Source organism: Mercenaria mercenaria, chromosome 5, assembly GCF_021730395.1.
Source record: "Mercenaria mercenaria strain notata chromosome 5, MADL_Memer_1, whole genome shotgun sequence".
Taxonomy (NCBI): domain Eukaryota; kingdom Metazoa; phylum Mollusca; class Bivalvia; order Venerida; family Veneridae; genus Mercenaria; species Mercenaria mercenaria.
This window is the reverse complement of record NC_069365.1, coordinates 26,653,766-26,797,944: the sequence shown is the minus strand read 5'-3', so window position 1 is coordinate 26,797,944 and position 144,179 is coordinate 26,653,766. Positions and strand designations below refer to the sequence as shown.

Sequence of the window (144,179 nt, the reverse complement as noted above, 5' to 3'; positions counted from 1 at the left end):
GTTTGTCAAATACTTTAGCAAAGTGCTGCATTATGTAGAACTCATACACATTTTAATACGTTATTTGTTAGCTACAAACTGCTCTTTGGCATTCGTAAGCGTTTAGTTAATGACATTTATAAGTACATTTATTGTATAAAATAAACGATGAATGGAAACTTATTGTTAAATTCACAAAAGTCAACATTTTATCTTATATTAACACATTAATTTCATAGCCCTTGTTATTTAATTGAGACTGTAACCTTTTCATAACTTTTTATTGCAATGTTTGATTGCAGTGTACTTTTGTTAGCGTTTAAACACACAATAACGGTGGGTCAGATGGATAGAAATCAAGATATGTTTATTTTAGAAATTGTCTCAATTAAAAGCTTACAACGTGTACAGTGTTTGGAGAGGCATTCTACGTTTCAGTGATAAATATTTACATTCAAAATCTCTTAACCTATGAAGTTCTGTATTAGATGTATATTTCTTAAGATGTTATGTTTCTTTGGGCAACAAAATGTTTTATATATACTTGTAGGATCGCACAAATGATTTTTTTTTTATTCTATTAATGTAGAGGGAACGAGAAGATAAGAAACAGTCAAAGCGAGGAATACTTATTTCGTCTTATGGAAAGGAATTTTGCATTTGCAAATCAGGTAAGCTAGTAATTATATGTATTTTCCAGTGATAACTTAAAACATCTTCTAACGTTACACTTAGATCCTTTGCTGAAATTTCGCACACATTTAGACAAATATGTAATGCATGTCATAAAGAAATTACAAGCCATCTTATAGTTTTCCTCATCTAACGGTCACAAGTTAAAACAAAGTAAAATGCTTTCATCATATAAAGAGCATCAATTCATTTAACATAAAACAGCACATTGCTTTGTGAAAGCTATGCAGAAAGTTATAAATTTGACCATTTTTATTTATAGAAACATACGTATTATTATACAGTTATGTTCAAATTGCACGCTCATATAAAGCTATACACATACACTTTCTGTCGTTATGTACATATAGTCTCATTTAGAAAGTATCTCTGATTAGATTATGTGAAAAGTATTGCACGCTCATATAAAGCTATTCACATACACTTTCTATCGTTATGTACATATAGTCTCATTTAGAAAGTATCTCTGATTAGATTATGTGAAAAGTAAGTGTAAATATTTGTTGATGTTGATTTTGAATGTTTTGAATGTAATAGAAACGTTTACATTCTCGCAAATGGTGAATAGTGTACAATTTATTCACAAACTAAAATGTTAATTATCTCCTTGCACGTGAAACAATTATCTAAACTCATAGATAACTAAATTGTGCTCCTTACATTTGTTTCTACTGAATAAATACAGTTAGTTAAATCAAATTTGGTTAGAATATATCAAATGCAATATCTAAATGCTACCATAACCATACACTTTCTCGCGGTTCATCTTTGTGTTCTGTCTTTTTCGTTCACTTTATTTCGGTAGAACCATTGTTGTATATCTGCAATCTTCATTTTACTCCCGATGTTGACACTGTATAGAAATCGCCGTCCATAGTTTGTGTCATATGTCTTTGTTCGGCATACGTTTACAGGGCTAATAAGTCAAAACATTAAAAATAAAACTGGAAAAATTCCTGATGTGATGTAATACAACATTTATTGAATGACTTGCAGATGTCTTCAGGACATAGGGCCAATATTTTTGACGATTGACCGGCAAGCCCTTCAATATAATTAGGTATAATATTTTACAATTACGTGTATAATGCATTACGACTACATGTATATACTATAAATAAATCACGGCCACAAATAAGAGTGCAACATCTTTATGAGCTTCTTTATAATTCAGCTGAAACGAAATGTTTGATTTTGTAATTACAATTTAAAAGATCTTGACTGGAAAAATATGCATAACAATGTTTTGTCATGGCTTTCATCAACAGATCTTAAAGGTTAGAAACAAATCATGCTAAATGCACCTCACCTACATTCAGTATCTATTTCCTTTTTATACTATTTATATAAATGATGGACATTGTGAACTATCTCTGCTTAAGGGCATTTAAGGAGGAATGTTGATACATACTGTACTAAGATAATACCTTTCATTAATTAAACACTTTATTATCTAAATATTTAGCCACAACCCTGATACACATATGGTGACCACTTTACCGATAAAATGAATATCAAATACTCAATGTTCTCACAAAACGAAAGAAGAATACTTTCGATTATAGACCATGAATAACTGACACCAAAACTATGTAAAACATAAGACCATATAAGAGGAGATTCCATGTCACAATGTTTACTTTATAAAGCCTTTATGTCATTATCCTATTTTACCGTATTAAGTTTTGCATTCCGTGCACCAAATCTGTTTTTACTCTGCATAATGAAATAAGCTAGCTTACTTGCAAGTATCATAAACTAAGACCAATAATAAATATTGAAAGAATATTCATTTATTATCTGTATAATATTATTTCTAATATTTTGCTGCTGTTATTATCCAGACGTATATATTTGTTTGGTTATCAAAACGAAACCATTCGTCTAACAGCAGACAACTGCATCAATAAACCCTTTAAGCAAATAATTCTCTCATTTCATTTCAATTTCTGGCTGTACAAGTCTGTAATTACATAATTGATAGACACCGTAACGGATATGATTCTTTAATGTTTGCACAGTATAATACTCTTGATTCTCTTGATATAAATAATAGTCACCTCTTTAAATAGATGGAATTAACCCGTTTTGCAATAAAAGCATGATCTTCGAATTTTCATTTTCCTTAAAAACGCATCAGCATTTAATGTTAAGGTGACACAATTCTTAGTGAATTATATACTATGTCTGGCTAGAGAAAATCCAAAATCTGATGAAAATTAAATGTTGGTAACTTAATATAATGCTGACACATAATAGAAATAATTATTATAGCTCTTTTTATGATGAAATGAATTTATTCGTCGTGGTTATTTGTTTCTTTCAGACTGCAGAATTTACTGTATACTACATTTGCATATCAAATGTCGCATGTAAACACAAGACATTATTTCCAGTCGATGGGTAGTCAAGCTTCTGAATTTAAATTCAATAAGTTTAATGCTTATGTAAATCAATTTATCGCAAATAAAATCCAACAGGCTTTCTAGATACAATCATTTACCTTTCAAAACTTGCTAAATGGATAGAAGTTTTGGGGATTTTAACGCGTTTGAAATGTTGTAAGAAAATAATAATAGAAATATAGATAACGGATATATTAAGGCCACTGGATGTGCTTTGTTATCCCCCCCCCCCCCCCCGCCAAAGGCGAAGGGGATATTAGAAATGCTCTCCGTCCGTGCGTGCGTCCGTCCGTGTGTCCGCAACGATCTTTGTCCAGAGCATAACTCCAAAAGTGCTGGAGGGATTTTCTTCGAACTTCATACACTGATAGAACACATTGGAGGAAGTGCAGCATGCAAGAACAATAACTCTACCTTGCCTATTTTTTGAGTTATTCCCCTTTATCTTATTTTCTTAAAACAATTTGTCCGGAGCATAACTTCAAAAGTACTGAAGGGATTTTCTTCAAACTTCATACACTGATAGAACACATTGAGAGGAAGTGCAGTGTGCAAGAACAATAACTCTACCTTGCCTATTTTTTGAGTTATTCCCCTTTATCATATTTTCTTAAAAACATTTGTCCGGAGCATATCTTTTTCATGCATGGAGGGATTTTGATATATCTTGGCACAATTGTTCATCACCACGAGGCGGAGTGTCATGCGCAAGAACCAGGTCCCTAGGTCTAAGGTCAAGGTCATACTTGGAGGTCAAAGGATACAAGAATGAAAATCTTTATTTTTTCTTCATGCATAGAGGGATTTTGATATAACTTGGCACAAATGTTCACCACCACGAGACAGAGTGTCATGCACAAGATCCAGGTCCCTAGGTCTAAGGTCAAGGTCACACTTAGAGGCCAAAGGTCAGATACAAGAATGACTGTCCGAAGCATTTCTTCTTCATGCATGGAGGGATTTTGATGTAACTTGGCACAATTATACACCATCATGATACGAAGTGTCGTGCGCAGTTCCTTTCTTTAGAATTACTTCCCTTTGTTGTTACTTTAAATAGCTTTTATTGTAACTTTTTCATTACTAGTCGTAGGGAAAAATCGAGACCACTTTTCTGTAGTACAACATGCATGCTACATCCAATTTTGAGGTGTATTTTGACCAATCTGTACCTGGTAAAGATTTTTGTGTGGACTTACAATTTTTTTTTTTTTTTTTTTTTTTTAGGATTAACTTCCCTTAGTTGTTACTATAAATAACTTATATTGTAACATTTTTATAATTGACCGTAGGGAAAAAACAAGACCACTTTTCTGTGGTACAACATGGATGTTACTTTCCAATTTTAGGTGTATTTTAAGATATCTCTACCTGGTAAGGAGTTTTTTTGTGGACTAAGAAAAACAAAAGACTTACAATGATTACTAAACAACCACAAAATTAAAATTCCATTTGCAAATACATGTGCTAGAGTAAAGAAATTTGCTGTGACGGGCGTATATTGTGACATTCTGGCACTCTTGTTCCCTGTTAGCTTTCCATTCCTTCTTTTACAGTAGCTATACTGTTCATGAAAATTAATAAAATTTAGCAGTAAACCACCTCACCACTGACTTATTCTTTCTTCCACATCTTTAAAACCCCTGATGCGGATCACAACTAAACGGTTCTTCAAAGCTTTCCCCAAAATTAATACTTTCAGACACTAACTTGCCAGGAACTTCAGCCTTCAATTATAATATGCCCGGCGGGGGGATTGGCCATGTCTAACATGGCTCTTGTTGTATATGAATTCGCTTTGACATAAACGTTTATTTATCCTATGTATAACAAGCTGTAAATCATTCCATGTTTTTATATAACAATCATCTGCTGTGCGGCTTAACCAATACCGCATATGAAATGAAGATATGTCTAGGACATAAATACAATTTTATAATTTTCTTAGTATTTCTGTTATAGGGATAATACGCATTTTTTGTGTATTAACGACGCAGAAGCCTGTGGGATTTCTTGGTGACCAAGGGTTTCTGCAGATGTTCATACACGAAACAAATGTGTATGGTAGCTATTTGCATACAAAACATGACACGAAGACAAAATATATTGTTTACATAGATGATGATTTTATTATTCGGTACAGTTTTTATTTACAATTCTGTTGTTCTTGTTTTAAATATCCCTAACTGGCGCACTCAAATCAGCAAAACTACCAAAAGCGTGTACTCAATGTTTTCAAACGATGAATTTTATTTCTCGTTATTACAAAAAATGACATTAACAGTATTCTTGCATATCATTAAACCAGGACCACAATTTCAAAAAGAATAATTTTCCATATGAGTTATTTTGAATACGGTCAGTTATTTTGAGTACCGATGAGTCTGCTTTCAAGATTTTATATGAAATATGTGAGATGTTCGTTGATACGATAAAAACAATCGCGATACAATACATTAACGGTTCGAAATAGTTTACCATCTATATTAGAAACTACTTCAAATAGAAGTCCCAAATTATTAACTCAATTGTTCAAGCAAATTACCCAGGGGAGTCTTTTGTGCTGATCCCATTGTCCATCATAAATTCTTTTTATTCTTGTTAACCATATTCTAAGTTTCGTTAAAATGCAATGAGAATCTTCCTGATTCTCTTAAAGCAGCACAGCTAATAGTTTGTTTTCGAAAACCTAGTATATGTCAGAACCGAATATGTAAATTATCAGTCTCCTTTGTAAATACCGGTTGTAAATGTCTTCAAATACCTTTACATTTATTATATTTGCGGTGCATTCAGTATCTTCTACTATGTATAGGTGACATCAATATTGATTACAATATAGAAACTGCCTAATCTCCGCACCATCTATAAACAAGTGCTTATATTAACCCTGCTGACTGACGATTTAACTGATCTGTGAATGTAATACACAAGAAGTATCACTGATAAAAAGTATAACAAATCTAAGATTGATTTTATTATTTAGGATACCTTAGATACCCGAGGAATGTGACAGTAATAGTCTTATAAGTCATTGTTATAGGGCAAAGAAAGTCGATGGTTCAAAGGTGAGTTCTAAGATCAGTCATAACTGCTAAAGAAAATATTTACTTCATATATCTGAGATAGTCACAAAACGAGGTGTTTTTCCCCCGCAAAACAGCATTCCCGACACCAAAAAGGCCAGTTTATTTATATGGTAATTTTGGATCGGACTATATTGTGTGTAGTAACAAATAAAATTTGGTTTTGAAATTCCTGCTTAAAATTCGAAAACTCAGAACAGACACAAAAATTTTAGTGTAAAGCGTCTGCTTTAATTAATGATATGGTCGCAAGTCTGTAGCAATTATATAGCACTTTCGACTTCTAATTCTAAGGCATCAGAGGGCAACATTAGACTGAATGCAATACATTTAAGCAAATGTCTCGTTGAGTTTTATAAGTAACACAGTTTAGTCAATCTATGCATCTCATGACAATAAAAACACTTGTTCCTATAGATTCACCCACGTCGATCTAGTTTGTCCCTGCTTTGTTTCTGGTCTGCGATTTATTATGATAGAAAATACGAAATGTTTTCTTTGAGGCGACCTTGTTGATGTTTCAACATAATTAAAAATACGTTTACAAGTTTCAATATTGATGGTTAATAGACAAACTAATAGTGTATGTGAAACGTAGAATTGCATAGAACATGATTTGCTACAGAGAAATTTCTCGGTTCTGACAGGCAGTAAATTCTGTAATGCTGAATCTAAAAAAAGTCGGTTCATTAAAATAACATACAAGAATATAGAGGGTAAACATAAATACAGACATTTCATAATGATTCAAGTTGATTGATTTAAATCATATTATTACACGGTGTTTTTGCAAAAACCTAAATAATGATAGTGCATGGAATATGTTAAGAGAGTACATTTTGATTTATAATCCTCATTCTTTCATACAAACACACGTGGGTTAACAAATTATAGCTTTGCTTCAGCTATTCCCCTAAATTGAATGTAAAAATATTGAACTTTTTCATTTATAGGAAATTGGTCCATTTGACTGTTGACTTTGGGTAAATAATTACAGGGAGTACATACGAAATCAAACTTTTTAATTTGAAGATACGTGCGTTGTTTATTTGAAGAAATCGGGCAAATCTCGGGGATTGGTATTCAAAAACATTAAAATATATTCATAATTTTGCGAAAGCCACTGTTTACAAATCAGATCTTTTATCGAAAACCAAACTTTGAACGAATTTCAATAAAAAAAATGTAGGCGTCATATTTCTTCCTCGAACCAATTTCGTTTTCAGCAGATTATCATGACATGTCAAAGTATACATTGACTATGCAAGTAGTTTTCATTTACAATACATAATCAACTTGTGTAGTATTTTTACTCTTTACATATTGGCTTAATTTTTTTTTATCTTTACGTTTTTGCACATTGTTACATTACACATCAAATGTAATAAAAGAGTTTGAGGAAGAATTGAATAAGACCAATGCAAACTTACATGTATCACCTTATTGTAAATGATTCAAGATGGTGAATTAATACTATAGCAGTGCATTACATTTTCAGTTAAAATCAAAGTTCACAATTATTAGCCAAAAATATACATTAATCGAAATGTAATCGACTAATGTTTCTATTTTAATATTTATCCTATTACGTTATAATCCAAACATATTAAGGCTAAAACTTTCCTTTCGTTTCAGACGGGTAGATTTATTATTGTAGACCTCACACAATCCTAACTGCAATATAGGTTGACTGTGGGTTGAGAAAAGACGGGCTTTATATAAATAATTGGCATTATTGAATAAACTGAAAATGTAAACGGAAATTAAATAATCTTAATTTGAACATTTTATCACATACTTAGACGGGTAGCCGATGTTGTAAAGGTTCTCTAAAGAATCTTTATAGCGTTTATAGGCCTTAATTTCGATCAAAATAAATTGCTAGTTCACGTTCGTGTAGGATCTTTAATACATAGTTGAACTTGTGTCGCTGATACTACCAAACAAAACCAAACACGGCAAGACTATTTTGTAAAAAAATCTGTCATTATTTTTGTTGTTGTTGTTGTTGTTTTCATTCGTACTTGTTATAACCAAATTATATGCTATTATCTTGTTACAATTGTCAACAATGCTTGCTTGAATTACAAAACTAAGGGGAATATTAGAAATATTAATTACCTTTGATTATGAATAGTTCAAAAATAGAAATTTGATTTGTTCTTCCATATTGCCCATCAGCAGATTTCAAACTTTGCAGTTTCTGTGATATGCAGGTGCCATAATAGCCTGGGAAGCCGTTGATAATAGTTGTGCTTTGTCAGAAGAAATAATACATTATATCTATGCATTAAAGATCCGACTTAATTTGCGCTAATTAGTGTTAATTGGCATTCATCGAGCTTCTGATATTATCAACTTGTCAATTTGCCGGTAGAAAAAAAAGTTAGAAATTGTCAGACTGGATTCCCAGGCTAGTGCCATAACCTAGGACTCCGTCTCTAAAATCCGAATTGTGTAGTTAAACCCATTCTAACAATTTGACCTTACGCCGCTTTTCATGTAATTCCACTTTATGTATCAATGAAGATTCAATGACACACATCTGCAGGTGTCTCTAAATTGTGTTTCATTGGTACTTGTAACATGTGCAAATGTGTTGTGGACGATAGTATGCGTATGAAACCGACCGCCTACAACATTTTCATTTTTGTCGTGGAGTGTCTACTTTTTCTATTGTAGTAAATAACCATTTATTTCTTCCAGAATTCAGTAATTGTTATAGCGTAATGTCTTAAAATGGTATAATGTGTGTTTATGATTCATTTAGTTGTTTTGATTTTTTAAATGTATATTATGTTAACTCCAGTAAGTTAAAATATTTTAATTGTAGTTGTATCAATGAAGGTTTGCCTGTGGGAGTTATTTTGTCTGATCATTTTCTTTAAATATCAAAAGTAGATATATACATTACAAGGAAAAACTATAAATATAATTATATTTCCATTAGTTATCTCTGACTAGTAAGTGAATTTTTTTTTCGTTTTTGGGAGGCTCATGCCCATGACCGTAAAATATTTTATGTGTTTAGTCTAGACTCAGTAAACCAGCGTAGTACGTATATAGTGAGGTATACTTGACGCTATGATTTCTAATGCTCTTGCCTTTAGAACTAATTCTTAATCATCCTGACGTTTGGTGTGAAACTTTTAGACAAAGAATTTTGTAAGATATGCACTATTATATTAAGACCAGAACGTTGTTCTCTTTTTTAATGACAACAAAAACTTCATACATTGAAATATTTCAATTTTTCTAACAGAAGGCATGGATAATAATTAGAATAAATCAAACTATATTTTGGAAATGCCACTTATACCTTGGCATATATTTGGTATTTTAGTACTTTTTATTTAGGGTCTTATATACATCGTAACTTTTTAGTTTCCTTATTCCGTGACATCGTGCAACTCAGATAAAATGGCGAAATTCGAAATTTGCATTTTAACGTAAAAGTTTTCTCACATTAAAACGGACCTTTCCGACGATTTGCGTCATGTGAAATCGCATAACCTTAATGATTACAAACATAGCATCAAAATGATTGTGCTTAACAATCTGCAAACAATTTTTGATAAGTTCAACGCAGTTTAACTATTAAGGACGTATGCTAGAATTTGGTGCGAAAATTTTCCCAATAACAGAATTTCTTCAAACTTTGGATATTGAAGGACAATCATCTAAGAAACAAAAAAATGCAATAAAAATCATAGGTCACCGGTATCGAAAAAGAGTTATCTGCCCTTGAAAACGGCATTTCCCCCAAAAATGACGTTTTCAAGGGCAGATAACTCTTTTTCGAATCCGGTGACCTATGATTTTTATTGCATTTTTTTGTTTCTTAGATGATTGTCCTTCAATATCCAAAGTTTAAAGAAATTCTGTTATTGGGAAAATTTTCGCCCATCTCATATACAGGGAATTCTAGCATACGCCTTTAAATTATCGGTCAAGATTAATAAATGCCTAACATTAGTAATTCTAAAAATGAGTAACGATTTACGTTAGTTTTGACAATCACCGAGCTTTTGTGGATATAATATTTATGCAAATTTTTAATAAACTTCACTAAACCTTTAGAAAAAATGACTTCTAGTTATTCCATTTTTTATATTTCAATATGCTGTTAGTTTTAAATCCGCACTTTGGGCTGACATACCTACAGAGCATTAAATATAAAAGTACACTTATCTCATTCATGAAACTAGAGTACATTCATCTGGATTTTTGATTATGAAGAGATTTTTAATTTGATAATTTGGTTCCTAAACTGTTATATTTTCGCAGAAGCTGTCGTATTATTGAAGTTACCCTACCGATCTTAGCGACACACACTACACACGGAATATCATACATGAAATCAAATTGTGTTTCAGATTCAAACTCTGTCATTAGGTCTAGATGCATTAGGCGATGTTTGATATATAGCGATAGCTTAAATTGAACATGCCACTTGTCATGACTGGAATCAGCATTCATTAATTTATAATAATTGTGATGTTATATTTGTAACTGGTGGATACTATTTCAATCACCAGAGCAGGACGTCTACGACCGATTTTCTTATAATTTGTTATATTGCAGTGTGCAATTTAAAAATCTGATTCTCGAAAATCACTAGTGTTATTTACATTTGTCGATATCAACTGATATTTCCATCGTCTGGTATGCGAGAACACATACATTTGTCCCTGGCATATATCAGGAATTGTTATTAACTAATAAAAGTTTTATATATTGATATGTAAGATAAGATAGTATTTTACTTCGAATTATAACATACACACCCATGCAAAGTTTAGCTGTGACCTATTTTTCCATCCATTCTACTTGCAGTCGGTCTATACTCTGTCATGTCTGAAAATTAATAGGAAACTGATTAATCTTAGCGTCATCGTATATTTCATATCTATTAAAAGGTGTTTATGGTAGTCCTCCTGGTTGACAATTTAATGAATCTGTGAATGGAATACAAGACGCATACTTATATGATAACATTTGTAACAAACCGAAATTGGTTTTATTATTTGTGATACCGTAGATACCTTGTGGAATGTGGCGGTAATAGCCTGATAAGTCATTGGTGTATTGTAACGGTGTATACAGAAAGTCAAATTTTAAAAATGCTCATAGTAAGGTTACGTGTTCATATAATTTTATTTTCTATGATTGTTCATTGTTTCTTAGACAAAAGAAAACTTAACTTTACGATAGTCTCATATCAGTCCAACAACACTTGGCAAAATAATGATCAGTCTTAAAGTTTAGAAAGGGGATACAGTATTGACAATCGTTGGTTAAAAAATTATAGGTTTTCTTCAGATTTTATCGTAAAAAGCAAAAATATTGAACTGTTCCATTTATAGGAAATTAGCTAGGTTGACTGTTGACATTGTGTAGAGGGCGTGACTCCAAAAACCTAACTTATTTCATTTGAAAGACACCTGTATTGTTTATTTGAACCTAGCAAATACTGGAGACTGGCTAACTATAATTTAAATGTGAATCTGTTGTGGAAATACATTCAGAATTTTCCGCGAGCGGCTGTACCATTGTCACGTTTTTCCAAATCAGATCGATGTTTAAATGAATCTAATATTTCACTTACGAACCGATTTCGTTTTCAGTAACAAATATATCAAGACTATTGTTATGATTTGCGAGAGAATGCATTGCCAATGCAAGTAAAGGTTATCATTTACAAAGACACAGTATATTTTGATTCTTTACACTATCATTTCTTAATGTATTTGTTTTACAAGCTGTTTCAATAATTTCACATGTTTCTAAAACCCAGTTTTACATAATAAAATATATAATGTCCCAGTAACATTTACATTCAAAGTAAAATTACACGCGACTGATCAAGCCAGTTCTGCGACCAATGGCGGTCAGTCAAGCATTAACACAAAAATACCTATGAGACTTGTAGCAGACCGATAGCAAAACTTGTCACAAGACCTTGTGGGATTCCCGTACGATCATCCAAGACCACCTACGATTATCACTAATAGTCACACGGCATATGGTCCTGACTAGACTTCTGTAAAGTCGCAAGAAGTCATTCGACTGTTGGTTGAATTGAGATTCTCACGGCCAAACACAACGTAAGAGGACTTGTGACCGGAGCCTTATCTCTCAATGTAACTCGTTGTAAGTATACCTGTAGAACTTATAACCTGTTTCCATAAACACACTTAGCTACCGAGCAGATACTAGCATACTTTTACATATCACTTGATTTTGCTTACAATAAAATTTATATTATCTGGCAGTTTGCCGCATACAGACGAAAATGGGCTTTTGTAATATTTATAAGAAGACTGGGTGAAACAGTAAGGTATAATTGTTGCTCTATGCTATTACAATTAAGGCATAAACTGGAATTTGAGCAACAAGAAAGAGAACACGTCCGCTGACCAGGCACAAATATCTACTACATTTCGAAACTGGGCCATGTCTTAAATGTTTCCTTACCAATTAATATACCATCAGTAGTAAAAAAAGAGAACAAAAAATACTCAAAATAATCAAAAGTGAGAGCAATCTCGGGAAGTATTTAACAAGACCAGTGCAAAGCTCTTTTTTTGTAAACCTTGATTAATAATATAGCAGTGCAAACTAATTCAGATACAATATGAACAAATGTACGTGTATTACTCAGCTAAAATCGGTGTTTACAAGAATTATACTTAAAATAGACAGTAGTCGTAATCTCGTCAACTCATATTTCTCTTTTGATTTTTATCCTATTATATTATAATCGATAGATATTAAGGCTAAGATTTCCTTTTCGCTTTCGGTGGGTAGATTTATTTTAGACCTCGCACAATCCTAAATGCAATAAAGGTTGACTGTGGGCAGTGAAAAGCCGCGCTTTATATAAATAATTGGCATTATTTAATAAATTGAAGATGTAAACGTCAATAGAAAAATCTTAATTAGACCTTATTATGAGATACTTTGACGGATAACCAAAGTTGTAATTAATTCAGAAAGGAAGCTAAATAATTGAATTTGGGCAATTCATTTCATATGTAGGCCTTATGTTGATCGAAATAGGTTGCTAAAACTGTCGGAATAGCATGATATATTGAATAGAAGTGTTTCATATATAAACCACATTAAATAAAAACATTTAATGTGTTGACATTCGTATAGAAACCTTCAAGAAGCTGGATTTGTGCCGTTGGTAGTGTCACCCAAATAACAGTAAGGCATACATGTTTACTTTTCTTTAATTATTGAAAATGTTGTTTCGTTTGTAAATATTTTATCCTAATATTTCTTCCGCTATCTTTAGCTTATTTCTCTAGAATATGAAACTTTTGTCTACAAACTTAAAGGTACTGTGATAATCACATTAATTTTGTTTCTAGACGTTAAATGTATACAGCTTTCCGTAAGATTTGGACATACTTTGTGGGTTGGCAGATTGGTGGATGCATAATTTATATAAAGAATTGACTACGAGGTTTATATAATCTGATTACGTTATATTAAAATTACAATCGAATATCACAGTTGCAGTAAAATTATTTTTGCATTCATAGAAATATAACATTGTTTATATATCTTTCTAATTTATAATTATTTGAAGAATGGTGTCTGTACGATCTTTAAAATACATTGTGTTAAGTTAGTTTAAATTCTGTCCTTTCATTCTGATAATATAACGTTGACATTTAGACAGATACTAATTGCCTTCAAAATATATCATAATGATATTTTATCTGTCAGTCTTTTAACCTGGCACTACATCTGTTTGAAACATTTAATCTGGTATGAAGAGTAATGTATATTTGGCACTATGATCTCTAATGTATTTTTCATTTGGCACTGTTTTATAATCACTTAGTCGATAAGTGTGAAAACAATTTAGAAACGTTGTGAAATCATGAATCTACATAAATATTACTTTGCATATTAATCACGCTACAGTTTTTGATTTGATTTTCTTCTTCCTTGGTCTATGTTTGAGATGTCATGTAGATTGCTCATGTCTAACTCATTTATTCATGAAAACTGTCTGATAACTGATTCAGATTTTGACAGATTATTTTTTAACATACATACCTGTGTAAAGACTAGACTAAGTGTTATTTTTGTTACCGTTTGTACAAACTTCATGTGCACTATATAACTAAAAACGAATGGCTATTGAAAAGTGAAAATAATTTCATAATGAAATCGCCTTTTAAAACTTTTTACATACTTGATATTGCGATGGGTCAGTAACGATTTTATGTTCTTCGCTGTTTTGAAAAATTTGTCTTTCCGTTATCATATGATAGAAGAAACAATTTTACTTCTCGACAACGTACAACTCAGTAAAAATGCGGCACACGTTTTTAATTAATTAAATATGTGCATAAGTTACTTGGATTCCTGAGTCCACAAATAACCCTAAAAGCACACACAAAGAATGAATCATGCTATATCAAAATTGATTGTGTTTAAAGATCTGCCAAAATTAACGCATAGAAAAATTCAACAATATTCAGTTCATGTTGAACTTGAGAAATTGTAAAAAAAAAAAACATGAGTAACTATTTCAATTAAAGCTACCGAGCTATTGCGATTTTAATATAAATGCAAATTTTTAATTAAACATTGAACTTTCAAAATATAAAGGAACCTAAATCATGACTTATTTTATTTCTTTTTATATGTCAGTATGCTTATTTATCAAAGGCTTTAATCTTGTAAGTTGTTAATCCGCAATTTGAAGCTGGCAATTCTACAGAACACTAAATTGGAAAAAAGTACATATATTTTTTCCATTCATATGAATAAAGATAATACTACGATAAATCTATTTGGACAAGTGGGTTATTTAGAGACTTTGAATATGATTATGTGGTTTTTAATTCATTTTCTGCACCTTTAATCAACAAACTTTAAGGTTTAACTACCCTTCTACAAATAATTCCGACACGATATTGAAGTTATAACTGCATGTCATAAATTACTCCCCTGATCCTAATGACATACATGGCATTATACACGTAAATATAAATCTAGGTATTTGTCAATTTATCACCTTTGCAATATTACGATCATATCAAGACGTAGGTAGGTATAGAAATCTCTAATATATTGAATCCCCTCACCAATCACGTGTGAAATCACCAATGATTTAATATGACATTTCATTCTATACCTGATAGATGCGACTTTAATCATAGGAGCAATACGTTACGCTTTTAATAATTATCCGATTCAAATGACCCATTCCTAATATATTCCTAATAATATTATAATCTGCCGGAATGATCAGTTTAAATTTTATAATTCCTGAAAAGAAATAAATCTGCTTCGTTTTCCCCGTTGTACAGTTGTATACTGTTTATTATTAACCTTTAGCCTGCTGATGGCAAGTGCTTCTGCCTTTGCGACCAGTGCAGACCAAGATGAGCCTGCACATCCACATCCGTACAGGCTCATCATGGTCTGCACTGTTCGCCATTCAGTCAGTATCTGTTTGGTATGCATTCCTTTTAATAGTTACTGGTACTGTCCAAATTGAAAGATGGACAAATTCATTATAGACATTTTAAATAGGTAAGGATTAAAGACATCAAAATGTTAACCATCTCTTACATTTACCGATTTCAGTCAACGTTTACTGAGTTCCGCTACAAGGTATTTGATGATTGCAATTAATTTATTAAAGAGAGAATATAAAACAGTATCTTTTGAAACGTGTGGATATATTGATAATCCATAACATTTGTAAAGTCATATTGCCCACGAATAATGATATTGCTAATCAAAGCTACTAAATTTAACATTGCTTATAAACGTATAGAAAAATTTAAAATGTTTGGCATCAGCCCTTTAATAGATATGAACATTAGACATCTGTTTTTAAAATTTAGTTCGTGAGTGTATAGCTTTTGATATATTCATGATCTTGTGGCATCTTAATTAATAAATGCATGTAAATTGAAATGAAAAATCATCAGACAATAGTGTAAGTTTTACTCAGTTTATGACACTTATCATTAAAACGTATTTTACTTATTTTCTATGAAAGTCTGCATGCGAAATCACCAAAACATGTAACAATTCATCCAACTATATATCTGAAGATAAAATACTACATAGCTTATATTGTCGTTCGTAACAATAATGACTAGGCAATATTGAAGAAATATTCTCACCTCGCACGCATAGGGCAACCTAACACACGTAGGTCAACCTAACAATATCTAACAGAACTAAAATTTACGTAAACAAGTTAATCTTCGAATTTGTTTTATTTAAAGAAGATACTGAAAGGTATGAAAAAAAAACAGAAGGATAAACTTTTTTTCATCCATTATCCAACCTGGGAAAATACAAATCTGTCGTGATTCTATCTTTAACGACGTTACTTTATATATCAGAGCAATGGAAATGTACAGCTGAACAAGAAATATCTTTAAAAATGATGGTCGGCGAATTGTAATAAGGAAAGAAGTTTATGAATTTTTCATCTAACATTCATCTTTCATCTTACATTTTTCAAATTGCAAAACTAAACACCGCACTTTAACAATTTAAATGGTTCTCTTTTAATTTTTCGCAAAGGTTTCTAAGGTTGCAATTTTGTTTCGTTTATCCTTAGACGAATAATTACAGCAGTAGTTTGATGAAGATTCATGAAGCGGTTCACGAGAAGAGGTCATTAAACGTGTTTATATTTTTAGCTAAATTGGTCCCTATCCCCATTTGTAACAAAATAGCAGGAGACCTTACGATATTGTTACACATCGAGTTTGATAAAAATCCATTACATTTTAGTGGTTCATGCGAAGAAAGGCATATCTACTTTTAGCTATAGTGGTCCCTAATAGGGCCCAAGTTCCTATATAAATAAATTTGGAAGAGGACCTTATAATGATGCTCCAGACCAAGTATGACAAAGATCCACCAAGCTGTTCATGAGACGCTGTATAAAGGCATTTCTAGTTTTAGCTCTAGCAGCCCCTAAAAGGGGTCAAATGTCCCAGCTGAACAAAGTTGGCTGCGGGCCTAATAAAGATGCTACAAATCATGTTTGATTAGAATACATGAGAAAAAATCAATTAAAGGCTTTTTTTATTTATTATTTTTATTTATTTCTAAAATAGGCCAACTGATCCCGCTTTAACAAATGCATATTCGCTATTCATGAATCTTTGGACAATGACGTCACACCTATAAAAAAGTGAAGGTCAAGCAAAACATACAATTGTAATTATTTCCATATTTCTGTTTCATAAGCAAAGTTTGACCGTAGTCATATCACATAGGTAAACTGTATGCAGCGTACCTTCATTTCAGTGTAATGAGATTCAGTCATTATATAGCATATATATAATGAAACAGATTTCAACTGAGTTCAATATTTGCATACCATACTAAAGAAAAAATATTCAATATATAATAAATCAGTTTAAATAATTTATAACAAATATATCAAAGCAAACAAGTACTCATTTTAATATGCAATCTGAATAAGTCACAAAAGCAAGAAACCTTTTCATATACAGACGACAATTGTAACAAGGAAAATCTTTTAAAAAGCACTTCTCTACATAAAATACTCTTATCACAACCTTATTCATGTGATACGCAGAACGTATTCAGCTCTTTCTTTAATTTGATATATGTTGGTATTTGAACAGGTTTTTATCTTATTTATTAAACTTACTTATCATTTTGAGATATATCAATATTCTTGCTAAATATACTGAGCCAAAGTTAGCTTTAAAACTGTGAACAGCGTCGTTTAGGATAAACGCTCTGTCTACATTTCACTCAGCGTAGCACAATCAACAGAGTGAAAGAAATTGACACTCTCGTCCAATCAGACAGAGTGTTGCATAAATCTTCCATTTTGATAAATTATCTATAATGCGTTATCAAGTAGTTTGATTTGCAAATTGAAGTCACGTGGCACAAGTAACGAAAACGAATTTAGACGGCGTCGCCGAAAAAAAATGCATTTAAAGGAAAGTCACTGTAAACGAGGTATATAAAATGTCAAACACGGCATAAAGCCAGTTTAGAACAAACCATCGTTTGGAACATGGAAAAACATTCCTCACCTATCTTTTCGTATCTCTATAAGGAACAAACATAACGTAGTTAAAGTCATTGAAAGACAAGGTAAACGAGTAATAAGTTAATATAACACCACACAGTTTACAGCTGTTGGAAACGTCATTATTCTTGCGTTATTTGCAAAATGTCGTGTATTCATGACTTCCAGCTACAACTTGTTTCAAGATTTACCATAGTTTAGTACAATAATTATCGGAGAGAAAAATAGGAAATCCAAATGTTTGTCAGAAAATTGTACCAAATCGATTCTGTATTTCTAGGAGATTGATACTACATTTAATAGACAGGGCTTATTGTCGCGTTGTATAGCAAAACTAAATGACACAGATTATGTTGGCATCAGATACTATGTACCATTTCGTATCAGCTTGTCGAATTGAAATAAGACTTGAATGAATATCTATTTCTAATAGACTTAATCTACAGACGGTCGTAAATCTCCGCTGATATTGCAGTGCTATACTTTTCGTTTTTAAGGTAATATCACATTGAAAGAACTTACATTTTTGGTCTTGCACGGGCAGCTGTTCCAAGACCGTTCTGTACCGTGCGCTAGCGTTTTAGCAGCTTCCTGTGAAATAATGGTAACCTTTATTTTTTGTCTTTTGATATGTATTTAAAACAGAACGTCTTACTTTGTATTGATTTCTTTGTTTCTTACGTATTTTTTTTCTTACTTTCCATATCAAAACACTAAATCCAAGTTGGCTTAAAACGGCCAGAGGAGCTAATATATTGTTCTTTTTTTATTGGAACCTAAGCTTTCACAGTCGGTTAGTATCATGAACATTAGATAATGTTTCAAATTTAGAATAATATGTCGGGTAGAAAAGATTAAAGAAAATGCCGCTCTGGTAATACATTGTTTAATTTCGACTTTAATCCCAACCACCGATTTCACTATCAACGAAAACTGAGGTTAATGATGAAACCGATTTGGAAGTCATATTTTAAACTATTAAACTACGCAGAATCGAAAAGGCATTTCCTTAAATCCTTCCGTCTGGCTATGTTTTCGATATTGCTTAACAGCATTTAGCGTTTAGATATGGCGTCAATCGTGCATGGCATGATATGTATGTGATAAGTTACTAAACAGTTAACATACACTTGAATATCAAGAAACAGTCTGAAAACATTTTACTAAACAATAGCCGTGTACTATTGTTTCATTATGAGCCTTTAAGTTATAGCAATTTTATAGCAGACTCGGTTTAATTGAGTCTGTCATATAACATTTATTTGTAAAATAACGTTAAATTTGCTTTATATTGAATAACTAAATTACAATATATTAGTTATTGTTTCTGCATCAAAATAACAATAACAATGGTTTCTAGTATTTTAAACTAGTTATAATGCAACACTTGTATTATTTGACCAACACAGGTTTTCACATGGAATGGAAACGCTAATAGCTATAATATTTGCAAGATATATTGTGGCAACTACATTGATTATTTCACCCACATTAAATATAAACGATACATACATTCACTAGTAAAACAAAGCAGTCATCTGTCCACTTCAACGAACATATATTTGACGTAACAAATAATTTGACTAGGAAGATTTTGTAGTTCTGTAAATTTAATGGCAAAATACTACAGTTGACATATCAAAAACGGCGGTAAATAGAGAGTACAAAGCGAAGACAAAATGGTACATATATTTAGGTAACAAATAGTCACACCCAAACAATCTTTTGACTCTTGAAATTAGAATCGCCAATTCATGGTGTATATCAATAAATATTTTCTCATATCTATATCAAATGCATTTAATCCACAGAAGGTTGTAAATCGTCGCTTATATTGGTTTAATTACATTTGGAGCTCTTCTATAAATTGGATGAACACACTTATCATGTTCCAGATAATTCATCATATTGAAAGATAGCATACCCGATATTTCATACTTACAATTTATTTATTCATAACGATTCCCAACTGAGTTTTAGTCTGTTTGTTAATATAGAGAAATGGTTGAAGTACCGTTAAGGTAAGTTATATATTTTTGTTGCTATTGTCATCCTCATTATTATTACAGATACTTTTATTGTTATTATTATTATTATTATTATTTTTATCTTTATTACCATGATGATGATAAACATCAACATCATCAGTTCGTTTAAATGAATAATAATTTTCAGTGAAATTGTATTCTATTTTCTCATTTCTCTACAAACGGATGTCGGCTACATTAGCTTATGACACTAAATGAACGGCATTGTCATTTGTGTGCGCTGCCATAAGTTTTCAAGAATATTCTGTCCAATATTGAGGTGATATGTAAATGTTCTAATGGAAATGTTATTGATATCAGATATGTTCGCTAAATATAAAATCCATTACCTGGACTGCAGTCAATAAAAAATGAAAAGATTATCACGAGAGACTTTGTACGAAGCCATTGCAAGAGCAGTTTTCTTTGTTTCTTGCGGAAAGGTTTGAAGACAAATAACATCTAACTTATTACTGTTGTCTTTGAAACTTTCGGAAATACTGATAATCTTTCATTTTTGTTGAATCATCTTGATTGTGTCATTTTTTTGTCTTACTTTCCATTACAGAGTCACCTAATCCAATAAGGCTTAAAATGGTGTGGGGAGCTTATAAACATTTTATTTTACATCGATCTGTAAGCTTTTAAAGTCGGTTGATATCATGAACATTAGATAACATTTCAAATATAGCAAATTTGTGTCATCATTACACTGCAAGTAGATAAATAGCTAAGATATATCCAAGATCTTGTGCCATGTTCATTCATAAATTCGCCAACATTGAAATCAAAGTATTTGTGTTTAAACATTCATAGTAGAAACCTAAAACAGCCCGGAAATGTTTTACAATTTGTGTAGAAAGATAAAAATGTACATTAGTATAAAGTATTATGAGGAACACGATGTAATTTCTTTTGCAATTTCTTAAACCTGAAAAATGCAAATACAATTAATAAAATATAAAAGGTAGGGGCAGATTTCCCGGAAGCACAGAACACCCCAAACATAGAGCCATGCATCGCAAAGTAGGCACAACAAAAAGAAGCTGTAACGGAACCATATTGTAGACGGGTTGCTTTAAAAATCAAACAACAAGTACATATATAAAATATATGCAAAATACAGAAAAAATAGGGAAGGGGTGGAATTAATCAAATAACAAATAAAATAAAAATTAATAAAACATAAATATTAAATGGAAATTACAGTAACGCTTTAGACTTTCAATATTTTGTTAAAGACACATATACTTTGGAAGATAGAAAGTTTTATTTGGTACAACAATCCACTAATATAGTTAACTCTTCAGGGTATTTTAGAAGCCGCGTTTGAGCTTAGTTCAATGAGAACTGGCCCCGTTTCCTTTAGAGTAAGTGAAATTAGCTTCTCACAAATCATTTAATATGTTCAAAATATCCAACCATTCGGAGCTGGTTGTACAATTATTCAACATTTTATTAGCCCATGTTCTGCGTGCATGCATGCGTGTGTGTTTATGTGTGTTGCTTTGTTTACTACTACTGAAATCATTATTAAGAATAATTGTAATTGATTAAATATTCCTAGGTTTCCTTTTACTTTATAAAATCATCAGCAAGAACAATTACAACTACTACTTCTAAAATGATAATAACACGAAGAATAGTTGTTATAATAATAATAATCAAAATAGTAACAAAGCATTTGACATTATTTGCTTTTTATTTGTAATAACTGATACTGTATATGAATCTATTTAAATAAGATACTGGGGCCATGAAAGAAAGCCATAAATTGAAGTATAAAATAGGTTGTCTTACAATATGATGATACAACTATGCGATCATACAATTTAAGCTAAGAATATTAGCGAATATTGATGGTCGACTTTGGATTAAGTGTATTGGAAAAGTTTATTGATATCAACAATGGTTTGACATTTCTTAGTTTTAAATATCATACTATATTGTATCTAATGGCTAAATATAGATCTAATTTTTGTCTTGACAAACTTTTTAATTTTTTTTATATTTTTTCTCAAAAGGTACCGTTTTGACAGACAACTAAACTTACATGATTGGATTTATATGTATTTAACAGCAAATGAGCTCCAACCTGAATAACAAATTCTTATTTCGTCCAAGAGAAGTAAATTCTGAAAACCCTTAAAGTATAGATAGACAGATAGATAGATAGATACTTTTATTCCTCCAGTTGTGAAGAGCATAACATATATACAATTATTTACATAGTACATACATTCAACATAAAAAAGCAGATTTACAGGAATAAAGAGATGCGGGATTATTCCAGAGTATTTATGTAAATTCCGAAATAAACATGCAGAATATTACCAAAACCTTTTTAAACCTTAAAACGAAAGCGAAACTCAAGATTTGCAGGTCATAGAAAACTTGCAAAAGGGAACACATATATCAAGATAGTAGATTAAATAGCAAATGAAGAACGTTTTCCTTTAACACAATATTATAAAAGCCGAGTTAGCGGCTGCTAACGTTCCTTTGTATTCTTCCGATTCGAAGAAATGTTTCAAAAGGAATAGACACATACAAGCTCTAAAAATAAGTTTTGAATTTGAAACATAAGGCAAAACAATGAAAAACTGATTATACATGTTCATAATTAATGTCAGAACCAGACATTTACAACACACCGGCCGACACCAAGGCTAAGTCGATATGTGTAACAGTCCACATATATACATATATAAGTTTGACACGATGTGTGCAACAGACCACATATAAACATATCTAAATACATATCAGTCCATTATGTTGCAGATACATCTTAGCAAGGGTATCTGAGTGAATACTGTTTCATCATTTGTCTCAATAGCTAGCAGCACTACAGCAGATGATTGTTCTTTAACTGACAAAGTTTGAAATTGAATAAATTCTACTAAACACCATAGATATCAGACATTGCCTCCTGTTTTCATTGTCTTTACAAAACCAAAGTGCTAGTTTTTCCTTTAATATAATGAGTATGCCGGCTCAACATTACACAATTTAGACTGATTTGTTATCACATAATTCTCGTCTTGTACATACTGATCATGTTTTTCTTGTGTTAACATTAGCATGCAGTTCAAGTTATAGTTGAATGTATTAAGCTATCTATTTGTTTCTTAACAGCCGATGCCCAGGTAGAATTTGTATCGTCATTTGACAGTTCTCACTGTTCTAAAATATTCTATGTACTAGTCATTATGGTTAGTAAGACTGTTTCATAAATATTTCATACAGCTAAAAATAACTGTGATAGGTTTTCAAGTAATCCAATTTGCCATCTTCGTTACGTGGGCCACTGTAGGTCACATGTAAACGAGCTTAATACAGCTACGCCGAAAAAACACACGAAGATACAAACAAAAAACACTAGGGTATTGACCGACTTATCCGTTGTGGAAATAGCACCAACTGAATGAACTTGTTAGAGATAATGCACGCGTTTATCGTTGCAAATTTACGGTGCCCCTAAAGTGACATGTTACACACTTTTTTCCAGTTAGGTAATGTGAGACATTTTTTTATTTCGTTTAAACGAAATCATTTCGTTTTAACGAAATCATTTCGTTTAAACGAAATAAGTTATTTCGTTTAAACGAAATCATTTGTAAATAAGTTGTAAGTTGAAATCATTGTAATAAGTTATTTCGTTTAAACGAAATGATTTCGTTTAAACGAAATAAAAAAAGTCTCACATTACCTAATTGGAAAAAAGTGTGTAACATGTCACTTTAGGGGCACCGTACAAATTTATAAATAGTGGCATAAATAGTAGCATCGAAATGTAATTTTTATGAATAGACTAAAGGCGTTAAGATACCTTTTATCGCTATGTTTGTTTGTATCTTGTTGTTAAGGGTACACAACATTTTTATTGCTCCATGTACAATACATTTGAAATTAATATTAAAACATCAAATGCGTGTATTACCTCAAGTGTTTTACAGATTTAGTTTTATTTATGGTTTATCTTTATTAATTTTCATTTCAAATATAAGGGGTTTAATCTGAATAATTGATACAATAAAAGTCAATATTTCATGACAAGCACATCTCGTAAGCACATGAAAAATGGTTTTGAGTGTTATAAATTTGCGATTAAACAATTATAATTGCTCTTGGGATAGAGTTTTTTCGTTCAAGTACTGTTGCTATAAACACCTAGGGTCTGAAGAAAAGTAAATAGAAAAGATGTTAAGTAAATAGTTATATCTGTCTATTATTTGTTTTATGAGCATTAAGAAAAAATCCGAAAAGTGGGGGAAATTTGTAAAGACATAAGTTTAGTTTGAATGATTGTTTGTACATCAATTGCATATGTTATATGCATATGTTAAATCGTCATTCTGAAATTAACTAAAATCCTTAATTGTACATTGCAAATCTTGTTCTACGTTTATATATTTGTGAGTTTTACAAACCTTTTATAAGGTTTTATATATTTATGGAGTTTATAGATCTTTTTCAGGTATTATATATTTGTGGATTTTATAAATATTTTTTCTTCAGGTTTTAAATATTTATGAAGTTTCCAAATCTTTTTAAGGTTTTATATATTTATGATTTTTTAAAATCTCAGTCGGATTTTATATATTTTATATATATATATTGTAGATTTTACAAATCCTTTTTAGATTTTATACAATTGCAGGTCCTACTTTTTCAGGTTTGATATATTTATGGATTTATCCAGTTTGAAAATGTTTGCACTCCGAGTTTTTTTTTCTTTGCTGAAAGTGCTATTCATTCTGCATATGTATATCAGCTAGGTAAAGGGAAGATATTTAAAATAAAGCATGTTATCCGAAACGCCATGTCCTGTGAAATAGATTCTCTAAAAATTAGAGTTGTCAAATAGCATATTTTACAGTACACAGATGAGTGGCATTGTTTCGACTTCCGTGAACACAAAGCTGTTAAACAATTTTAGATTTTAAGAAAAGCAGAATAAACACGGAATACATATTAGCCGTTTAGTTCTGGTTGATTCCAGTTTAAGCAACGGACATGTTCTGATTTCTGTGGATACTTATAACAGGTATAAACAACTTCATTTATCCGGAAAAAAACCTACCATTTTAGATGATCGGCGTTTGGGTGTCGGCGTTGGCGTTGGTTTAGATTCATTTTAGGTCCACGTTTTCGTCAGGATTACATTAACTTCAGAGTTATTACCCTTTACTTATTTTACAATCCATAGATTCTCACATAAAAAGTGATCCACTGATGGATCTTCGTGAAATTTAAAACAAATGCAGATCATTATAGGGTTATTGCTCTTTACTTGTTTAAAATTCATAAATTTCCACAAAACAAATTAACCCATTGACGGATTTTCTGGAAACTTAATACAAAGATAGACCACTATAGGGCAGAGTTGTATTCCTTGATATTGTAAGAAATTGTAACCAACAAACCATTACACGAGAATATCTGGAAATTAAATGAGCCGTGCCATGGGAAAACCAACATAGTGGGTTTGCGACCAGCATGGATCCAGACCAGCCTGCGCATCCGCGCAGTCTGGTCAGGCTCCATGGTGTTCGCTTTTAAAGCCTATTGGAGTTGGAGAAACTGTTAGCGAACAGCATGGATCCTGACCAGACTGCGCGGATGCGCAGGCTGGTCTGGATCCATGCTGGTCGCACACCCACTATGTTGGTTTTCCCATGGCACGGCTCAAATATATTTCACATTATAATGCCCTCGTTCACCTACTCTGTGGGGGATATGAATTCACTGAATTTCCTTGTTTATTCAGATTTCAGATTGTTTGGCAATTTTAAAGCATGTAATTTCAGCAAATATGTAACTTTTTTTGAATTATTTAATTGTTTTCAAGTGTCATTAAAATCATTTTTCACACCATGAAGAAAAAATACGTTATTTGAAACTCGAAATAACAGACATTGCGCTGTAATTTTCAGGGATATATATGTCACATTGATAAACACACGTCTTCAGTTGATGCTTCCGTTAACGCGCGACATACTATTTCTTTTCCAGTCTAAAACATCTAAGGTTATATAATTATGTCGCCGAACTATTGAACTGGGTTTTTTTTCTGGTTTAATGCAAGTTTTAAATTATATGTATATAGTTAAAATGTACATTGAATTCGACTTGTAAAACGATAACCGAAATTCAACAAATATGTAACATGTAGATATAAATGGTCCATGCCTCCCGCAAATACTCATAGAGCGGACGCAGCGGTCCAGTGGTAACACTGTCTGACTACAAATCCAGGGGTCGTGAGTTCGAGCCCCCGCTCCTCCAACTAACAATTACTAACACTGGGATAAGAGTCCCGTGTATGAGTTCTTTACGTCTGACACGCTAAAGACATGACCAGGGAAGCTTCTGGAATTGGAGCGGCTTCTGTATCTTGCACAATCCTCTGACTAACATGACTAACAGTCTTCTGGAGGAGTCGCCCATATGGGTTACCGGTGGCGACTATAGATAAGCTTACATACAATCAAACAAAAACACAAATATCCTGTTTCTATATAAACTTTGTACGGATTAAGTGCTTAATTATGCACGATAGACCACCTCATGAAATCAATCTCCCACTTCTTGTGCCTCATCTTCTAAAAGAACAAACACATTACTCTCTTCAGATGTTTGTATTCAATTCACCTAACACTCTACCATTATATCTCAGTTTATGGACATGTCATTCAATCACACGAACTGTCTCAATGTAAATATATCCCTGTTGTCCTTGTGTCGTCCCGTGTTTGATTTAGGGTTTGAGGAGAACGAATGGGGATTTGAACTGGCTTCTGTTCAATGAAATTATTGACATTTTACAATTTAAGAATGATTTAAGTAAAATAAACATTTCATACTACAAATATTCCTTATGTGTTTTATGTAAATTCGATGGCAATTTTTCTGACAGATTAAATTTTGATCAATACTGGAGACAAGAGCTATTAGTTCTGTTTCGTATATAATTATTAAAGTGTCGTTGATAGAGCTAGCTATAATTAAATCAAATCAGTGTGTTAGGTCTTGAAGTGACAATTAATGTGAAGTATAAATTCTTGAATTTTATCATCTCATTTCTATAAATGCACCTTACTATAAAGATTATATTATATATTTATTTTAGTAATAATGTATTTATTAACTTCAGTTGTTGGTGTGATTTCTTTCATGCGAATTAAAAAAAGCAAAAGTCCGATATTTCTATCTAAATGGATAAGAATTCATCCCCATCGTGGTTCGAGTGTATTTACATTGCACGTGAATTGCTGGTGGCACTTAATATCTTACTTTTATATTAAAGACATTAATGATATCCAATCTCGTCTTTCACTGATATATTTTATCTTTAGGTATTTACTATGTAGAAAATACCCTCATCAAATATATTCTACTTCCCTAAATGAATAGATTAATGTTATCAGTTACATAATGAATGTAACTCTAAAGGAATATTTCTGTTTCTTCCTTTGTATTTGTCCAGTCAAGCATTCTCTTACTTAAACACACTTGTAAAAGTAAGAATTGATACCTAAACATTTTTTAAATGTGTTGAAAATATATAACCTGTGTTCTTTATTGAATTATCCTGATTGTGACGTTTTTTGTGTAATTGTTCATATCAAGGTCACAATTATAATGTTTTAGGAAACCAATATTTTTTTGTTTATTTGAGTCTCATCATTGTACAAATATTTACATACATACAAATATAAAAGTCATAAAAAGTACAATGCCATTCATAATATTGAATTACAAGAGACTATTAAGTAAAACATTAAAATACTCTACCACATATCCTGAAATTTCAACATGTCTTAAATAAAACAGAGAGATAAATGACATTATCAGCGGCTACAGAATATGAAGTAAAACTACCACTAAAAGTTAGTAAAAAAAAAACAAAAAAAACAACAACACAGACTCCTAAAAAGCCTACGATATATAAAAAAAATCTACAATACCTACGGGTACAGAATGTTTGAACTTAATTGCAATATATTATAACAGGTTTTTGCGGTGACCTTGACAGTATCATAGTTGGAGAAAATAAAAACAAATTTTTCATTATCTGTGAATGTACTAAAAGCGGGATTAATCTCAGACGCTTTAGCCATCAATTGCAATCTTAAATTTTCATAAGCGTTACAATGAAGTATAACATGTACCTCACTTTCTACAGATTCCCTGCAAACTGGGCAAATCCTATTCTCAATGGGGAGGTTCTCATACCGGCCAGTTTCAAGTCTGATGGGGGCAACCCCACATCTAAATTTAGCAAAAGCCACCCTGTGTTTTAAAGGCATTAACATTTTCAAATAATTTTCAGTTAAAAACTCCTGCTTCATCAATTTGTAAGTCCTTAACTTGTTTCCTGCTCTGCCATTCAAACTTGTATTTCTATTCAACAGGTTATGCCATTCAACTCTATACTCTGACATTAAACTATCAATAACTTTATTACAAAAATATTTGGACGACTGTCTTTCACACTGACTGTAATGTTCAGTTAATCCTAGTTTGTCTAAACATTTTGTAAAAACAAATTGCCAATTTTTGCATCTATTTCCACTTATAGTTCTACATGCCGTGAAAACTTTATAGTTAAGTCTTGTCACCTCCATCTTACTAAACCTATGCCACTGATGACAGATAGATTTCCATTGTTTAACATGAGGTGGTTGCCAAGCCAGTTCTCCATAAAGAGCTGTAGTAGGCGTGTATTTACCAACACCCATACAATGACGCATAGCCCGATTTTGTACAGAGTTGATGCACGAAAATGACCTATTACCCCAAACGGCACTTCCATAGGAAATAATAGGCCATACCATTGAATCATACAGCTTTACAAAAACATCATATGGCATAGACTCCATAGCTTTAGATTTGGCAATCAATAGCCACAAAGCCCTGCTTGCACTTTGAGCTACACATTTAGCAGTTTTGTTAAAATCCAAATGCTCATCAAGCAGAATACCCAGGTAAGTGTATTGACCAACAAGTTTCAGTTCATTTTCACAGCATAAAAAACTAAAAGTAGACTTTTCATAAGAACCAGGACGAAAGTGAACAATGTTACTTTTCATAGGATTAATTGACATTGAATTTAACTTACACCAATTAGATAATATATCCAGCATAGCTTGCAAATCATGTTCATTTTCAGCAATTAAAACAACATCATCTGCATACAGTAATATACAAATTTGTTCATTGTCAATATAGACCCCTTTACCAATAGATTTTACCTGTACAACTAGATCATTTATAAAACAATTAAAAAGCAGAGGTGATAAGGAACAACCTTGACGTAGTCCACAGTGTACGTCAAACCAGTCTGTGTTAATTCCATTCAATCTTACACACGATGAAACAGAGTGATACAAAGACTTTATTGCTTGGAACATATTACCGTAAATACCTAAATGACTTAGTTTCTTCCAGAGAATATTTCTATCAACAAAGTCTTATGCTTTCCGAAAATCAATAAATGCACAAAAAGTAGACTTTTTTAGTTTCTTCCTTGTATCAATAATATTACTTAATGTTGATACGTGGTCTATAGTACTTCTGTTTTTCCGAAAACCATTTTGTTCATCTACAATTATATCATTATTCTCAGCCCATTTTGACAGACGGTCATTTAAGACAGAACAATATATCTTATACATTGTACAGGAAAGGGATATACCTCTATAAGAGAGCGGATCTCTTGGATCTATAGTCAAAGACTTTGGAATGGGACTAATAATAATTTTGCCCCAGTCAGATGGAATAATTCCTTTTTCAAAACAAATATTGTAAAAAATATGAAGGAATGATACCGAACAGTCATTTTTTAAAATTTCCATTGGTATATTATCAAATCCCCATGCTTTACCATTTTTTGCTTTAGATATAGCATTACGTACTTCAAGTATAGAGATATTTTCATTCAAACTGGAAGAAAAGTCGTTCCAAATAACATTACCTTCATCATTTACAGCAGCTGTATTTACAGAATATAATGATTTATTAAAAAGGCTACTAAAATCCTTTTTCCATTTGTGTAACACAGTGTTTACCTCCTTAGAAACAACATCATTTATAACTACCTCCATAGGAATAGATTTATACTTTGACTGGGACACACCAACTTTACCTATAGTCTTCCAAAATTCCTGTTGGTTATTATTACAATCTGAAAGTAATTCTTTCTGCAAATTTAACCAAAAATATCGTTTACTACGTTGTACCTCCTTGTCAAAATGTTTTCTGGCTGTTATAAAATTGGTTTTTAAACTAGCCTTTTCTGAAAGGTTTTTACATTTAAGCCAAAGCCTTTCTGTTTCACAAAATCTATTCCATAAATAAGAAAGATGTTCCGACCACCAATGTTTACCAACCTTCCTTTTCTTATTTGATGATCTATTTGCAATATTTACTGATCTATAATTAATATTACTATACATTTCTTCTTTTAAAATACTACATAGATCTTTATAAGCTATGTCAATATCATTTTTAAGTTTGAAACTTTGTTCTAATCTAAAAATACACTCATGAATATGATGTACAACATCTTCACCCTTCAAAAATCGGATGGAATACTTGTCATGTCAAATTTATCATACGTTACAGACGGTGGTTGTATGTTTTCGTTACTTGCATTAACTTGCTGTGGAATACTTTCACCCATTCCACTCGCAAGTTCCGCAGTCCATGTTAACACAGAATGATCTGGAATAGATGTAGGCGATAAACTGTTTCTTGTATTAACCTTTGTAATAAGTTCTGATGCACGTGTTACTGTAAAATTAGAAAATTTTGGAAGGTGTTCATGTTGAACAAAACAATAATCTACCACTGAACAACCCTTTGAAGATACAGAAGTATAATCATTTCTGCAAGCATTACGACCATTTAATATGCACATATTACTGTCTATCAAAAACTCAAGTAAACAATCACCATAAGTATTTGATGTAAAATCAATAACATCTCTTTCCGGAAGTAAATCCACTCCCAAAATACAATCTAAATTATCTCCAACGCGGCTATTTAAGTCGCCACATATTACTAATAGACCATCGTTTTGATAAGTATATATACTAGTTAAAAGACTGTCATAAAATTCTTGGACATCTACTTGCCTAGATGAATTGATTGGAGGTAAATAACATACACATGTGTAAAACTTAGTATTTAACATTTTGTCCTTAAAACATAACCATAGTATACCATCAGTATTATCATCAATTACATCCATGTCATAATATAAACTAAGTTCTTCTTTTACAAGGAAACCAACACCACCCGATCCAGTGCGGGCATTAATATGTAAATGTTTTCTATTGTTTCCATACCACAAATAACCAGGCATATTTATACAACTATCATTAGTTAAATGAGTTTCAGCTAACCCCAAGATATCACAATTTAAAAAGTTAGCACATTCCTCTCTGAGATAAAAATTATTACTTTCTCTATTTACACTCCAACCGTTAATGTTCCAAAAACCAAATTTGGCCTATCTCCTGAATGAGCGTCCCCTCTGTTGTGAACCCGACTGCTGTTGACCTCTTCCACGATTCTGATTACCACGGCCTCGTTGCCCCCCTCGACCCTGTCTGTTCCTGCTATGATACCAGCCCTCATTTGTATTATCACGATTAACAGCATTAGCATAAGAGTCATTTGTAGAATTCTGTGAATTTACACTGTTGTTATCATTTGGCCTACTGCCAGATCCAGACACAACGCGGTTTCCCCTCAAAGTTAGGGATTCACCCTTGTTTACTGCATTTACCACAGCTCGCAGATTACTATTTGCAAGCCTCTCTTCCCTAGACTGATTCTGGTGAATGTAAACATCATTGTATGGAGAATTCTTCAGTGCAGACTTTGCTTTCAAAATTTTACTGCGATCTTCAGCATTTCTGAACGTAGCTATAACCACACCTGGAGTTAAGGAATCACTATTACGATTATTGTTCTGAAGTCTTTGTGCAGCAACCACTGTAACGTCATTTACTTTCATGTGATCTTTTATAATCATATTTACTTTTTCAGTTACATTTTCACTTACTGATTCCGGTAATTTTCTGAAGACCAAATTTAAAGCACGAGAGCTTCCAGTGTTACCTGCCTCTGTTGTCGCACCTATTTCTATCATTTGCACTGTATCTGTAATCGAGTTCAATTTACCAGTTAGTGTATCAATATCACTGGATATATCTGAACGGATTGTATCAAAACTTTCATCTACATTCTTTTGTATTCGCTTCATTTCTATATTCACACGTTTGTCGAGCAACTGTGAGAGCCTATCCGACAGTTTTTTCTCAAGCTCTGATTCAAGATGATCGATTCTGCTGGATAAACTAGTGTTAACACTTTTTATTTCTTCAACAATACTGTCAAGGTTATTCAAAATTATACCAAGTCCATCACTATTTGAAGTTGAAATATTAGCACTATTAACATACTGCTTAGCTGGTGTGTCACCATACAGTGCTCTACGAGCCTGTGCTATAACATTGTCAGTACAATAGTCTTTCTCACTCTGTATACAAACATTATTCTTAACTTTTTTCCGACAGTTCTCACCATATTCCTGACACTGTGGATTGTCTTCCGCCGAACGTTTCTTACTCCTAGCTGGCGTATTTTCTTTTGATTCATTTAAATTTCACTTGCACCTATCTGTGAGGGCATAATTATTGTCTCAACATAGTCTTTATCATCCATATCAAACGTGGAAATAAGTCCTAGAAACACTTCTTCAGCGAGTAGAAAATCACCCCGACACCGGCCACACAAATAACTGCTTCAAAGTCCACCAAAAACAAATTTTGGCTAATTGCAACTTGCACAAGTGTCCAAAAAGTTGTCTCACACTAACTTCGCTAAATAACGTTCATAAACTCTCGAAAGTTTCTTCAGTTCACCCAAAACAATACTGCCGCCAAACTTCGCGTGACCAGTAGGTATCAGACCACTATATCCACGTACTAGGTAGCTTACGGAAAGTCGGTGGTTCTAACTCAGGTTCCCGCCCGTAATGAAATAACGCACGGAGTTGCAATTGTGGTCTTTCTCCACCATCATAAGTGGAATGTCGCCATGTGACCTATAATTGAGTCGGTGCTGTTAAACACAACACAACAAAACAAACAAAATGGTGTTTTTAAGATCTTGTGACATCGCATTGACCAGTCCACCCATACTTTTTAATCAGATTCACAAGAACATTCAATCCGCTTCTGACTGACACGAAAAATATGTCCAGAAAGATTTTAAGATGTAATTGTCTCTGTAAACATTATCATTAAATACTACCCCGGATCTTTTTTTTTTTTTTTTTTTTTTTGACATTTGTTGCAAATACGTAAAATGTAGTGGTAAATGATTGAAAATACATTCAGTTTCTAGAAATTGTTTAAAAGATTACAATTGTCATTTTCGGTTTCGGTTTCATACCAGCTCGATTTCTCTATAATTGCTATTTCCCTGACAAAAAAAACTGTTTCCATCCGTGTTCCAGTACCATCTGATTAGCGAACGCCATGTAATAAAATACCGTCTGTAAACGATAAACAAAAGCGACATCTATATTTAGACATTAGATACCATACTCTAACAATCTTGTGTGCAAACACATAGAAACTTTCCTGTACCAATATTTGAAACACATTTCCCACAGAATGTCATAAATCTTTGATTATTTTGGCGTTATTACATTTTAAGCTCTACAAAATGTTATATTGTATAAAAACACACAGTTATCATGTTTCGTGCAATTTGTCATAGTATAAGAGAGCTTATCTAATACCAATAGATTCTATATGTACAGCTTTCTCACGATAATTTCAGTTAGGAATGAGGTAAGCAGACGAAACTTGTAGTAAGTAGGCAGATTTTATGGAAACCATGTTTTGTTTCATTTTAGGTCGCTTTTGGTAACAGTCATTGTTACTAAATATAGAAAAATTGTTTTTGACCAGAAACTTTCAAAATCACTTAAATTCAATTGCATATGAGTGCTTTTTGTAGACAGGAAGTGCTTCTTCAAGGCTGTTACCAGTTTACTGAATTTGCTTGTTTTTGCTAATTTAAATGGTATTGGGTATATAATAATTCTAAATGATATTACTGCCATTTGTGTGCATTGTGGTTTGCAAATTAATATTTTGTGCTAAATACAAAACTCGAAATTTGAAATAGAGTCTTAGATTCATTGCAGACTATACATAATATGCATTTGGAATATGTGACGTTGTACTGGGCTATCAATAAGTAAATGTATTTGAACTGAAATAATAGTTACAAAACAAACTTCAAGATAAAGAACAAAACAGCACGAGCAAATAAATTTATAGGTCTTAGAAAGGCAAATAAATTTATAGGCCTTAGAAAGGCTGGTTACATGGAACATGATGAACGGGTTGTGTGTAGTCAATATCACACTTACACTCATTTCAAAGTCCTAAACGAAACTGTGCCAGCGAAGCATTTTTTCTCTGAACTTAAATCACACAATGCCGTCAAAAAACTTGAAAAACGGGTTGGTTAGCCATATCTGTGGATTGACGTACTAACGAACCATCTACCAGAGAGTCAGACCACATACGAGTGTCATACTGTGTGTGTGTGGTGCGTGCGTGTGCGTACGCATATGCGTGGATGTTGGTGGGTGTTTGTGAAAACAGTTTAATACGCGGAGTGTGTGTGTGTGTGATCGGGTTTAACGTCTTTTTCAACAATTTTTCAGTCATATAAACGACGGTGTCTACTTGTAGCAGTGAGCACAATGCCCAACTTTATAGTGCTGCCTCACTGGAATATCACGCCGTAGACACGTGGCATGATACCCCACCCAGTCCTAGCATTATTCTCTTAATGCTGAGCGCCAAGCGAGGAAGATACTAGTACCATTTTTTACGTCTTTGGTATGACGCGGCCGGGGATCGAACCCACGACCCCCCGCACTCGAAGCGGACGCTCTACCACTAAGCTACCGAGGCGGTATTTACTGCGCGGATATTTGTTATTTTCAATCAGGCTAGATGAGCATATGAGACCATTTAGCTTTGTACAAAGATCCGCTATTTAGACTGAAGCTTGGTTTATCAACATTTTATAATCATTGTTTTTGAATTGTTTAATTTTTCTTTTGTCTTTTCTTTGTTTCTTTCTATTTTTGTTTAGGACACAATGCAAAATATAACAATATAAATAGATATAATATAGCAAGATCGTCGAGTTACATGTTATTCCAACATTATTTCCAGATTGCGTCACTACTCTTAGAATGTGAAAATTGCGACCGCATTAATTTACAATAAGGTATAACATTTTTATATCTCCTTGTATAATATATTTAAAGTTAACATTAATTTTATCTAGAGCGTTTTACTCTGAAGCAGGTGTACTATGTAATTTACGGATTTAGTTGTATTTATGGTTTTGTGAAGTATCTTTATTAATTTTAATTTCAAATGTAAGAGCTTTTAATATAGGAAACAATGGTACAATAAAAGTCAATCTAACCTGATAACTTGATAAGCACAATTCATAGGTACACGTGAATTGATTTTGAATCCTGTAGTGTGTGGTTAAGCAATTAAATTGCTCTTGGTGTATATTTTATCATTTTAGTGCTGTTGCTATAAACACTTGGGGTTTCGAAAAAGGTAAACAGAAAACATGTGAAGTAAATAATTCTCTCCGTCAATAAGGCTGTATATGACCATTTAGAATATGCTAAAAATTTGGGAAAATTGTATGAGACAAGATTCTACATTGCTGTGTTTAAGGGAAGAATCACAGTGCTTCGGCTATATAAATCGGTTACATTAGATTCGAGGAAGATGGTATGAATTTTACATTTTAATTTTTTTGTATAGCATAAATGGTACATCTTGAAAAAAATTAATGTAATAAAACAGTCATCAATTGTTTATTTCCACCATAAGTTTACAAGACAGCAAATAATCATACTCTTTTTAAAATGTGACTGACTTGAAAACACGATACATATTACATATGTTTAATGCTCTTCTAAACCTCATCCTCTGTTGAAATAATTGTAAAACTTAAAATTATCAAATATAACATTTTACAGTATACAGCCGAGCGGCAATTGATTTTACTTGTGCGGATATTTAGATGCTTTTAGAAAAGCAGAATAAAATCGAACCTGAAATAATTTGATTTCTATGAATACACTAACAGGTATAAACAACTTTGTTTTTCAGACTGAACAAACTATATTTTTTAGACTTTAATCCCTTTGAGCGTAGGACAAGTGGCGATTAATGTAAGGGTAAAATTTCTTTTGAACGACCGAAGTATTTCATTGATTATTAAGTAAAACAAAAACATGCCTGTCTTCATTACCCCGGATCAATCCTCTCAACATGGTCGTGTGTGACATAAAAATCTGAAAGAACATTTATTTATCTAGGATACAGATTGTTAGATAGTTTTTAAGCAAATTGTGCTTATGTCATGTCAGCAAATAGGTAACTTTTTCTTAATTGTTTCATTGTTTTCAAGAATCAATAAAATCATTGTTTAACAACACAAAATATAAACAGGTTAATTAATACTCGAACTAAGAAATTATCGTGTTACTGTCATGGATAAGGTTTAAACCTGTATGACTACAATGTCTATATCATATACAATTTTGTCATAATTGAAAATATCTTACATGAAAGTTAAAGTTATATCTGTATCGGCTTGATTTTCCCAAATATGTATGAGTTTTGTTGTTATTTTCGTAATCTAGCTTAATGTAAGTTTGATATTAATGTTGTATTATTTAAGAAGAGATCTTTACTTCGAATTTTAAAATGATGACTGAAATTCAGCAAGCAGAATAACGAGTTTGGTAGAGATAATTGCAATTCCAAGTCTCGCACAAATAACTCTTAGTTAGTACCTGTAGCTATTTAAACTTTGGACGGATTAAGTACTTAATTATATGCGACAGACCACCTCTTGAAATCCATCTCCCACTTCTTGTGCCTCGTCTCCAAAAAGAACAAACACATTACTCTCTTGTTGTTTGTCTTCGATTCATCTTACACTTTTACAATTATATCTCAATTTGAGTCTATGTCATTCAATCACTTTGACTGTCTCAATGTAAATATATCCTTGATGTCATAGTGTTGTCGTGTGTTTGATTTAAGTTTTGAGGAGAATGAATGGGGATTCGTACTGGCTTCTGTTCAATGAAATTATTGACATTTTACAATTTAACAATGATTTAAGTAAAACAAACATTGCATACTATAAATACTCCTTATGTTTATTATGTAAATTCAATGGTACTTGGATGTGTACACTGTCCTTTTCTCTGATTTGATCAATACCAAAGGAGACAGGAGCTATTAGTTCTGTTTCGTATATAATAGGGATAGCAAAACTTAAAAAAATATCAGAGGATTAAGGGCTTGGTGTAACAATACCTGTGAGTTAGAGATTCTTGAATTTTGTTATCACATTTTATTATAAATCTTACTGTAAAGATTATAATATATATGAGCCGTGCCATGAGAAAACCAAGCCTGCGCATCCGCGCAGTCTGGTCAGGCTCCATGCTGTTCGCTTTTAAAGCCTATTGGAATTGGAGAAACTGTTTGCGAACAGCATGGATCCTGACCAGACTGTGCGGATGCGCAGGCTGGTCTGGATCCATGTTGTGGTCGCAAACCCACTATGTTGGTTTTCCCATGGCACGGCTCATTATTATTTAGTTATCATATATTATTTCACTTCAATATTCGGCAATTTCATTCATGCACAAAAGTCCGAAATCTTCTTTGTTCAAGTCTATAGTGAACAATATATTTACATTGCATATGAATTGCTGATGGCACTCCTTACCTTACTTTTATATCTAAGACATTAGAGATATCCAGATAGATAAACACTTATATGACATCAACCTGTTTATTTCTATTCACACTGTATTTAGAAATTGTTAGAAAATGTGGTTCTAGTATACCTTTATCTAGTATAAGGGCATTCTTTGTAATACATGTTAAAGGTCAAAGGTCGTTTTTGAATATTTTTTTACTTTCATTAAATTTAATTAATTAATTAATGTTAATTGAAATTTGTTAATGATAAGTATGTAAAGAATTTTCCTGATGAAGCGATTTATTGAATTCGCTAATGACAATTTTATTAATCATATATTTGATTACTAAATAAATAAATAAATAAAAAACATTATTCAAATTGCAAACATTTCGAGAAAAAAGAAGAATAGTCTATTCGGTTCACTACAGGCAAACAAGTAAAAGCCAACACAAGGAATATTTCTGTTTTCTTCTTATGAATTTGTCCAGGCCAGCATCCCTTCACTTTGATACACGTGTAAAAGCACGAATTAATACCTTAACAAATTTGAAATGTGTTTAAAAATAAATAACCTATAATCTTTATTGAATTAGCCTGATAGTGACATATTTTATCTTATTTTCTAGATCAAGGTAACGACAGTGATGCATTTAAGATATTGTGACAACTGTATTGATCAGTTCATCCATATTGAAATTAATTATTGCTTATAACAACCTTCAAGTCACTCACAATAACAGCCTTCCCGCTTCTGTCAGACAGATATAATATTTCCAGAACAGTTTTAAGATGTAATTTTCCATATAACTTTAATGAGAATATTGTACTTCGGATATTTTTTTCTGGACATTTCTTACAAATAGAAATTGTAAAAAGTATATATTGCTACAAAGTAAGCATCACATTATCTTATATATCAGGAAGACTCCTAACATTTTAGTGAGACACCAGACAAGAATATAATGTTGAACAAATGACAGATTGAAAATATGATCTTTTATATGATTTGTTTGCCTCCAGTTTTCCGAAATAGTTTCAGATATTACAATTGTTTGGGATAATAAAATATGTTGAAAGATCTTTGCGGTTTCATATTTATACAAGTTCGCTTTGTCTGTTTCTGTTTGCCTGACAAAAACTCCGTATTCCAGTACTGTCTGAAAAAAGAAAGTCATTTACTTATCAGCCGTCTGTGAAAAAAGAATAGAGCGAAATCTATATTCAGGCTTTCTACAAGTCTTGTATTTAAAATATTAGAACCACCAACTCAAGGTAGATATCAATAAATTTTTTCCCGTATCCATATTTGATACATCTTGCCCACAGAAGGTCATAAATCTTTGATTTTTTTTGGTAGAATGTAGAATTGTATAAAAACACAGTTATCATGATTCGGGCAAGTTATCATATTGTAAAATTGCATGTTTGATACCAGCAGATCATTTAGGTGTAGCTTTTATGGATATGTCATCAACAGAGAAAGACCAAAACGTTTTTGGTTCGCCGTGCAATATATATAATCCTGCTGGTAACGTTCTGAAATACGTACAGTCTTTCAGGTACCACTATGACACGTGTCATGCTGCTGGTACAGTTCTGTAATACGAACAGTCATTCTGGTGCCATTTTATTATCCAAACAACCCTATAATACGTTCACTCCTGCTGGTACTAGCATTTTCAATCCGCCGCCACGGGTGATTATGGAGGAGGAGGGGGTGTTATAAGAAAGGTCTCCATCCGTCAGTCCTTCCGTCTTTTCGTCTGTCCGTCCGTAGCATTTCGTGTCCGCTCTGTATCTCCTAAATCCCTTGAAGGATTTTCATGAAACTTGGGTCAAATGATCACCTCATCAAGACAATGTCCAAAGCTTGTGAGTCAGCTATGTCGACTCAAGGTCAAGGTCACAACTCAAGGTCAAAGGTTTGAGCCTTCCATTTCGTGTCCGCTCTGTATCTCCTAAACCCCTTGAAGGATAATCATGAAACTTGGAACAATGATATCCTCATCAATACAATGTGCAGAACCCATTAGTCACCATGTCGGCTCAAGGTCAAGGTCACAACTCAGGGTCAAATTTTTTAGCCCGTTCTGTGTCTCCTAAACCCCTTAAAGGATAATCATGAAACTTGAGGCAAATGATTACCTCATCGAGACAATGTGCAGTACTCATGAGTCAGTCATGTTAGCTCAAGGTCAAGGTCACAAGTCAATGTCAAAGTTTGAGCCTTCCCCATCCAAGCGCCGACTAATCTCTTATAATTTTTGTTAATTATCCAAGTGGTATTGTTACTTATAATCACCGCAGCATCATCATCATCATCACCACCATCATCAATTGCAGCATTGGCAGTTTTTATAGAATTGATGTTTATGTGAAATAATATTAAACCTGTACGTAATGATTATCACATCAATCATGCATTCTGTAGAGTCGATTTATGATACCATTGCCATTTGTGTGCATTGTGATTTGTAAATTTGTGTATTTAATTTTATTGATATCATAATTGTTTGCTAAATGCAAACATCATTATTTTGACAAATCGAAAAAGCGTTTAAGATTCACTTGGTGCATTTCTATATGTATTTTTGGAATATGTGAGGCAGTACTTGGCGTATCCATGATTAAAACACATCTGAAATATATATACTCTGCAAGTTTCTCTTCTGTAAATACCCCGAAGAAATCAAGGCACAATTTCTCGTAATACATTGTCGTACTATATGCCCTATTTTACATGCGATAACACTGAACTGTTTTGTCCATATGCAGAGGTTGTGCAATGAAGGTCCATCAACATTTTTCATTATAATTCTGTTTGCCTTTTAGAAGAACTAATAACAATATATTACACAGAATACAAATGACAACGAGCCGCATATTAGCTTTTTCCTTTTACAAAGCTAAGTTTGTTGAAACTAAAATTAATTTTTATCAAGAGCGTATTTTACTTTTATGATTTACGGATTTAGTTATATTTATGATTTTGTGAAGTATCTTGTTTGATTCTTACTTCAAATGTAAGAGCTTTTACAGGAAACAATGGTACAATAAAAGTCAATCTAACCTGATAAGCACATTTCCTAGGTACACGTGAATTGGTTTCGAATGCCTTAAGTGTTTGATAAACAATTAAATTGCTCTCGGTATGTATTTTATTATTTAAGTGTTGTTGCCATAAACACCTGGGGTTTCAAGAAAAGTAAACAGAAAACATATTAAGTAAATAATTCTTTCTTCACATATGCTTTATATATAACGATTTAGAAGAATGCTGAAAATGGGAAACTTGTCGGAGATAAAATTTTGCCTTGCTGTGTTTAAGGAATGAATCAAAGAGATTTACCTGTACGAATTCGAGGATGTTGGTATGAACTTTGAATTTCAAATTTATGTAGCATAAATGAAATATCTGAAAACAAACGCTTAGAGCCAAAAATAACTGTTAATTTCCCCCTTACAGCTGCAAGGCATAGCCTCTTATGAATAAATATGTCATATATAACTATTCGGCAGATATTTAAATACAAGAAATTGCTCGATTGCATTGAAAGTCTATTTCATACAAATAATCATACACTTTAAAATGTGAGTTGAAAAGGTGATACATATTATTAATAATGCTTAAAGTTCTTAGGTTTTTTAAATAGATTTATTGTCATATATTTTCATATTTAATGGATTTTGCTTTTGTAAAATGAAAATTCTATGAGCATAATCAGCATTTTAGAAAGGAAATTATCTAAATTTAATTCTTTTTCCGAAACCGCATTTCCCTCATATCTGAGATAGTTGTTCTGATTTAGAAATTATCAAACATCACATTTTACAGTACACAGCCGAGTGACATTTTTTTTTCTTCCATGTGCATATTATTCAGATTTTAGGAAAAGCAGAGTAAAAACGTGCCATATTCTCATTTCTGTGACTACCCTATAGATATAATCAACTTTTTTCTCAGGCGGAACAATCTACATTTTTAGACTTTAATCCCTTTGAGTGTAGGACAAGTGGTGATTAGTTTAAGAGGTAAATATGTTTTGAACGACAGAAGTATTTCATTGATTATTACGTAAGGCAAAATGTATTTCCAAGAGCAAATATACCGGACCAGTCCCTTTTAACATGTCGTGTGTGACATAAAAGTCTGAGGAAACATTTATTCATCCAGATCACAGATTTTTAAACAATTTTGAGGAAAATTATGCTTATGTCATTTCTGCAAAAATTTAACTTTTTCCTGATTGTTTCATTGCTTTCAAGTGTGAATAAAATCATTGTTTAACAAGATAAAATATTAATGTGAAAATTGATTTTCGAAGAGAGAAATAGTCTTGTTATTAATAGGGATAAAGTTTCAACCTGAATGGCTACACTCTGTATTAAATGCTATTTCCTTATACATGTACTTGGAAATATCTTACATGAGCATTATATTATATAGTATTATGTTGGCTTTTCCAGTAAATGTCTGAAGAATATATATTCAATTTGCGTTTTATTTTTATTCTCTTAAACTATCTTAATGCAAATTTGAAGTTAATTATGTATGATTTAAGAAGATATATTTTGATTCGGACAGAAATTCAACAAGTATAATCACTAGTACATGTATAACCTATAGAGATAAATGCAATAACTTTCCATTACTCTGACGAATAACTCTTAGGTATAATCTGTTGCTATATAAACTTTGGAAAGATTTAGTGCTTAATTATGCACGATAGACCACCTCGTGAAAACTATCTCTCACTTCTCGTGTCTCATCTCCAGATAGAACAAACGCATTTCTCTCTTCAGTTGTTTGTCTTCGATTCATCTTCCACTCTTATGATTTTATCTGAATTTACGTCTATGGCATTCAATCACCCTGATTGTCTCAGTGTAAATATATCCTTGTTGTCCCCGTGTCATCCTGCGTTTGATTCAAGTTTCGAAGAGAACGAATGGAGATTTGTACTGGCTTCTGTTCAATGAAATTACTGGCATTTTACAATTTAACAATGTTTAAGTAAAACAAACATTGCATATACTACAAATACTCCTTATGTATTATGTAAATTCAATGGTACTTGGATGTGTACACTGTCATTTTTCTGATTTGATCAATACTGAAGGAGACAGGAGCTATTAGTTCTGTTTCGTATATAATTATTAAAGTGCTGTGGATAGATTCAGTTAAAAGGAAAAGTCGGAGAATTTAACTCGAAGGCGACAACTAAAATAAAGTATGATATGTTTTAAATAAGATATCTATTCTCACAGTTTCTATCTTAAAGTAAAGATTATACCATATCATTTGTTGTTATATAGGAAAAGAACAAAATGTTTCAGTTCAGTTGAGGGTGTTTTATTTTTCGGTGAATTAAATGAAAATTGCTAAAGCGATAATACAAATGGAAGAGATTATTCACTAACATCTTCGTTATTAAAAAATAGTAGATTTGAAAACATTCAAATATATTTGCACGTAAGGGCGCACGTCTTTTTTGTACTAAACACCTTAACTATATATTAAGACAGGATTAGTATAAAGCCATACGTCAGCTGTTTGCCATTTAAGATTTACGTGAAAAATTATATCGGCCAATCCGAAATTTGGTAAGGGTCGTTTTTGTTCACGTAAAATTTGTTAATTGTTAACCATATTTGTTAATCGTGATTATGTAAAGTGATTTTAAATCATAAGCTGATTAGCGATCTTAAGTCGACAATTAGTCTGATAGTAAGAAAAACGAAATAGAATTTATTAATATGTCTGTATTGTTAAGGACTACGAAAACAAAATTCAATGTATTATTAACGATGTAAAACAATAGCGAACGAGGAACGATTGACGTGAAACATAATGTATCTCTATTTAAAATTCGAGATTTTTTTAATTTAAAAATGAAATAAAACATTGTTTTTTTTACATTCCACAGACAGTGAAAAATGGTGCTTGTGAACAAAAGTAAGACTCTAGACCTATCAGGACTACCGCCAGATGAGCCTGACCCAGGAATACCAGATGATTTGCGCATGCGTGCTATAACCTCAGTAGTGCAGAAAATGGAGGAAAATGAAGTGATGTTCTTCTCAAAAAGTGATCCATATGACAATTCCTCATTCAGTAAACATGGATCATACTCTGTGACTCCGAGATCTTCTCGACCGTGTTCGAGACATAAAACAGGTGTTAATAGAACTGTTCTTAATTCAGCTGTGACTTTAAACCATAAAAACAGTGCAATATCAAGGAGCTATTCTAGTCCCAGACAATTTACTTTATCCGCATCAAAGGGATATAGATCGGCCAATGGAATTATTGATAATATTAGACCAAATACACGGTCAAACCTTGTATCTAGGGAAGCGTCTACGTTTGATTTTGATGTAAACGAAGGTCAGTATGAAATCTATAACAATTAAATACCTTTTAGTTTGTACACAGCATAACATTGTTTCTTCTCGTTATATAGGCTGGCTCTTTCCTATTTACAACTGTCTATATTTATGAGAGCATTAATTTTGTTTTCTTTTCTAGGTAAGAAATCTAGAAACCTTATAAACCCTCTTTTAAAAAGTGTAAACAAAAGGTACATTCTGGATCATATATCATCGTTTAAACAAAATATTGTTTGCTATATTAATAGAAACTTCTACAAACCTTATGACAGTGCACATACCTTAATGTAATTAGTAAATATAGCTGGTAGATGAAGTTTGATAATTACACAATCTGATTAGAGATAACTAACTTTAATAAATTGTAAAGTAGCATTCGTTGACTGTTGGATGGAGATGATAGATCAGATTTCAAACATCCACTCTGTGCGTTTGTAGTTTTGTTCGGGCAAAGAACTGAGTGATGAATATTTTATATGTTTCAAAGCTTCAGTAGAGGAATTAGCATATAGTTTCAGTAACTGTATAATGTAGATGATAGCTTCAAATGATATACGACGAGCGCTCATTAATAACACAACTTTGTCTTCAAATTGAATTGTTGGCCATTCAATCGTTTTTGTGAAAAAAGAATACATGTAAATGGCACCGGAAACGCTTGAAACAACAAAAAAAAAAAAAGGAATCGGTTGAAAATTATGAAGTCAATAAACAAATAAAAAGATCATTTGGATACTACGAAACCAAGGTTAATAATAAAAGACATCAAAATAGATTATAGATCTTATCACGGCCCCCTAGCACCGAATATAAGTGGGCATTGAATTGACTCTACAATCCAAAAAGTACAAGAAACAAAGACCCCTGTCGAAATAATCATATTTAACCCATATATATTTTTTCTAAGCCTATATGCTAGTTTAAGCTACTACTTCAAAACGTTAGCTAAAGCCCTACCTATATGTTCAAACATCAGACAAACCAGCTTACAATAATCTCATATACAGGCAAAAATTAATAACGGTATAACTCCAGTTTGTAAGTTATACAACTTAGATTCCAAGAAGATTTTTATTTATTTTCTCCTTCTTTCTGCACCTCTTTGTATTCTAAATGAAAATGAACAAAACGGCATCATATTGATATTCAAAATTGAAATATTTTACATAATCTGTCTCATTTCAGACAAAAACAAAACAGTTTTTTAAACATCACTTCTCTGTAAACTGCATTTAGACTGATATACTATGCACTGAACACTACTATGCTCCATATACAAATTAGGTTTGTGTAGTTATCGTGGTGGCGGCAAAACTTTCCCATGTCACATAAACTTTTATGTGTATTTACAGATAATTACTACATGTAAATTTTTATTTGGTTCAACTGGCATACACTATACTTTTCGGTACCTTCCGTAGTTATCAGAGATAGCTGGATAGTCAAATGGTCTACAAGGATGTCATTGCTCACCAAATCATTCTTTAAATTATCATATGGCATTTGGTCGTTGACCAGGCTTTCAGTTATAAAGTTGTTTAATTACATTACGGACAAGCACTTTTCAGTCAGCGAGAAAACATTCTTATATAATGTTCGCTTCATTGGTTTGGCTGACCGTTTCAAACATTCATCAAAGAATAATGTATAGGCGACAACATACTAGAAAATAACCACATTCTCAGTTGTCCAGCATATTCGATGTAACTATCGTCTGTAACTATCATCTACACAGCTAATGGTAGTTACACTTATCCGATTGAAATCCCGTGTGTTTTTTAGATGTACCACTTGAATGTTTACGAACGTACAAGCCACCAAAGATTCGTATCGTACAGACGGACGACATCTACCTCAGAGCATGCTCCTTCCTCGGCATTACAGCTTCACAGACGTACATCAAACAGGTCACAACGAGCAGAGAAATATGTATGGCCAACACCTCTCTCAGTCACTTCACTGTCAAACCAATCTCCATTTCACTTGTGGTAAGTAGATCAAGCCATGAAATATATTCTTCTCTACGAATTTGTATCTTTCAGTTTTGACAAGAGGAGTGTTTATAAGTTTCCTGTATTTAAATTCATCATGTATGCTGTCAATGTCTGTGTAAATTTGTTGTTCTGTTAAACATATAAAAATATATTTTGATGAGGAGAAAAGATTACATTTTCACTGTTAAATGCTTTGTTCCACATAATAAGCAGTTTTAACGAATGTTGTCGTAGATATAATTGAAATGGACTATATTAGAAGCGGTGCCTCTATACTGACCTGAATATTAGAACAACACAGCTTTTTTTCTTCATTTTTATGTTTTTCTAAATGCAATATCTAACGATGCCCATCTGCTCGCTGAATTGAGCAAGTGACTGGCTTTTATTCATTCCTTTATAAAAAAAGTTTGTTTCTTACCTTTCAGCGTGACTACTATATCATGGTTCTTGACGTTTCGGGAAATGATCTGGGACCTCTTGGAGTCATGTACATATCTGAGATGCTGGTTGTCAACTACACAATCACTGAAGTGGTGAATATTATATCTCATTTCATGCCCGGAAGGCTTACAGATTTATTACAACTAACTTTTTTATGGACATAGTTTTAACTTTGATGAAATCAGTATCTTTCTTTTACACATTTGATCAGACATTTGTTTTTAAAAATCATTATTTGAATAATTCGTCTATTCGTACATACTCCCAAAATTTAGTAAACCCGATACTTTAAAAGCATTATTTAAGGCATGGCTGGGCATCTGAGAAAAACCACCGGTCTTCCATAAGCTAGCTGGATTGTATTTTACATGGAAAATTGTGGTTGAAATTGTAAGTTAATGATATATTTGATTAATTCTGAATTGTATACAAAATGGTAGTACGATTGAATGAAAACTGACCATTAGGAACAATTAAATTGTTATAATTATAAAAATCGACTTACCACAGGTAATTTACATCTGTTTCAGAACTTATCGAACACAAGCCCGGGTAGGGCTGGTCTTGCGGCTTTAGCAAGAAATCTTCCCAAGAACCAAACATTGAATATACTTAGGCTGGAATGTAAGTGTTTTTTTCTCATTTTACCGTCATTATTTCTAGCTTAATTAAAATGTAGTTAAATCTCAAAGACGAAAATTAATGTCATATGAAAGGTATATTTGTAATTTTTATTTTAATTTGGGAGTTATTACAGCAAACGATAATTTGACGTATAAACGTGGTCATATCATAAAAGTAAGTAGTCTACAACGTTAAGATGATGCTCAAACAGTTCATGTCTGTCAGGTTTTTTTTATTAGCTCACCTGTCACAAAGTGACAAGGTGAGCTTTTGTGATCGCGCAGCGTCCGTCGTGCGTCCGTCCGTCTGTGCGTGCGTAAACTTTTGCTTGTGACCACTCTAGAGGTCACATTTTTCATGGGATCTTTACGAAAGTTGGTCTTAATGTTTATCTTGATGATATCTAGGTCAAGTTTGAAACTGGGTTACGTGCGGTCAAAAACTAGGTCAGTAGGTCTAAAAATAGAAAAACCTTGTGACCTCTCTAGAGGCCATATTTTTCATAAAATCTTCATGAAAATTGGTCAGAATGTTCACCTTAATAATATCAAGGTCAATTTTTCGAAACTGGGTTACATGCCATCAAAAACTAGGTCAGTAGGTCAAATAATAGAAAAATCTTGTGACCTCTCTAAAGGCCATATTTTTCATGGGATCTCTATGAAAATTGGTCTGAGTGTTCATCTTGATGATATCTAGGTCAAGTTCGAAACTGGATTATGTGCGGTCAAAAACTAGGTCAGTAGGTCTAAAAATAGAAAAACCTTGTGACCTCTCTAGAGTCCATACTTGTAAATGGATCTTCATAAAAATTGGTCAGAATGTTTATCTTGGTGATATCTAGGTCAAGTTCGAAAGTGGGTCATGTGCCTTCAAAAAGTAGGTCAGTAGGTCAAATAATGAAAAAACCTTGTGACCTCTCTAGAGGTCATGAAAGTTGTATGAAAGTTGGTCTTAATGTTTATCTTGATGATATATAGGTCAGATTTGAAACTGGGTCAACTACAATCAAAAACTAGGTCAGTAGGTCTTAAAATAGAAAAACCTTGTGACCTCTCTAGAGGCCATACCCTTGAATGGATCTTCATGAAAATTGGTCAGAATGTTCACCTTGATGATATCTAGATCAAATTTGAAACTGGGTTACGTGCCATCAAAAACTAGGTCAGTAGGTAAAATAATAAAAAAACCTTGTGACCTCTCTAAAGTCCATATTTTTCATGGGATCTGTATGAAAGTTGGTCTGAATGTTCATCTTGAGGTCTAAAAATAGAAAAACCTTGTGACCTCTCTAGAGGCCATACTTTTCATGGGATCTATATGAAAGTTGGTCTGAATGTTCATCTTGATGATATCTAGTTCAGTTTCGAAACTGGGTCAACTGCGGTCAAAAACTAGGTCAGTAGGTCTAAAATTTGAAAAATCTTTTGATCTCCCTAGAGGCAATATTTTTCAATGGATCTTCATGAAAATTAGTCAGAATTTTTATCTTGATGATATCTAGGTCAAGTTCAAAACTAGGTCACTTTGTCAAATAATAGAAAAAACGACGTCATACTCAAGACTGGGTCATGTGGGAACAGGTGAGCAATTCATACCATCATGGTCCTCTTGTTGCATTAATTATTACGAACCATTTCATTATCGTCGTGTTACTTATTTTGACTACTTTTATATAGTTACTTGAATACAGGATATATCTTTCATTCTATTTTATTTTCAGCAAATTCATTGGACCACACAGAAACAGAATTTATTGTTCAAATTATACAGGTAAGTTGGTTATTGCCAGTATTATCATTTTTCACTATGATCAATTGTAGATGGAACCTTTTTTAACATCAGAAAAAACAGTACTTTCAGGGGTTCATAACAGGTTACTGATTTAGAACAAATTAAACCATTAATTGGTTTTTAATTTTATCGATGTGATAATTATTATTTTAATAATTTCATCCTTGCATTCACATTGTTCATTATAAATATATAAATGCAAATCACGAGAGTGTGATTTTGTATCAGAGTGTCAAAGATTTGAACTATCATTATATAGTTATAAATCATCTAATGACGCATACACTTTTTAATATACTACTAACAACATTCCGAAAACTGGTTTCATTCACTAGAAACATTTAAAGGAGATATTTTTTCAGGGCACTCCTAACATAAAACAACTTTACCTGGGCCATAATAACTTGGGTTATGAGGGTGCAAAGTTGTTGGCAATGGAACTAGGTAAGTCATTCGCGTAGCATTTACGACACGACAAATATAAAAACAAAATCTTAATTTGTATTTGATCAAATTCTTTTGGTCAGTGGTCAAATTATTATAAAGCATATGTAAGGCGATTATTTCTGTTTGATTACATTTCATATTTTACTGCAGTCCAACACTAATTCCAAAGTAATGTAGTTAGAACAGTTTAAAGGCAACACGCAAAAAAGTCTGATTATGATTTATCTTCGAAAATTAGCATCTGATTATAAATACATGTGTAAATGCAATATTCCATATAAGCTTGATTGATATTTATCATTTTAATTTGTTTCTTGATAGTTTTAGCTTACAACGTTTACTGAAATAAAATATATGTATGTAATGACTTGTATTTCAGAGGACAATAAAACTCTAGAGACTCTCGATCTACAATGGAATCACTTTAGAAAACAAAGTGCTGCACATTTGTGTAATGCTATTAAGGTATACATTCTTGCATAGATACCCGACATCAACATTCAGTTATCTTATATTTATCTTCTTTTTTCTTCATTTTCAGTAGATTTTTAAATCGAAATACGAGCTATTTCTGAAATATGGTTATTTACCCTAAACTAAGAACAGAAAACTTTTAAACATAAGTTATAACGAGATAGATATTTTTTGTGCGATTTTCTACGAAGTAATATTTTGATGATCTCTGCCGCGTTAAACAAAAAATCTAGATCAGCACTGCAATTGTGTACAACATGTATATTTCATTCTTTCATTATTTTAAGTCGTCAGTAAAACTATTATTCTTATATGGTCGAATTCCAATAATAGAAAATTAGCGAGAAATTAAAATGTTAGAATTTGTCATCTATAGTTAAATCAAGGTCTCCGCACATTAAATGTGTCATGGAATGGACTAGGAAAGGAAGGTTGTATCGCCTTAGCCCGATCCTTGCCAAAGAACAAGACTCTACAATCCCTAGATCTCACTAACAACAGAATAGATGTAGTGGCACTGCCCTTCTTGCTGCATGGACTTGTTCGAAATACATCTCTTCAATCTCTTCAAGTAAATATGGTTTAACTGCAACCTTTTTTCATATCCGGTGATTTTTTAACATGTGCCCTTAATATCAACTACGCTTTTGTTGTTATTTATTGTTTGAATTTTTATGAATCAAATAATTGCTTGTTAATTTGGTTAAACAATATTTTATTATCCAATACACATGAATATCAAATAAATGAATCGGGCTTGTTGATCACATTTGATCCGTTGATTTCCTGCGTTTTGATTAAATATGCTTCTATAAGAAATAATAACACAAAAAATTGTGTTTGCTTATTTATTCTAATTTTTATAAAATGCGGTATGCAGGGGCCTCGTAGTCGCCACAACAGAATCCTCGGACTGAACATTCCCCTGTGTGATAAATTATTATAATCATATCATTCTGCACAACATGATGTTTGGGACATGTTCTGAATCATCATTTCCATGAGTTACTGAGCTTGTATATATAATTGGCGGTATGGTCAGTAGTTGGATATAATTTCAAGTGAAATTGAACAAAAGATATAATTTTAACTTAACAGTTCTATGGATATTTACTAATGTCTTGAATTATTTCTTTACATCATCATATAATTAATACTACAGATGTTGTTTTTGGCACAAAACATTAACAATAGCAATTCATGTTTATACAAATGAAAATTGGTTCGAAATCTGACTATATCTAACTTTTTGCTTAATTACAGCTGGCAAAGAATCCTATGACGACTGACGGTGCGAAGGCGGTCGTACGGGCAATTACCGGGGCACCGAAACTCAATATCAAATATCTCAATATTGAAGTATGACTCAGTTTTTATTTTTATCATATTCTGAAATGAAATTATGTTATATCTTGCTCAGTTTCCCCACATCGTCATGTGTTTTTAGGTTTTTGAATATATAGTTACATATTTCAATGTCTTTTGCTTTTCTGTAAATATTCAAACAATATTGATGAAAACTGTTCTTATAACTGACTAGGCATATAGAAACTATATATAGAGAACACGATATATATACCATAGTATGCGAGAAGCAGTTCAAGCAAAGACTCGCCCTATACATGTTTTTGGTATTCATGCATTTTTCAGGATATTCCAGTTGATAAAGAATTTACAAACCTAGTTAGGAAGCTTCAAGAGAAGAAAAACATTCTTGTTGAACATGGTGTAGAGATGTATAGTGCAATAGAATTAGAAATGAAGGAACATGATCCTCATGATCTAAACAGATTCGATCCTGTCATGGTTATTATAGAATACATGCGTATAGATAACCTACGTCTAATTGACTTTTTTGGGTATCTTGATGTTGAAAGCCGGGGCTTAGTGAGCCGGGACAACCTGAGGCAGGGTGTGGCGGTAAGTGTTTCTCTAGTTTACTATGATTTAGCACATTTGGCTCCGTACATATTTTTTGTCTTTTTATACACTAATTACATGTATCTGCAGAACGATATTCATGGCATTTTATATTAAAGAAAACATTTCTCGTTTTTTTTTTATCTTGGACACTTTAAATGGTAAATTCTTCTGTATGTGAAGAATAATTAAATCGTCGAATGATTTACTCATGTAGTTACTTTTAACTTTACCATATTTGACCTACTATAACTATTTGCATGCTGTTTCAGACTCTAGGACTGCCACTCACGGAATATCATCTTGACTGCATCATGCATGATATAGATTCAAAGAAAGACGGATACCTGGATTTAGAGTAATATTCTAAACAAATTTGTTTCAACTTTGATATCCCCTGATACATTAAATATACCCCTGTTATATAAAGTCAAAACTGTTTATAAAGACCATGCATCGTGTTTGTTAGCCTTGGGTTTAACGCCGTTTCTCAACATTAATTCAGATATATGTAACGGCGAGCAGGTAACTAAATCAGTGTTCGTTCTTGGATTCTGTATCAATACTAACATTTCCTCTAGTATCAACTTCTCTGCATTAATTTGAGGCCTAGGATGGAATAACTCGAGACACAATGTCTTTGGTCAATCGTTGCAGAACAGACGCCTCGTCCGGGAATCGAACTCACCGTATAGTGATCTGTAGATCTCCGCTCTACCTATTAAGTTAAGCGAGCGGGCTACCATGCATTACATGCTTTTTGTTTGGGGTGAGGGATGTTAACGTCACATTGTCAAAATTGCAAGTATGTACTTCGATAATGACACTGTATTTTCATATCGCTTTGAGAACTATCATCTAAATATAGTGATCTCCTTTGAAAAATCATTTTTATACGGAAAACATATTCATACGTCTTGAAAACAATCTTTTCTGTATTTTCAGAGAACTGATGGTTGCTCAAAGAGATATGTCAAAAGTGATAATTCAGAGGACAACAAAAGCCAAGAAGAGAGGCAAAGAGGATCTAGGCCTAAAAGAACTAAGGAAAATTCTCAAGGAGCTTGTTGAAAAGCGAAATAAACGCAACAAAGAAAAGGCAAGTACACGTGTGAAATCTGCAGCTGCAGCACGTGCTCGGTCAGGTAGCAGCAAGCCTGGTACCCCGCAGAGAGACCGAGTGAGAACAAAACGAGCCTCTCTAACAGTCACCAAACCTAAACTTTCTACAAGAACTGCCCGAAATAACTAATATCCGGCGGTGTTGTGTCATTTGCTAACAGTCTTCATATGTGAAGGCAATTCAACACATTTTGTGCCCATTTTTTTATATCACTTAATAAAATATTATAACACTGTATTGTATTGTGTGTATTTACTCATCACTTTATTATGTTTTACTTACTAATAACTGGGTGCTCTTCACAAATTTTGACTGAAGATTCTACTTCACAGTGCACTTAACGATCACACTGACGACGTGATGATTTTCAAAATATTCATATCCTCGCGTTTGGTAAGTGGATTTTACTGATTAATTTCTTATTACAGTCTGTTACAGTGAGAAAAGTATGTTGCAGTTAATAAAATATTTATATGTAGCTAAACTCTGTATTCTTTTACAAGATATTATAACTAGACATTAAACAACGTTCGAACTTTTACATTAATATAGCAATATTGCAATAAGAGAATCGAATCTGTTCTATTCTTTTTAATCGTTTGTAAGCATAGAACTCAACCAAGCAAGATAAAAACAGACTCAATTTCACCGAGTCTGTTCATGAAATATATACTGCAATTTGCGTTCAAAGCGCTTTGGCGGAATTCTATCGTAAAACAAATACAAACATTGAATGGATTCCATGATAACAACGGACCAGAAATTAAAACATTAATGAGGTCCAGTCATACAAATGTTAATCTTTATGTTCTGTTTTCATCATTTAGGCTCAAAGCAAAATGAATACAGTGTTTACAGGAGCCGTCAACAAAGTGAAAGCAATGAATAAATTTGGAGATAACATGAAAAGACGGAACTCTGCTATGCCTTCTCTGGAACGAGGTAATACGGAGGTACCTGATACATTTGAACTCAGCAACCCGGAACGAGGCAAAACAATGTCTCTTGGGAACATTGTGCTAGGTTCTAATAATTCATCAGATGAACGTCTTCCTCCTCTGAAACGGGAAGACACATTCGGAATAGAGACATTGACTTTGCAAGAATTGGAAAGCAACAAAGACGGATTTCATACAAGCCGGGCAAAATTTGATAATTTTGTAATGGATAGTATTAGGGAAATGTGAAAATGTGATAAAATTAGTGTTCTGTAAAGCAATTGTTTGCAGGTTCTGTGTTTTCTGGTTGTCGAGACAGACATATATCTGGGGAAGGACAACTATTTATGAACTTCATAAAGAGTTAAACTCTACTTTTAACCAAATTTATGTTATTTCAAAACGTATACAGAAGTCAGCTGATCAGTTATACGGCTTATACCATTTTGCAGTTTTGCAAAGAGTTACCTCAATTTACTCGTTCATGTTTTCATGTAGACTAACACATTTTCCGTTCGTGTGTAATGCTTCACGCTTTGCACATATGAAAAATGATTTAGTATTTTAAAGCGATTAACTTTATATCACATTATGGGACTAAATGACATCAATGGTGACATGTCTCGTATAAGAATATACCAAGCAAATGCCATTTTTTAAAGCATTACTATAAGGGGTCCAATACCTTAACGACAAATCACTGTTTGAGATTTATACTATTTTTCAAATAAATAAATAAGTAAAAGTTAGCATTATTATAATGAACAAATCACACAATAAATGACTTTTCATGCTGGCAGATAATGTAACTAGTGATATTAATCCATCATGAACACTGACTGTTTTGGTACATAGATCAAAGTTAAAACATTGCAATGAAACTAAATTGAAATTCCAAATTTGTTAGATGTCTGATGACTACTAAACAGTAATATCACTATTTCCTATTTTGCATTTTTACATTTTCTACCAGCAGTATTTACCTTGCATGCGATATAACAATTTTGTTCATGTTTGTTTCTGTTATATATGACTATGCAATCATATGTTTTATTTGTTTATATTGAAAAAAAGCTTAGTGCCTAAACTCTAGAGTGATTGTTAAAAGTGTGTTAGTGTTGATCGTTTGGATAATGAAGCAGCAGGTTTGAACCCGCACCTCTGTAACTTTTACCCAAACCAGGCTTTTATGTAAGAACTGCCGCTGTACTTAAATTCGATCATTATTTACTCTACAACTACCGACTTTGATACAAACAATACCTACACAGCATACAACTAAAAAGTAGCTTTAAATACAAACACAGTACAGAAACATCCACGTGCCTCGATTACATTGCTTACAATATTCTAATTTGATTCTTCGCTTCCTGAAGACATTCGAATCGTTCTAATTGTTGGATTGTCATTAAAGTTTTGTGGTTCATGTATGCATCTTAATTACACACGATCAAGCCAAAAAGGAAACGTGTGGAATTCTGTCTCAATAACACGTTTAGGACGGACAATATAAAATTTACTTGATACGGAATATATTCACAGCCAATTGAATTCCTTATAGGGTGAGAGTGAAGCGGGCTATATTTTAAACATGCAATTTAGATATATTTGACAAGTAAAGTTTTATTGTCAAACACAGCTGAGACTGAAATAGTTTTGTGAGCAAAGGGTCAGGTTTCAGCATCTTGGCAGAGTCAGACAGCAGTAAAATTCTAAACAGTGGGCGATAACTTTCTTATTTCTAAACGGAATATATCACTACAAGTACTTATTTTCTTAGATCATTTCCCACCTAGTGATCATGATTGCGAGATGAAATGACTCTTACGTATTAAGTCATTTTCGATATTTTTGGTGCAGGCAGTAAAACATTAAATATTGAAAATCGCGGTATAATAATATTATTTCGGCTTACTACGTTTAATTATCTTTACTGGTACTCATGCATATGTAATTCCATCCTAAATAACGTCCAAAATATATCTGGAAAATGATTCACTAACTGCAACAAGGGAAGTAACACTTGTTAAAGCTAAGAATGGATCTGGTAGCCGTGTATAAAATATTATCGTAAATTGAATAGCCAGCAATTAGTAGTAACCATGTGTGTAACGCGTTCAGTGATTTTGTTGTTAATCTCAAGAATGGAAGAAGAACTGCTCTTGAGCATTCTAATTTTGTCTGTAATTTAAAAGTGTCTGATTGTCTGATTTGCTTGCTGGTCTGGTAGTTGACAGCAATATATGATCTTTACATTCGATAACCTTGCATTTTATCACTTTAACGAGCTTTGAATATTCAGGAAAATAACCAAAGTAGTTCTGAAAACACTAATAAATAGAGGAGATGGAATACTAGTGAATGTATCAAAAAAGTTTTAACGTACTGAAAGTCCACCACATTACAGTATATCCATGTGATTATGACTACGGTCAAACTTCTCACTATCCGCCAATGAACAATTGTTTGTGAATATAATGGCGTGTTTGTGTGTTTCAATGTAAGATTAAATCATATCTTTCACCGAGTGATCACAAGATGCAATATTTTTATAGGTGACTTAGCCACAAGTGAAAGTGTAAGACGATGTTCTTAAGTGAAATATACTTTGATCTCTCACATGTAAAACAAATACAAATACAAGCTCCTTTTATTTCATGTTTAACTAAGTGAACAAGATGAAAAATCCAATAGAAATACTCACATTCCATGACGCAGCATCCCCAAAATAAAAACCTACGACAGTATGTAACTTCGTTTAAAAATAATATACCCCATAAATATTTCCAAAGAAATTTCACTCGACACTTTAAACACCTTCGTTATGGTAAATATCAAATGTAAAGAAGGTTAAAAAATACTTTATGTACTAAATGTCCTTCAGTAATAGATTCAACTTCTGTTCGTAGACTTCTTTTAAATATCAAGACTTGATAAGTGCCAGTTTCTGAGGCAAATACATCAAAAAAAAAAAAAAAAAAATCATCACAAAAATGCATAACGGAAAAGACGTTAAAGAACCGATTGAATCTGGAACAGTAAGTAAGAATGAAATTAAAGTTCGGAAACTGTCTTTAGTGTGAAAAGCTCTAGTCAGGTAAACACATTTTGTATCATTCAGAGAGGGAAGTTTAATTTATAACTAAACAGTTGGTTTGTTTTTACTTCTTTACTTTTACTTTAATACATAAAATATAGCGATGATATTGAGATACCTAACGATTACACTAGATGCATAAGCTACAGTATTCTCTCTGAATGAACAACGTCTAGGAGAACGAGTTCTTCAGCAACAACAACAAATACAGCTCTCTTACTCTCTAACATTAAGGTACTTCTGCACGTTTGGATTGGAATTTTTTCTATAATGTAGAATTTGATTAAACCCTGATTTTTCAAAGCTTCAGTATATACTTAGAAGATTTAGCAAATAAAAAAGATAGGGTCGTGTGCTTGATTTTTTTGCAAGACTGATTTGAAAAATTTGGACATCGCGCAATTTTTCATAATGGGAGCCTATGGGAAAATCACATGTTTCATAACATTTTCGCGAATAGAAATTTTTCTACAAAGTAGATTTCAATGAAACTTCTCACAGATTTAAATAAACATATGGTCTATAATGTGGTGAAATAAAATGTATAGGTCCGTGTACTTATTTATGAGATATCTGAGCATGATTTAAGTGTATTACACATTTCAAGCTAATTATAAGACATTATTTTGAATTATTTAACGTGTCAGATGTTTTGATATCATATTTAACTTAAGAAAGACAGTAAAAGTGCCAATGTAATAAATTAACTCACGTGTTGCCGTAAATTCATAAAATGATTTTATTTCTGTACGCCGAATCCAGTTTCCGGATAAATGACATTACGCCATCACTTCCGGTTAATCAAACGTGCAGAACGTCCTTAACTGTTCAGCAATTCTACTAATGACTTTGTGGAAATGAAGATATCATACATTACATATATACGCACTATAAAAGGTAAATGAAAGACTTGCTCGGAACATTCTAAGCCATATCAATTTTTGCAATAACTGGACCAACTGGTGTTTTGGAACCAATCGGTCTTTTTATAGCTATCACATAATTTAAGTTAATGTCACATAGTGTAAATATAAAAGGTTACACAAACTTAATTATAATATGAAAAATCCATGCACATGCCCGTTAAAACACATCAACATCATTTTGAGCTGTGTGAAGAATGCTACCGCGTTTGAACAACTATTTAAGATAGGCGTTTTAGAATCGAAATGATTTAACAGAATAGTGTTAAAATTAAATCTGCATGCACTAATTAGGCGCGTAGAATAACTTACAAGATGTCTACGCACTCCTAAGTTATTCCACGGGACATTTTACTTTTAAAACACGGTTTCGCGTTGACTTCACGTCGATCTGCTATAGTTAGCACCATGCAGTGCTTCCCTATTTCATCTATCCGCTTACATTGAAGAAATACTACAATCGAAATATCATATAGTAGAACCATATTTTAACATACCTCAATGATACGAATGGTTACACGTCGCGTATATAATTCAGTCATGCAGTGCCCTCATGGAATTATTTCGCAGGCGTATAACCTCTTCGTATTCTTCCGATATGTTAAAAGACGGTTCTGCCGTATATTATTTCTTAAATAAACAAGGGTTTGTGTATGTGCATGTATGCGAAACGATAGACAAATAACACATAAATCAAAGACAAAGTAAAAGGGTACCACAAACAAGAAACAGAGCGAGGGCTCGCCTCGGAATAGTCCATGGAAAACACCACTGGGGAACTGGTTAATTGTGTGCAAACCCGAAATCCTGAACTCCATGTTAAGAGTTAAAAAAATAAGTTATCCGCGACAGCTGAACCCTTATATACGCATTCGGTACTAACGGTCCAACAGGGAAAACACAAAAATTTGCTCTTGTAGATATTTTTAAAAGAAAATATAAAGAACAATATAGTATTAAACAAGTGCTCAATGAATTTGCAGAAAGCAGAGCAAGAGAAGCACCATTAGGGGCTCGACAAAGCCTGTCAGCAGACTAGCGTACATCAAATCAGCTCAGTTCCAGTGGGCTTTTAGAACTACATATCATTGAGACTTACTTCTGTTCCGTCAGACACAGTCAAAGATGAAATAGTGTCAAAACGAGAAATAAAAGCTTTTGTTGAGTAAACAGTCACATCAACATAAACATAATGTAGGTCATAATGATTTTAGTGGTGAAGGAAGACCAACAGGCACTTTTTAATACATTGGCTGACACCTACGTTGAACCTGACCTCCGTCGGTCAGCTGAATGTCTTTCTGATTTGAAAAATACTACACAACGCGATTTCGAGCCCACACCGGTTAGGGGCAAGTATTTTGAAATCAGAGGCTTAACCATTATGCCTCACAACATATCCCTTCCCCAACATTCACCCAAACTGAAATAAGACTGTACTTGGTCTCGAAATAGTCTGGTCATTGCCTCTGTTAACAAGAAAACATGTAGTACATTTATTTCATTCACTGAAGTCTTGCACGCTTTAACAAACTAATCACATTTGACTGAGTAATATAGATCCATATAGTGTCTATAAGATGGCACATGGTACGTCCCCATCTAGCTGACGAGTCTCTAGAATACTAAAATTTAAATTATGGATTTTAGTTTCTTCTAGTGAAATATATATTTGACAGTTTTCACTGTAAAAATACCAGATACATTTCACTCAAACCGTTCGGTAATTTACTAAACATGTAACAATTGTGTTGTCATTATGTGAACAGTACGAATAACCATGCCAATTTGCTTTGATGTCGGTGATAAATCTGTTCCATTCGTTATCAGTATTACTCTCTGCTCCGCTAGTAGTTGACCGTTCTTCAAAGACAAATTACATTTAACATATTGGCTTCAGTCAATCATCACATAGTACGTACTCCGCCGGGGACTGGATCTTCCAACCACGTTTACTTTGATTTTACACCGCTTCGAATACTGGTAAGTCGTTTATGGTTTTCTGTGAAACAACCTAGCACATCGCACACTAGATCTTTCAAGGGATGTTTTAGATGTTCAGTAAGCCCTGAATTACGCACAGTTTATAAATAACCTCTGCAAAGTGCATTTTTCCTGCAAAGGTACAGTTTACATTCAACGAAATTCTCAATTTCGTCGTTATAACGTTTTTAATCAACGTCTGTTCAGCGTATGTAGTGAAAAATTAGTTTAAACTCTTGAATATATTTGATCGTTTGTTTTAAAGTCCGGTTTTTTGTTTATTTCGCACGGACGCTGCCCGGTCTCTGCCATGTCCCTGTTTTGAGTCTAGTGGCGCCCAGCCGGTTACCGTGAGCTGACCAAAAGATTGTGTTTAGGGATCCCTTAGCATCCGCATCTTCTATGCATCATCATGCCAGAGAAAATTTACTCCGCGCGGCAAAATAAACGCCGCCAGGCGCTCTATCACATTATCAGATACCTAGACTGGCTGGTGCCTCTTAGTGTTCCTAAAGATGCCTAGACGGTGCCATTACAGATTTTGGAGGTAAAGTTTTGAACAGAAATCTAACTGTACCCTCCCAATTAAGCATTCGCCGTTTGGACCAGTTCCGATAGTCGGACGATACTCTGACGATATGTTAACGAGTTCTCCGAAGGCCAAAATATCGGCCGTCGCCGCTGAATTTTAACTTTTCTTTAAATGTTTCCTGGGCGCCGTCCGATGAGCCAACACTAACCCTGCCACCGTCCAATTTCACCCCTCCGGTTCGAAAATTCGACTAATCGGTGGATAAAGGCAGATCACTGCTACTTTTATGTACTTTAGAAACACTGTACGGTTATCTCTCTTTATATTTATTTCCCTACTAGAATTTCAAATCAAATCATTAATATTAGTTAGCAATTTAACATAAAGTCGAATATTTGAACTATCCTCATTTTGTTCAAATGAATGAATTTTGTGTAGAAATTGTATTTGATATCCTACCAAAAACACAGTTTTAAACTTGCGATTTCTGTTTTTGATTTGATCATAATTATGTTATGGCTAACATAAATTTTGTTTAAAAAACAAAACACAGCAAATGAAAACATTAAATAGCAGAAAATTGGTCATTTCCTCGCCGCTGGACGGCGAGTATTTTCGGGCAACATCTTCCGACACCCGTCTGGCGGCAGATGAAATCGGACGGTGCCCGGGAAAGGTTTTGGAAAAAGTTAAAATTCAGCGAGAAACGGACGATCTTTGGGTCTTCGAAGAAACCGTAAACACATCGTCAGAACATCGACCGACTCTTGGAAGCGGATTGGACAGGATTTGGACAGAACGATGTTACCTCTGAAGTCGTTCGGCGACCGTAGTTGAACCGTCCGAGTATCTGTAGGAGCGCTAATAGTCACCGGTTTAATGTGCAATAATCGTTCAGGTATTGATGTTGGATGATATCCGTCAGAGCGTTATTGCGTCGTTGATTTTTGCCGCGCGGAAAGAATTCTTTCCGGGCGGGGCCGGACGGCAAACTTTGATGCCCACTTTAAAAGTTTTCCTAAGACACTTACTGTTTCGTTTTTAATCTGATCAACAGGCATGATGGTACTTGTTCCACGGAATTACGGAAAGGGGCTGCATATACGGCCACACTTTCGGACAGTTCAACGCCTTTAAAAACTCACCATTTTTAAAAACTGTTACATATCTTCGTTTTGATGCATTTGCAATTATTGCGTAGTTTATATAAACAAAGGGCAATAATCATAAAATTTCATTATAATGGTCCATGCACATTTACATTGTTTTCTCTTTACTGTGTGTTTAGAATATCATTCGAACAGCGATTGGGGAAATCTTCATAATTAAAAAGTATCAAATTGTAAAGACACTACAAGACGGAACATGGCAGCGATGATAACTCGCAATTTAAGTGACGATGCATTGACAGCATTTCATAATAAAAAAAACCACCAAAGAACAATAGGTCATTGACAGTTAACAAAAGCGTAACATGTCTACGATGCGCAACATCGCTGCATAAAAGTATCGCATAGGGGAAATAACTCCCGGATGACATTAAATAATTTGGAAAATAGCACTTCACGTCAGTCATTGCTGTGAACGTTTATCAAAAATCCTATCAGCGGTTAAAGAAGAGATCAATTTACAAGCTTTCATAATTTAAAAATCATCAGAATTCAGTAACATATATTGAGATCATGGCTACAGCAGGTATAAAGTTTTTTCGATTTGTAAGAATCCAACCAACGAATATCAAGATTTCATTGTTTCAAACAAAAAAATGGCCGAACACGAGCAAGGCGATGATGTACACAGCCGCACTGCTGTGAAATATGATGAAAATAATGTCTCCGATTTGGGAAGAGAAACGCTGACAAGATTTCTTCAAACCGGCAAGACAAAAGGAATATATCTTCCTTGATAGGGAAGAGACATACTTACAATGACTTTTAACATTACATATGACAACCAAGTTTTCATAAGATATTTATTTGTATATGAAAACCATGTTTTGCTGAAACATGTTCATGGTAAGATGCTTTTAATAGACCGCAGAGAAATCGTGCTTCCATTTTTGATGTACTATTTTCCGTACAAGACATAAATGAATCAAATAGTAGATCTATTATTTTATCCAAAAGGTTAACTGCGAAACCTTCGGTAAATTAAAGGCATCATACTGTACAACAACAACAAAAAAGATTCATCTGTGTACTTTTCGATCTTGTGAACTCCCATAACACGTTTGTTACTACGATAACTATGTCCTGTATACGAAGTTATATGTAGCTTAGTTTTTAGGGGGTTAATTTTAAAGTAAATAAGCTAACAGAAACATCTTCGTCTGCAAATTTTTAACTTATTTCTGAAGTGTTGTCTCCCTTTGACCGTAACATTAAAATAGATGCATAGTCTTCTGTCCACAGTTTAAAGAAAAAATCCAAAATATATTGTATTACAATGAAAATAAGACTAAAATACTTGCTTTTTAAAATAATGTTTATTTGCTAAAAATCAATTAATTAGCTTTTTTATAATGTTTTTCTGACCTTCAACATTTAAGTCAAACGTAATCAAAACAATTCGTGGGGACAGAAAGTACGTGTCCTCGTTCTGAAATTAATTAAAAGTATCATTCTTTTGACAGTGATAAAACATATTCACCAACTTATAGCTAACAATGAAACAGCATTGTTTAATTACAATACACATTTTATTTCAAAATTATAATCAATAATAATAATAAAAAATCTTTCTGTAACATAGTTTTAACAAGAAATATCTTTAAAAATGATGGTCGGCGAATTGTAATAAGGAAAGAAGTTTATAAATGTTTCATCTAACATTCATCTTTCATCTAACATTTTTCAAATTGCAAAACTAAACACCGCACTTTAATAATTTAAATGGTTCCCTTTTAATTTTTCGCAAAGGTTTCGTAGGGTTGCAATTTTGTTTCGTTTATCCTTAGACGAATAATTACAGCAGTAGTTCGATGAAGATTGATGAAGCGGTTCATGAGAAGAGGTCATTAAACGTGTTTATATTTTTAGCTAAATTGGTCCCTATCCCCATTTGTAACAAAATAGCAGGAGACCTTACGATATTGTTACACATCGAGTTTGATAAAAGTCCATTACATTTTAGTGGTTAATGCGAAGAAAGGCATATCTACTTTTAGCTATAGTGGTCTCTAATAGGGTCCAAGTTCCTATATAAATAAATTTGGAAGAGGACCTTATAATGATTTCTGTTTCATAAGCAAATTTTGACCGCATAAGCAAAGTTTGACCGTAGTTATATCACATAGATAAACTGTATGCAACGTACCTTCATTTCAGTGTAAAATGAGATTCAGTCATTATATAGCATATATATAATGAAACAGATTTCAACTGAGTTCAATACTTGCATACAATTCTAAAAAAAATATTCATATATAACAAATCAGTTAAATAATTTGTAACAAATATATCAAAGCAAACAAGTACTCATTTTGATATGCAAACTGAATAAGTCACAAAAGCAAGAAACCTTTTCATATACAGACGACAACTGTAACAAGGAAAATCTTTTAAAAAGCACTTCTCTACATAAAAGACTCTTATCACACCCTTATTCATGTGATACGCAGACCGTATTCAGCTCTTTCTTTAATTTGATATATGTTGGTATTTGAACAGGTTTTTATCATATTTATTAAACTTACTTATTATTTTGAGATATATCAATATTCTTGCTAAATATACTGAGCCAAAGTTAGCTTTAAAACTGTGAGCAGCGTCGTTTAGGATAAACGCTTTGTCTACATTTCACTCAGCGTAGCACAGTCAACAGAGTGAAAGAAATTGACACTCTCGTCCAAGCAGGCAGAGTGTTGCATAAATCTTCCGTTTTGATAAATTATCTATAATGCGTTATCAAGTAGTTTGATTGGCAAACTGAAGTCACGTGGCATAGGAAAACGAAAACCAATTTAGACAGCGTCGCCGAAAAAAAACAAACAAACAAACATATTAACGGTCAACTACTATTTTATAAATGTAAGTCCTGTTCTCTCATACCGTTCATATACCAACTTCATTTGGATATCTTCAACACATAAGATCTTTGAACTATTAAGGTATTTCACCATGCTGACCGTCACGAGCATTAGTAAGGTAACATTATATTTTCTCCTTGGAATGAGGTTTCTTCCTTAGTAGCTGTGAAACTGTTTCTCCAGGACAAGTGTTATGTGTATTGATTTATGCTGTGAGCATCTTAAGTCATCAAAGTTAAATCAAAGATTTTGCTGTCGTCCCCCTATATAGGTACGATGTCATCTGCACTCAACTAAACACACTGTTGTCATTGAAAATAATGTCTTTCACATTGTGCACTGTATGGCATTCCCTTTTATCAATATGCTTATTGCAGTAATTCTTGAAATCTAAGCCACACATTTGGCAATGTTCCTATTAGGTACATCGGCTTGTTTGCCTGGGCGACTGTCAGTAATGATGTATTTATTAGAGTCTTAAATGTACATATAGCCGTCTGTGTCAAAGCAGAAGATCCGATCTCTCAAAGATTCCAAGACAGAATACAGTTCCAACGTTTAACCGATCATAAGCAGCTGATAAAGTTAGCAAGTACTATACTGAATTAAGTATGGGGTTCTAACGCAAACAGGAATCTCTGACCAAAGAAATCAATGTAGTGAACGTTCTTGGCCTGGTCAGTCATGATTTCCAATATCTATATGGATTGTCAATATACTTGGATTTGGGCTTGACATTTTTCAGGCATGTTTTTTCAATTGATGATTTGACAAAATTTGGGCAAGGTACCTTTCCTTAGAATATTTTCTACATTTTAAATGACTATACATTCGGACTTCTTACAGCTTGGTTTGACATCATTACCTGCTGTAGTCTTAATCCATCTTGGATAACTTCTGGCTTCGTATTTCGTATAAAGTACTTTTTGGCGTATGCTTTATAGACAGTGTTTCTCCATTTCCTGAAATGCCAAACTGAATACACAATAATAGAACGCAACCTCCTCATTCAGGTAGTGTATGAGTGTGTCCGTCATTGAATAATACACAAACAAATAAAAGACAACGAGGACAAAAAAAAAACAAGTTCAAACCAGTTAAAAGGTAAACCAGAGCTCACCCTTATTAGATTAAGCCGAAGTAAAAATCCGAAATAGAAATCTAAATGAAAACAAAACTTAAGTTTTTAGTTCTTCCTCCCAAATGTAAGCATTTTCTTACTTCAATACTTAAGTAATACACGTAGCACCTATGATTTAACAAAAATAATTGAAACACGTTGCCTAAATTTGAAGAGATCAGTGTGCTACTAGCATAGAATGGCCTGTAAATGGTAAGGATACTTTATGTATTTGTTCACATAGGCGTACGGCAAATACACATTTGCGTATACTCATTTAAGCATACTTACATTTCAAATGTACCACTGTGTTTCTAACGCTTTAGATCTTCGAGATGCCTCTAGATGCAATGTGTTTATAGCATTTTATTTGGAGATTTACAACCTCACGAATGTGTGTAACATTTTGACAGCATTGACTTCAACACCCAAGTGCTAAGTTAGAAATGGCGCTGGAGATTAGAAGGTTTCTATTGACTTGGTTTGACAATGTTCTTTCATCTGACAGGTAGAATGTACACTTGCATTATCTTGATTTTCATTCCACTCTGGATGTTTTATAAGATCACTTGTTTCACATCGTGTTGGTCTTGTTTATCTTGTGTATTTTTATCAAAACGCCCTTGTCGTTCTTCTCTGTTGGTTATTGACTGTTTCGTTTTTTTTTATGAAGATTTACTTCTTCTTCTGTTTTGCTACTCGTAGTATCATTTAAGCGCCCATAATTGCTCGGGAAGAAGTGAAACAAGACTTCCGATGACTGCCCTTTTAATAATGAATTGGCTGATGATTTATTTTCACAGAAACCGTGGTTCTATTGTTTTGATAAACATATTAAGGCTTACTACATAATGGAACTGATGTGTGGTACAAGAGTAAGATTGGTATTGTTCCAGTCAACGTACTAACGAGAAAGATCAATGTGTATTTAATCCAGACGTTTTGCCAGCACTAAGCATCAGCAAAACTAGAGTCCATAGGCAACCTTTGATGTAACTTTCTTTATCAGTCGTGCCAGCTTTCTAGTTACATGTATTTTAATTATCGCACATATACGTGATCTAGGAATAACATAACCGTACAAATTTGAAACATATGTAACATAAGTCTCAGTCACACTAGACCGTATAGCGTTAACGGACGTCCAACGTATTACAAAATGTTCAATCCGTTCGTGTCCGTTCGCATGCGTTTCTTTTCCGTTTCTCATGCGGCGCCTGCGCTCCTTGTTCGGCGATGTTCGTTCCATCCGGTGGAAGGTTTTGAGCATGTTCAAAATTTTGAACGTACACCACCGGACAAAGTTGTCCGTTAAATATACGGTAGCAATGCGCTGATATGCGTTTTGTTCGTTACTCGTGCGTTCCCTATTCTGAACTTGACCGGTTCGCATCCGTTCTTGTCCGGTTCGCATTCGTTCTTGTCCGGTGGACCAGACTCACGGCCGGACTACTACCGGACATGCAACGGACGATAACTGACGAGAACGTTTTGTCAGTTTCTCATGCGTTGCGCTTTAGTTTTACGCGGTACAAGTCCGTTACTAGTACGGTGATATCCGTTAACTGAACGTTGTTCGTCTTGTATATATGCGTCAATCTTGCGGTCATTGTGCGTTTTATGCGCCCCATACACAGATCGCGAGAGCACCGAGCAGCAGCGGCGGATGCTTTTCGTCACCAGATAACTTTCTGTGGCAATTTTTCTACGTTTGGCATCCGTTAACGTTATACGGTGTAGTGTGACTGACATATTATACGTAATATACAACTTTTCTTTATTAGAAATGGCAAGAAATTTCTTTTACGAGGTTTCGCGTTACATGCATGTAGAAATATTTCAAAACCTACAATGAACATTTGTTTGGGATTTTAACAACATATTTTTTTCAATTGTCTGGTGACCGATGCCTGTCAAAAACTAAAAACAAATTTACGAATGGATTTATGCGAGTATGTGACATGAAAATTTTCAGTATTCTCACTGGATAAGATATCTAGTAATTTCACAGAACATGCGATATTATAACTAAATTCTGTCACATCCTGCTGAAACATACGTGGGTACGCAGTTAACGCCTGTAAACAGTTATCTCTTTTGGGACGAAAAACAAAACAGAAAACTATATCTACGGTAACAATGGTTTAGTGGTCTGCTAATTACAGTGTTTGATTATTATTGATGTGGTATTTTCTCAAACGGTATTTTCTCAAATTATAGAGATATTTCCAGCTTTACAATCAGCAGGTAAGAAATAATAAATGGATTAATATATAGCTGAATATATAGCACCCATTGTTCCTGCAAACGCTCAACATCTCATTTATTTTTCTGAAAATAACTTTCCAATGATTGTCTTAAATCGGGTACAAAATTAGAAGATAGCAAATTATGCTCAATAATCAACATTTATGTGATCAAATACTATATTACACACATTTTCGCCGATAATTATTCGTGAGAATATCTAGATTTCGTGGTACATATGTCACGGTTTCGGGCTTTATTCGAAACTCTGGGGAACATGTTCAAGCGGTCCAGCAGCTTAGTCGGCGTTGCACAGAAATGGTATTTCGTGGTTACGGATCCAGTACCGATCGGACTGCAATTTTTTCAAAACCTTGTGACCGGTAATGGACTGTGAGCAAAGATTCTGATACAGTTCTGACGAATTAATGTAACGGGAAAATATATCACGGTATAAACTTTCATTATAAGTTGAAGAATAAGTGTGCCAGTTTGATGGTAGCTCAGTCGGTAGAGCATCGGAAATGGTATCCGGAGCCCCTGGTTCGACCCACGGTATAGTTGCATATTTTCTCACCCTGTAACTTATATCGCCAGTATGAAGTATTTATGAATGATAACTTCTTGTATTTTGCGTTATGAGTTAACCGTAAATCAACATCAACAGACTCCTTCAGCAAAAACGGCAGAGATATTTCGCATATTTTCTTAATCAGGATAATGCTTCCCACCAGGCCCTGCTTTGTGTAAGTACTTGTTTGTCTTCGAACGACATCTCAAACAGAGAGTTAAACACATCTTCCTGTCCCTTGCAACAGTAAACAGCAAAGGTCAAGGTAAGTCTTACGGAAATTTGAGTTTCTCTATGTGCAATGTAGGCTATGTTCCTCTGCAAAGCTTAACGTTTAGATGCAATTGCATGTTATTTATTTATTTATTTCTACAGTTAAGATAAAGTTGAAATATTCATTTACCTGTTATACATATTTCAGATTGCATGCACAATTTATCTGTATATCATATGGAACGTTTTATTTACGCTGGTTCTAGATTTTACTTTGAAAAGAAGCTATGCCCTATGCCGACAGTGTTATTTTTGGTCGAGGAATAGTTTAAAGACTTAAGACTTAACTTAATAGAGGCATGAAATCACTTTGGATGTCATGTACCGAAAACGTCTGCAAATCACCATGGCTTGTGTACTGTTAGGAGCACTATCTAGAACCCCTCGGATTAATGTAGAAGCTTTTTTAGTAGTTGTTTGCACAGAGATAATACAGGCAATGTTGATTAACCAAACTGGAATCCTAAGATTTTAATGTTTAGGGGAGTGGTTGACAGATGCTGCTAGTATACTATATCCTCAACCTTATGAATTGCTAAAATGGTTGTAAAATATAGAATTACCTTTATGCAGACAGCTAATAATTCGAATTTGAATTTTAGTCAAGTTTAAACGGCATTTAGTGTATGTTCGTTTGTATTACTGAAAAAATGTCTCTGCAATTTATGGTACATCGTCGATTGGTAAGCATCTACATGGAAATAACCTGGGAAAGGAACTATGTATCAGGCTTTTCTTCAGTACGAGGTTTTAGAACAATCTACAACAACTGATTGTGCCATGAACATACTGCCATTACAATAGCCTATCTATATGATACGCTTGAATCATATTCTCGGTACAAGTATGCCATCCGTCCTCACAGAAACAATGTTTCTCCTATATCAGTGCTGAAGCATTATCAAATTATCATATAATCAAAGTGCTCAGATATTTACGGAATTCCGTTAGGGCCATCGCCTTTGTATGTGTTGATCTGAAACGCGATACTCGATAGTACGATGATGAAAACGCGAAATCACGAAACTACGATAACGAAAACGCGACAACACGATGATGATAACGCGATACTACGATAACGAAAACGCGATAATACGATAGTACGATGATGATAATGCGATATACTATCGCGTTTTCACTATCGTACTGTCGCGTTTTCACCATCGTACTGTCGTATTATCACGTTTTCGTTATCGTAGTATCGTGATATCGCAATATCATTATCGTACTATCGCGTTATCACCATCGTACTGTCGCGTTATCACCATCGTACTGTCGCATTATCATCATCGTACTGTCGCGTTATCACCATCGTATTGTCGCGTTATCACCATCGTACTGTCGCGTTATCATTATCGCACCATCGCCTTCCGGTGCGCATGTGCATGCTAAAAATGAGAAGATTAGAAGTTATACTTTTAGAACTACAGCTCCTGCTCTAGCGATAGGGCGATATGCAGATTCGAACGCGGGTGCTAGTGTGTGAAAATCTTGATTTGTATTGATGATCCTCCTATAGCTACAGCTGCTAGTTAGTCAAAAGCAAAAAATAATTAACATTTTTCCATGCTTTTTAAGCTTTCGTCAATTTAAGAGTCATTTACAGAAAATGAATTTAGGGAGACAAAGCGTGTTGGATGTTGAACAGGTTCAGAATGCTGTGCAGATATAATTTTACTGCATTTCTCATTCCTGTAAAATCATAAATAAAATGTCTGAGTAAGGGGGCGTTAACTCACTTTTGGTTGTAAACTGCTTTACTTTTTATTTTATTTTTGCAGAAAATTGCCAGACTTTGATGCATTAAAAGAAACTATGTGCCATGAAAACTGCAAACAATATTCTTCGAATATTTGCGATGCTCCGATTTCAGTGTTGTTATGCGTCTTACGGAATTCAACATCAATGACCTGAGCTTTACAAGACATGCGTTTGCTTTTCAGTGTTGAAATATAAACCATCATATTTGTGAAAATATTCATCATGATATTTGTGAAAATATTCATGTCAGACCAAAATAAAAACAAACGCCCTGATCATGGTACAATATAACATTCTTTTTTTTTTTCTTGTTATCATATACTATATAGAAAACTCAAACCGATTGACCTGCAGAGTTTTTGCCTAAGTACATATTCGGTTTTAGCTGAAAAAACTTTTTACAACCCATTAGCAAGCAATAGAAATCATTTTTAATTTCAACAGAGCTTAAATAACAAGATAAATAGAAACCAGAACACTGGAGAGGAAATTCTTCTGTGCGCATGGGCACCGGAAGGCGATAGTACGATGATGATAACGCGACAGTACGATGACGATAATGCGACAGTACGATGATGATAACGCGACAGTACGATGGTGATAACGCGATAGTACGATAATGATATTGCGAAATCACGATACTACGATAACGAAAATGCGATAATACGATAGTACGATGGTGAAAACGCGACAGTACGATGATGAAAACGCGATAGTGTATCGCATTATCATCATCGTACTATCGTATTATCGCGTTTTCGTTATCGTAGTATCGCGTTATCATCATCGTGCTGTCGCGTTTTCGTTATCGTGGTTTCGTGATTTCGCGTTTTCATCATCGTACTATCGAGTATCGCGTTTCAGATCAATACATTCAAAGGCGATGGCCCTAACGGAATTCCGTAGATATTGGCGATGACTGTTTTGTTGACTTGGCATGACACGGTACTGTCATCTGATCAACTATAGCCTTGAATAAGTCGCAGGAATTCATTTTCATGACTTTCGCTCAATGCCTGGTGTAATGTAAAAGAAATTGTTTCACATCTTGCTGATCTAGTTGCTAATGGTTTCTTTTTCTCTGAAGATAAACAGTGTCTGTTTACTTCGCCTTCCTTTGCTTTGTTTTCCTACTCGTTGTGTCACTTACGCGCCCTTAATTGCCCTTTCAGGAGTGAAACAAGACCCCTGATGACTTCGTTTTTGGTATTTGACGACTGTTGGTCTATTCTCATAGAAAAAGTTCTACTATCTCTGTTCCCATATACATATTAAAGCTGCGTACAGTCTTACCACGCAAAAGGAAAATGGATATTATTCAAGTCAACATCCTAACGAGACCTTATAACAAGAGATGTTACAATTGTAATGAACTGAGATATTGTACCAGCAAATTCAGGCTCCTGTTTCAGCCAGTCTTCTTTAAAGGAGTTTGAGATCACGAGTGATGCGGATTCTGCAGTAACATGCAAGCATATTCACAACATTCCGAATCAACCGAAACCGACGCTAAATTAATTTAGAAAAATCAGTTTTGATTATGAAGCTAAGGAGAAGCGTTTCAGACCTACATGAAAATCTAAAAGTAAGAAAATTTAGGGATTATAAAGACACTCATTACAGCCTTGAATTGGGGTCATTTAAAAAAGCATGGATCCTTTTGTGAGACTATGCATTTTACGACTGCAAGTGCACCACATGTAACATTGATAATGTTGTGATTCTACTTGCTGATCATTATCTATGACATGCCTTGGATTCAATGCCTTGGACGACAAGCATCATTAATGAAACAGACGAGGGTACATGACCAAATATTATAAATATTTACATAAAGGATGAGAAAATCTTGAAAACACATATCCTATATGCCTATCGAAACAATGATTTACTGATTTAGTAATTACAGTGTTTAATTATTATTGATGCGGTATTTCCTCAAAAGTAATTTTCCCAAATTATAGAGATATTTCCAGCTTCGCAATCAGCAGGTAATTAGATTAATATATCCCTAACATAACACCAATCATTCTAGCAAACAATCAACTTTCTATTTTCCTTAATTGAACTTATCAATGACTGTCCAGAATTGGTTGCAAAATCAGAAAATAGCAAAATAAGTTCAATGGTGGTATACAGCATTTAAAAGATCAAGTGTTTACATGATTATATCGGTTTATTATTCTTTAGACTATTTAGTTTTCGAGATGCATGTGTCACGGTTTAAGGCTTCATTCACAGTTTGGGGGACATGTATTAGTGCATCATAGATTAAATGCTGTATCACGTGAATGGTATTTCAAGGTCAAGGATGGAATCTGACTACACTTTTTTCCAAACCATATGACCAATATGAGACTGTGATCAAGATCATGCTTATGGAAACGATATCCGGGATCCCGGGTTCGAGCTGCAGTAAGGCTGTGCACATTTCCTCGCCATGTAGCATATATCGTCTGTACGAACTATTTATGAATAATAACTGTTACGAATTCTGCGTTGCGGTCAAAAGGTGAATCAGCATCGATTTACGTACTACTTACTATCTTTCCCAACAGCAAAAACGACAGAGATATTCCGCATATTTTCCAATGCAGGATAATGCATCCCACCGGTCCCTAATTGGAGTAATTTCTTGTTTGTCTACTAACGACATCTCCAGCAGAGTGTTTAACACATCTTGCTGTTCCTTACAAAAGTAAACACCAAAGGTCAAGGTCAATCTTGATGACTGAGTTTCTCTATGAGAAATGTAAGCTAGTTTAACGTTTAGATGCAATTGCATGCTATTTAGTTAGGATAAAGTTGGAAGATTCGTTTTTCTATAATACATATTTCAGGTTGCAGGCTCAATTTATCTGTATATGATTGGGGACGTTTTATTTACGCTAGATGCTAAACATGTTTCTAGCTTTCACTTTGAGAGGCAGCTAAATCGTACTCAGGCAGTGTTCCTTTTGGTCGAGGAGTTCTATTGCTTCTAAACAAGGCACATATTTTAAGAATTCACTTAATAGATACATGTCATCATACTGCATGTCACGAAACGAAAAAATCTGCAAAATCACCATGCCTTATATACTGTACGGAGCACGCGCAGTAAATGCACGACGGTTTGTAACGCATCTCTTAATCTAGACCCCATTAGATTAATGAAGAAGTTTTTAGTTGTTTGCACAGAGACCACTCGTGTAACGTTTATATACCAACCGAACAGGAAACTGTCCTAAGATTATAATATTTAGGGGAGTGGTTGACAGATGTTGATAGTTCACTATATGCCCAGCATTATAAATGGTTAAAACGGTTTAAGATATCTTAGTCTGTCAACGTTAAAGTCATTCTTAGTGATGTTCTCTTCTATCATGTACAGTTGATTCCATTTTTAATGATACTTCCATGTCTATTTTTTTAAAAAAAGGATGTAAGCATTTTTATAACTCGAGTATGCAAGACAGCTACAAGTAAAACTGTCCGTTCTGTTTCTGAAGTTCTTCTAAAGAAACGCTTGCTTTATCTGTTGGCTTTGTAATCACTCAAGATCTCCGAATGTTGCTGACAATTTGCAACTAACTTAAAATACATACCATACTTAGAAGTCAATCTGGAAACTTAAGTTACGGGGTTTAGTGCATGTAGGTATATGTGTGTCACTGAAAAACTGACACTGAACTTTATGGGTTATCGTCAATTAGTTAACATCTACATAGGGATAAATTCTGAAAAGAACAATGAACTACATATCAGTCTTTTTTTCTTTTATTGCCGCTTTTCGTGAACAAAAAGCATAATATGAACACAGATTTCAGTTTAATATCAACAATATTTAATCTAAATAAATATCCCCCGCAAAGCTCCTTTTTACGGACCCGATGAGAATATGTGAACAAAATGAGTTGCAAAATAACATAATTATACGAGAATCTAATAATTCTGAATATTATTTTGATTTGAAAGTAATAACCGAAGATAACTTCTAACAGGGACATTCAGAATTAACAACGATGCACTCAACAATGAATTCCCATACTAGTAATGGGCTGTAGGTAAGAAAGCGTTACATATGTGACATTTTAACAGTGAGAGATACATTGAACGTTATTCTCGTGTTGATAAGAGATAAGCAACCAAAATAACTCTTCTAGGTTAATTTGTTACACAGAATAATCTAATTCGTTCCTTTAAATGGCAGCTTCAAAATCTACAACTGTTTTGCCCTTTTTCAAATATCATCAACAAATTTTAGAGAGCCAGCTTCATTGTTACATCACGTTATAATCTCTGTCTGGTAACCATCAGCTCACTCATGCACTTCTTGAGTATATTTTAGATGAAAATTTTACTAGAATAAATTCAGACGCATTCCTACACTTGTACCCAAAGGGGTCCGGCACATGAGTGGATTAAGTTTAATGACTGATTTTTGAATCCTAGAGTCATAATTATGAATAAAATCATACAATATTAACTACTTCCAGACAAGGTTTATTAACCCGCAGAAGCTATGTTTCAACTAACTTTCTTTACATGGCCAGGAAAAAAATATTATCAGCTATTTTCCCATTCAAACATTGCATTCAGTTATTCAAGTGAATCAATTTTTAAAATTACCTCAACATATTTTCATATAATTATCTGTTTTCGACAATTCGACATCATACCGAAACATACACAGAGCGAATCCGAAGTCTAACAACATCGCGTAACACGAATAAAGATATAGCAGTCAGTAAAATCAACGTTCTGGACCATTCGCGAACAAAATCCAACCATTGCAATATGAGTTTTAAAACTAAACCTACAAACTAACCGCCAATAGTTGTATATTTACATAGTCACCAACATCGGCCATAACCTTGTTTCAAACATTTCTTCTTCTAAAATATCTAACCGCTACCATTTTGCTTCGTACGTCATATGTTTGCACATACGCGCTCTGATTGGCTCACTATTTTTACACTGACCAATCGCGACTAATTGTAATAACGGGTTTTCCAGGTCGCGTGATTTGTAATTTTGACAGCTACTTTGATCAAATAAAAATAATAGGTGTTGGAGACAACCTTGGCTTTACAGGAATTCAATTTTGCTGGTTAGATTATTGTTTTATATCACCATTTGTATTGCAATGGTTCTTTGTCCGCGAAAGGTCTAGAATGTTGTCTTTACATGACTGCGTATAGCTTGTATAGTTGTACGACGGATTTGTTTAGACTTCGCATTCGCTTGTGTATTGTTCGGTATGATGTCGAATTGTCGAAAAAAGATATTAATATGAAAATGTGTTGAGTAATTTTAAAAGTTGATTCATTTGAATAACTGAATGCAATGTTTGAATGGAAAATAGCTGATATATTTTATTTCCTGGCCATGTAAAGAAGTAGTTGAAAACATAGCTTTGCGGGGTAAAAACCCTTGTCATGAGTAGTTATATTTAGTATTATTTTTTTCATAATTTATGACTCTAGGATTCAAAATTCAGTCATTAAACTTAATCCACTCATGTGCCGGACCCCTTTGCTTGTACCCCTTACACGAAGGAAACGTCATTGAAAAGTACATAAAAATAGCACTAAACTGAGTGTAAATAAGACATTCCTACCCCTGCAGCAGAAATACGTGCTCACTGGCTTACAAAGTTTAAACCATGTCAGAAAACAATTTACTGAAATTGGCAAAAAAGCCCTATCATTTCAACTGAGGTATATAGCGTGTTAACTTCCTAATACTGAATAAAACAAAACTGATATAGTCAAACAAAAATAACGATTTCCCGTGCAGGAAATGCATACATCACTAACTGCCAGTTACAGTTGCAAATTATTCTGATGTATTTGAACAGGAATGTGAAACAAACTAATATAAGATTGCCCTAATTGAAGATACAACTAACGATATAGCATTTCACAATAGCAAAAGAAATTATAAGCACTTAGCATTATGTTTGAGGCCGAAAACGAAAGTGTGTGTCTCAGGTCAAATGGTCTTAAATAAAGCTAAATAATGTCCGAATCATTTATTGCAAAATTCTGTTTTACATCAATTTCTATCTCTGACAACGGTAAAAGCATGAACATGAATGTATATAGTTGACTTTCTGACAACTTTTATACTCTAAGAAGACAACTTTCGACTGCTTTAAAACAAAGGCACACAATCCGTTAAACATATACTTTAAAAGCTGAGGACCATTCAATGACCTGACACACAATGTTCAAATATGTTGTTGTTTTTTTTTCAAATGAAGTACCATTTCCCATGACGCGTTACATTTTGTAAGTAATCCTGTTACAGGCAGTTAACAGCAAAAATATAGCACAATTAGTTCCTTTAAGTCTTTAAGCAAATCCATTTAATAATGTAAAATAGTATTGGATTTCGGATTCCATCTTGCATAACATATTATTGCATAAAAATTTGAAAGTCAAAAAAATGCATACATGATTATTGCATTCTGATAAACCCACCCGCCATATACAAAATATAAATATATATGTACATCTATAATTATTTTCTCATATTATTTAAAAGTTAGTAGCACATAACGGTTATATTTAATACAGCATTTTAGAATTGTCTTTTTTTATTTACTCCTGTTATATAAAGCAAAATGCTGCTTAAATGAACTAAAAGCTGAGTCTTTCACTTTGTCATTTACCATAAATCCACTTTTAGTACGCTCATTTTTTCAATATTTACATTGTATCTGTTCCAAGCGTTATGACGTCACACAAGTGTTTCTTGTTCATACCCTTCCACTGGTTTTTCAGATGCCATATTATCCCATTGCCGCCACCGATTTTTCTGCCATTCATTTTCCACTTCCGGTGTACCGCGATTAAAGTTCAAAGGTCTCTGAATAGATGACGTCACTCGAGGTGAACTCGAGCCAGCTCGACTTCCGCTATAATTTGAACCAGTAAAACTTTCTGAACGTGAAGGCGGATTACTAAATGAAGAATTAGACCGGCATGGCTCTGCGGTTTGCAGTCTCATATAGTTTGGTGGGGGAATGGATAATGTTTTCGGTGTACTATATAGTTCTGAATGAGGCCGTTCACCATGAATAGAATGTGGCCTCGAGGATAGATCCGGACTAGAATTCTCACGTGACATTTTATTGCGCGTAGTTCGTGAACTTAGTGGTGTTTTAGTCACTTCCGGTGGACTGGGAGAATTTTCAATAACGAGATGAAACTTCGGTCGTTCCATGGGATTATTTACATCGCTTTTGCGTCTATGATTTACACTTTCTTCCTCTGGGGAAGAATAAAAGAATTTACGCCTGGCAACTGGCGTAAGAATTTCGGCACTTCTGGCAACCCGCAATGTCGGGGTTGACTGTAGTCCACTAGAATCCTTTATATTTAAATTATTTTCACTGACAGGAGAGTGTGGCAAGGATGCGTCACTGTCATCATATAGACTGCTCGACGTGTCTGGGTCAGGATCGATCCTACAATACACAAAACAGTCTTTTAGAATTTCAATCAAAATGGCTGTAAACCGTAAATGGTTATCGAGATTACTTTTAATGCGCTTTGTTGTTGCGCCTAAGAGAACGTATTTTAGTCTGTTTCTTTTCTATAACTTAAGGTATAATAAAACATATTCCTTTATTAGGACTATTACTGCTACTGAATACGTGTAAAATGTTCATGGCTATACTTTTAAGTTCAATGAATCTGGTTGTAGCGCGTTTGCATGGTAAACTGGGTAATCAGTTCTTTCAAATGATATACATACCCGTTATCGCTAGATATTCTTTTCAGGATTTGTTCAGTAGTTTCAGGATCGGTTTCCAATAGCAACTTGAGAATCTCGTCATGTAAACTTGCTGGAATCTGTAACAAACAGAAATAACTTTGATTACCTCCCTTTACACATAAATATGAATAAATAGTACAAGTATGTTGACTTTTGCACACCGTGAATGTAAAATAAAAATAAAAATGTGATCAATGCACCAACAGTACAAGGTTTCAAATTAAATCTGAATATGTATATTACAAAAAAAAAATACGGAATAAGAAAAGGATAGATTTTTCTATAATAATGAAATAACTGTGATCCTCACCTGAAACAGTAGCTGATGTTTATCAACCATGGCCTGGACAACTTCTATAACCTCCTTCCTTTCCTCTGCTCTCTCCATGCTCTCCACGGTAAACTCTTTCTCTGTGGCCTTTGCCTTGTGTAGGATGTTTGGACCAAACAATGTGGCGAGGTTGTGAGAATCCATCTTGTTACCAGGCAACTGGAAAGGAAAGGAGACAAAATGAGATATTATATTGAATATAAATTGTTTAACATCACAATTCTGGTGTATCTTTTCAGAGTCTGGTCATATTCAATTAATCCCATTGGCAAGCTGATCTAAGGAAATGTAGAGGTCAAGTTGGTTAGGTATTTGATGATTCAATCAAACAAATTGGGTTTGACCACATCTCTTGTGACACTTTTACTGGGTGTTGTAATAAGCTTTAAACCATTTTCACAATCAACTTGATATACAAATACGAACTAAAACAAAATCTGACCATACCGAATGTATGGGGCACATGAAGTGCATGGACACTGATGAGAACATAATATTATAACTGTAGCTTAAGCGCGTGGTCATTTCAAGGTCAGTGAAATCTGAACCCACTTAAAGTTAACTTGTAATTATTTCCGAGGATGCACGTTAGGTGGTCCCATGACTAATCGGCAATTTGAAGGCAATAAAAATGCAATAATGTTCTGTCGGCGGCTTGGTCAATGATCCTTTCATATTAAATCTTGTTACAGGACACTATTAACATACTGTTGGAGATGAAACGAAGTCCAAAAATATATTATTAGTATGAAAAAATATGTGTTCTTATTTTAGAAATGTACGACATTAAAAACCATTGGGAAGTATTCATGTTGACGTGAAAGTTTATTTTTAGGAACGAACGAGCAAGCACTGATGTTAATTGTAAAAACAGTAAATTAGTGTTAAAAAGGAAATTCTGTAAGCTCGGTCCCTTTTAACCTTTATTATGCTTGACTCGATTAATTCTGCCTTTGCTACCAGTGTAGATCATGATCAGCCTGCACATCGGTGTAGTGTGATCAAAATCTGCACTGTTCGCCATTCAGCCAGAATCTTTTTGGTAAGCACCCCTTTTAACAGTTAATGGTACTGTCCAAACTGAAAGATGGACAAGTTCATTATAGAAATTTAGCAAGGTAAGAGTTTGAGCAAAACAGACAGCGATGTATATTGTGTAGCCAACTCCTCTGTATGATAATTTAATCCAGTACTAAAAGTCAAATTGTTATGTTACGTAAAGGAAGAGAATGCACTTGTACAAAAAATGTGACATTATCAGTTTATATCTTGACAAGATAAGGGCGATACCCGTCAATCGTGAAGCTATAAGATATGAATGTTTTAAAGCGTCTTAAAATTATTTAAATTGATTGCATCGTTTCGTTTCAAGTATGCATTATAAATGAACAATATAAATCATTGTATCGTGTAGCTGTACATTCAATAATGCGATTTTTATTTAATCTTGGAGAAAATCCAAACGTTACTCTAATATCATATAAGATTGATATCCTTATACAGGATGATAAGATATGCAATATAATCTAAATAAGGAATTTAACGCATTATGTAGCTTATTTCCGCTCATTTTTCTACAACCTATAATATGACTAGATAAGATTTGAATCGGCCGAAGATGGAAGCATTAATTTCATATACAATGGAGATCTTAATTAAATTCATACACATTAAATTAGAATACAAACTTTGAAAAGTCAGATAATGTTTTGAAAATATGATTATTAGATTTAATTTAGTTTAATGATTGTTAACTGTAATAGATCTTTTCAACTGAATTGTATTCAAACCAGTTAATGGATTTTTTATATTAACGCGTGCTGTTTCAAATCTTTAGTTACTTTGATGCATTCATAACAGTGTGATAATATAATGAACGTGAAAGTGCTTATCATACACAGTATTTTTGTCAGTTGGTTATTAAAATATATCAATGAAATATATCTAAGTATTTCCCCGTGAAAATAGTTCTAGTGAAAAAATATCGAATATTTTTTTTAGAAAATTTCGAATACTGCTAACTGATATTCATTGGTAAAATATGTAAAATCTGGTTAAACACTGAGAAAATGAAATATTACAAAACCAGATTGTTTAAAATTTAAAATCAAATCTTTCACTTGTTAACACAAGCTTTTAACTGCATCACTTGTGAAAATATTGCATCTGGTGTTCTCTTAATGAAAGATCTTATCACTCAGAAACAAACGAATATCCCATATATATGTAATCAGTTAAAACTACATCATAACGTTTGCACAAGAAAAGTGAAACGATAATTGATTTTGTAACATATGTTATTCGCAGACAGCATAATATGTACATTTTGTCTGAAGACAAAATTATACTTAGTATACAGTTAATGAAATATCAACCAAAGTCTTTCTTCTTTCTGTGATTATTTTATATCTTATTTGCATCATCGGCTATAAATCTTCTCACAGGAGTAATGGTTGCCAGACACATTGTGTTTACACAGTTGTTTCAGACATTTATTACATTCAGAGATTCTGAATACTTACTGTTTGGCCATTTTCATCCAATACATCAGTGGAATGTTCGGCGACCTTGTACAAAAACTGCAGTAATGCCCACAAGGTGTCGCGGTTCGCCACCGGAAGTAGTGATATCAACATCCGGGTCACTTCAATTTGTTTCTCGATTTCATATAACCCTAAGAAGGAATGAAAATATATCATGATCAAGTTTTTGACAAAAAATAAACTAATGTGTATTAATTGTAGGAAAATTAGATGTAAACACTTTTGAAAATAAAGTCAATTTTCATATACCTATCTGGTATCGAAACATTCTCTCTTAAAGACCCACCACAATCTAATGACCTGCTTCCCCACATAAAATTCATGACAATCATACTGATAAAATAGGTATGATACAGCCGTATTGCGAAATGAAAGTGGAATAATTGAAGACTTTTCTGAGTATCACAACTTTATCTTCTGACTCCGTTTTAGCTTTTTTATTCAGTCAGTCTCTTTTAAATGTATCTTAGTTTTAAAAACACAGATAAATATTTATTTTGTACTTTAGAAACAAATATGACCTAAACTTAACGGGAGACATCAAGTACTGTGCATACTGCTACATTACTTAAATAAAATGTTCAGACATAACATATATTTTCTTGGCCTCATATAGCTCTATGTTACTATAAAGCTGACACCAGAATACTTATTTTTCTCATTTGTTTTCAATAAGAGTCATGTACTCGTATAACACTTATTCCGTGGTGGGTCTTTAATGCCGAAGAGAAACAACTGAATGACAAGGTAAAACAGACAAGAAATTTAGTTGTTCTAACGGAAGTCTTCGTTGACTCCGAATAGACTTTTCAACAACAACAAAATTATTTTAAATCAGTGGCAAATTACCGATATTACTACCACGTAATGTCGTTGGCAAGTTGCTCAACTCTATTGTTTTATTGTTTCGCACTAATTAGATCAAAAGGTGAGTATTAACAAATAGCTTTGATTCTAATTTAGGAAGAGATCGTATCTCGTTACGTTGCAGTGATATCAAGATAAAACCGATCTAAACACATGAAGAGCTTGAACAATGCCTAGTCATGCATTTCTAGTACAGTAAGTTCTTCAACAAAACCTGTCTCTTCTTTTAAGTCATTCATAAAGTGCAAAGTTGACAAATGTACTTGGTGAGATTAATTAGTACTTAATGCTCGATAATTTTCAATCAACACTTTAATGACAATTAATAGTGTGACGTAAAACGTGTGTGTGATATTTTCACAATGAAAAAAGATGTCACACAAAAATAAAGAAGTATTTGGATTATAATGTATTGAAACTCGGTGAGATCGTACCTCTAGCAGCGAGAAGGGGCGAATAAAGGTCCCTTGTTAGCAAAGGTTCGGGTAAATCCCTAAAGTATTCTTTCAGGACAGCCCCAACTTCATGTGGGTTGTGTGACTCATTAAGTTTTACATCTCGTCCTGTATCGAACTCGTCTCGTAACTGCTTCGTTCTCTTCTTTGAAGAACCAACTCTAAATATTCCAAGTACCCGTAAACCTGTAAAATTGAGGATATCTATAAACCTCCCTAGTATTGCAATACAATGATGTAGCGAATATTAGTGTGTTTTGAATATTGTGCTCGTCTGAAAGACGGAGTTTGAAATTTTCACTACCTGCTTAACGACACCAGACTCTGTCGAATACTGTAACACAGGGCATGTTAGTAAGGCACGAGTTTGTTCTTATTTTTCTGTAGACTAAATGTTTATGTTGGACAACTACACTTTACTCATTTTATTTCGTTGAAACACAAGCCATGAGATAAAACATAATGTGCAGGAGTGCATAAAGTGACAAAGTAAATACTGTAAATGTTTTTGTAGTGTACTTTGATAACCAACCACTTACCATAAGTTTCTATATGTTTAAAACAGACCCTCACAATATGCGGGACCTGTGGTGGTCCGGTAGCATATAACGGAAGGTAACTCTGACCTAGATTGTCGTTGCGGTTGTTTGATAATACCAAAGCATCGATAAGACTAGAATTATTCCGAGTGCTTTCTGACTCGGACAATGAGTCGCTGCTAGCATTTCTCTGTAAATTAAAATACACAAAATGCTTATATAATATTCTATATTGCTAAATCTTTTTTTAATGTGAGATTGGATGTAAGGCATGAAAGATGCGAAATTACACTTTTAGAATCATGGATTCCGATGTAGTACGTAAATGGGAGCACCTTCAAGATTTCTTCTAAGTAATGTTAACAGCAACTGTAAGAATTCCATAAACACATTCTTGATTTATTGAGCAGCTGGAATTTTGATTTGTGCATTAAATACCGGATCATACTGTACTGTTAATCACAACTGTAATTGCATTCATATGCTACTGCTGCAGTTCGTTAAAGTTACAGGAAAGTTACCATTATAATAATAACAACAATTTAACTGGAAAACAATATATTTAAACTACGTCTCTAAAAAACTCTTTTCCTGGCAAAACTAACCTTCTGACTCTCAGAAAACGAGGTTCCATTGTGGGTTATATTTTCCAACGATCCCTGTGACGAGCTGCTTGACTTTCTTGGCCCTTGTCGCGTCAAAATGACGTCAGAGCCCTTGCGTTCCTTTAATGCGCCGCTGTTCCGTTTCCGCTGCTCTGCGTCATTGGCGATACACTTTTGTAGTGGTATTCCAAACACGAGCCCCGGTGCCTGGTGATCTGAACATAAGAAGTATTTTTCTCTTCCATTAACGTGTAAGTAATCTAAATAATGTAGCGTTTGCAAAACATATTACACTAACACAGAATCTCGAGAACAATCTAGATCTGCTCATAAAATGTTCAATTAAACAACGTTTATTGAATCCTTTATATCAAAAAGACTAGCTCATTCCTACGAGTTGCAATCCAGCGGCTGCTTGCCAGATTCTGCAAATGTTTCTGCTATATGTTTAAGTAAATTAGGCAAATTTCCATCATTTAGCCTCGGGAATACATATACAGTTTACTATACATCTGTCGCAAATCTAACGATTTCGCTGAAACTTAGAAATATTGCTGGTCGTAAGATCGCACAAACTTTAAACAGAGTCTAAAGAAACAGCAGAGAGTTCTGCTTTATGATTTAAACGGTTGATAAATTTATATGACATAGACCGTTTTCAGGAAAAACAAGTTACAAAGTGTGACGTGAGTAAGACAAACCTTTTTCCCTATCGGCAAGACCGTGGATGAAGCCACTGATATTGGCAGACTTGCTTCGCTTTATTGACAACAAATGTTTCTTTCTTCGACCAGATTCTCGGTGCTCTGTAAAAAGAAAATAATCACATTGCAAAAACAAAATCTTTTATTAATAAATAGACGTAAAGGAACCCAATTCAATCGGCAGCGCCAATGTGTAATGGGCACTGGGAAACTCATGGTGAAAGGTTCGAAAACGGACACAACCTGGTTAAAATGTTTCTTTAATTAGCAATAGGAACAAGGCCATCGACCTATTTGTACAATGACCATTCCCATGTATTTACATTGCGTTATATTCATACCACAAAATATCTCAAAATGTAACTTAAATAGACCTACGTGTGAAACTTTAAAAACATAATCAGTTAATTCTCACCCATAATTGTCTTAAGGTATTAAAACAGATGAATGACCGAATAAAAAAGAAGTTTTTCGATTCCTTCAAGTATTTTAATCCAGTAAGTTGCGTTAATTCTTTTCTATCAGGCTTCATTAATTTCTGGGTTAGTCTTAATTATGTCATAAGTACTATTACATAACGATAACAAAACATCTTTGAAACTATGCCCATTCATTGATCTTCTTTCTTTTATCAAAACACATTGACTTGGCACACCTTGTATGTAAATGATCTCCGTGGACGTCAGATGAAACAATTCAGATCTGACCGAGCTGGATTATGCATTATCCTTTTTTTGCACAGTAACTTTCTCGAAAGTGATAATTATAATATTGAGCCGCGCCATGGGAAAACCAACATAGTGGCTTTGCGACCAACATGGATCCAGACCAGCCTGCTCATCCGCGCAGTCTGGTCAGGATCCATGCTGTTCGCTTTCAAAGCCTATTACAATTAGATAAACTGTTAGCGAACAGCATGGATCCTGACCAGACTGCGCGGATGCGCAGGCTGGTCTGGATCTATGCTGGTCGCAAGGCCACTATGTTGGTTTTCTCATGGCACGGCTCACATTTTGTAACTATTAAACAACAAAGATTTGTTGTAGTCTTTTCTATCTTTACAGTTAATGAGGCAAAGTATTGTGTAGGTGTTTTATGTTTGCCGTGAAATTGCTGAGAAAGGAAACAAAAGTCATTAGATCGAAACAGCAATCACTTGCAGAAATAGTGTAACAGTAATATTACATCAGCATTAACTAAACGAAATAAGAAATGCTTTATATATTATATATCTAACTCATAAGCTATTTGTTTGCCATAAATGAACTTGTGTGAGACTAGAACTCCAATTGCAATTTGCTTATGTTACAATCGAAAAACACAACAGGTAGTCTCACAACTTTGAAAGTAGACAAATGCAATTAAAAACTAGGCTATAACAGCTAAAAACCAAGTGCTGATCTTAAACATTGAAGCTCAAATAAGTTATTCCTAAAATTGCCCTATACTGAAAAAACAAATCCAGTCGGTCAGTGTTATATTTCTGACCACTGAACTTCTAAAATTAGTGCGCTCAACACCATAAAGTAAATATTATACTTAGGTATAAAAAACGCGGCGCCAAAATAATCTCATGAATGATATTTTTCACGGTCAGCGAAGATGGAAGTCATTAGGAACTTGGATATTCAAACAGCAGATAAATAGTTAATACGTGGGATATTCTTGCCTTCTTTGCAGGAAACTTTATAAATATATAAACTGCAGTATTAACAAAGATGAACTTGCATGTTCATATTCAGTCAACAAAAATCGAAACATCCCATTAATGCTGTATTTATCTTGATAAAGATTTTCGAAAGGACAGGCTGCTAATCCTTAAAATCCCAGTCAAGATACCGCGAATATTTGTTTTGTCCCAGAGAAGTTTTTGAATGTAGAATATGTCTTTAAGTGTTCTCAATCATTTAGCCTCTGATCCTTGCAGGTATAGCGTGCTATCTTTGTCAAACTCGCACAAACGAGAGATTTGGTGATGTTAAACCTTCTTTGAGTCAAATATGACATTTTGGAATGCATAGGCGATTGTTTTTATGACATGCAAATACATAGATAACCAACAGCAAAGTGTCACTTATGCGTTATAAACCCAGAGATAAAAATTATGCTACGTTCTGATTTTGTATTGCAACAAAAATATGTCAGCTATTGGGGAACAGTCAGAGATGTTATCGAAATGCATCTACATGTATATAGTTTCAAATTATCCGAAATCGCAGCTGAGTGGTGTGAGTGTATGTCTGACAACGTCTGTAATTTAATGAATCATTCCAGTTTATTTATTCGACATTACTTATCCCATAAACATCGAAAATATATCTATCAGTATGCGCAATTAACCAATGACACGTGAAAAATCGAGCTGATCTGTCAGTTAAGAGGTTGACAAACAACTTTGTTTTTAATTTCTTAAATGTTCTACATATTCGCACATACAGGATTGATTTGTAATAAAACAAGATCTGATAAAACAAACGTAAAAAGTTTTATGTCAAGAAGAAATTGGGTTAATAGAAATGTTTGTCTTGATAATCTTAAATAACTTGAAAGGTATGTTTCACACCTGGAACCGCTTATTATGAATGTATAGATAAAAAACTAAAACAGACGAAAATTGTTCAATTCGATGTCAAAATGGTAAAGCCACTGGGCCGATAAGCCCTCTCTTAATTGAGTTTTGAACAGATAAATCACATAACTTTACTTTGACATTAATATTACATGATCAATGTGGGATAATTGAAAATAAAATACAAATGGAGCGTTGACAGGTTTTACGAAATCGTTACTTAACACGGTAGATTTAATGGCCACTCGCGTATCAGTTTTCAATCTGACTTTTTCTCACATAAAATGTGAATAATATGTGGGAAAATAGATGAAAAATGGACATTTTTCTGCTTGACATACCATGATCTATATCATTCCAAATCATATAATATCATCATCTCCCGGGCCTTACTATCCCTACTTAAATGCTTGCTTAATGAAGCAAGCGCCTGGTTGTCAACACGGGCACTGATGGTCGACATCTATGACACCATGTCTAATGTATTCATTGAATTTAGAGTATGCAAATGGTATATATAACTTTTACATTTTTGATGTCATTAATAAAACAACTCATATAGTTAAATTTCTCAATAAAACAGGCCCGGAACGAGTCATTGAATATCTAATGAAGAAATGATGACAGTAATGTAATAAATGAATCTCGCTGACATATCATATTATAGTCAACGTTTCTCTTTTCATTAAGAATGAAACACTTTTGAGTTTTAAAAGGACTTCGGTCATATAAAGCTATTAAGGACAAGAAAAGTGGGAAACAACAGGAAAAGATCACAACTTATTTTGAAATTTATTATTATGAATTTTATTCCATTTAAGACGTCAGTGACTCCGTTTATGACAAGATAATCTATAATGATTTATTAAGATTTTTTCTTCCCTGACAAACAAAACACATATGTCAGGTTAAAAGGTTATCAATGTCACAGATTGCGTTATACACTGTCATACGCCCAAAGTTTCGTAATTTTTTTGCATGGAAAGGTATTTTTTATCTCGCTAAACATATAGCCAGGGAATGTTAAGTTACTTCCTCATTTATTACATGTGTATTTTACCAAAAAATGTTTAATTTTTGATTGTATGAAACGTTCAATAGCTACTTGTAAGGAGAAGTAACCTTATTTTATAGCAAGATCTTTCTTCGTAATTTGTACTACTGTTTCTGAAACCTTGGTGGGCGTGAATTAACGATGAGATCAAACATCCCGGCGGCATTTGCAACAATTAAATCAATGTTTATATGTAATATTAGAGTGTAGTGACCATTTACGTATCCGTGAGATCTAAATTGACACCCAAGGCGAACAATCTCTCGTCCAACAATTTATAAACAACTGAAACAATAGCTCTAGGGATATTGTAGCGGCGCTGTATCATAAACAGCGCCATGAAGGACGGGCAATCGGGACTGACTAACAGTTACTGCTCTGCAATTTATCTATACTGATTAACTATCAAACATCTTGAATGATTGGCATCTACTGGTTTTCAATGTAGTCTCACTGTTCTAACTGAACAGCACAAGCCTTGTCCATTGGACGTATAGAAATGCAAATTCCAGGTGTATTAAATCAAGACAAACTAGTAGTTTTACATCACTATCCGACGGTACAATCTGCTTTTCAATTAGAAACATCAACACTATAAAATAACAAAAACAATCTTCGTAAAATGGTTATGGCGCCAGAGAGATTTGAACCATGTTAAAAATGGTATGTGTCGCTGAATTATTTATTATATTTATTTCTTCTGTTTGTCCGTCTAAACTGTTGCTACTTCAAATACCAATGGTCATAAATTATTCAAATTCAGAATTTTCAAACCCAGAAATTTAAATAATATATGAGAAGCCAAAGTTCCAGGGATATCTGACACTCTCACAAAAGTGTCTTCGGTTGTTACTCGTTTCTTCCATTCTAAATGCATACCTCTACCCTCCAGAGGGACACATTTGAAATGGAGAATTGAATGTTTATGCGACCTTTCATGGAAATACTTAAAATTATTGATATAGCGTAAATACGCATCATTTATTTCATTTGGTTTCGCGGTCAAAGAAGCTCATTGGCGCACCTTATTTCTAATTCATGTTAACTGTTCGGTTATTGATTGATGACCAATAAGTTATTTGTTTTCACTGCGATTTTAGATGCTTCACATAAATGAAATATTTCTAGAGATATATCTTACGAAGAGCGTAAATAAGCATGCTATCCACTGCTGATTGAACTGCCTATTAGCATTGCCATGGGAATATGAAATTATAATAACTTATTAATAAATAACATAAATTCCAGACAAGAACAGTTTGCTCCGACATGATCATTAATTTTATGCACCGTTGATGCGGTAAGTGTGCAATTTGAATAATTGTAAACATTAATTACAGGCATGCATCTTGTTCTGCAGGTAATTTTGTATGTATTTTAGGCAGCGCTGACTATCTTTACCTAATGCCTGTTGCTTTGGACATTTCATTAATTATTGTTATTGTCATTATTTGCCCACATTTACATAGCACTCTTTTCAAGTACATGTACTGGAGAAAAATGGCAGAATAAGGAACAGAGAAGAGTAAAATGCCCGGACAGTCTTTTGACTCGATTTAGCAAGGGCACAAACCAGCTCTTTCGGTTAAACAACTACATCAAAGTCTTATTGCTAAATGAGAAGTTAACTTGATACATGGCTCAACGAAAACCACAAGAAACACATTTCTAATGCTGAACTTTTTTGCGGGATTTCAGAGTTGCGAATAAATGCATGTTTCAGGAAAATTAACAGTATCTTTAACAAATGGACAACAGTTTAATTCAAAGGTAATGGCAGGATTTCATGCTTAACTTCAATTAAATGAGTCACAAGTTATAAATCTACATTTTATGGTGACACGTTACCATAGCAACGCGATGTTAAATGTCCAGTGTCATATAACGCATGAGTGTACAGTACAGGTCAGTGTCGTTAACGATTAGAAAGGTGGGTGTAAAGTTAATGGAGCGATCCCCAGGGTCAGTAGGGTTAATAAAAAGGTAAACGCAAAATGTGTTTTCTTTAATGTTAAGCGTTTTAATTTTGTTTACCTGGCTGTTTTTGCACGTTTAATGGTGTTACCTTTTGCCATTGTCATTTATCAGGTTAAAGGATAGACGGTGTTGTACTTCTATTACAAGAAGATATTTTTCATGCTCTTAATTAGACTAAACAACACTTGAGTTAGGGAAATCTGTGCACCTTAAAATCCAATTCCATCCGATAATTTTACGCTCTTCGCACCCAAATTCATTCAAGTCGAATGCATTTCCTTCGCAGATCGCATGCATACCCTCTTTAACAAAATATGAAACTTATAATATTAACAAAGGCAGCCTATATTCTCCGAATTCTCCCAGAGTTCAAGCAACATTCCATTCTATACCGACTTCATAATCTCTTCTCAATGATATTCATCTAGCTGCCATAAATGTCACAGAGAAACATGTCTTGTGACATTCAGAAAGATTTACAGGCTAAATTAACGTGGCACTAACAATAACTAGTAGAACACTGTTTTATTTTGATACAGGTTTTTTACTACAATGAACACTGCCTTTTAATGAAACCAATCTGCTACTGCTTTTTTAAACAGGAAGGTTTTCCGGGTAACAGCAGTCTGGTATGATGGACAAGGCAGCAGCCTTTCCCTACCGTGACCTCTCTACAAATAATAATAAATGAGCTATTTCTAATTTTGCCGCACGTGTAAACATGCAAAATGTCCGAACATGCTCGACAGTCTTTCTTTAAGCATTATGTATGTTGTCCATCAATTCGTCACGTTACCACATGAACACTGTCCATTTGACATCATTAAATGCCCGACGTTCAATCTGAGTTCACGGGCTTGATATACCTGTCTCATGAATATATATGGGCAAATTAAACTTCAATCTGAAAGTTCACTTGTATTAAAGTGATTGTATACCGTATGATGCTATTGTCAATAACTTTTACTGGTTGACAAAGTATTACGGGAAAATTAGTGTCTATGTGTAATATATATCATTTTTAACCGTCAGAAAGGCGAAATATATCTTGTATGTCACATCTTGAAATTTATCTTTATAACCAAGATGAAGATACATCAAAAGCGATGACGGAAATTTGACTCGGTTAAAAATGTAAAGATTTTTTTACTTGAATATGTATTAATATTCAAAAAGTGTTGCTATGCTGTCAAGTGTTCCTAATAATAAATGTCACTTTGTTATGAAACACCGTTTTCAAGACAGATCAAAAATAACAAAAACAACCAATTATAACTTGCGACTGTTGAAAAATGTGCAATCAGAGGCTATATGAAATTTAAGATGAAATGTTGATTAAAAAATTCAAATGCATTCTGAAGTGCATTGAGCTAAATATCCTTTCACGCAAATAAAACATCTCATTCTGATGGTAAACAAACATTTCGTGTTGGTATCTTGAAATATGTGATGTTGATACATAGCAAAAAGTACAATAAAATGAAAAGAATCACACATCAAAGATATCATCTTTCCGACCAAAATACCTCTGTCGTGTACAGGACTACTGTAAAAAATCTTAAATTTGTACTTAAAATATTTACCATGGCTGGCAAATCTATTTACAGTTCTAAATCTGTGTGAAAAAAAGTTGAAACACGCTAATCAATATAAAATCTGTTAAATAGAAATATTACCATTTTATCTTCATATTTTATTTTTACTGTGATGAAATTGCTCCAATTGTGACAATTATTACGCACTGATTCTATAAGTGAAACGTAAAGTCGGAACAAAATCAGAGCAAATTGGAATTAAATAACTCGCAAAAACATGTTACAAATGTACGAGTCATAAAAATAAACAATATTGTTTATTACATCTATTATGTCTCATTATCCTTTGTCATTGTACTGATATTTTCAGTTAAACACGTAATAACGCTGTTCGAAAATTCAAGACATGCAAATACATGTCATATGAAAAAGACATTTCCAAAGATCTGCAAAATGGTCATCATCGGCTGTCGCAATTTCAAAATGTCTAACTCCGTGGTGATCGCAAAAACAATATGAAAAAGTTCCGACGTTTTTGTGATACGCCTAACCATTTGTAAAATATTTGAGCCGTGCCATGGGAAAACCAACATAGTGGGTTTGCGACCGGCATGGATCCAGACCAGCCTTCGCATCCGCGCAGTCTGGTCAGGATCCATGCTGTTCGCTAACAGTTTCTCCAATTCCAATAGGCTTTAAAAGCGAACAGCATGGAGCCTGACCAGACTGCGCGGATGCGCAGGCTGGTCTGGATCCATGCTGGTCGCAAACCCACTATATTGGTTTTCCCATGGCACGGCTCATTTAGCTTCAGAAACTAATGCTACGTAATATCTATGGAACTAACTCCAGATGATAATTCAATGAAATGGTTTATCGCTGTATTTTATGAATTTAATTATTAATCAAGATTTGCAAAACGTGAGCTTTCGGAGAAATGAATATGAATGGCATTTTTATGACGCTCTTTACACATGTTAACGAACAAATCAGTTTAAGATGGAAATGTATAGCTGCAATAATGTGAATGTTATATAATATTCATGGGAAAATAAAAAAAAACTTGAGCTACTGATGAATTGTGTCAGATCGATACAGTGACCAGTTACAACTTGGCATTATTTCAGTCTCCAGAAAAACTGATGTTTAACGATTCGCGGAGGTCAAGATCAGTGTGCCGGTAATCAAAGTCAATAAGTTGGTCGCTCCGTGTTTTGTGATGAGTCACTTAAAGTTCTCTAAAATATCCAGTGAACCTTGTAAAACTTTGTTCGCGGTAGTTTTTGCCTAGGTAATAATGTAAGTTTTCGAGAAACGTTTCAGGAATGCGTACGTTTTAGCTGTTATATCAAATAAATGCTGGCAGAAATTGTTTTCTATGGAAACAGTTGCTATGGCAGGACAAAATGACGTCATTCATTCCATGACCTTACACCTGAAAAGGTTATTTCGGACAATAAATGTAATCACACAAGTTTCATTTTGGAGCGATGTTTTGAGATTAATATTAGATAATATAGAAAATGCATTAGTAGAACAAACCTTTAGGTATCACTACAGAGCAACCAAGGTCTTCCGACTGGAGTTTTTGAAGAACTATTTTCTGCAGCGCAAGTCTTTCTGCCTCTGACAGCTGTAGAATACTGACAGGCCGAAGTACAACCCTCCGTCCGCTTACATTGCACCATGTACAGTTACCCTGCAAAAGAACACATAGACTTGATCCTATATGACTTTTTCATATTTTATGTAATTTTCTCGTAACAAAATATGTTCTTTGATTTGTTATGTATTTTCGTAAAAACAATATATATGACTGCATATTTAATGTTCTATTCATAGAACTTTTTCATATTTTATGTAATTTTCTCGTAACAAAATATGTTCATTGATTTGTTATGTATTTTCGTAAAAACAATATATATGACTGCATATTTAATGTTCTATTCATAGCACTTGTTGAAAAGGATTAAGTATATTTAAAAATGCAAAAACTATATTGTATGCGTCTTATCAAATATTTAGGTAATAAATCATAATATGTTCTATATCATAAGCCTCTTTTGATCCCTGACGCAATGCCGACTATTGACTACTGTTACAATAAGGCAGCCATATTGTGTTTATATAAGATAAGAAATCTTAAACACTTTCTTTGTTGTAAAGAAAATGTTTATTTAATATCATCTTTACACAAGCACAAGTGACCCGGAAGAAGGAGTAGCAACGGACACCTTCTTAGTGAAGAGTTACCAAAAAATTGACAACTCGTGTTAACATTATCTGATGCAGACGGTGTAAGCCCGGGGGTCAGATTTTACAGACTTGACCACTTACCAGACACAGCTTTATAACAGTTGAAATTTAAAGGAATTTTATCATAATTAACATCGTTTAATGACTGTATGATATAGCGATACAATGCGTGTACCACTTGACACTCTTTATAAGATAATGATGGTAATTTTTCTTTCAGCCATTAATGTCATTAAAATGAGAAATCTTAATAGTTTACAAATAGCTCTTGACGGTATAAAAGGAATAATTGCCTTCATGTATACACGATTTATGAAATAAATAAATCAATTTAAGTGTGTCATTTATCTTAACATTAAGACAAGTGCTATTTTGTATTTACGAAAGTCATTTTGTTGGAAGCCTGCAATAAAACATACTCGGGATATTTATGATACTTTATGAGCCAAAAATATACTTCCTAAGTTGCGGATATATTTCTTAAGTTGCAATTATTTTTAGTTTATAGGTTTAAATTTTGTTGAAGCTGCAGTTTTTACAATAATATCTCCCCAATTGTAAGAAATCTTATACCTCAGTATATTAAATGTCCTCAAAATATACTTAAAAATGCACATAATATTATTATAATCTTTAAATTATACAACGGCAGAATTATAAAAATGAAAAAGTGTTAAAGGACAGAAACGATTAAATTACTTCAAGATGATTTATAATGGTTTATTCTGACAATGTTACCTAGGTATACCTCAGATTATTTTAAGTGAATATTGTGTAACATGTAAGTCAAAACTTAGTGAAGACAATAAAAACTGAAGGAGGAAATCCTTAAAATACAGCCCAGCTAATTTATTCATTATTTATGAACCTGATAAAAGTTATTGCATTTTAAATTTAGAATTTAATGCGAAAGAAACTTGATAAGAACTGACACTGGACCTCACACTAAGTATAACGAGCGTGCAGTTCTCACGAACAGACACATTTTGCATAATCATGACACTGCCGTACGCAACCACACTGTTTCAACGACATGATTAGCGAACAAATTATCTTAAGATGGACTACTGTTTTATCAGTCTGGATACCGTTCATGGAGAACTAAAATTATAAATACACGAAGCATCATAAGTGCAAAGAGCATACTGGTTTGTAAAGAAACCACAAGGTATGGTGTTGTTTTCTTTGCAAGGAAAAAACTCTAAATGCTAAATGCAATACCATACTTTTTGTAGGTTTTATTGATACGCACTTTCTGTCTGTTAGAGTTTTATTGCAGTGTCAGTGTATTTTACATTACAAAGACCTGTGAACCGAGAAAACAATATTTCAGTCTGCCTATTACAGAGTACAATCAGACCGTTTTGTGGTCTGTAAAAAGGCTAGATGCGTTTGAACTGATGAGTAAACCCAGGATAAGACAAGAACTGGTAATATGTTGATAACTGCATTAAAAGCCGTCACTACATCACAGTTGCACCGCGCAACCTTAAGACGGAGCGTAAACAATCTCGTTATTGGAGCACAAATATTGAGTCTAACTTTTTGACCAAATTATTCCGGACGAACGCTCGTTTAGCGATAATCTTGTCTTCTTGGATATGCTATTAGCTATTTTCACGCAACAAAACAAAACAATCACGGACAGTGTAAACAAACATTCACTCATTAATCCAAATTGGTTTAACGTAAGCATTTGCGTTTGCTGGTAGTCAATGAACTGGACTAAATGTTTTCGACGGTGCCATTAGGTGCAATGCCGAAGCACTCGGGTCAACAACTACCATTTCTCAGCAAGCAGCTCGCGGTTTGGGGTACATCGAGGTACATTTTTGATGTTGAGGTCATCGAGTGAGGAAGTTAATTAACATAATAAGACGGTTACATTTAGTAAACAAGTGATGTACAAAATACAGATAATACTGGTTTAGTGTTTTAACAAAATGATAAAAAGGTATTAAGCTATCCCTGTCATAGATATATCAGATAATGCTGTGGTGAACAGTGATTGAATTAAGTGATTTGCGTATGTTTGAACTTGTAATATTCCTTGAATTGTTACAAGTACAAACCAGCGTCAACTTTACCACATCAAACAGTGTTTAGAAACAAATTAATGTAACTGGTCAACAGTTAGGGAGGAAATAAATTTGGTTGGGGATACGGTATATAGCTATATGGTACACATTTTTCTATTGTTACTCCTTGAACTTTCATTCTGTTTTATACAACTAGTACTTCTGAAACACATTCCCTGAAATTTCAAAACTCATTTCGCTATTTGCCTCGTCAATCTAATTTTTTTCACCTCTCAACACCCAAAAAACTTTTTTCATCAACCTTCCCGAATTCTCTTTCCGCAACTTTTTTCTGTACTCGTTCTTTTCCCGGCACTTTCTGTGCCCTCGAACTCATTTTACTGATCACTTTAACTTCAAGTTCACTAGTATATTAAATAACCTCTGTTATATCTCGTTTTCTTTACCGTTTCCCATGCTCTTTCGAACTCCCCTTTCGAAACTCGTTATTTTCTATATTCTTAGTGAAACGACCTGAACACCCAAAATTCTATATACAAAACAAGTCATGAAATCTTATTATATTAAACGCATGCGTATCAATTTGTAACACGTTTATTCGTTTATCATTGTAATCATTCCTTATGTCTGTAATGCGCCAATCATCCTACGGTACTATGACTTCTCTCAGCAATTAGATTATATCGCAATTAAAGCATATTTCAAAATTATTTTCGTATCAATAAAAACTAAATTCACTTTCTTTTATGTATAGAGCAGCGATTTTCGCGCAATTACGAAAACGTTCGGATTCAATTTAGATAGCTGCAAAACCATAATTGCTTTATTTCAATGCCGAATTGTACAGATATGTGTTAACATTTAGCTAGTATTCTTTAGGATTAAAGCAGATATGGATTTACTATAGTCAATTATAGAATCTTCGGTAGTTATAATTGACAAAAATATTACACAGCATGGGGTCTGGTCACATTTACAATTATATCCTCTATATTGTTTATTACATTGCATTCATATAATCATTTTAAAAGAAGTATTGAGAATCACTCCTAATGACAAAATAATCCGTAGGCGCGAACAAAGATTCAGAAATATGATTTATATATATAGTATAATTTTGTGATCTTGCCAAATATTTCAGTTATTATTATACACATCTGTACGCTTATTATCTATAATTTTAATAACAGCTATTTCACGTATACAATCATTGATCAGTTTCAAAAGATCGGTTTCCTTTTCGAAAGGCCCAGATTTTTTTACTAAACAAGATAACAAGCCGGCGCATCAGCTTTTTAGGCCTACCGAAAGGACAGAGAAATCTGCTTTACAACAAAAATCATCAAAGCTATCACACAAAACATCAGGGGGAGAAAGCGAAATAGGCCTAGCACATGCAATCACAGAACTTAACAATGTATACATCGCAGAATGAAGACATAAGGAATGTATTTGTCCACTCTTGGTCACCTAAATTCATTTTTTTGTGTAACAGAAACAGAATAAGAAGTTAATTGTAACCGTTACTTGTACGTGCCCCGTGATGTCAGGGGAGACGATGTTACACAGGTTATCAAAGAAAAAACATGATGTAAAGATTAGTTTAAAAGGCGGCACCGCGTTCAAATTTTAGTGGTAAAAACATAAAATAAAACTTAATCAGTGATTTAGTAAAATCTATAAAATGTTTTACTTAATGAACTATTTACTAGAATTTTACGAAGTACGTATTTCAAATGTGAATGAGTACATTTTTTGAAAAATAAAACAAAACACAAAAACTAAAGTTAGCACGGTTCAAATATAAGATACCTCTAAAGACGGTACCATATGCATGTTTAATTCCTAATAATTGAACTAATATCTCCCTTAATCCATTCCTATTGTAAACCGTTGAACATTCTACTGCTCTCACGAAATACACTTTGTTCAAATGGCGATGTTCAACATGGTGATGTCTATGAGACAAATACTCAGACTTGAAGACGCACCATATGTCAGGACTGTTAGATTGCTGCACATACATGTTTCCTCGTGATGTATCGTGATGCAAGATAAAACAGATAGTACTAAATATACACAACGGTAATGATTAGCAATACAGGCTCACTAGTTGGTAAAGTTTGGCTTGCTGGATCCCTGTCAAGAATGTTTGGCCGTAGATCCCCGCCGGATACCATCTGACAACAATTGTTAAACAATGTTGGACAACCATTTCTCTAATCCATTGTAATGTTGAAACAGGAAAACAGAAATGATACTGGTAGTTTAAAGAATCTGGTTAATTGGCAGTTTAGAAACTTTACGAATTAATGATATACTGTTGTTGTGACCGAATTTAAATGGGTTTTAAAACACCAGATGGCTTCCATAAACCTGAAGACTTCAAGACCTTCAGATTCCAAGGAATATGTAACGGAAACACTGAAATATGTTTGATTGAAATCAAAAGGTTTTCTTTTCACATCATTTAAAATGAAAGGTATTTTAAACACAGATCATTTCGGTCAAGCAAACATGGCCGTATACTGACAGATTAGAAGTAATATACTTATTTTGATTAGTAAACGACTTCATTCATCTGTCAGTTATTCACTCATAGTCAAAGACAACGCTATTTTTTTCTAAAAAATTCATGAATGTATTCAGAAAATATATATCAAGCATCTGTAATATTTGTAAAATAAGTTCGCGAAAATTCGAGTCATCAAGACAATCTGCTTTTATTTCCATAAATGAAACCACTCAGAGAGAAACTAGTTTGCAAAGATGATTGTATAGATACAGAAGAGGCTCCTGGTGTTTCATTCCCCTATCAGATACCGTGGATGCACATCATTTAGGTTCGATGCAATTATCTTAGACCTTGAGACAGATTTGTAAACATCATTTTCAGTGTACTTTCTAACCTGCTCAATGTTTTACAAATTTACCTTTTGTGGATCAAAGTAGTGTTGATGTTTCTACTCTATCTTGATAAATGGACTCGTAGATTGCGGTCAATATCAATTAAGATGACCATAAGATACAGCGAGAAGTCCATTGTCCACTAACGCAGAAATATCGATATGCACCATTTTAATTTTTGTAGTAATGCAAACTCAATTAAATGAAATTACTGTTTATGGTCAGGGGATAGTAGACCGGCGCCATTAACAAAATCACTTCATAGCCAATGACTTAGGGTCAAGTCGGTGTCAACAAAAGTGTTATTTTTGATAAAGAATGAAATTTCCATGAATAAAAAGTATCATGTTTATGATGATTTATTCAACCATTGCCTTAATAAATTAAATATTCGTAACACCTGTATAAAACACGCATAAAATTTAAGTATGCTAAAAGTGTCCCTATTTTGTACAGTAATATCAAGTGACGAATGTCAAAGTTTATAAAGAAGTACAGCAGAAACTAGATTTCTTGATTTTAAAAACTGCGATATAACGATTTTCGAGATAATCTTTTCTTTTCTATTTCAAATATGAAATGCGACTAACGTAAGGTTCGAGGTATGATTTTTCAATGTAGCGTGCAGATTTCCCCAAAAAAGTATTATAAAACAAATGTACTTCTTGCGTAAGAGACAAAGCCGCATCATTAAAGACAAGCACAGTCTAAAGAAAACTGAAAATGTAAAGACTACAACAGATAAAGTGATTTATAACAATCAGTTACAGTAAGTTACAGTAGTGTTTAGTACAATGTTTATGTGGTTATTGCTAACAATGATTTAACATCAAAACAACTACGAGGCCCAGTGCCAGCAAGTTCTTCGAAACTGTGCCAAGTTACAAGTACACCTTTTCAACTTCAATATTTTATCTGATCTGGCTACATCGACAATGTTATGGCTTTAAAAAATTGGCAATGTCTTAACCCAAATTTTAACTGAGCTGAAAGGACTGTATTCTGACGGTTTTCTGCCAGCATATCTTGACAATGTGTCATTCAGGCAGTGTCCAAGATAAGAGTTAGAGAACAAAGTGGATGTCACTCACAGGATCGTGCCATGTTTAGCCGCAATTATACAGCAAATGTACCTTCTGAATGACAAGTGGCTTCAATAATGAGAAATCCCGATACATAATATATCTTTTAAAGTAACTTCTTTTTTGTTTCTCGTTATTAAAATGGCATGCAGGATATAACCGTATATATGACACCACTTGTGGTACATTTATTTGTGTGATAAGCCAAAGAGGTTAAGTGTTCGATCAGTGATGGGGCAAATATTTTGTATAACAATTTACGATGATTCAATATAATAAGTAGTTTTATGCGATGTGTAACATCTAAACCCGTACGTCATACAAATAGCAATACTATTTTCTTTATTTAACGACGTGCCGTTTGCTTAAAAAACATATAAAGGACATAGATATTTACCTAGAGAGATAAAAGGGACTTCAGGTTTTATGACACCGATAAATTTTATGTTAATGTAGACATAAATCAAAACAATTTTAAACTGAAACGAAAATAACGACAAATACTTCATAGGGAAGCTAAATTAAAAATGCCAAAACATAATATTATTACCCTTGTGGTATTGTCAGCAGGGACCTAATATGGTGTAACATTACCACAAATTACTATTATAACGAGAGAGTAACTCTTGTAATTGTAATTTGTGATTACAGAATTAGAAACTCGGTGAAGGGCGTAATTTGTTGTCACAAGGACTAATAAAGCAACAGTTATTGCTGGTAATTATAGACTTATACTCTAACTTATAAATGTTTGTACAGCTGAGCTGAGATGAGTGTTTCAATAAAATTGATAATTGGTGCCATAAAACCATCAGAAAATAGTTCAAGTGTAATAGGTAAACATGCGAACGACCTGAAAAAATCTAGAATTAGGTCATTAGAAGTACTATAAAATTTGCATTATCAAGGAACACCAGCGACGTGAAGAAGCAATACCAAAGCTGCCAGACTAGATGCATGTATGTAAGCATTTAGTAACGTAACATTGACGTAAGACTGTCAACTCGCTTTTTATTTTTTTTATTTCTTATTTGCCTAAAATAGGTAAACATCCTTCTTTCGAATGAAAACAAATACCACGACAATTGTCAACATGTTTTATGATCAGTGTGTAATAATGTTATTACGAAATTTTATCACTTTATTCAGTTCCGCATAACACCGATTGAGCCGAATTGTAGACACGCTGCTTTCATTTCGCCATATAAATCGGGACAAGTTCAATGATACTTGTCATAAATTCAATAAATGACAGTTTAGCCCAGTCTAAGTGTTTACATTCTCCTTTATTCTGCCGACAAGAATCCATGTACATTTTTATTCTTTATGCATGTCATGTATTTACAATGTTAGAGCTGCATCGGCATTTGAAAGTATTTCAATGGACAATATAAATCTTAAGGAAGTTTTAAATGCCGGAGCCAAGATAAAAAAATTGCAGAATATTTTAATAGTATCATTTTTCTTTCTTCCATATTCAGTTCATAATGTCGTCACCGTAACGTTTAGTCTATCACAGCATTGCAAACTATTGTAGTGTTTAAGACTGAAAGAAAGAGTAAACACAGGTTAAAGAGCAGAGGTTATCCCGGTATGTCCGTACAATGGAAACAGTTGTGAGGAAATTATTGTAAAGCTGTCTTGCTGGTGTCGGACGGTCTCAAACCGGACATTACATGCTTCATATAAATACTGATATGTAACGACCTAATAACGGGTTTTATTGCTTTCCGCGGTCATAATGAACTGTTCCTCGACACCACGCGGAATCTTTATATGTTCGTTTATACATTTTGTACCGATTTAATGTATAACATAGGTCGTAAAACATGAGACCTAATATTGCAAAAATATTGTGATATATATAAATGAAGGCAATTACCATTTTGTGAAAAGTGCGTTATCATGTTATTTACGATGACAGGCGTTAACGTCACTGACATCATTATTTGAAATCGGTGTATTACAAGTACGCTAGCTTACGTTTAATGCAGTGAAAAAACACGAATTGCAAAGAGACTTGACGTAAGAATTTTGGTCATTCAAAACAAGTTTTAATTAACGCTGGAAATCTGACTTTAATACATGTATCTGTTTACAGAGACAATTAATTCTTCCCAGAAAACATTGACGTGGAATGCAATGAATCAAATATTGAAACTATTACCAATTAATTAGCATGTGATTCATTGAGCGCAAAATGTCTTGTATGCCCATAAATTCATGATACGTGTGGGCTAAGTACAAGCCCAAAAACAATAGGGCCAACGAACTCAGAACGACTTTTATGGTACTTTATAGATATTAAAAGATCGTCCGATAATAGATAAATAAATTTGATATTCCATATAGTACACCAGGATCAACTATCTGAATGAATCGTCAATTTGAATTTATCAATCATTTACAACTTGAATGATAAAAACTTGATAGTAACAAGCTGGCGTATACTTCCAGTACCGCTTGAAATCTCACCGTATCTCGGTCGGACGAGACTTGAATTGAGGAGACAGATCTTTTTCCATGGTAAGATGGTATCACGCGAAATGAGTAACCTTATACAAAAACAGTAGATAGTGCCCGATTGCCAAACGTATTGTTTGCCTTCGGACGCAAATACAATCTGTGGTCTATAACAAAAGGATTAGGAGTTGAAAATGTACAAACTATCGAAACAATGTGTCTAACTGCATTGTCATTCCTTACACTATAGTAAAGCATCAAATTTCAGCCACATTGATCCAAATTGTACAAATTATTGTAATTTATGACATTGTGTCACGAAATGATGATCAGTTGACGGTTTCAAAATCGGTCGAAAATAGGGAATAGGCAGGAATTTTTTATAATAGTACATGTCTCTGATATAGTCGTCAAAACATAGAAATTCATATATCTTCTGTGAGAGTCATACGTTCATTTTAGTTCCCCACAAATATGACGTTTTATTCAAAATAAGGTATATGAAAAAAAAACTTTAAATGCATCCCCAATGTCCCAGATACATTTTAACTCTTTAATGACACTTATAACAGCAGCCGAACTGCTTTTGGTGCCTCAAAGTAAATTAACTGACTTCTTAGCAAACGATATTGTAACGTTTAACCATATGTTTACCAGAATTATAATTTGTTTACTTATTCTGTAAGCTAACAGTCAAAACAGATTACGACAGAGCCATTATAATAACAAACACTTCATGGAATATATAAGCACTCAAATAACCAACGTAACATTACAGAACTTTTATAATATTTGACGTTTTCAATGAAGAGACTTAAGATGAGCCGTGCCATGAGAAAACCAACATAGTGGCTTTGCGACCATCATGGATCCAGACCAGCCTGCGCATCCGCGCAGCCTGGTCAGGATCCATGCTGTTCGCTAACAGTTTCTCTAATTGCTATAGACGGCTGGTCTGGATCCATGCTGGTCGCAAAGACACTATGTTGGTTTTCTCGTGGCACGGCTCAGATTATACTCTGACTAGACAAACACATTTTTTCATTCACAAAATCGGTACGAATCTTCAGCAAAGAAAACAGATAAACACTTTGAATACTGTCCATTAAAATTATTCATTTATTCCTCATCTCTTCTGACACTTCCTACACTAATTTATCTGACATTGTCTCAATCACGTTTTTAAAAGAGCAATGAATGACAGTATTTCATCCATTATAAAAAGTGTCAGTTTTTACATTGACAGTGTTGACTTGGTACACACTGGAGAGTTCATAGACCTCCATTGCTCTTTCTCCGCTTCAGTCCACCTACAATTCTCAACAAAACACGCCTTTGTCGTATGACACGAGGGAAATTAAAATTTGGTATGGTCACTACAATCAGTCTAATGACAACAAACAGAGGGTTTCGACTTTCCATCCCATTACCTAAAGAACAGACGACATCGATATTGTAATTGCACCAGTATTAGACCAGACCGTCCTAGCAAGCTTACGGTAGATACAGATCAATGCAAGCGTTTGGTCAGATGTAATTAAAGAGCAGGTGTAGCTTTCTGGCAAAGGTAATGTATATGACAAATGTTGGCAATCTCTATTTCCTCTAAATGGATTTAATTTCCTACAATTAACTGCTGCTTACATGTACTGATACCGGACAGTTATAAATACAAACAAAGATAAGAATCACCAGAAGTCGCAGCTGCTGAAGGTTTTTTTTCTTCCCTTTGTCGTCATCAGGCTTTGACAGGATATAATGTGAAAAAAACTGGTTTGCCAATTTAAACGTATTGCTTTTAGGAATTATCTGATTATATTGCACATGCTATGTTAGAATGTTAAACCTAATAGTGGCCTCGCTTTTATACCATATATTGTTTCACCTATTTGTATAATATTATTTTAGACTTGTTCAAAACAATTTCATTTAAATATAACAACCTATAACGTATTTCTGACGTAATATCGCATCCATTGTATGAAAACTACAACAAAGAACTGGTAAGGTACGAATATTTCTCCTCGTCACACGCCCATACGTAAAACAAAAGCACTGATGTATATCGATTCCCAAGACAGCCAAAAAATGCTCAACAATTGTCCTTTTGGTGCCCTTTAGCCTAAAAGAGACAAATTATATCAAATAACATTTATCTTTCTTGTGAATCAAAGAAAATGTTACATTGTATCTTTGTTAACGCTTTCAACAAAATTTAACACCTTTAAGTCGTATTGACAAGATAGAAATCTTTCAAAACGCGTAACCGTTCCATGATATGGACAAGCATAAAATATCAATATAAAAACTATTCAGAAGGAATTTCCGTGGTGTCTGAACCACAGGCTGTTTTAGTTTTAGCATAACTCGACAAATTTGGAAATGACTTGTAAAAATAGCCTGTATCAAAATAATAACGTATGGCCTATTTCAGCTGAATATTTATTAGATGCACTTAACTTTCCTTTAATCTGTTAACCGAATCTTACTCAATTAAAACAAGTTTACATTAACATAATTTTTACAGTTTTTTGCATGTGCTTTTTGTTGAAAGGTAAAGCGTTTGCAAACCGTAACGAGACGAATACTTAATGCACACAATTTGCAATATTGACGACGGAAAGTGTTCCAATAAAACACAATTATAAAACTTGGCACGATAATATTATTTTATTTCTTTGGTGCATTCTATGGCAACTACCCTGGAATAGTTGAGACAGTTGTACAATAAGACTAGCATGTGAAAGAAGACATGTTCACCATGTCAACAGAAAGTTCATTTGAACTGTCTGTTAACCGTGACATCAACCTCAGTAGTTTATTAGATTAAAACGTTAATTTTAAAACCTTTACCTCTTACGAAAGAATTCATTTGAACACCGATTTTCTAAGAGGCCACTGACACGAACACACACACTAAACAAACACAAATTCGAGAACTGCAGAACAGACCTACTCGCATGTCTAAATACCTTATTAGATGAAAAAAGAACTTCCTTAATTAAAAAAAATCTAAGCATGTTATATGTTATGAAGTATGGCATATAGAGTCAAAAGATATTAAGTTTGCAGTTATTCTTAATGTTATCATATATAAAGCATTGAGAGCCGTATTCTTGTGCCCGGTTCCTATACCTTGTATATGATGATTGAAGGCAGCGACTACCGGCCTGGTTTTCTACGGAAACCCGATATGTAAACAATTATTTATTGCCCAAGTTGCTAATTATGTACGCAGTTTCAAAAATACTTTTTTAAAGAACGCACATGGAGCTTAAGCAATTATTTTGATATATTATTACCTAAAATTGAACACACGTACTTAGCGAGTTCTGTACCCTCGGTGTGGGAAAACCTGTTGCATCGAACCAAACAAATAATGACTGTATTTTATACACCGAATTGTCACAATGAAAAGGAAGTTTCAAATTCTCGTAATAAATGTTCGAAAATCTCGTTTTAAGCTTGAATAAAAGTTCAATGAATAATAAACAGTGATTTGCGAAAAGACACGCCCTATTCTCTTAACATCGGTAGGATATTCAATAGTATATTTTGCACATCAAGTTTTTCATTGATGTGTTGAATTACAGCGTTTAACTGAACCACCTAATTTACATCAATTTATATTTCATCTCTTGTTAACTTAGGTCAGGAAACACTGTCAGCTATATGTATTTTGTGTGTTTAATTGTTTTAGTTATCTTTAGTTCAATGCAACTTTCACAAAATTGTGACTAAATACTGATAAGTATTTCACATTCTGTTGGATGAAAGACGTTCCATACAATACTAAAACCCACAATATGCAACTTGCAAACCACATGTGTTCTTAAATTTGCTGATATAAGGAAAGAGTTGAAACCGAACCAGATGATTCAGATAGTTTTGTATTTCAGCAGTTCAGCTTTGTTCAGGAAATTATTGTTCGAGTTTCTTAAATGCGATGTGATTAAGTCGAAATACATTTCTATGAACACACATACAAAGATTTTATGAGAAAGTAGGTCCATGATGTTTGTTCCAAGATAAGGTCTTTTTAATTTTATACTTACGTCAAATCTGGTTTTGTTTGGGGTTGTGGGAGGGCGGGGCATTTATTTTTAAAATGTGAATACAGAGTTGCAGTTGTTAAACATCTTATATTGCAATATACTCACGACATGTTATAAATTATTCTTTTCAGTTTTACACTCTTCAGCTCGGCGTTGTCAGCATGTTTCCTTTCAGTATCTCTATCATCCACCTGTCAGAAACACCCGTTCTGTTCTAAGAATGAATGTTAAAAACAGGGAAAACAACGTTAGAGTTTTGTCTTTTTGCAGGTATAACAGGTGTTTATTTCAAACATGCTCCGGGTTTTCCCTCATCGGCATCAAAGCACCAGAACACACCTAAACGCATGTCTAGTTACGTAGCTGTATCAGTATAGCATTGACCTATTGACGTATGCATGATAAGATGAAGCATGTTTCCAGGCAATTAACATACCCAGCTTTCTGTATATCATACAATAATAGATGCACCTGTATGTTACAATTCATTCATGATTCCTGTAATTATTATGTTAGATGTTGCAATCGGACTTCCGATTAAATTTCCCAGGAAATAATTTGGAACAGGATTTTATTTGTTAATTAACGATCACAGGCAAGCATAGATAATGTTCAAACGAAAGAAAACAACGTGCAGTAGGTAAATGGATGTACATTTGGAAGTAAAACAATGGAACTGATGGAGATTTAATTATAACCTTAGTACATCCCTTTTGAGTTTCGTAATGTGTTTTAAATTTCTTTGTTCTTCTTTTTAAGATATGAATACGCTTCACTGCGGGAGATTTTATATATGTGGTGATACAATGTATGTATGCTGTTTGCATATGCTGTGCCATTCAAATGTATGTAGCAGGGCAATCCAATGCCAGAATAACCCAGATACCTCTTTTTTCATTTTACACAATTTATATAATAATTAGACATTCTAAATTTAAACATGTGTTGCACACATATCTCTGTATCCCACGTATGAATTTAAGGTAATGTCAATGTCATAGTAACTGTGATGCCCCAGTTTCATTGAAGTGTTTACTACCCCTATGTTGTTGTATCTGGGTTATTCCAGTGTGACAGGGAGATGAGTTTGCGCTAACCCTCAACACCGGTTATTATGATCTGTGCTCTGATATCATCAAAATATTCTTTCACACAAATTATACCTTAATGCTACTGAAAAGAAAAACCTTCCATTCACTCTAGTAAACAAGTCATTTTTACATTAAAATTCAGATATTGAATTTCACGGTGTATAATGTTGAATTGAAGGATCCAGTTACGTTCAAATGACTTTCATTTAAATTTCCACTTCATCTCTCGCCAACGTTTCTCCTATGATCACAGGCCAGCCGGAAAACACGTATTGTAGTGACTCTTTGCAAGGTATTATATTTTCCGCTCCACTGCTACATCTGAAGATGGTGAAGCTGATTTAATACAGCCCCTGTCTTTTGAGATAGACAAGTAGAAGATGTGACTGTACAGGTCGGAAATTAAATATGATGCTACGTGTTGTTTTTTTTTTATCATCGACAGTCAGGTGACCTCGGAATGGCGTTCGTTTTATGACGACCTAACTGGCGCATGGACCAAAACTATATCATTAACAGATTACCCAATATCATGATACGAACGACATCGGTCTTTGCTTTTTTCTACATTTCCGCAACGGTGTCCTCTCTAATAACACTTTATTGATAATTTAACGAGAGTAACTTCCATGATTGATGTTCTAACGAACAAGCATGCATTATTAATATCAGTGTTTTATCTTGACACACTTTGTAAATATTTACTGTTCCGTTTAGATTTCAAGAAGGAAATATATTTTGACATCATGTTGTACTTTGTTATAAGTCTTGGTTTTTAAATGTATATTCAGAGAAGGTTACCCTGTCACTCCATGCAGTATATTGCTGTCCATAGTTTTAGCCATTTTGCAATTAACAACATGGAAAGGGGCTTTTAATTCCTTGAATCCTCAAGAACAGAGACTAACATAACAAATAGTGACGTTGTTCTGGCAAAGAATGAAGAACAATGTCCTAGACTATAAAAACAACATATGGTATGTGACTGAAATGTTTACATAGTTGTGGTCGAGTGTTTATATTGTGGGCTACTTCATTGCTTTTGTGCTATAACTGTGCTATAAAAGTGGCAAAAGCCTTCGGGTTTTGATCTGACTTTAATTACTGTAAAGTCATCACATAAAGGAATTAAGAAATGGACATAACCGCATTAAGGCGAATTGGTTTAGATACAACCACAAAGTCAAGACGGGACCGTTATTGAATTCAAACCGATATAATGTCTATCGGCCCCAAAGGCGGAATATTATAGAGGTTACAACTCTTGATTACATACGTCACGTCGTGCAATCTATCGGACGTTGCCCACAGAATGCGTGTTAGTCATTTTATCAAATGTGTGCCGTACAGGACCATTTAAAACTACGTGAATGAACGCATAAACCAGTATGTAGATATAACATCTGAACTGTGGTTTCAATCCTTTCCATTCTGACACTGAATTTAAAGATGCATGGAGTCCATCGCCCATATATGTTATACCCTTTTATAAATAAGGCGTTAACAGAAATGTATGCTACAGACTGTAAGCTTTATTATGCCTTTAAAAGTCGCGGTAACTGTGGCGACCGGGAGACTCTGGAGTTTGGGGTGGGTGGAGGTGGTGGGGGCATGCTATCCCTACGTGACATTTTGTGCGGAACATATTTTATCACTGAGTGCGAAGGAACGGTAGAGACATGCTATCATCATGACATGACCCAAGGAATGAACTACACTGGTACATAACCAAAGTGTCTAGATATGAGATATAATAATAAACGACTTTAGAGAAAAACAGGGCAACGTAACATTAACATCGTTTGACGTAATAGCTACCGAAACCTATAATACCTGGCAGCGACATGTATCTTGTGGTATAACCTGTAACTGCCATGGATATATGTATATTGGTTTTGACATTAAAACATTCGATAAAAATGTTATATATTTTTGGTTTTGAATTAAACATTTTTAAAGCCACAAGCAATGTTACATATATTATTCAATTTGATAAAGAAAATGACTGAAATTTTGTTTCGGGCGATAAAGCGTAACCTTATACCTATTTTAGTTTATTTGAGAATATATTGACTTTTTAAAACCACTGTAAACATAACGATGAATTGTTTTTTGAAACGATTTTGTCACTGTCGTATTCTAACAATAATCGCGTTTGGCGATCTTGTTTCTTCCTAATTAAATTTAGATCAGTTAGAACCTATTCCAATTTGCTTGTTAAGTTGTACTTGCAGATCAGATAAATCTAGATACGCTGGAGTAACATTTGAAGTGGTTTTCAGTGACTCCATTGCTTTACTTGACATTAAAATATATTTTGATTGGTGTGTATTTTATAATTAGGTAGATCGTACGTCTTTTATTGATACCGAACTTAAAGAAGCACCCACAAAGTCACTTCATATAATTTTAGTATTAACCAAGTTTGTGCAAGTGTAATGGGTATTAAAAATATTTGTTTCTTCATTGGGTAAAATGTTATCAAAATCCAAGGCAAATTTCAGTTTTGCACATGCACTTAAGGTAAAAACAACTATTTGCATTACAGCCAAATTCAGTTACGTTTGTATATCAATCATTCATATAGCATATTAGTTGTAAAAAAATAGATTCAAGAAATTTAAACTTTTAAAGGGGGAAAAGACCTTTTCTTAATAACAGAAAACTTTGAACTATATGTTAAATTGTCTGTAAAGAAGTAACTTGGCGCTAGCGTCCCCCTTCCATCCAGTGTTTGATGATGTTTGCTTTTTCCCTACTATAGAAGAAAAGGCTTAGTCCAAATCAGCATCATTACAATTCGAACAGACAAAAACATCAGGCGGTACACATACTTATAGATAAATTATAAATGAACAGAAAAGAAATTAAATATTTTGACAGGAATGAAAAATGAAGGAAAGAATTCATGCAGAAATCGTGTCTATCCATACATTGCAGATCAATTCTGACCTGAAAGGCAACCTGGGGTGTCCGTTTGTCAACGTGTTAACGGCAGCCTAGTGCGAGAACATATGAACAAATCGAAGGACGCGGAAAAGTTGAAAAACCACATGCAGTGCGCATGAATACAATGTTGTTCTCCTCTGATCCCCTAGTCACCGGGTCTGCCGCCTTACCATAGCTCCGCCGGTGTTCTTATTTACATAAACTGCTGAATAATGTTAACATACGTATCTTTTTTGTGAGTCATGAGTAATGAACGTACATGATCTATCCACGTGGAATTAACTTCATCTTGACGTTTGATCTTTAAACAAATCACGATAAATGTTTTCACGTTCTTATCGTCAAGCTATTTTCAGCGCTCAGAACTTGAAAAATAAAAACAGTTTAATTTCAGTTACTGCGTTTTCATGTTACATTAATTCGGTCAACCATAGCCTACTAAAATTGACATTTTTGCAGCATTCTACTGTACAATCATGGCAGACATTGTATTAAACTGGATTTGCTGACTTTCATTCTCGTTCCGAATTTTAGATGTTTGATCAGTTGAGCTCATATTTATAAGAACTGAGCCTTGAATACAACATGCGTATCCTACTACTCTCTCATGTGAATCATTTATTCAAAATGGCGTCCATTTAAGAGCGGGAAATATGTTTCCCCGCCCCTAGCTATACATTAACCTACATTACTATGTTTTCGTAAATATAACGCGTGAATAAATCCTGATTTATACATTTTGTCGTACATTTAACGAATTCTAGTTATATATACCATGTCACCAACGTTATGTTAATGGCGGATGACACTCGTCCATCATAGACGCTTGATTAATTTCCAATCATCTTACCTACAGCGATTTTCTCATGGTACACATGTATATTTGGCGACATTAGCGTTCTTTTTATATGCATTTTAAACCAAATAGTGGGCAATTTATATTGTTTTTCTCTTTAAAGCTATGACTGTTAACAGAAGAATTTAGGTATGGTTGTGTATAATTACAGTACTCAGTTACGCCCAGGCTACCACCGGACGTCCTTGCGTTCGGAAACGGACAGTTTCTAAGAAATGGAACACCTTTCGAAATGACGACATCATCATCTATCGCGTGTTAATCCGATTACACAGGTGCATGCAGGTCTAATACCGATCCACTTGAACACTGATTAGATCATATCAAGTGTTCGTCCTTGTGTTTCAAAAACCTGTATTTTTTCCCGAATTTGTGGAAAGTTATAGGTTTTCAAAACACATTTAAATGTTTTGTTGTCATATCGAATTGCGTTTATACGAAGTTCACCAAGTTAAGCAAATTGGTGTTAACTTTAATGTTCAGTATAGTAAATCTTGAAAACTACGTGTCAAGTAAAGTCGTTAATTTTGAATAAAACATCCAAAACGTCGGTTTATTTTTACAGTGAAATACCTTTAACGGTTTCGAAACATTTACCATGTCCGTGCTTTTTTAATTTCTTAATTATTAAGGTAAGTGACATATGATACAAATACTCTTTATGACAGGTAACCTACACAGTTTTGAAGCTTTGGTCCAGTCTTCAACCCGGCGCTTTTATAGTTATAAAATTTTTGTTTGTTATCCCGTGGGTAACTCCGTTTATTATTCTCGTTACTGGTATAACAGGGGTCGGCCAGGCATTCATCTGTTAATCTTACAGTTCCATAATAATTTAAGACTTTTTATATAGATAATAGCATCAAATATATGCATACAGATATACACACATGAACATAGTATATTGTTAACGACTTGTGTTGTATTATCTGGATTTTAGGTTTTTGCCAATGATTAAAAGACACGTTTATTCCTGGAATAAACTAACAACAAGTATTTGTTCAAGGAATATCTTTTCTTCTCATTCATAAATTCAGTTATTATTACTTGGACATATATTGACACATAGCAATCAAACCTGTCCTCAACGGATTATACATAGTATTTAGTGGGCGTCCAGTAGTGCTGCTTAATTACCATATATAAATATATGTCCAACATTTCTCATACGCGATCACTATGCATTATATTACTTTGTGTTGAAATTGTGGCTTTCAAAACCCCACTTATTTCCAGACTACTCAGTATACATAACTAGAATCTCCAAATTGTCATTATTATGTTCGAGAAACTATCAGTTACCAGAGTCTACGAAACATTTATGTCTAAAAAATGTCAAACGCTTTAATATTCCTCTGACCAATTCTGAAGCTAATATTTTGAGCCCTTACGTTTTGTCTTATACAAATGTTTACTTTATTAGTAAACGTTTTGGTAAAGATCTATATCTGCAGTCACTTTTTTAAAACGAACTGAATGTAAAGTTGTGTCAGTTAAAATCAAATAAAATTTAAAAAATATGTTTCATTAGATATAGTCACGTACATCTATTTTCATGTTAAATCTGTTTTTATAAAGTGCCCTAAACTGTTCTAACTACAGAGGTGTCAAATATGGCCATATACTTTGTAACAATGTCATGGTCAAGCAGGGGGTCGATCGATCCTCTATTTAGCCGTATCAGGACATTCATGTGTCCACTTAAGTGTAGTTTTTATTAGATTATTTACAAATTACATCGATTTTCTATAACAATTGTCAACGCCACTTTATATTGCAGCAAATAATTTGTAAATCTAAATCATCCAGGGCAGTTGGAGTTTCTACTCGGACCCCGCTGGGCCATACTGACGAAACCCACAAATATTATCACTGGTTCAATGGATTTTCACTATCTTTATTATCTGTAGATACCGCGAGTAGATAATATAGTCCCCGCGGAAGGTTACAACAATAGGATGACATACGCCGGAACCGCAGAGTAAATATTTTACTGGTATTGGAAATACGAACTAGCGTGACCATTTCAACCGACATTTTAGTTTGAATGCCAGTGGTTCCATAAAACATGTAAAGAATGACAGGGACGATGATAATTAGCCTAATTATGACAGATGTGTGCTTACAAATTGGCCTTAATTTCCCTGTTTAACCAGATATATATTTTCGTACATTGAAGAAATACAATTGTGTAAATTGTCTCTACTTAGATAGTTCTTCCTAAAATATTTTCTGTCAGATGCTAGAGATCTCTTTCATTGAAGCAATTTGTTCATTAACAAGTCTGGCATTGAAATATTGTACGTATTTGAAAAAGTAAGATGAATATATTCTCCAAATTCTTTCTCCATGCGTAAGTACGATTATATCCTGGTATACCTGGCTTCTTTCATTATTAAAAAATTAAAAATGCGACATTTTTGCAGACTGTTTGAATAAAAAGTCAAATGTCATGTTTTGTAAAGGATTCAAGTAGAGTTTGAGGACAGAGGGATTATGTCCCAATGAAAAGTGCATCATACTGATTTCTTCAATGATATCTTCGTAAAATAATTTAGATTCCATAAACTGCTGTAAATGTTTGTCGGGTTTTGACACTTCAGTGCTATTTTCATGAATGACTTTAACAAAGGGAAAACGTAAGCGGCTTTTGCGAGAGGTAATGCCGTCAAGTGTTAAGTGACTTTAAGCCTATTAAACCTCGGCCTCTTTGTGGGAAAAGAGAGGCAACATATATGAGATCTGATTCACAGTACAAAAGTCGGTTTCAATATTAAAACTGATATGTACTTTTTACCAAGATATTGAACTGCAAAATGATTTTGTCTCGTTCACTGTATCTTAAAAAAGTTCCATCTACACGATTATTTCGCAGTAACCGTGAGGCCTAGCCCTAGAAAATACGCATTCGAATACGTGCGATATATCCTGCGATATTATACATAGTAAAGTGTCTAGTAACAGGCCAATGTTCAGCGCATGTCAAAAGAATACATAACTGAGTATCACAGCATCCTGGAATGATTTTCTTGTTCTCAATAATGGAACTACAAAAATGCTAGTTTCACATGCTCGCACAGAGAAGCATGCTGTCATGTCTTTTCACTTGGTGACCGGTGAAACAGCATTCTTTTGATGTTTGTTACTAAGATTATACCATCATCCCAAACCTGAGAGGTGGTGGCCTTTTTTATGATAACACTGGGATTAGCATTAATATTCTCTTTATATGTACATGCCGAGTTCAACCATTTATTTTACTTATCTTTGAAGGGAGTGAAATATATGCTAAGTTTCAACCTATTTTATCTTAGGTGCAGCTCCGACATGACAGTCGTGCGACATGTCTCAGTACCGTTCCATATTAAAGTTGTTTGTCTTTGCATTAAGGATAGACGATTAAACAGTAATATTGTTTAAAACCTTTGTCGATAGTAGGTCAATTCTGCAGTTTACACTTGCAAACCTGTCCGATTATGTTATCTTAAAGGGCTTGGATAAGAGGGATTTAAGCATTTGAACAGAGATCGAGGGTAACTTGAAATAATCTAGGGCAGCTTTGTACTGCATGTACCTTGTCATCGACAAGATATGAGACATGTAACCTAGGTATAGCTCCCAAATCTTTTAACATCTATTCTGAATATTAAAAGGATACTTCAATGCTTTTGTTAAGCCATTATTATTTGATTTTTACAGCTGCAACTCAAAATGTGATATTGAGTCTTGCAAAATGTATGGTAAACTTTTATATATATTTCGTTTTCATGTCGTGTTGTTCGGGCGCCAAGGTCACTGGTACTATAGTAAATGTTGAGTTGATGTGAGAAAAACTAGTGTAAACAAATGGCCAATCGTCGAGGGAATGCTTTACAAAATCTATGAATGCAAACATGATTATCGCTCCAGTACTATAAATGTTTTCACAACGAAGAGACCGTTTCCTGTCGTTTTCCATTCAAGATACCAGTGACGTCATTACTGAAGCGTAAATTGGCCCGAAATCTACATGTTTATTGACAGGTACACTTTAATAGAGAAAATTTACACGAAATTACTGAGCTAATCTCGAAAAGTAAACAAAAATGGGTACAAATGAAAACAATGATCGATATATTTATAAATATAAAATTTCCTGTGAAGTTTGATAGTGGAGTTATTGTTAATGTGATATCAATGTTTACTGATACGGATATAGAAAATGAAACGCAGATAACCGATTAGTTCAAAGACAAATTGATACATATTAAATGACTGTCCTCTCGATTTGGATTATTAGATTGCTAAGTCAAGACTGAACTTTAATAAGGGCATGCATTGTGAGATAGCAGCTACAGGAACACCTCTTGGTGCCAAACTGTTTGTTTTATATATTAAGGGTACTATATACACAAATAGCATAAATAATTACTAGTTTGCACGAGAGTTAAAGGCACTATACTCATTCTGGCAGAAAACAAAACAACATAAAAACTATCTCAGGTCCCTATCGTAAATTGTCATATGTTCCATGTGTCGTCATAACCAAACTTTTAAATACCTCCGATTATAAAATGTTTGTTTTATATCAGCCACACATACTCCCAGGTATGTCAAGAAACCTTGCAAGTACCGTGTCAGTTTGACCGGAATGTTAATGTGCCTGTCAATGAAATGTGATAGCCAGGCAATGAATGCTAGGGACTCACCGTTCAACAGAATGAATAACTTAACACAGATGACAAATGACAAAGAACAAATACACTTATCCATCTTGACTTGATATGTACAGGAAGAGGCGGTAGAACTACAGTTATTACAGAATGACATCTTACCGCGTGAGAATTACTTTAAAAATAAAGTAACTCTTTGCAAAAGTCACGGCGTTACAACTTTTATGCACGCAACAGTTTGAGTTTGCTTAAGAGTGTAAGCTGGTATTATAAGTTCGTATTTTTATCGCAAATATTTGCATAGAGTATCTGTACAAACTGTAATAGATAAATTTGTCAACTCTGAAGTATACATAAAAGTTTAACCAGAACAATTATGTCCTTCAAAGATTGTTCTGTTCCGTTATCCATTGTATAACAAGATTTCTGTGTTTGCCTTTATTTACTGAAATAGTTTTGAAAATTGTAAACTTCTAACCTCCAAATGCAAACACAAAAAGTACAAACATTAAACAAACCATCGTATTTAGAAGCAGAAATATTGTAACAAATGTCTTCTTAAAGATATCAAATAAAGATTCAATTTCCGAAAACCTTCCTGTAGTAAGTGCCTTATTGCTTTTGGTCTTTAGCACGACTTTTCCTTGACTTTAAAGCTGCAATTCAAGCGATACTTAAAAGACTTGTTAATATCTGAACTAAATTTGTCTATATTTTATTGTCGTTATGTCAATACAATATTGCCAACTTCAGGAAATTAGTTTTCTATTAAAAATCAATGTATCTGAACAGTACGGACACGGTTATGCCATTACTTTTCCGTCGGAGTACGACCTGCATATTTTCCATTGACGTTTTCTTAATGACCAGAGTATATTCATATTAACAGGTGTAGAAGACATTGCATATACTAATTACAGCGTAATGAGAACAGACACATCCTCGTGTTATTCGTCATTATAAATTGTATGTATAGCTACCAAGTACGAGAACAGAGACAGATTACATTAAGCGCATGCAAAATATGCACAATTTATATACGTTTTGTAAGCCTTAATGACAAATACCAACTTGAAATCCTTATCCGGACTAATCTGAAGCAGCTAGTCGCTCTGTTTAGTATTATAAACTGTCCAAACATTTTCGAACATGTCGATGATGCTTCTTATGTTTTGGGTAATACTTGTAAGCTTTTACCGGAATTTGTTCTGTGCCGTTTAGAGAGTAGTTATTCCACTGATATTATAAAAATATGTGGCGGCATATCTATAAAGTTCAAACAAAAATGCTAATGCCTTGCGGGAGAAGCATTGCTGTTGACAACTGCACGGCAAAGTGAATACCAAATGTGTCAAATACGATGTTAAATGTGGGGTCAACAGAGGACGGACCAGCTGTCCTGTGCGAGGCAATATGATATATGACCAGACCCGAGGGTACGGTGTTATGTATCGCCGGCGTGTGTAAGATCAACTACCTGTCAGAATTACATGTGTATTCATTTGTTCATCATGACTCGAACTGAGTCATAACTAAAACTTGGAAGTAAGGCCCTGACTCTCTAGAGTACGATACATGCCAGGCAAATCTATAGAAAACTTTTTTACCTTAATAAGGTTTTTATAAGCAGTATTTACATTAGTTTGTTGCTATACTGGGTGTCTAATAGAGTGGAAACTTTGTTCCATCTGAGAATGCCACTGTATAAATAAAGGATAGACTTTCTACTGAAGTACGCTTACTAGTGGAGTGTAGCGGGTCGGAATTATATTTTGGCTTGAGGAAAAATATAACTGAATTGTTACTACTGTTTCTAAGATAATATCAAAACACTAAGGCTTATTACAAAGGATAGGTTTATTTTTCTCAATTTTGGTTTATTTCCAAAGTTATTTAGCTGGAGGTAAATTCTAGCGTTATGAAGCGGTCAATTCCGAGTTGATACGAATTAATGATATCTACAAAAGGGATGTTTTGTTTGCTTTCAAAATATCTCATTTATAGTAAAACGTGTATAACCGTTCGCCCTCGGTGGAATATTTTATTACCAGTATACGTTGTGTACGTAAATATATGAAAAAAAGGCGAGAGTTTATGATAATGGATTGATATATTGATACAAATCGAGCGTCTGAGTTTTATGCTCTAACATTTCGCTTTTCACCGGCAATAACCCCAGTTATCAAGCAAGTGTTCATACAACGCCTCAGCAACATCGACCTTTTTGAACTCGGCTTCTGAAGATAAATAACTTCTCATTTTGATAAAAATTTAACATTAAACGTAAGGTATGAACACCTGAAGCATGCAATTTCAATAAGCATGTATTTACTATAAACGTGAAATAACGCAGACAAAAGAAACGCATTCGAAATTGGGCGAAGATAATTATTTGCAACACGGTACTGACATATGCAATAAAACCTGTACAATGATCATTTTTTATCAAAAAGACGATCTAGATTATTATTATAATTAGCTTCGGTATGTATTAACATAAATGCAAAAGTGAAAAAAAACACGACAATTTTCTTAACTTTACGGGCGCTAACTACCGCTAAGTGACTGTTTTGCCAAGAGATATGAAAGTATAATTATACAAATTCTATTTTGGAAGTACCGCTGTACAAAGTGTCAAACAGCTGTATCTTTTTACTATACGTCTGTAAGATTTAAGATAATTTTGCATTAAGTTTTATTTCCTTATGAGTTTGTTGGCAGTTGTGCACCTTGTTACTGACCCAATGCAGTACATGACACAGCTAAATGCAAATGATTGTGTAAAATTGTCAAGTAATTTTGACACAGCCTTCTCCAAATCCTATTACGTATCTATTTTCACCCTAAAAACTGTCGAAAGGCTATATTCTTGCAGCCAGCTTGCACATTTCATAAGGATTTTTTTTATAAGTTTGAGACCTTTATTTGTTAGTTTATTTATGAGGGTATATCCTTACAGGTTGAGATGTGATAAGTAACATTAAGATCTATGATAAGTAAAAAGGACGCCACATTAAACAAAATTATTCACTGTGTGACACAATAAATTGTAAACCAATAGTCTGTGATCGCAAGTTTTTTTGCTATTATGCAAGTTAATTAGTTGGCAGTCGTAACATTACTCCATCGAATCTGTCTTAGAGCGGAACTGTGTCTAAGTTATGACAATCGGAAGATGCTTGAAATAAAACTTGATTCCATGCTCACAAAAATATAAAAGACTAGTATTAAATTCCAGGATGAGATACAGACATGTCATTGTACTTAATGCTGTAAATTTTGAATGAAACGTTTGACTAATGTTACAGTACAATAATTAATTGTATCTAAAAAGTTCGCCATAAATCATCGTTCATCGTGTTTTTGTTGTCGTAAAAAAGACCAATGTGTAATAAGTTACAAGTGTACCCTAAAGTAATACACCTTTGTAACAACCTCTAGAAAAAACTCCTATTTAAAACAAATATTTTAACATGTCTTGGATGTTATAGGCACTATTAAATGTGTCCAAAATGTACCTTTTATCAGATACGTGTAACAGTTGTATTAAATACAGTGAACACAGCAACTACTGTAATACATAAAAACAAACATAGCTGAGACCTCGCTCAATGACTTGCTCACTGGAAGATGGATTTCTGAGTAAAAGCGTAAGAACATCAAATCTGAAGTTTTTGCAAGAACTGAAACCTTTTCCAAGCAGTTAAGATTGCCAGCGGGGCTTACACCATCTATGTGCACGTGTTGTGTGCCTGATATGATAAAAACTAAGGACATTACAACAGTAACACTCACCTCTGGACTCCAGAGACACTGACCAGCTGTAGAATTTCGAGGTTTACTTCTCCATCTTTTCGGCAGTATTCGATGATGGGCAGAAGGCGATTTCGACTTTTGCATAGCTGGAGTAGAATGAAGAAATGAATGTGATAAAAATCCAAAATCGTCACCGTCCACGTCACTAACGTCAGAATCCAGTTCATTCTCATTGTCTTCGTTAAACAGTCTCAGTTCTCCCAAAGACTTGCTACGTTTTCGTAATTTTCCCGGATTTTGTACTTTCCCTGAGTTTAAGATAGGTTCGGTATTAACACTATTTGATTCACTAGAACTAAGGTCATTTCTAATACCTACATACCCGCTATGAATTGAAATTTTGTCTTCCGAGGAAGATTTGACATTGTTTTGTTTCTGTTTAAAGGCCTCGCCAATGTTTTCATAAATTCGTTTTAAGCTTCGTTTGGCCCAGGGGATAGATTTCCCGTCTACATCAACAGAATCAAGATCTGTCTCGTTAACTGAAACACTTCTGAGTGGTCCGCGAAACTTCCTGTGAGGTAGGGTTCTTGAACTGCCACCATGTTCTGCAATTTCGTCATTATTAACTTTAGGTGAATACAGTGAATTATGCTTTAAGTCAATCATTGACGAATGGTGTGTTAAAGGGTGATTTCTGAACGATCGTGGGAACACATAGCTCCGATCTAAAGTCACATATTCTTCTTCTTGCTCGGAACTGTCAAAATTGGAACTGGCCGTCGTTAGACTGTCGTCATCGTAGCTTGTGGCAAACCTATTCCGGTCACTGCCGTTAGACAGTCTGTCGCCACTACTAAGTCTATCATTACTTAGCCTATCAACACTGCTAGGTCTGTCCATGCTTCCCAGAGAGATAGGCGGCGAGTCGCGAGATTTCGACAACACCGAATCCCTACGAACAAATATATTATCCCTGACCTTCCCGGACATTGGAAACGTATTTAACATCCCATTTTGCCCAGGCGAGCCTTTGTGCGCTTCTGGTGAGGTCTGATGAATTTGCCAGATGCAACCATTCCATGACTGGCTTAAAGTGAGATTGTCAAGGGTTGGTCCTTCTATTTTTTGTTCTCCGTTTACAAGCAGTGGTCCGCGACCACCGTGCAATTCTCTTTCTCCGTTCACTAACATGGTTCCGCGATGGTCATGTATTTCACGCTCTCCGTTCACAAGATGAGGTCTGAGGCCCCTGTGGCCAGCCCGGGGGTCGGGGCAACGAGGCCTATCGCCGTGAACTGTCATATCTGACATCGGCGCTTCACTGAGAGAAATACGACCACATACATTGATTGCATTAGATGTATATTCCAAACTTCAGCTCGGGTAAATAAATTGAAACCCCTTAAAAACAGCCACTACAGTCGTTACTGTTTTGGATTCTCTATTTCTGGTTTTGTTATGGTTTCGCTGAGTTAATTTTCACACACTTTTTATACATAATATTATTATTCGAGTTTTCAGCTTTTATCTCCCTGTTATTTATACCTTAACAATGCAGTTTATCACAATATAGCGATTAATTTATTGTATATAACTCCAAAAGATGATACAGTATTTAAATTCTTCAGTTAAAACCACCGATATATTTCCGGTTATCTTTACAAATAATCCTTTGGGTATTTTAAACCGTCAAAAAATGAATATATTGAAATTTATCCGTGTACAATTTTTCACTGGATTAAAGCATTTAATTCTTCACGAGATAATCCTTTTCTCTGCCATGTAAGACACGTTTGAACTGCCCAAATAAGCTAATACAGTAAACTAGCATGAAAAGCTATTAAACCACTGCAATACACATTTAGTAGTTTCGACCGAGTTTCGGCTATCCATAAATTCGCGACACGAGTGGTTGACAAAGTGACAGTGGGCGGGCTTTTGACAGTCACGTGAGACGTAGTATTTATACGCCGTGGGCTATATTTATTTTAGTATGGTACGTTTTTTTAGGTCAACTGCATTCTTCTGATAAAAAACAGTTTTTATATGCAGAAGTAGTAAATAATTATTTTCCTGCTTTTTATAAATAAATGACTACAAGGTATGGTTTAAAAAGAAGAAGGGTTCATTTATACTGCCAGGCTATCTAAACATACCAAAAAATCGAATCGACTTTATTTATGTATAATTTTATTATCTATAGTTATCTATTAAAATGTAACTCCGACAAGAGATGGAAAATAATTCTTCTTATCTATAAATTTCACGCTCCAGATTTTTTTGATTTTTTAAAAAAATCTTTGTTTGTGTATCTATACTCTTTGTACGTTTACCTATTTACCTAAACCCTTTTCCGCAAATACTATACACTTTGATGTAGGGCTTCTTGATAAACATTATTAAGATTACAGAAAAAAGTAGCATTTAATATAAAATGTATATTGTGATTATTTAAGAACATTGTTAGCCATTTCTGTAATGTTTATTTTATAACCCTGTAAATGTATATTTTTACTTATTGAACTTATAATGAGATTTCATCTTAATGGAAAATCTTAATTTAAACAATTACTCTTCTTGACTCGAGGCATATTAATTCTAGTCTGAATATGGGTCGTTGACATCAATACAGACATGGCCGTAGGAGTTACATCCCTTTAAAACAAACCCGTCTGGGCTTCTCGTTAACTACTCCCGGCTGATGAAAAATTGTTTGATCTGTCAGGAATTTATAGTACAATTCTGCTCTCTATTACAAGAATGCTGGTCTAATTATTAATAGATCGAAGAGGAATTCCCCGAATTCCAGCCAATCAGCTTCATTAGAGAAGTGCGCGCGAATTACGTAAACACAGACTGGGTCAACGAACATATATCAGAAACTTGTACAAACTTTCTGACATTCATACCTCTACATCTGTTCGGTTATTTTTAGTTTTATTATGATTAGCAGAAGAGTAACAACAGTTCAATATACTACAATCTACAATAAGATCTATGTCAGTTTTGTTGGACAGAGAACAAGCAGAAAACTAGACTAACAACGCTTGTTGCGATCAAGTCATCTACACTAGTTTCTGTCGTCTTTAGATAGGCTCTTTTTAAATATAACAGAAATACTTTACAACTAATGCAAGTCAATCTGAAATCTTTGTGTGACTACAAACCAACATCGTCTAGTTTTTATTTGGCCACGAGATGTTCGTGCTGCGACTACTATTTTGATTAATAAAATAAAATTGAAATGAACACCAGCATTAATCATTGTTGATATAAAGTTAAGTGTTATAATCATGTATTTCATTTATAGTTGGCAATATTTAGACGACTTATAAAATATATTAGTATGGGAAGCAGAATGATTTATATGTACACTTTCATTTTTCAAATATGCGTAATTTTCACCAAGTCAGAATCGAGACATTGTCAATCCATCATCAAGAGCCCTAGTTTCGAAATCAGCAAATAGTGTTCAGGTTACAGAACACAATCGTTTCACCTGAGGTGAGTAGAGAAGTACGCGTACGTGCGCGCTTCTGTTTGAAGTGCATTGTAAGTGTATTTTGACATTTTGCTGGAATGAATTAACGAAGAAAATTGTATTCGGCGAAGTAATGTTGTCGTCTTGTAAGATTTAAGATTACTCTTCTAAATAATAGAAAGATTTAAAACATAAAATCATGGGTCTAGCTTTTCAACATTGTACATATTATATAGAATATACTGGGATATGATTGTGTTTAGGCCTAACATGGTTACTATACAGAAGAACCAACGTGGTTCAAGATTTTTTTTTGCACAAACACTCAACTGTTTAAAGTATGTACAAACACTCTTTACTTCACGTATCAAATGGCCCTTATGACGAAAGTAACATTTTAGCTGTAAAAAAATACACAAAACTCATAACTTATTTGAATTCCAACTGAAATAAGGTCGATTTATGCTTTCAATAATTTGAAGGTTTTATACCTGTTTTCAGGACTATGATACTTTAAGCATGCTGAGTCATGTTATTTTTGAAGGTTCCTATATATCTTGTTACTTCTTGTTGAAATGATAACCGACATTTGCTAATTATGAGAGATGTTTTGGAAAGCAATATTTTGACAGAATGTTGCTTAGACGAGAAAGAAAAGTGCTTGTGTTCGAAACAGAAGCTTGAAATTTGACTGTTTTTAAACTTTTTTGACACAACTGGGTCAGTATAACAATAGTTATTTAGAACAGGCAATAATTGCCAAGCAGTAAACCGCATTCCAAATGTTGCTAAAGAAACAATAAATCAACACTTAATGATGAACAGCTTATATAAAACACACAAAGGCATCACTTTGCATGTGCCTCTTCCGGGAAGTTTCACAACAACAAAAAATGCACCGTGCATTTATGAGTAGTAAATATTGCAATTCTGTAGTTTGTTATGTGTAAGTGTGGCTAAACCATAGTTTATATGTGGTATAACCAAATATATGCAGAACATATTGTAAAACCCGAATATATCGACCAGGTATTATTAGTTACACTGCTTGTTGGTGACAAGATACGGGATATACGCTGTCGAGGAAATCCATATCGCCCTCGCCTGATATGGATTTCCTCGACAGCGTATATCCCGTATCCTGTAACCAGCAAGCAGTGTAACGATTTTATCTTGCTGACTACCCTTTACTTACATACTATAATCTAATATTTTGTAAATTATACTAGCAGGATATGGAATATATCCTGTCTCCACGTGACATCTATTGACCAATAGAAATGCAAGAAACTTGTAGGAGGCAAGATAAATGGAAATGCTAAGTGTTGTCCTTATTTGTATGTTATCTTTATTCAAGCGTTAAAAGACAAGCACTTTTCGATCTTCATTAAAAATTTTACTAAAATCTGTATAGAAGGAATTATTACATTTATTTTTAGTGTAATAAAGTGACATCTTTTACCAATGCAATGGAAATTTTATAAAACTTAATATTACGTTTGGCTGCATTAGAAGCTGTGTATATATCCATTCAGATTTAAATTTACAAGATATGAAATGAAAAGTAAGACCTTTACTGTTTCAATATGATTGACTACACAATGAATGTTGATTTTTCCGTTTTGACATGTACCTTGCATTATGTAACATACGCGCAGCTCCTGTTACCAGACATTCGAGTTTTTTTTTACCGCACCAGAACCTGGTGGTTTCTAAGGCCAATGAACGGTTTGACGTCAATTGTTATAGCCTGGTCATTCCGTGGCAGTAACTAACCAGCTTTGTTTAACTTTGAGCCTAAAATAGCTGATTATTTATATTCTGGCTCCACTTCGTAATGTAATAAATCTCCGCTAATAAAAACATATATCAGCATTAGTATCATACAACTGCTGGGAATGTAGTTCTTGTTATATCGAAGACAACGTAGATCTTCCCTTGTGTCATCATTTACATGAGTTATTTGATCAAGGTAGCCACTGGATTTATAGAATCATGGGGTTACGATCGAAAAATATTCAATTATGACTTTACGGCTGATGTTTGAAAAGAGCAGATTCCACAGTGATTCATATGACGCACCGTTAACAGTTGCGACCCATGCTAAAATTCTTTCTTTTTTTCCTACAAATATACTCATACTGTGTTCTTGATAAAAGTATCAAAAAATCAATACGCGTAAAAATAAACTTGTTGAGGGTAGTGGATTTTTTATTTGAAACTGAAATTGCTGGGTATCTTTGCATGATAAGCCATTGAATGTCGTAATATTTATGATATAATTTTGACGTTTGCGGTTAAGTTAAACACAATATGAAGGCTTTACGCTGATGTGTTTTGTACTTTTCATCTAAAATAGTACAAAAGTAAGACATGCTGGATTTGAAAGTGATTTGCTGATAATATTTCGCTCTTTTGACTCTGTGTTTGCAGATTCTGCACAAGCATCGAAACTAGTTAGCATTAACACTTATATGACCTTCACGATCATCTATGAATGTTTATAGAATAAAATTGCATTTAAATGCTTGAATCATATTCAAAGTGCATTTTTTCAGAATCAAATTATGTGCTAGTAAATTTCAACATTTTATGAAGTCGAGGTAGCTGCTAGCTGGACGGAAGAAATGGTCTGAAGGGAGGAAGGAACTGTTAGACGACTGGAATAAATTACTAGAAGAGAGATAGAAACGACCAGCTAAGAAGAAAAGATGTCGAAAAACAAGAAGACACTGCTTGAAGGCAGCAACTGTTAAATTAGGAAGAGGTGTCTGTTAGGATACATGATTATTCTTCAGGAAGGAAGGAAGTTACTGCTAGAAGGAAAGAATGCTAGAAGAGATGAAGAAACGGTTGGAAGGGAGGAAGTAATTTATAGAATGGTAAAAAGAATATATGCAAGAAGACAGGATGATACTTCAGAAAGGGAGGCCGTTACTGCCAGACCGTATGAAGAAAATGCTCGACGGCAGGACAAATGCTAGAAGGTAGGAAGAAACGGCTACTGGCAGAAGGGCATATGATCTTGACTGTATTGAAATAGTAACGTATCTTTTTAAAGTACACTATTAAGAGTAGAACTAGATGAACTACAAGGCCTGATTTAAGTGTACGTGCACTTACTAAACCAGATACTGGAAAGTACTTCCCATGTTGTCTACCAATGTTAAGAATACACCCAGCTAATTTTGTAAAAATTGCTCTCTTCGACTTTCCAAGGTCTATTTTCAATGTTTCACAGTCACTTGAGAATAATTTCTGACAATTTTCTACACAAAAAAAAGCAAAAGCCAGCTTGCAAGAGAGAATTCCTGTCAAGAACAGGTTACAATGCCAGCAACCTGCATCGAGCTCAAGGTCTTTAATTTATTATTTCCCTGAATGTGCACCAGTTAATCTTTTGAACAACGGCACATTAATTATTTTTTGTTGATTACATAGACTGTCAGCAATTTGCAGAAAAAGACAATTCTGAGATAGAGGAAAGCACTCATGTTGGCCCAGTTACCCGGTTCTATTTTGTTGTCTAGACTAGGTACAACATCGTCGTCATGGAAATGATGACGTCATTCACAATTTCAATTACTTCCTCGTAACAACGTTTTGTACCTTTAATCAGAAGAGTAGAAACCTGTTATGATAACAGGAACATGCTTGCTATCTATCATCTATTCGTAAATGCTTCAGCACGAAGAAATTGCAAGCAGAAACTGTCTTCAAAAGAAGAAAGATTTTTTTTCCCGAGAACGTCAGCTGCTGAAGCAAAACCTGGCAGTATGGTGCGGACTGAAACTGCACGATAAAGATAATAAATCGAATTTACAAAAAAACAAAAAACAAAAAAAAACAAAGAAAATCTTTGTTCTGGTAGAGATCTGTGTTCGATTTTTAAAGAATTAATTGGAATTTTTATTATTCGCCCTTGGCAAAGATTAGGATAAGAGATTCTGTACAGACTTTGCAGGTTCTTCATTTTTTTCTGCACATGTAACATGTGTGTCGGGCATGTCCTATAGTGCTCATATAGACTTCTTGTATATGTTCGGTTTAAAGCACTGCTGCGTTCTACATGAAGACTTCGGATTCCTGACGCAAAAATCGGCGTTTCTGGCACGTCGGTAGTACCATCGGTCGTGGCAGCTTATTAATATGGGTGAACCCTGCCTTATACAAACTCGTAACGAAAAGTTATTCAAAACCGGTGACCTGATTTGACTGCTACAATTTTATTAAAGACCATTCCTTCAATTATGTATTATTCTTACGAAAAACTGCACGATTTCCTTGAATCCGCAAGCAAGATTCAAATTTAAATTTGTTTCCGCTCATATATTTTACGTAAAACTATTACATTTTTTTACTTGTTTGTTCATAAAGTAAGTGCATAGGGACCACTAAACTTATTATAACAGTAAAATAATTATGCGCAGTTCGTCAAATTTATTTTGGCACACGCAATTTAAATCTTATCAATGAAGTGCGATTGTGCCCATGCAGTTCCCATCCCTGATGATTAAAGATTGTAAAAAGCAATGAAAGTGATCTGTCAAAGATGTAGACACGTGTAGCCAGGGATCTTGTCCTTAAAGTGACGTAAGCAGTAGAAAATTGAGCCAAAATAGTGATCGTATCAGAAACTTCTTTGTCAGTTTGTTGATGGAAGAAAACAAAGCTCATTGTGTTTTAAATGCTGTGATAAATTGTTGCGTGTTTAGATGTTTTTGTATTAGTTTCACTTCTAATTTATTCATTTATGTTTTAAAAGTACTGAATTTAATTCCTAACAGTGTTGTGAGTTTTACACAGACACCGCCTTTGACAATATTATCTAGAAAATTACTAATGTCGGCAGTACTCTTAACAGCATTTACCTTCCACAAATTATAACATTACCATTGGTTATAGGCGATTACTTGGTGACCACCTACATTTCTGTGGAGGGTCAGCAGATTTTCATGTTGATTTAGGCTTAAGATAAATGGTTGATTAAAAATTCTAATATGATTGTTTCTGTTAAAACACGCTTACGTTAAAATGACGCCACGTTAACGAGTTGTGACGTCAATGTATTGGTGCGACCAAAAAAGAGCGATGCTATATTTTAACTACTGTCTTAGATTATGATCATATTAGAATGGAAATAATGTATAACAACATCGTGTTTTACTCAAATTAATACACTCAAAATCGGTTATACGTTTCCAGAATAAGTCGTGAAATCATTCCGCGGACTTATAACCACTTGTCGTGATTTAATAACGTTAAAACACGATTTTTCTTTACATTATTTCTTAAATCAATCATTTGGATTTTAAATATTAAAAAATAAATCATTGATCTATAGAATAATTTCTTCGTACATGACTGGATGACCTTATAAAAGAAAAATAGAAACATGTTTTAACGATGTCACATTTGTACACAAACTACTTTCAGCTGAATATATCATAAGGCCCGAAATTCGAACTGCGCTTTGGTTTGCAACAATTTCTTTTATTCTAATCATTTGAGACACGATGTCCTAGATTTTATTAACAAATTAAGTAAAAATCAAGGTGGTTTTCAAGAAAAATTAGGATGTTTAATGACTGCATTTATATTAAGGGAAAGTATTTTATACAGCAAAGAGAATCACAGTAAATTGTACGTTTGCTTCTTGGACGCCAAGCAGGCCTTCGATAGAGTCTGGCATGATGCGATTCTTTTTAAACTGATTGTAGCAAACATTGACCCGACGGCCTTTCTTTCATTTGTCAGCTTGTACACGAACACGAACATGACCAGCTGTGTCAGAAGTCACGAATTTAGGTCCGAGTGGTTCTGTGTTGGACAGGGTACGCGTCAAGGCGGGAAGAGCTCGTCTTTGCTTTATCTTTTATTTATAAATGGGCTTATACAAGAATTAGAGAACAGTAATTTAGGATTCTCCATATACAATATGAATATTTCCTCACCGACAGTTGCAGATGATATGGTACTCATGTCGTATTCACAAGCTGGACTCAATGGAATGCTGCAAATCTGCCACAATTATTCGCGTAGGTGGCGATACGAGTATAATCCAGATAAGTGTGGTATAATTGTTTTTAATGAAAGCAAATGTAAAAGCGATATACCAAGGCGTTGGTTTTTGGGTGAGAAACAGATACTGGAAACTGAGTCCTATGTTCATCTTGGTATTAACACAGACAGTTTACTATCCAGTAAAAGTAACATGTATAATGCGGGTGTTAAACTACGTGGTACCCTGCTCAGTATATCTAACTGTGGTTTAAATGCTGATGAGTTAAATCCAACAACGTGGTATTCCATCTATAGATCAATTGTCATTCCGAAAGGGATGTATGGATGTGAGCTTTGGAACAATTATGCTCCGTCTGATCTGCTGCAGCTTGAACGATCACACAGATTTTGTATCAAATATGTTCAACATCTTTCCGCAAATATGAACACTAATTTTGCTTTAAGGGCCATAGGTTCCCATCCTATTGATTGCGAAATTGATTATAGAAAGCTGCAATTTTTAGGACAGTTATGTCGGCTTCCTACACAATACAATGCAAAATACTTTTTTAACAAGAGACTATTCAGCTTTTTAAATTGTGATATGCAAATGCATGGATTTGTACCAGATATATATAAGATATTGCAGAAGTATAATCTTTTAGATTATTTGACAGAGTATAGTTTATCGGGTATGTTCCCAAGTAATTATCAGTGGAGAAATATTCTTCGTGCGGCAGTAATTGGTCAAGCAAAATGGAATATGATTTTAAACTTGACTGCAAAATACCCTGACGTTCGGACGGAGTTAACAGTAAACATTGAAGGAAGCTGTGAGTTATGGAAATTTAGTAAGACCAATCCGGTGTTAGCACCATACTGTACTTCTGTTGTAAATGCCATGGGACTGTTTTATTCTCGCGAATATCCACAAGTGTGTCAAAAGTGTAACAGACTAGTCACTGATTTGCTAACACACAAGATATGTTTTTGTACAGGAAATAATGGCGATAGGCTTAAGTTGTGGCGGTATATTTTTCTTACGAATGGACAAGACTTTTATACTCATTTGATTGTATCAAGCCCCAAAGAGCAGGTCAAAATCTTGTTGTTCGACCTAACCTCTGTATTGGCAACAAATGAGCATGTTCAAAATATATATTATTTGAGGAATATTTTAATGTTGTTGCACAATATTTTAAAGGTATTTTAATATACAATGTACATGATAAACTGTTATGTAATAGGTAGGATGTGGTAAAATTGCACTAGTTTCTAAAACTCTAAAACTCTTATGTTTCATTTCGGTAAGGGTTTCCATGATGCTTCTTGCAATTTTACAACTGTGTGATTGTAGGCTTATAAATGACACAGATTCATAATGCCCTCATGTGAATGATATAAGGTGAGAACCAGTCTTTAAGTAATGGCAAGAATGTCTATACCTCTAATTTTCGTTTCGGTAAGGGGTGTGGATGATAGTGCCTAGAGTCCATACATACAACATAATGGGTATTAATGTATTGTTTAATGGTTTATATATGACTAATTATAGATAATGTTGCTCTCAATGTATGTATACAGCAAGTAATATCAAGGTAAAAGATTGTAAAACCGTACTTTTTATAGGCGTTCAGTGATATGTATGAACGAAAGAAACAAAAGATCACTGAGATATATATAAATGTCTGTATAGCTTTTAGAAATGTGTAAATATTTGTGTATTTCTGTTTATATATGTTTCTGTATATACATATGTGCTATGTTTTGTGTATGTAATCTTCATTATTGGAGGATAATAAATAATAACCTACATTGTCCTATGTAAGCATCATCTCGGGTACTTTTTTTATTTTGTTTGTCCAAATAATAGAACAGAAGTGTTCAATAAAACAGTTATAAATTATGTATTTATATCATCTCCGTGACATTATCTTAGGTAACACAGCGGTCCGGGAAATTACATTCTATAACCCTAATAATATCATTGGGAGATTACCGGAGATAAAATCTCGGAAAAAGGCCTCATCATCTAGTTATATATAGACTTATCATTCGTGTATCAGTGGATTTACGGTCATGATTGATTGTTTAGACTTTCCTCTGATTTTTACCCGCGTTCAGGGTTCTTTTAGTAGTTTGACAAAATGCTTAGTAAACGGTTCACAAAACGCTATTTTCGTAAATTCAATGAATGCAATTTTACCGCATATTGTTCTTAAAATGAATTGATTTTGCCGCGGTATATTCCCCTCTTTAAGTATTCAAATGTATTTTAAGTTTCTGTTCACCTTTAGCCTGCCCTCCTTTAACTAGGAAAATAATGTTGATTGTTTTTCCCGTTTTTTTTTTCACAGGTACGTATCATAGACATTTAACGCATAATTACGTGTTTCATTTACGCATCATTCGATTTTTATAAGCATGTAAACAGTTATGCGATCGTTTGCAAAAGTAAACGCCCTCACCGACCCACCACCAAAAGCAAACAAAGAACGAACTAAGATACTAACGATCAAAATTTTTCTGAACATGACGAAGTTATTCAATCTTTTAACACTCAGCAAAGCCCCTAAAATATTTGAGCCGACTATGTCCATTTTATATGCCATCAGGCCAACATAATTATTTCGTATTATATAGGAAGTAGTAGTTGTTTTGAAATGCAGACATCGAAAATAATAACATACAGTATGGAATTCAGCGAATTCTTGAAATGCGAAGAACTTCGTTAACTCTTTAGTCTTGCCATTTCTAGACAAATTAATTTGTCCTGTTGGAGTCGGCTTCTCTAATTTACCTCCCTGACTTCGGGTATTTTTATTCACAAGTAGCCAATATGCACGAAAGTTCGAATAATTGATATAGTATGGTTTATATTCTCTTCACCTGTGGATATAAATATATCATACACACTGTGCTGGCGCGTGCTTTCCACGCTCCGCGCGCGCTGACTCATCGCTCAATTGTTTACTGTATGTACAAACTCAGCTGCCGTATTGTGGTAATCTAGATAAGCGATGATTGCCTCTCCAGAAATACTTTCGCCGGTATTGTAACGGAACAAGAGGTGTGAATTATCAGATTCCATACATCAGATAGAAACCATGATGGCTTCAGTAACATGACGTCTGCCCTCGTGGTCCAGTTCCTCACATATGCAGCTGTCAGTTGTTTCGAAAGGGGGAACGAAATACTGTGCCTGCATCTACGTGTTTTACAATTCACTTTCTTAATCAGACAAAAATCTCAATATAAGATTATCCATAGTAACCTAACTTTTTTTCTACACAATGGTAACAACACATGCTGACACATCAGCGCAAATATTTTATTCCGATGCATATTTTTACTTATTGCGATGAGGTGACAATATATCATATGCCAATCTGTATCACATCTTGTTCGGACCCGGCCTTTGTAACTACGGGGCAGTTATTCATAGAATTTTTAACCAGATCCTTTTTTTAAAAAAAAAAAAAAAAGTTTCACCAGATCTAACTCAGCACCTGATATTTGCAAATCAAACCACTTGTTCCATGTCTCATTTTTTGTTTGTTTCTTTTTTGCTTCGTTTTGATTTTATCATTTTTTATGAGAATATCAGCAAAAAAATGAAGAAACTTACAGTGAAAAACGTTGATCATGTAAAAAATTAAGGTTAACTCTAAGGATAATTTAGTTTTATATGCGACAAAACTTTAGCAAAAAAGTCTCTGTTTTCTTATAAATGAAATCAGCTTTAGTTTGAAAAATTAAACATTAATGTGTGTTTTTTAATCATTAAGATATGACTGAATGACTATCTTTTATCATTTCATATTATGATTTTTGTTAAGATTAAGAATAATATGTTGTTCAAAACAATGAGGAAACTTCCAATCTGAACTTTGATTGATTCTAAATATATCCAAAAATATCAAGAAGTGCTGTGTTAGAAAGTATAGACTATTTATTGATGTATATTTTTGTAAACAGATTTAAAGTTCTTCAAGAAGGCAGTGCGTTTCCTGGTCTACCGCAAGTCATGCCAGTCTATAGTTGTCGTAGTGGAGGTTCGTCAATCCAAAGTATGATAGTCCTTGTCAAATTTCAACTACAATAGATTCTCCATATTTTCCATATTTTTTTACACTCAGTGCACATGGCCAGATAAGCCATATTGGACCTATATTGGACAGGTGAAAACGGACGTGACAGGTTCGATTCCAGCCAGGGACGTACGCTACTGCGATCTGAAACCCAGGTAACAACCAGAGTTCCCTGTCGGTACATGTCCAGTGATTGATGACACATTCGCCTAAATAACTAAGAATACAAAGGCGTAGAAAAAGATCGTATTTCAATTATTAAGATATATACATGCTACTTATTTCCAGTTTATTTCTTTCAATCTTTTATGTAAGGTTAAAGAACATTTTCTTTTATCGAGTAATACACTGCATCGTTTTCTCTTTTAAGATTTCCAGGAAATAGTACCCTGTTACATGTAATTATGTTTTCAACAGGACACGAAACACTCTCATGACATCATACCTAAATCATATCTAATCTGTTGTTTATGGAGAAGATCAGGCAGGTGAAATGATCAAAGAAGAAATTTTGATCTCCCTTCAAAATTTTATCTCTTTATTGCAGCATGTTATGAAGAATGAGAGTAAATTACCCACGGATATTTACACACGAATATTACTGAAGCTCCAAATCACGTTTTTAAGACAACTAATATGAAATGTAATCCTTTCATATGAAATCTAATCTCAAATTTAATGAGTTTCAGACGTCTAGGGAAAAATTAACTTTTCATGAAAACCCCTTCTACAGAAGTGACTTCATTGTTAATTACAAAAGTTGCAAGGGCTAAGGCGCATACAAAGTTACATATATAATTATACCCTCGTTGAAAATGCAAAGCATTTCGATAGAGAAATAACCCTGTGAAAGAGACGGTATATAAAACATGTAACGATGGTAATAAACGAAATATTAGGCAATAAAGTGTTTCATATTTCTTATTGCTTATCATTTTCAGATACCATCTATATAATGCATTTATCTCAGACGGGTAAACCTTTTTACTAGAGATTTTACAATAAATGGTCAGTGATTACTTTTTCAACAAAAACATGTGTCAGATGTTACTATAATAATGTAAGAGGGTATCGGACCAGCCAGAAAAAGTTGTTCATATACAGTAACAAAGAGTTTAAATGTGAAAAAACATACCTTTTTCAGCGTCTATCGCTTTCATATGGCCCATTGGGTTGAGTTTTCACGGAGACCACAATATAGTTGACATTCCAGTTTAAAGTTTCCATTCATTTGAATAAACACAAAATTTATTTTTGCACGATAATTTTACAACCATTAAATCACATGTTAATTGCTTATCTGAATTTTATCCACTTGCACGTGCAAACATTTATACAGAACTCAGCTGGCCTGTGACATGGCTCTACATAGCTCCTAAAATTGTTTATTTCTGCCACCACATAATCTAATTTGTCACTGGAATACTTAGACCTCGTTATTTCCAAGACAGATGTTACAATTTGATTCTAACTTTCAGAATGAAAAGAAATCAGATTTTTTTTGAAATCCTTGGCAGCAGAAAGGAATGCTTTTATTTAATAACTTCACACACATTCCGTTACAACAACAAGCTGCTGTTTCATTGTTATAGTTTTGGAGAGAAGTTTCTACTATAAATTTTCAGGCATAGAATAGGAACTTTTTTTCTGGTAAGTTACCAAACTTTTGCTTCCCAGCTCGTTAAGGCTTATCACGGAACCAGTAACGGTTCTATTCCGCCTTACCTGTACTGGTACCAGTACGATATCTATATCAGTATTTATTATAATGTACAATGTTGGGTACCAGCTAATTATTCCAGGTAGGTTCAGTGTTCTGTGGGAGATATTGTCACGTGGTTCTGACATATTTGGGTCGTAGAGATAATCCCGACTTACCTGTGGAACTCTGTACGTGGAATGCACGTTCAAACGTGCAGTCAGTCAGTGAGAGGGATTAGAATAATGATACACACAATCATGATGAAGTTTGTGACGACTTCTGTTCAAAAGGTGATATTTTCTGTAGTCCTGATATAGCGGAGTGCTTCCGTTTTCCTGTTATGGAATCAATACATAGACTTATTTGTACACGTTAGACGATAATAATAATAATAATAATAATACTAACCAGTTCATAAACAAGGACACATCTGAATTTAGAGATTGTCTTGTAAAACGATATTCAAATGGAACGTTAGAAGCTTTGACATTTTTTTTCTAACTTTGCACTGATGTGGTACACATCTATTAACTTTGAAAGGTTAAATGGACACAAAAGCAGAATCACTGACTTTCCGCCTGCCAGCTTGATGGCCTCTTCGGGTTTCGAACTCACAATGGTATAGGGGCAAATGATTCGAAGTCAGCGTTAACAAGTCGACAACGGATTTGAAATCCAAAGAGAATGGTAGATTTAATACTGCTTACGTACATTGCCCCAGGTCTATAATATACGATCAACGCAAATTCTTGCGTATTGCTTCGAGTCTTTGATACGTACAGTCAACTCAAAACTCGCATGACATGTATATTGCCATAGTTATAAGCGTAGGCCTACATGACTTGTATATTGCCATAGTTATAAGCGTAGGGTAAACTGATCGTGAGTCGGACACATGATTGAGTCTCGGCTCGTTCCTATGTTACCTGCTGAAGCCATGCTCCCGCGCATATTGTTGGTACCCTTTATAATATCTCTCAGGCGCTTTTCTGACGTTTTTCTATTGGTAAATACGTTATAACTAACAGAAAAAGCGTCTAGAAGACAATAGGCCAAATTCGATCGCGAGTCGGACGAAAGTGATCTTGACTCGGACAGATGCAACAAACTTGTAAAAACTGCTTCAGAGCATTATATTATCTACTTTAAACAGTTAAAAGACTTATAATGACGCTAATTTAAGTGTACCTTTACTTGACATTGACATTGACGATACGTTGTGTTATATCATCAATTCGATCCAACGCATTGAAACAACCTGGAAAAAGTTACTTATTCGCCTCCGTTATTTAATGGTTAAGATCGTGTTATTTGTCTCAATAAAGGGTCAAAATTTCTCATTACTTTATTAATATTAGGATCAATGGTAACTTATAACTTGCATGGGTGCACAACTCTTCATGCTGAGTAACAATCCTATACAGTTTCAAGACCTCAGGTTAATTTGTAAGCTACATGCAAGTATAGTTTCGGATGGGCGAACGGACACACGTGAACGGACAAAGGTAATTCAATCTAAATATCCGTTGGTGGGCTACAAAAAAAAGAAGAAGAAAAAAAAAAAAAACAGACATTGTTTCTGAAATGTACTCAAACAAACTCCATTGTCGACAATTATCGACAATAGTAATCGACAACATGCACAACATCTTGTCTTTCTAAGGGGATCAATACACTAAGGACACATTGTTTCGAATTGTAGCCTAGTATCAGAGAGTTTTGAATTAAAGTAAACCCAAAGAAACATGTGCAACAGTTGTTTATAATCCTTTTATCATTAATTTGAATAATATGTATTAGCCCAGTTCATATTGCTTTCTCGAGGCATGAAACACATGTGTATTGATTTCCCGCCAAAATATAATGCAGAGCATCGGCAATAAATTCTTTTTGTGCTCAGAGTTCAGGATTTTGTTTATTGTTTCTGTATTTCAAGTCGTGAAACTTGAGATTCTGAGCTATTTTCATATTAACATCAGATAACTTGGCGACATCATATACAAAATTTTAAATGGCGGCATCCGTAACGATTTTTTCGGTGGCAGCGCCTACACGCACGAATATAATTGGGGAGGTATATTGAACGAATAAGAAAGGTTATCCTTCTCAGGGCCAGAAATGGACAAAAAATATTAGTTCCTGCTGTAATTTCTCTTTTGATCCATATTGATCTGAAAAGGGAGCAGACCTTCCGCAAACACAATATCCGTCACGAAATGCACGTGATTCTTTCCCGCCAAAATTAAAATGTGTCCACAGCGTACTTTTTTAGCAATCAGAACTTATAAAAAAATCCGCCGAGTGGAATAAAAAATCGGCGCGCGCTTTTTGAGCGGGTAGGTCGGGAGACAGTAGCAAACGGACCTAATTTTTATTTCGGTCTGACGCCTGATGCGCAGGTCATTTCATTTACCATAGGTCTTTGTATTATTTGCATATAAACGTTTAATGCGTCCATAAAAAATGAAAAGTTTTGAAAATATCATGATGCGCAATGATAATTTTCAGGGTAGTTGCTGCAAACAAACAAAACTGTTTGAAAAGTTGTAATAAACTGCAATTAACATTAACAGCTCAACACTTTTTATCAAAACAATATGAACATTAAAGCGTTAATAATGTGTCTATAAAAAAATATATACTTAAGCAACAGTTTGATTTAAACTCTATGCACCCTTTTGTTAAAGCAATGCCACGTTTAAGTACAAAAAGACAGATAAATATCTAAACTCAAGGAAATGGTAACATATACGTAGAGCTGTAATTTATTTTTTATTCTTCTATTCGTGTTTGCAAATTAGAAAAATAGTGCTAATTATGAAAGTTATCTACATAAAATAACTACAAAAGAAAGATGTGATTTGAATGTGATGTTGATAATGAGTCGGACACTGGCCGTCTCTATATCAAATTGCATATTTTCTCTGTCCGAGTCTAAATCGATTTGCTAGCTTTCATTTTAGGGCATACAGTCTGTGAAAAACAAAGTAGGATGATGAAAGAATTATTTATTCCTTTGTATTAATGCCATGTCTGTCTATTTGTTGTATGTTAGGTGTCTGTTATACTTCCTGGCAGAAAATAAACAAGGTTAAAGTAAAATGAAACTTGATTTTCATCTGAATTGATTTTTAAAAATCCCGCGATTTGTACTGTTTACGTTCTACATTGAGGCAAAGAGCAGAAGTGTGTCATGTAACAAAGAAAGGCAACTCATAACAAATGAGATGTTTATTTTTCGGCTGTTGAAAAGCTATTTGCGGTCTTATAGCGATATTAAGATGAAAATGACCGTCAAAATCGTCCGACTCTCGATCGCGTCCGACTCACGATCAGTTTACCCTAGGCCTACATGACTTGTATATTGCTCGAATAATCAACACAAATCGCAAAAGACTTATGAATTGCCCATACAATCAACGCAAAGCACGCAATACTTGTATATTTCTCGTACAATCAACACAACACGCACGGGACTTGCATATTGCCTAAGCTCTATGATAAGCACTGTTAGCACAAAACGTGCAAATCTCGTTTATCGCCTACAGGTTTCTATACCGTGATAATCTGTCTGGAATTAGAAGATTAACCTATCTAACCGCAGTTTGGCAGGTATATTATTTTTGGTATCTGTTTTTATTTCAATATTTTGACCAGAAATTATTCTGACACTCTCGGGATGTTCAACCGGTTACACCCCTTGTCTGTCTCAGATTTGATGTTATTTATATATCTACCAATTTAAATGATAATCTCCAGTGATCGTTTGAACTTTATAAGTTTAATGTCTATCAAGCCGAGGTACGACAGCGATAAGTTTTGAGGAAATTAGCAGACACTGAACGGCTCTTGTTTCAAGGTTGTTCCTGCTAATCTCTGGGAAACAACGGTAATGAAACACAACAACATCAACAAACAATAAATGAGAGACAACAAACTTTCTGTGCATGTGCCTTAGAAAATACAAAATCATCGTCAAATTTTGCTTGATTAAACAACAAACTATAAAACTGGCAGAAAAAACATATACTTGTACTTTGACAGACAGAATCGTCTCTAAATGAATGTCAGCTTGTTTGAAAATTAAGGAAAGTCCTCTATAAAAAGAGTTTTTGCATGTGATATTCAATGCATTCAAAAAAGTTTCTATTGATAAAGTGAAGTATGTAATAAATAAACAATCTCTGCTCGACTTAGCCATACAGTAACGAATGGCTAATCTAGAAATTTGGCTGAATTCTCATATAGAAAAATTTCATACACGTTCCTGTATTAGTAAAAATATAAAATAGAATAAGTCCAAGCGCATACTTTTAGACAAGGTGACCCCTGCGCGTGAACCCTGAATGTAGACCAATACAGATGCAACTTTCGTTTAAAGGGTTAGCATATGTACTTTACGGGAAAAGCTGAAGATCTCTGTGTTGTCAAAACATACACATCCTTGCGAGATTGTATAAAAATGTGACAGCTCTCCTAAGGATAGAACGGGTCCAACATTAAGACGGATAAGCATTATGTTTAGTCAGTTTGTCGCTCGCATCAGAAATTCTTGTAAAGGCCATTCATCTGTAAGTAACTTACATGTACTGGTCTTGCTGCACCAGGAAAAGACTGTGATACAAGGACGACATTCAACAATAACAATAACATTGAACATTTATGTCAATTCTTAACTTTTCGGAAGGCATACCTAATGCATAATATATTTTAAATTGTTTTATTCTGCATTGTGACTGTGATCATGTTATATGTCTTCTTTTGTCGGAAAGATTTGCCTGTCTATACCTAATCTACAAAGAGGGAGTTAAGCATACTGTATCAGCTAGCGGGTTCCATTTGGATGATTTTTTCACATAGTTATGGCCCTTTATTATTTTGTCCTTTATATGTATTCCCTTTTCTCGTATTCTCAGGGTTTCTCATAATCGTTTTTTTTTTGCCTTAAAGTTGTCAAATGATACAGTGTTTGTTATTTTATAGACAGGTATGGGACAAAGCATACTCACTGAAACTTTCAAGCGATTTGAACACAAACAGATGAAAATACTGGCATTTTAATGAATTTTCAAATAGAAATATTTATTTTGTTCTGGTGAGGTGAGCAAAATTGCCATTAATAATTCATTCTGCTATTTATTGTCTTACTTCTTCATTCATTTACTAAAGATTATATCTCTTAAATGTTTTAAATTCTACAAGTTGTTTGTACTGAAAGGTCAAATTTAAATCCACGTGCATACAAATAAAACAATCTTAGGCCCCTGAAAATATGAGAAAACAGCATACTAGTATATGGAAAAAAATCCGCGCTATTTCTCGGTCCTTGTATGCCAGACTTTTATCAAGGCTTGTAATTATCACTGGAGCCAAGACTTTAGTCAAGTCGTGTACGTTCCATTTGAATGCTTTTTTCACGAAGTTATGGCCCTTTTTGTCCATTATTATTTTTGTTAGTTACATTGGAAAAAAACTTCAATAATTTTCTAACATATTTCATATGCTGTTAAGTATAACTAGTTGATGACCCTTAGTGACTACGTGGTCCCTTGACCATGACCTTGACCTACTGACCTACTTTCTTCTTTTTTAAGATATTGTCATAAAATTTGGAACACATGTACAGTTTTGAACACACATCTCAAAACTGACTTTCAGTGACCTTGATATTGACCTATCTTCTTTATAAGGTACAGAAAAGAACTTAAAAGATCTCATACAGTTTTGCAAAACATTTTTTGTGTGTGCAGCTTTGTACATTTTCTCCCTATACAAATACAGTGTATCATATTTTTAATACCCCTGTTCCTCTGACAATAAGCTGCTGTCTGGGGGTATTCATCACCATTAGTGATAATTGTTTGGCTTTAAGTCACAACGGCATTGATTCTGATCGTTAGGCGAATTTCCAGCTTTAAATGGTTGTGGAAGTCACCGGAAGTCTTGCAAGAGATGTTAGACATGGACGGCGACTTAGAAAAGCAACGATGTAGAGCCTAGTTTCTATAAAGTTTTGAAAGGTATTGACTTGGAAAAATAGCATGTTGAGCCCATTTTTAAAAAGTTTCAACGGTTTTGACTTAGAAAGGAAGCGATGTTGAGCCCTGTTTCGTTTAAGATTTGTACGGTTTTGACTTAGAACAGTAGCGATGTTGAGCCAAGTTTTTAAAAGATCTAAACAGTATTGACTTAGAAAAGTAGTGTTGTTGAGCCAGAGTATAAGTTATCCCTTACGTACTTGTAAAATTACAAACACTTGCTACGGAAGAGCTGATTGTACTTGTTCAATACTAGACATACTCAAACTTGAGAAATACAAACGGGTAGGTATATTTGCACAATTTATGTAAAGATTTTTGTCTGGATGTTGACTTAAATGGTTTATACCGCACACGAACAAAGTTGCTTCAGCGTTGACTGATCGACCTAATTGTCTCTTGGTTTAAAGAAAACAGAACAACTCATTTTTTCCAGGTAGATCTACTCGAATTGAATTGTGAATGCAATTTTAGTAAGCAGATTTATTGGCATAGACTGACTCCTGACATAGTTCTCCTGTATAAGTTTTTTTCTCGATGAATGGAAGTAACTCGGTGTCTTTATATTTTGAGTTGTTTACTCAAGCATACTTATAGTTATAGGGCTGCGGTTTGAGAAGGCTGCATTCTTTCTGTCTTGAGCTTTGTTTTTCATTATTAAAAGTAGCCATTCAGCCTTGGAGCCAGTGACGCCTACGATTATCTTCAGATATAGATTTACTTTTATATGACAATGTGCGTTGTAACATTTGCTGGTGATGACCTTGTTGTTTGCAACAGTTGCTCTTTCATGTTTGCGAACACATAGTTGTAGTTAATTACATTACATTTGTTCTGTACCTTCAAAAGTTGGCTATCGGCACTTTAATACATTGGCGGTATTTTGTAATTGACCGTCCAATTTATATTGGTCCTTCAGAAATAAAATGTTTATTATTTGAATTTTCAAGACAATTAATGGGATGGGTTCTGTCATGCTCTACAAATAAACTGTTATTAAGAATATACTTGTCTGTTTAAAGTCTGCCTTTTGAGAAAAGGCTGGTCACATTTGCTTCGCATTTGCTTCAGACTGAGACTGTTAAATTTCTTAGATTTTTTAAAAAAGACTTGAAGCATTCTGCTGTGAGGCGTCTTCACACTGACTGGTAATATAAACTGTTTACAGCGTCGCTCGCACTGGTAGTTCTTCGGTTAGACGAAATTCAGATAAAGCGTTCAATGTTATTATTCCTTTAGAAATGCTTTGAATAAATAGAAATATTCTGTAGAAAGGGGAAGGGACGTTAATCTAGTAAAAGTATTAGGGACAAGAAAACATAAAAAAAACAGAATGAAAAACAGGAGTCAATGAAATACCTGAAAATGTATTTCCTTGACTGTTCATAATTGTCTGCTTGACTAACTATGTAGTCAATAGCAACTGCACGTGCAGCAACACTCATCATAAAAGGAGACCAATGTGCTACCGTAAACAAAATTCTCATTCAGGCCCGGACTGATTACTTCTTTGATAAGGTAAAGTCCTGTGGCCTTGACTACTAAGGCTTGGCTAAGATAGCCAAAAAATCTGCTAGGAGACAGCTGCCCGTCCCTCCAGTTCATCCTCAAAGGAACTTGCACAGAAAATTAGTAACTTTTTTATCAATAAAATTGAAAACATTAAGAATGACATTTTTTTCGCATAGCCAAACTGATAGAGATTCAGCAGACCTAAATTGTTCAGGAAGTAGTCCTTCAAGCCAATAGAAGCATGACGAATTGCGCCCCAGTTTGGGTTGTCTGGGTGACATTGTTTCGTGCATGCATTGCAACATGTTGAAGCTAAATGCTGATAAAACAGAGGAAATGTTATCCACATCAATGTACAACTCCACGTATGATGCGGACATCACGGTGAAGGTCGGTGACTGTGATAAAATCAACAAAATATGTTAAGAATCTTGGTGCAATATTAGACAACCATGTGGAACAGCAAATCAACTCGGTGCACCGGGCCAGATATGCACAACTACGCAAAATAGGATAATAGTGTTATCAAATGTACACTGACAAAGACCAACCTGTCACAAATACGGTGTTATCAATAAATTATTTCTTTTTACAGTAATGAAGACCAAACTAAAACTAATTTCAGTTTCATTCATTCTCTGAAAACTATTGAGAGTACTTAGGGCTATAAAAAGTTGGAGAAGATATTTATATCCTATGGGGAAGTGTTTACCCTGCCACGGAAACCGATGACAAACGATTTTACTGTCTCACCAAAATCATATGAGCTGCTCTCATGCAAACTACGTATAAATCAAAGAACAATCTAATGGGTTTTCTATTAAACTTAACGTGAAACTGTCTGCCAGTTACCTGAGGAGCTTGAATTCAACTTGAAGTGCAGCCGAAACGCGGATCTTGTTTCCGTAAGTCACAACAAACAATTGATTTACCCAAAGTCATTCTTAAGTAACACAAGTATTTTGGAATACCATTATCAGAGCAAAGAACCGAAATGTATCTTTTCTTATGGTAAAGGACATGCAACTAAACAGTTCCCTAGTTTAAATCGGCTAACGGATCTACGTTTTGTACGGAACTGGAATATCAGAGTCCTGAGACTAACAGAACATTTTCATTGGTCGAGAAAATCCGTAAGTCACGCTCATTGGATAGAGTCAAAAAGACTGTTTAAAATTTATGGAAATTAATGCTGTAAAGGTTATAAATACAGCGTTCGTCTTCAGTTGACGGCTTTCCATCCGTGAGAACGGACATATGGTTAAAATTTACGTTTGATCCGCAAGGTTACATTTTCCGTAAGTCACGGAATCCGTAAGTGAATAAAATCCGTCAGTTAATAACAGTATATATAAAATCTACACAAGAAACAGTACAAGTGCAGATTATATACGATTTCCGTAAGTTAAGGAATCCGTAAGTTAAGAAAACCGTTAGACAGTAGAGTCTACATTTGATCATAGATACAATAACAACTCCCCCCCCCC

The 144,179-nt window shown here is 33.9% G+C and overlaps 2 protein-coding genes across 7 annotated transcripts; one reads left to right on the top strand and one right to left on the bottom strand.

Moving 5' to 3' along the window:
- The first annotated feature begins 515 nt into the window (after positions 1 to 515).
- LOC128556943 (leucine-rich repeat-containing protein 74A-like) lies at positions 516 to 53,573 on the top strand. 5 transcript variants are annotated; one of them, XM_053543011.1, is made up of 13 exons: positions 516 to 650; positions 44,056 to 44,516; positions 46,301 to 46,506; positions 46,941 to 47,048; positions 47,487 to 47,580; positions 49,304 to 49,353; positions 49,737 to 49,818; positions 50,201 to 50,286; positions 50,672 to 50,866; positions 51,559 to 51,654; positions 51,946 to 52,215; positions 52,488 to 52,573; positions 53,161 to 53,573. In XM_053543011.1, the coding sequence occupies exons 2-13, from the start codon at positions 44,066 to 44,068 to the stop codon at positions 53,465 to 53,467; spliced, it is 2,031 nt and encodes a 676-aa protein (XP_053398986.1). In that variant the 5' UTR covers positions 516 to 650; positions 44,056 to 44,065; the 3' UTR covers positions 53,468 to 53,573. The 5 variants fall into 5 exon arrangements, with proteins under 5 accessions (XP_053398986.1, XP_053398982.1, XP_053398983.1 ...); XM_053543007.1 differs by lacking the exon at positions 516 to 650 and adding an exon at positions 25,175 to 25,310; XM_053543008.1 differs by lacking the exon at positions 516 to 650 and adding an exon at positions 35,991 to 36,126.
- A 22,751-nt stretch (positions 53,574 to 76,324) lies between these two features.
- Positions 76,325 to 135,084, bottom strand: LOC128556942 (rho GTPase-activating protein 6-like). 2 transcript variants are annotated; one of them, XM_053543006.1, is made up of 11 exons: positions 134,576 to 135,084; positions 119,902 to 120,008; positions 93,299 to 93,455; positions 84,619 to 84,723; positions 83,918 to 84,132; positions 83,313 to 83,502; positions 82,753 to 82,959; positions 81,431 to 81,582; positions 78,888 to 79,067; positions 78,557 to 78,654; positions 76,325 to 78,266 (listed from the first exon to the last, which is right to left on the bottom strand). In XM_053543006.1, the coding sequence occupies exons 1-11, from the start codon at positions 134,607 to 134,609 to the stop codon at positions 77,537 to 77,539; spliced, it is 2,175 nt and encodes a 724-aa protein (XP_053398981.1). In that variant the 5' UTR covers positions 134,610 to 135,084; the 3' UTR covers positions 76,325 to 77,536. The 2 variants fall into 2 exon arrangements, with proteins under 2 accessions (XP_053398981.1, XP_053398980.1); XM_053543005.1 differs by lacking the exon at positions 134,576 to 135,084 and having other exon boundaries at positions 119,902 to 121,739.
- Positions 135,085 to 144,179: the final 9,095 nt, after the last annotated feature.

Bases quoted from the DNA above. Each gene is read 5' to 3' on its own strand.
- LOC128556943 (XM_053543011.1), top strand. From the start codon at position 44,066: ATGGTGCTTGTGAACAAAAGTAAGACTCTAGACCTATCAGGACTACCG. The intron at 47,581-49,303 runs GTAAGTGTTTTT...TTTTATTTTCAG, and splicing joins GAATATACTTAGGCTGGAAT to CAAATTCATTGGACCACACA. The intron at 52,574-53,160 runs GTAATATTCTAA...CTGTATTTTCAG, and splicing joins GACGGATACCTGGATTTAGA to AGAACTGATGGTTGCTCAAA.
- LOC128556942 (XM_053543005.1), bottom strand. From the start codon at position 121,176: ATGTCAGATATGACAGTTCACGGCGATAGGCCTCGTTGCCCCGACCCC. The intron at 84,133-84,618 runs GTTTGTCTTACT...TCTTATGTTCAG, and splicing joins TCTTGCCGATAGGGAAAAAG to ATCACCAGGCACCGGGGCTC. The intron at 82,960-83,312 runs GTAAGTGGTTGG...TCAATTTTACAG, and splicing joins TAAACATATAGAAACTTATG to GTTTACGGGTACTTGGAATA.